This window comes from Neodiprion pinetum, chromosome 3 (assembly GCF_021155775.2).
Source record: "Neodiprion pinetum isolate iyNeoPine1 chromosome 3, iyNeoPine1.2, whole genome shotgun sequence".
Classification (NCBI taxonomy): Eukaryota; Metazoa; Arthropoda; class Insecta; order Hymenoptera; family Diprionidae; genus Neodiprion; species Neodiprion pinetum.
Window position 1 is genome coordinate 7,094,580 of NC_060234.1, and position 144,179 is coordinate 7,238,758.

The following is a 144,179-nucleotide window of genomic DNA, read 5'->3' on the forward strand; positions in this document are numbered from 1 at the left end:
AATGCCCGCCGTTTATTGCGTTTCAATGTTTCAATAGCTACGTGGTATCGTTGACATTTGCCAAACTCGACTGGCTGCAACTTGACTTGGCAATAGAACAAACCTAACGAAAATAGACGAGTTTCGATCGAATAAAAGGAGGAACGACGACAAAATCCGCGGTACGAAGCCGATCGAAATGCCTCGAAATCGTTGACCGGTTTCCAAAAATTCGGGAAAATTTTGGAAAACTCGAAGAAGCGACCGTTTTGACAAAATTTTGAAAGTACTCGATTCGGCTGCACTTAACTTCACAACTCACCGAGAAATAACGAGTATCGGACTTCCGGCGATCGGCAGGACAGTCCGTCAAAACACTGAGAACGTAACGTCGTCACCACGTTGCTCGTTGCGATGTTTTATGCTGAAAGGTCGCTCGCTCACTGCGGACGTTGAAACCGCATTGAAGAAGGCTGATTATCTCGATCGCTTCGGCGAAGGCCGGAGGTGTAATGAACTGAAATTAATCACTTCCACGCGGAAAATTTCACCCGAATACGTAATTAAGTCCGGGAGTTTTTTCTCCCTCTCTGTGTAATGCGATCGAGCAACGGATTTTCTATTTTGAAATTGTTTCATACTCGGGCGAACGGGAACTTCGATCGAAGCTCGAACTTTCCTGCACTTGTTACTTCCAACACCTTGCACGCGTGACTAGCCGCACAGATTCTGACGTCCGTGGAAAACACTCGTACATCATGTGCCGCAGGTTGCAAAATCTTTAAACTCGCCGTTGATCAACCTCTGAACGACGATCGTTGCAATAAACTGTCCGTTTCATCGACGCGACTTTGAAACGGCGTTAAATGCGTATAACGCAGACTTTGTGTATACATTCATTAGGTTTGATCTTTCTTTACTCGGATCCGACGTCTGCCATGGTTTAGATTTTGCCTCGCGTGATGTGGGACGATTACACTGAGAAAAATATCATTTGTTTTAGTAACTAGAAAAATTCAGTAAGACAGGTATCGTTAAAAATAACTGTTTGAATATTGTTGGAATTACGAAAAACGAGGTACGTCTAACCATTTTGCGCTATTGTCGATCCTTTTTTGGTAACTGTTACGCAAAATCACTTTGTTCGGTTTACCGTACTTTTTTAGTTAAATAAGGTTTTAACATCGATTTATTGCTGCACAAGCATTAAATTTTCGCAACAGTTACAAGAAAATATAGTAACAGTGATCACAATGAGAAAGAATAGTAACGGATACTAGACTTTCCGGTAACAGCTACAAAACTAATTTTCATTTTGTACCTAGAACTGTATTTTTGGATTGTGATCATACTTCGCGATACACTTAAACTGGGTTTTAGCTTGAATTATTCATGTAAATCGGCAAGTTGTCTTGCTGCAGATTTTTGTCACAAACAAAACGTGAATTCCTGTAACCAGTATCGCTGCGACTGATTTTGAACACTTTGCAAGAAAATTATCAAAATTTTTCTCAACAACGTGAAAATTTATCACTGAAAACGAAAAAATGACTATTTGTTTGTGTTGAAATAATCATGCTTTTTTATATTCTAAAATATCGTATCTTGGAGTCCAAAATATTGTTCAACATATACGTATACATTTTGTTTACGGTACTGTTTATCGAAGATTTAAATTTCGCTTTACGATAATTCGATTTTTATAAACTGAGAAATCGTAAGAAAAATTTCGTCCACAATCTTTTTTGCGACGCACGATATTAAAATAAAAAAATCGAACCCCCGAGTTCTTGCTTGTAGAATTAAGACGTAAAATAATTAGAGAAGCAATCGCAAGTCGATTTCAAGACAACGTATAACGATTAGCAGGGTCTCCCAATAAGTAATACAACTTCTGACGATCGTTGCCAAAATAATTTAGCGAAGGAAATGTTCGCGAGGCGATAAATTGAGGGAGACATCCACATGCTCGTAGTTCAATTTCGTTTGAGTCGGTTTGGCAGCGATTTGTGCGGAAAACATTTGATGCTGAAGGTTCGCGAAATTTTGGCAAGCGCCTAGAGTGACTGTAACGGCATTCGTCTCGGTCTTTGCGAACTTCATTTACTCCCTGCCCAAGTCAACTAACTCGCAAATGACAACCGATGCAAATACAGATCCTATTAATAAGCTGCCGCCAACATAATACATGCTTTGGTCCGACCAACCTCATAGCGATTCGCGTTATTTGTAATTTTTGGCGTTGATTATTGCAGTTATAAACTAGTTTCAAATCCGTCGCAATTGCTCTCGCGTAAAGATTTGAAACTACCGTACTCCAGATTTATAAGATGATGACGGAATTTCATCGTGACAAAGAGTCAAAACTTGAAGGGTGATCTTAATTTGAAACCCAGTAGTTGGGGTAAATCAACAAATTCCTTCTGCAAATTTTTTGCAAGTGATTGAATTTTGACCCTTACGATTAGTCGAGTTGCAGCGTTCAAAATTTTGACTACTCGCAGTTTTAGTTTGAAAATTCTAGTTTTGACCCAAAAGTTCCTTTTCAAAATTACCAAATCATTGAAACTCAGATTTATCGTTATGTGGAATTACGAATCTTGATTCTTCCTAAGAGATTTTTAGTTCCGGTTACCGCCCAGTCCTGAACTATTTTCATTTTTTACCACAATCGAAAAATATAGTTCCAGGTACAAAATGAAAATTAGTTTCCTAGCTGTTACCGGAAAGTCTAGTATCCGTTACTATTCTTTCTCATTACGATCACTGTTACTATATTTTCTTGTAACTGTTGCGAAAATTCAATGCTTGTGCAACAATAAATTGACGTTAAAGTCTTATTTAACTAAAAAAGTAGATTAAACCTCAGAAACCGATTTTGCGTTGCAATTACCAAAAACGGATCGACAATAGCGTAAAATGGTAACGCGTACCTCGTTTTTCGTAATTCCAACAATATTCAATCAGTTTTTTTTTTATCGATACCTGTCTTATTGAATTCTTCTAGTTACTATAACAAATGAAATTTTTCTCAGTGTGCCAATTTTTGTTGTAAACCAACAAATGGCTTTTGCTAGTTTGTTGTAACCGATTAGCATCGTTAGGAATTCACACCTTTCGTCGATTTTAACAATAATTTAAGATTTTGACTAACCGAACTTCTGACTTTTCGAAGTCTCAACTGTTGACAAAATTCTAACCATCCATGGTTAAGTATAATTGTTTATAAATCTTCATTCCGATCATCGGAAATTGCGGCCCACACCCTTCCAGAGCAAGTCATTACAGTCAAACCCAGAAACGCTTACGTCAGAATCGCTCCGGGGGTAATCACGCGATGGAAAAAGGCTTCGTTGCGGTTAATTACATTAAAAAATTCGGATCTCGAAGCGCGCGTGAAAAAGCTCCGGCGATCGGAGCGACGTCAATCGGGAATTGCGCGAAAGTTTGAATAAACAATCCGCGCAATTTTCAGTCCCGCTTATCTCATTCGCTCGTAATACCTCTTGGGATTAAATCCCTGGACGAACGACGAATGACGTGTACCTACGTTCAGAGTCCTCAAGAGATCGATGGGAATGGGCACAAGTATATGTAACAAACTCTGGTTTGGCACAAGGTCTTCGAGTCGGTCGTTATATTGCAAATTATCGGCAACTCAACACGCGATCCCTGACAGAAAAGACCTGAACACGTATGGCGTGAATTTTTAACACACGATCGTCTCATTTACCCGCATCCATGGATGGATGGATGGATGGATGGGATCGCTCTTTCACACCGCTCGCCTGCCTACATGCTCCGATATACTTGTTCAGACCGACCCTGACCGCCATGGAACTCGCGGGCAGTTTGTCATGGGAAATTGAGGTCAATGTTAGACAGGAAATATCCGTTTAACGTTGAATAAAAGGATAATGAACGTTGACCTAACCGGTGATCGTCGAAGTAGAGCTAGGATTTTGAGTTATGAATATTCTTTTCACTTTCAACGAGTGAGGATGATTTAAATTTCGTGGACGGTACGTTAGAGTTTATACCGATCCCACTGACAGACACCTTCTTTTAAATTCAGGGACAATTTTATTTACACTTGTCCACTTGTTTCGCCGACAACTCGGTAAATAATTCTTTTCAGAACTGTCACTTGAATTTCTGTAATAGACTGAAAAACATTATCATTAAAAAGTCGTACCATATATGCGTGTATATTCGACTGAGAACAGTGCATTTCGTTTCACTGAAGTATCTACCTATTCGGAACGAAATATTTCAGACATGTTTCACTTGAAACATGTTATATTTTATTGAAACATTTCAGAAATATGTCAGAATTATGTCCATGTCGGCAAAATATAACCCATCGATATTTCTCAAGCTACAAATGCAGACAAACACATATATTTGACACATTTTTGACATGTTGCAGAAACATTTCTGATACATTCATGCCATGTGGGTAGTTAGTATGGAAAATAAATAAAAAAAAGTATTTTTAGGTTATTGTAACTCGTCTTTGGTCCCGAATGTCCATTAAAATGCCTATTCAAAGTCTGCTGTGATACTTCGCATTGTCATATTCGCACATCCTAACCTAAACTACGCTCTACTGTCGCTTCCAAAACCTTTTTAGTTTTTTTTGTATTGTTTCTACCGAAGCAGTAATGAAATTTCGTAATAATAAGTTGACTGATTGTTAAAAAAAAATCAAATTTGTCGGCACACTACATTAAATGGATAATGTATTATGAGATTATAGTTTTGAATGAAGTTTCTCAAAATAATAAAAATGTTGGGTGGCATCTTAAATATGTCTAAAATATTTCAGAAATATTGGACACCGCATATTTGGATCGTCATTTGTTTAAAATGTTTTTGAAATAACGAAACTGTTTCGTTTAAAATAACATATTTCTGAAATTTTTTCGAAATATTCGAATGTTTTGTTGCAGTTGATAAATTTTCGAAACATTTCAGAAATATTCAAAAGGTTACGTTGCAGTTGATACGTTTCTGAAATGTTTCTGAAATTCTCGTGACGTTATATTCCACCTGAAATATTTCAGAAATATGTTTATCAGATCGAAAATATTATATTGCTCTTGAAATTTTTATGAAATGTTTTTATGATATCTAAAACGTTGTATTGCACTCGGAATACTTCTGAAACGTACCAAAAGTTCCGGCAATGTGATATTGCATTTAAAATATTTTTTTAACGTTTCTAAAATATTCAAAATGTTGCATTGCATTTGAAATATTTCTGAAAAGTTCATGAAATATTGAAAACTTCATATTGCAATTGACATATTTTAGATACGCCTCAGAACTGTTCCAGAAATTATGTAATGGATATGAAATTTCGTAACATTTCTAAAATACTTCTGATATATTTTGTAGCGTGTGGCTACGTATTAAAGTAAAAATCTTCTGACCCAAAGAAGTGTAATAACTGCACGATTCGAGTTGTATCAATTAACTGTTTTTAATTTCTCATTAATCGTAAGCCCTTCTTTATATTAGTGGGCATTAGTTCATTTTGTTTAATGTTCAATTAGCTGGAATATAAGCATCTCATTCAACAGGTTCGTTTCATTTCAACAATTCTTATGTATAGCAGATATTTGGTTTGCCAAAGTAAATATTCAGGAAAATAAAAACCACAAACTTGCCTATTGAGATAAATTTATTATGCTGACGTGAACCTGAAATGAATCTAAAAATAACTTTATTCTATTGTTAGATGAAGCAAATTATAGGTTCCAATTACCTACGCGAATCAATCGATTGGATTTACTCATTTTCGTGTATTTATACTTTGAGTTCACTTGAAAATATTATATATCCTAATATTTATTCCCTCGTGCTAAAACCAATTAGGTTGTATCCGTCAAATTTATTCTTGACAGCGTTTCGATTCGTACGATTTCATCATGAACCTCACAGTGAGCGATGATCGCGATTTTCAAGCACGTTTGAATAACCGGTGGGTGCAATTTTTATGCAAAAATATTCTGTTTAAATCAAATATACTCAGCATATTTGAATACCTGTTTTGCGCAAAGAATGCCTGCGTGAATTCTAGCCACTAAAATCGTCGAGAAGATGAGAGAGGGATAGAAAGAAGATAAATGAGATGGAATGAGTCGACTGAAGCAAACTGCGTGAAACTACGTGGACAGGATTACATTATCAGGTAGGTTTTTCCTTACATCATATTGCAGACATGTTTGCGAGCAACAAGAAGGACGAATCAAAAACATCGACCGTATCGTTGCGAGAGAGGAAAAGTATGAAGAAATATCATGGAGTGGGAATAGCATTTGCATAACGTTAACTCACCAGAAACGGTTTCCTTATTCACTTTTAACTGCGACATCAGTCAGCCAGGTGAAAGAAAGAGAAAGAGAATCTTGTCACACCCCTGGGGCAGACCTTCAATTACGCTTTCAGAATTTCATGATGAAACTGTACGAAGCACTTCTCGTAAATCTTGCGCAGCGTACTTGATAATTTATTTGCTTTTGATTTTCAAGGATGATTCTAATTTTTTTTACTGCATTGTTTGGATTGAGCTTGGAAAAGCGGCAGTTGCTTATAACTGTGGAAATCTGTTACATATCGATTTTTGAAAAAAATAATTATCGCGCTAATACTCAAGATAATACATGTGACAGGAAAGTAATTCAACAATTCGTTAAACTTACACAAAGCCTTGATAATGGGTATGCAACACTTTAGGGGTGGCTGCTTGTTGCGTATATTCGGCGTGACACGAATTGTCACGGGAATTGTGAACTTGAACAATAAAGCGTTCACAACGAATCACGTTCACGATGGAATTATATCGATCATATTCCATTGTACAACACGCTAAATGATGTAGAATTTTATTGAAATTCTTTCCTATTATCCTAGGTACGCTTATATTTTATCCAGCCATATTCTACGTATATACCATATGAGTTTAGGTATAAATTTACTTGCGCAATGTATACATATACACGTATATACATGAAATTTCGCTGGAGGCGGTGAGCTCGAGTGATCGAAGTGGTTGACCATGCAATTGACAATGGGAAGCCAAAGCGGTAGCGCGTGTTCCGATTAATTTGAATAATGTTCTGCTGCGTAGCGAGTCGGTGATGTGAGAAACATGCAACATTCTGTCCTTAACCGGTACAGTGCACAAGTATGATGGCATTGCTGTGGTTAAACTGAGACTGTGAAGGGAAGAATTTTACCTAGATACAAACACCGGAAGGTGAACGCTTATTTCCAAGCTCCGACAATTTGTGCGTGCGTTGCTTGTTTCCCATGTCATGCTTCACTTTTGCAGGGTTCACGGTCGATGAATTTGCTACTTCAATTTTGTTTCAACAAGCACCGATTTACTCATTCTGACTCACTTGATTCATTGCCACGCTAGATTAGGCCGGATTGGGTTGTGTAACAGTCATTTGTGCTGTTTGCAACGGTTACTCTCACCTCTCGAGACTCGTCAAATTTGGTTGTGAATCATGTGTATCACAGTGTTACATCCAGAATGTAATTTGTTGAGTGTCAAGAACAGATTTTAAACAAAAATTGGAGCATTTCACGTGGCAATTGACTGGAAATATTGAATTCGAACTTTATTAAAGTCATATCTTCGCAACGAAAAATTGAAACTATGATTATCACTAATGAACTTTTTGCAAAATGCAGTTAGCATTTAAATCAGATATTCTTTGTTGGCCTACGCTTGTTGAAAAATAGTCGTTTTCAAAAATTTTATCAATTGATCGTCACAACACCTGACCCACGTAAGTTATTTCCTACAGATCATTAAACAGACCTGACAGACATCGGAACATCGTAAGTCATCTCGTATTATTGCACGTTACAAAGTTTGTGAGATCACAATTTTTTGGGTGAAAAATGCTTCGGTGAATAAATGTCTGTTTAAAGTCAGCAGATATTCATCAGATTAAACTAAGAATAGGTTAGCCAGCGTAAGAAGGTTGGTGGCGTTACGATTAGTAATTGGAATTCACGCATCTCAGTGAAGAAGGTATAATATTCTGGTCATTGAATAATGAACTAACAAAATATTCGCTATTAAATTAGCTTGTAAAGGTTCATCAATGAAATTGATAATACAACGCGTACTGACTACAGTTAAAAAAAAAAAAAAATAGTTGCAAATGTATATGACGATCAATTCGTTACAATTCATTGGATTTGAACTTTTGAAGCATGAAATATTTTGGCTGAATTCGAAACCCTCCAGTTTGGCAGTTGCTAGTCATTGGCCAGTGGTGACTTTGACCTGCAAATGAATCTTAGATTTAATAATTTTCTACTTATTCCGACAACCAATATTCATTTCCAGAAATTCTCATGAATGAAAAATCTCAATGTAAACCAAAACTTTGTAGAATGAGAATGTGTCCAAAAACTGCGAATCATGAAATTTATTGACATATAGGTTGCAATCAGCTAAAAAGCCAAACTCCTGGTTGTAGGCTTTAGTTTCTCTTATAACGTAAAATCAATAATCTTCTTATTAGTCAGTGGTAATTCACACTTCTCAGCTGTTTGAGGAGATGTTATCTCATGCAATGCTCGTTAGTGACCATTATTCTGAACCAATGTTCGTAACGCATGGAAGAAAAAGTACGAACCAACGAATTATAACAAACCGTTTTAGCATAAGCTCCAGGATACGTTCAGATGAAGGTTTACAGATCGTGGCATGAACCCTTCATACCATTCGAGAGCGGGAATGTAACGACGTGCTCAGTGCAATTAAAATTTTTTCGACTACAATTTGGGCTGTTTCTGTGGTTTGATACGCCGATTCTTTCGTTTCATGAGTGTACGATCTTATTTCGAGGCATATCTTGAGGTGACTCCATCGATAAATGCTAGTTCGTAACAGAAACAGACTTATGCCCGAATGATTAAATAAACATTGCGTATGCTTCCTTCTTTACCGATGATTGGTAACCTTGCACTGAAGCGAATATCTTACCTACAGCTGACTAGATTATAGAAAAAGTACACGGTTTATAGCTACCGACACTTAATAACTAGCCGGTAAAGCCAACCGAGTCGTATTACCGACGGCGGAAAGAAACTTGACTGATATTGAAAGAGGTGGCATAGGATTCCGTACGTACCTGTTTATACTATAATACATTGCATTCATATCGGCTAGAAAATGTATTAGTAGATGCTCTTCGAAACTAAAAATGATATTTAACCGACATAACATTAGTAACCAGCCTTTGATAATGAGTCATTTGATTTAAATGAAATGCTTTTTTCTCGGGATGATAGAAACCAATATAATTAATTCACTTGTAACTTAGACTATCAGTAATTACGTATAAATCAAAATTAGTAGGTATCAACACTGAAATTCACGCACAGTGACGTGAAAATTGTAAATCCGAATAAACCATGGATAAGTGTATTAGCAATGAATTATTTTAATTAATTATTTATTCTCAGATTGTCGATAGATACTTGGCAATGAGATTATATTCAAATGTCGATTATCACCCATACTACTATTTCCTTGATTTGTTCAAGCTAAGAAATAGATTTTATTCGTAGAAATTATATTTCCTCCATAAAAAAAATCTATTATACTGATTATTGGTACCGGAAATGACTATGTCTGAGCAGAACAGGAAATAGAAAAACAAAATTTACAATTTTTGAGCCCAAACTCTCAATAAATGATGAGTGCTGAGTACTTAACATTTCAGTATAATAATCAGGAATTTATCATCATTACGTGTTTGCAAATGAGTTTTGTGTCTCTTTATTTGACATTCTATTTTTCCGCAACCAATACGAAACTCGGTGCTTTTTCTCCATTTTAGTCACATAATAGTAGAGCTGATAAAAAGTTCACCTTTAACTAGAATTTAAGTTAACGATATCTTTGAATCAAACTAAAGCTAGAACGTTAAATGTAAAAAGTTAGGATGTCACTTGGCCAAAGACTGCAGGTATTTGTCGTACTAATTCTGCCCTACATAATAACCGCGGCCGCTTTAAATGTCGCTTGATAAGACGTTACTTTTAAGAATAAGAGAAATTGTACTCTAATGACACTGTCCAGACTACCAGCAACTCGAGATTTGAATTCGTCTTCTAGAAGCGACGTCGTTTCATCAAATAAGTACCGCGTCCAGTTACTCCAATCAAATGCACTCAGTCACTTTCACTTTGTCACATGAACAAGACAGAATTCGATTGTTTAATCTCGCAATTGGGTAGCTACGTTCTCTTCCACATCGTCACTGGTCTCTTCGGGCGAAGAGGGAACCTCACAACCTCTGAATCTGACTGCAGCAGTTCCAGCTTCTCCTGGATTACTCTCGTGACAAATGACGTCGATTATGGCGTACGTGTCGTCGCCCCTGGGAGCAAGTTACGCAGCATGACTCCCGAAGTGGCACGGATACGCTGCACATGTGGCTGTACTTGTCGCATGTCGTTGAGTCCAGAGTGTCTCTACAACCTGCAAGAGATTTCACGTTTTTCTTCACGTACGAGACAACGGTAAATCACTGAATCTATTCCAGTAGTTGAGTTATAAATTAGTATACATATTGACCACAGATTATCATCAAAAGCTGTGGATATGCGTTGAAACAAGTTGTTTCCACGAATCAATTCACGAGAGAATGATTTGAATCCAACACAGCAAACGTCACGACTCTTTCAAAAAAATAGAAGTCAATGTAGATTTCTGAGTGGCACAATAACGCTGGAACATTTAGAAATCTTTGATGGTAGTAATTGCTTGAAATAGGTATCGATGTATGATTTAAATAACTCAGATAATGGCTCAATATATCTAGACAACTCACTGTGAACTGGTGAGTCACACTGTCTCCTCATGTTACACCTTCGAATGCCCAGTGGACGGCGCGCCGGATTGCAATCCTTGGCCAACGAGTTCGTTATTCTGTCGCGACATTCAACGTTACGTCTTTTGACGCCGGTCTTGGAGGCGCAAGTAGCATTGCAGGATTTCCATTTTCCTGAAATGCAAATGACTGGGATGAGTGATCGGAATTACGATCGGGTCACGTTACACCGCACTATCAACGCGTAAATTGAGTTCTGGCAAAAGGGTGAAGGCAGCTTAGACTGGAGCGGTACCACCCAATTTGGAGAACAGTTATCTTACCAGTGACCCATTTCCCGATCCGACAATCCTCCACTGAAACCGGCTTCGCTAAGGGGTCGCAATCTCCAGAAGCAGGACAGGACACTTCCCGTGTACGTTTTCCATACTGACAGAGGCTCCACTCCGAGACGGTCCACTTCGCCTTAGCGTCGTACATCGAGCTGTCCTTGTTTCCGTCCACGACGTTGTCGAACTCCAAGATCTCCGGTTTCTCAGTAGTTAGACTGCTGATCACAGTTATACCGTAGTTCTCGTTCGACGTTACGTTGTAGAAGGCGTTCTCTTTGCTGCCCGCGTAAACTATCAGCGGGATCTCCGAGGTCGCCTCACACGTCGGGAGCGCCGGACATGCATCGTGTTCCTCGGGACGGATCTCTCCGTTACAATCGCCATCGGGCAGCGCAAGATCTGAACTCTCTTCGCCCTCGCCAGATGACACACACATCACCGACCTTTTGCGTACTCCAATTCCGCATGTCACTGTGCACATCTGCCACGGCCCGACCCACCATCTACGAGAAAAGTGGCATATCTTTGTTCAAAAATCAATGGATCTTGGGATACATAATTTACGATAGTCGAGAACGCGTGAATTTTGTTACCTGGCAGGGCATGGTTTTTGGTTGCATTCCTTTGTGACCGGATCAGGCTTGATTCTATCTTTGCAGAAGTGCTCCTCAACGACGCCACTCTTGCTTTCGTGACAGAATGCTTTGGAAATTTGAAAACCGCCTCCACAAGTCACCGTACATAACGACCAGTCCGAAAATACCCAGGAATATTCTGGGGCACGGTCCGGCTCGGCTTTTGGAACCGTGTATTCATAACGTAGGCCAAAGTTGCGGTAATGACCTCTGCAAATTAACTAAAATAATAGGACCACGTTATTGGAAAGGAGAAGTACAGAACAGGAGCTGGAAATGGAAACGGTGATGAAGATGGGTTCTGGAAAATACAAGGTATGAGCTGTTCAAGCAACAAGGAAAACCAATTCAAGCTACGCAAGACATATTTTGACATTCAAGAAGGCCAGATATTGTGCATTTCGATCAATGAAAATTCGGCTTCGAAATATGCAAGTATATGATACAAGACATTGGGAATTAAATGGCGGGCCACAAGTTCATATTTTCCACCGATAGTTTAATTTAGATACCGTCTTGAGTATAAACCAGAAACCAGTGACATTTTCTTTTTATATTCAAACTTACGTAGACAACGATATCTTCTTTGATTGGTCCGGGAATCCGCACCTTCTCGCGCTCACGGTCCCGTTCATAGAGAGCCGGAGTCCCCGCAACTTCGTATTCGCCAGCTAGGGTGATCTGCCTATGCAAAGGAACCTAAGCATCAGACTTTTAATCTTGAAACTCCAGGTTCGCGTCTTTTGCACAACAAATTACACACCGCTTCCCGTTGAGAAAGTATTTTTCCGACTTGGGTACACCAATGCCGATGTAGTTCCTGTTGTTTCCAATCTCCTCGAGATTTATGTTCCTTGATCCGGCCGGAATGACGACCACTTCGTTATATCCTGGACCTTCGTTCTTGTCGTACTGCCCTGTGGTTGTCTTACACTGCGTTCCGTCACCATGACACACCCCGCAGCGATCCTCCGTTGCATCTGATTCGACGACCCAATCACATCCAACCTTCTGAAAATTGTATCATTACTAAGACTCCACTTTTACCTCACCAGCATCAAATTATTTCCATCAATCGGTAGTCTAACTGTCATAATTCGACCAAACTTGTTCGTTCTTCGGCTTCTGACAATCGTTACCTTGCATATACCAGCAATGCACATATCTCTTGTTCCTACATTACATGGAGTTCCATCTAGCGCAGATTCACCCCAAGGCACGATGACGCTCTCATCGGTATCAGTACAGTACAGTTCACATGGTTCACCTGCAATTCGACAATACATGAGTATATTGTTGCGTGAAGAAAAATCTGCACGCATTTAATATTTCAGTACGAAATAAACTTACTCTGATCAAAGTATGGCAGCCAAGTGTAATTTTTCCCTTTGTAAGGCTTGTCATTGTAAGCAGAACACTGGACACTTCTAAAGCTCGGTGCTCCTTCGAGACAAGGTTCTGTGTTGCAAATCTTGTATCGACGCCTCTCACCCACGCAAAATTTACCGCCGTGAGCTGGCTCCGGGTGATCGCACTTTCTTTCCATGATTGATACACCTGCTCCACATGTTCTGGAACATGGTTCCCACTTACCCCATTCTCCCCAGCCACCATCAATTGCACTGGGCATGTTCACGATCGGTACGCACTCCTGATTTTGACACCACTGAAAAATTGAACACAGACAGTGAGGTAGAATCTCTTTAGATGTGACGTCACGGCAAGAAATATTTAAATAATAAAATCCAAGCACGGGCAATATTAACCATGTGTCTTCCGCAGTTTGTCCCCGGTGCTGCGGGATGAAGCATTGATGTACAGATTCCGTCCACAACGCACCACAGCTTGGAGCAGATCTGAAATTGAAGAATCGGAATCGAAATACGCGCTCAGGTTGTACATTCACTATTCGAATTCGGGACAACGCACCTCTTGTAAAGGGGAACACACAGCTGCTTCGCGCACACCAAACTGGAGTCTGCATTGATGTTCTGCGTTATACATAGCACCTGGAGGGAGCTCAGGATATGCGTAGTCGTTATCAGCTGGCTCGTCTTCGAGACACTGTCCTTTTCCTTGACTGAGATGGTATTTGACGTTATGACTGAGAGCTCACTGAAGTAAGGATGGTTGATGTAGTATCAGAACTTACTCTAAGAAGTTGGTGATGTCTCTCCTGGAACACCTCGACCAAGCCACACCCACTGTGTCCACTTCAAATGATGGCGTCATCACGTGTAAGGTGTTCCCGTCCCTCCTGCTACAACCTATCTTCTCTGTGTCATGGTACATTCCGAAACTAAAGAGGAGAATGGGAATTCAGGGTAGAATAAATTCGTATATCATCAAGAAGAACAGAAAAATCAAACACAAAAAAGTTTTACTCACTTGTGCCCCAACTCGTGAGTGATCGTGTGTGCCAGGGTGATACCGTTATCTTCATTAACACTGCAGCTTCTGTCTGGCTGACACATACCGGCAACGTGAGCAACACCTAACGTACTGCAAGGAGTGCTAGCCCTCGAACAAATGTCTTCTCTGGTCACAAGGATGGCGACGTCATGGTGGTTAGGGTGCGAATCATCGCCGGGATTCAGCATCTGTTGCCACTTACAGAAGTTGTAGAGGGTCTTATCCGCGTTGACGGTGACGTTCAATCCTTGCTAAAGTTTTACATAAGAAAAGCAATATAAATTGTGAGCCACTTTAAGGTAAGGTGTTGAAAAATAAGATGAAAACCCGAAAATCAGGCACTGGTCGATGTAATCTCATTTCACAGTTGGTAGGCAGAACAAGAAAAATGTTGGAAACTAAGAAGATACACGGCTTCTATTATCGATTGATTTGGAGAGGAGTGTATATCGAGTTTTTTTTTTTCTCTCTTAGCCAAAAACTGATTTTGAAAGATTAATATTTTTTCTTATCTCTACAACTCCAATTCTTCTGCCAATTCCGCAAACGTCAAGAAAAATATTTGAAGTCCATCGAAAACTTTATCCAGAGGCAATCACGACAATCTTTGATTAAAAAATTGAAACAAAATACATCTGACTTCAAACGGGTCAATTAAAATTATTTCAACATCTTACGTTTATCAGCTTATCACTATTCTTTGAGATAAGGAAGACTTAGAAAAATAAAGAAGACACGAGATAATACCTAAAATGGTACTATAATCACGGATATTATGAAAAGTAATCAATAACATGACGGAAAAGGTGGCTCAGTTGACAAAGGAGGCCTCATCAACGCGATTCCGTCGTTTTTCATTCGAAGGTTGAATAAATGTTTACCTCGCCATCATCCTCTTCCATCAGGATAATCCTAACGACCACGACGTTAATGAAATTCCCGATAGTCGGGTCGAGGTAAAGGGATGAAACCATGTTCATGATCGTCAGCAAATACGTCTCGACATCTCCGTCCTGATGAAAGGCCATCATCGAGGTATCCGCGACAACCAAAGCTTCGACGTGTCGCGCTCGGCTTACGGACCTCTTGAAACGATGCCACTTCTTTGAGGGGTGGTGCTTTCGCCGTCCTCGACCCTGAACTTGAACCAGGCCAGGCTGCGTTTGCCATTCCAATCGTGTTACCGTCAGTCGTCTTGGCTCTGCAAAGATCGAGGGTGAATGTTTGAATTAATCAGAGGTTTGTCGGTCGATTCCTCTTAGAACAGTTTTTAACTTATGGGACGTAAGATCGAAGCTTCTTTGCTAAAGCATGTTTATTACGGCCTGATGAGTGGAAATCGAGGTGATAGGAGAGCCAGGGATAATCGGCACACAGACCTTCATACTTTTTGACCACGTTGTGATTCTATAGTACGATGTATAAACAAATTTTAAGTTCTTCAGATACTTAGATTTTCCAGAAAAGTAACAGTTTTTCGCATCTTCTTTTCACGACTGTTCCAATTGTTTGCAATTGGTAACTTACTGCAACAATGCGTCAAGTTGGCAAGTTTTCAGTGTTTAATGAAAACGTGCTATTGTAAAAGCTGGTACTAATCCTTTCAATCACAGATGAGGTCATTAAAGGCCTCAGAAGAATTTAGAGTCACAGCTACATGCATGATATTCAAATATCCGGTAATAAAAGTGAGGAAGAAACAGATTTTTAAAGAGTTTGCCAACTATAAGCTCCCGCAGCTCCAGCACTTTTTTTAATGGCTTCATCTGTAATCCACCAGCTTTTCTGGCAAGAAGATTCGTCTGGTGTGATTTATTTTCAATTGGATAAAAATAGACTTTGTATTTAGTTGCGATAGCACGTTAATGTCTGGCCACTTTCCAGACTATATAGTCGAACTCGTTACACTAACGTCTCTCGGACCTTTGTAATCGAGATATCACAGGCGCCAGGATAATTTTCGGTACGTCAACTTGGCAACACGAGTATACAACCACTTCCACACTATGGCGGTCCGCTATTTACACAATGGATGGGGTAGTGATTGAGATTCATTTTCAATTTTTCGAACACTCGGCACGTTCAATAGCGCTGGTACATTCCGGTTAATAATAACAGAGCTCAGTCGCTGGAAGCGTTCGGTATTGGAAATCGGAATAAATTATAGCCGGCGCTTGAGAATCGGATATATAGACGAACAATTCATTACCTGGCCACTCTCTGTCTATTACAAAGTCTAGCTAGCTGACTTAAATGGAGTAGAGTTACGAGTTTCTCATTCCAGTCACTTTATTCTTATACATTTATTGTGACTGCGCAATAACAAAGAGATGCAATAGCGTAACGTAAGATGCCAGATAAGCTATAGTGCGAGTAACATCAGACTGTTATTGATGTTTAATTTGAACGTTGCCATTTATTTATTCATAAGTCACTCGCTTGTGATAATTATTGGTCTTTGTGATTGACGGTATAATTTATTGTTCTCATACATATATTGCTTCTACAGGAAAAACTTTTTTTGTTTACAGACTGACATTAAAACTCAATCGTTCAGTTTACATTTTTCTCCAGAATTTACTTTTATAAATAAAATTCAACTCCAGGAATTTCGGTTCTCTTTTCACAAAATTAATTGTAATATTAATATGTTGCCGGCATTAGTATTCTTCTGATGAATTTTTTCAACAGACTGTACCAGCATTACAGCTGATTCAGCGTTGAGAAAAATGATGTTTGCGAGAGTAAAACAACCTGAAAGGTTACGGAAAGAAGAATCTCGTAGCCAGAATGGGTCCGATCTCTTTTATTTTTGATCTGGTACTAAATTTAATAGCCATTAGGTAAAGGGACATAATGAAGTGCACCGCTAAATTTAACCGACGAATGGCAAATTATAACGAGGTATTCAACATAGGATAGTATTAATCACGCCTCGAGCAACAACGAGGGTGAATATAGGGATTCTGTTGAAGTCAAGTTATATATTTTACGCGCCTTCCACCGACTATAAATCGTTGGCTAGAAATTGCGCTATTGGAGCCTCCTTCTGGCGTTGTCTGGTCCCCCAAATCTGCCTGCGTCTGATTTATGCAGATTGAGGGATGGCGCCGTTCACAATTAACATTTGATTTGTAGAAAGGCTCAATGTCGACCTTAAAATCATACCGACACTGGTCATTTCTGAATGAATCTTTTCCATAACAGAATCCAAGATCCAAAGTACAATTAATTATAGGTTCAATCAATCTACGTTAAAAATCTAAAAAACAAAGTCAAACAATTCAACTTTGCGAAGAATTATAATCCAACAATCTGACAGTTTACAAATATTTTCAACTATCTCAAAACTGCAATATCACAAAAATCATGTACTGTAATAATACTCCACTCTACAAGCTGATAATTTCACGTGTAATTAGCCAAGTTTGCCGAACAAGAGAATAGACACAATTATATGTACTGCATTTACAAAGATTTGACCAAGCAGATATACAATTAGCATGGCTCTTAGTGCCAAGAAACAAAGTTGAATCTCATTTGGATGACCATTTTCATCAGGTACGTTTAAAAATTAGTGACATAAAATTTGCGCGTAAAGCTAAACGAAGAATTAAGGATAAATAAAAAGCTCTCGAAAATTGAAATCATTCTGAATTTGAAAAACATCGTTAATTCAGCGATTCGTAATTCTGACCCATCGGAAATTCCACCGATAAAGAGTTTGCGTTCTCTGAACCGATAAGGTTCAACGTGCCAGTAAAAAGGAATTTCAATTACTCGAGACTTCGTCCGACGGCCTGAAATTGCCGAAGGAATTTAAACAAGCGGATCACATTGCCTGCATAATCTCGAGTTGTCTTCGGCCGAAGCAGGTTCGAGACTGTAAGATCAGCTCGTTGTTTTTTGCACAGTGTTCAACGAGATGTACGAAGAGTGTGACGGTTGTTAATCCGGCTCGGAGACGACGTCTTTGTACCATCTCGTCCGAAGAGAGCGGCCGGCTGATTGCTATTGACTAACAAGAAATCCCGGACTAGCCGATCGGAGAATGGTCGGGGAGAGAAAGAGTGAGAGAGAAAGATAGAAAGAAGAAGAGAAGGGAACCTGGGGAGCCGGTAGCGTCCAGGGGAAAGGAGGGAGCAATTACCGAGGCGTCTATTAGGTCTCACCGCGGGTGCCGCAGTTCTTTTCGTGTTTCTTCTTCCTTTTCTTCCTTCGCCTCTGACCGGCTTTGGCGCCGACCTCCGAGGAGGCGGGGGCGGGATTTGAGCGTCGAAAGACGAGGTGAGGGCGACCCGACGCCGCCGTCGACGTCGTCGCGTGGGCCGAAGCCTCCCAACCTCCGGAGCCAACGGCGACTGGTTCCATCCAGAACTCCCCGTGGTCCCCGCGGAGTACGCCGGTCTGAAACACAACACCAGGGTTAGTCTCTTGTTACGCTCGGTGTGTTGCAAACGCGTCGACCGATCGGACCCTGATCGACCTGCCAGCCAGGCACCGCTTCGCAACTCGTATAGATAGATAGAATTACCTCGGCAACTGAGAAACTTTTTTCTTCAAATTCAACGACGTTTAACTTCGGCTTATGACGAAGATTTTCGTAACTTGTACGCAACGTAACTCGTGCACTTATCGTGCATGGTTTCGTAAGGCGCTTGCCAAATGTCAAGAATCGATTTTTGTATTTATTGTCACATTTCAGCTCAAGTATAGAAAAGGTAGCTTCAAAGATTAGGCCTTGAAGGAAGATAGGCATTTATTACACTGATAAATTAGTCTTTTGCGGTATTAGAAACATATCGAAACCTGGATATATCCTGCATATACCGATTTAATCATGATTTACAAGTCTTATACGAGTTTAGAGCTGTGTTGGGATTTCATTAGCAATGAATTTCCTCGTAATGTCTCATTGTCGGCTAAGGATTTAATTGACAATATAAATTCAATTAGGGTTCGCTGCATCGTTAAGTCGTACTATGAATGAAAGGTAAACTGGTGCAACACAGCATCGTTGTTGAAAGATTTCATTTGCACGCTTCGTTCATCAAGAATTTCTTCTCGTTACGGCTTCACATATATTACACAAGCATTATCCTCCCACAGATATCCTCACTAATCGCTATTCCTTTCTCGTAAACGCAATTAGCCTCACGTACTATTGTTATCAACTGGCGAAGATAACGATTATGTAGGCACATAAGGCAGGTATTTTCATGTGAGCAAGTAACATTTAAAGAGATGATGAATAATATGCATTTTAAATCTGCCGTCTCCGTTTACAAAGAAGAATTGTAGGATCACCAGTATAGTGCATGTGACAGTCTCACCTTTAATGACCTGGTCATTTGTTTAGAATTTAAGACTTTAGGCAATAGTTAAGAGATATTTTAAAACGCTACGTCGAGGTAATGAAAATTGAACGATGTGTTACAGCGCTATTGTCTTGCAATATTTTCACCAGGAATTTTGTGATGTAGATCTCAAATTCGAAACACTGAACGAACCAGCATTACACACATTCTAGAATTCATAAATTTCAGTCGACAAAATTTCGAACAATTTAATTATAATGTTTAAGTTTCTAATATTAATCACTGCTGAATAAATGCTATCACAATTGCGGATGAAATACTTCATGCAGAAATTTATTGAGAATGTTTTTCCGGAATACGACGCCCGACGAAGTTGAACTAGGATTGTTGTAAACAACCCTAATAGGGCCTGTTTAGGGTTTCCGAAGCTTGCCTAACTTTCAGAGTGTAAGGGTCACTAATTGTAAAGCCCACCTACAAGGGCTGGATGAAAGATCTTCGGGGACACGCACCCTAACAAGGACCTGACATACGGAACGTCACGTGTCCGATCAGGCCCTTATTTATACGCATCACTCGGACCGTCAATTAGGGGACTTTTCTAGCCTTGTTAGAATTTCCGCATAGGTAAGTAGACCCGAATAGCTCCTGGCCACCTCCATAAAATTTCTTCTTAAGTAATCGAACTCTAAATCCCTTCAACTGCCCAATATACGACTGAAACCCAACTCACAGCAAGTTTTGGATCAGTGGTTCTTACGGTACTTGGTATACTTTATCGATGAAAAATTCAGTTTCACGTAGATGAAAGCCCTTCTGTACCACTTGCATCCGTAACACCAGATCGCTAGTGGTACCAAAATCACCGAAACCGGTAAACCTATCGAACGTTGATAATTTCGTTGCGAAATGGTGTTTTTTTTTTTTTCTTTTCTTTTTTTATTCATATTCCGCCGGGTCGACGTAACGAACTTGAACTTCGAGTCAGCCGTCCACTAATTCGTGGCTTCAGGGTCTTGGAAGAAAAGCGAGAGCCGACCGATTCGGTCCGGTGATTTTGTTCGTCGGTCTGCGAGAGATGAGATTCAGCGTCGCGTATCCCCCGCATAGTTCCGGGAACAATGGGATAAAAATGGGCTATTCCGCGTCAACCGGATCAGTCATCTCTCAGATATTTTTTTAATTTGGCATGTGGATTGTGTAAGGGGAGTTAGATTTTTGTGCCAAAGCGCGAATCTCATAATGCAAAATTCGATTTTTTATTAACAATAACAAATTAGACTCCCATTTTTTTCAAAAATTCATAACTTCGGCAACAAATTAGATAAAATTTTTTTTTTTTTTTCAAATTACGCGGAAAGCTCCATAGAATTTAAAAAAAAATACGAAATGGTAAAAAAAAGTTGTTATCAATTGTTTATTTAACAATTAATTTTTCAAAGATTTTTAAAACAGTGACCGACACGATCAAAAAATTTTTTTAAAATTCTGACATGTTCCTTGAACTGTACTACAACCTGTGAATTAATTCCAGAGGGGTGTTTTTCTTCGTTTTCGAGTAAAAAATCATTAAAGGTGTCGATGCGCATGAAATTGCGGCGCGTCGAGTCTCTACGTAATGGCGGGCGGCCGGTTGCCGTCCACCGCTACCCCGCGGCGGCGTCGCGGCGTTATTTTAGAGTCATTTTCACGATGTAGGACATGATTGAAAAATCTGAAAAAAATACTGTACCTTCACAAGGCCTGCTCAAAGCGATAAGTGAAGTTTCAAGAATGTGTTTTTCACCGTTTTTTTATTACAGAGATTCGAAATTTGTTATGACGCATTATGATTCAAACATGAATTACGAACACAGGTCAAGTGTTGTTCCAGGATATGGAATACCTGCACCTGTGCATGCGTCACCTAAATCCTTCACTATCCAGGTAGTCCAGGTAGGGTCACCACCTCGATTCCGCGAAGGGGTCATTTGGCTAAAGTCAGGTACATTGAATTGCACCTGCATTATGTTAGCCCCATTGGTGGAATTCAAGCAATTAGAAGAGTCGTTGGGTGGGTGAAGCACTATATTCCAGGATATGGAATACGTCCACCTGTGCATGCGTCACCTAAATCCTTCATTATCCAGGTAGTCCGGGTCACCACCTCGATTCCGCGAAGGGGTCATTTGGCTAAAGTCAGGTACATTGAAATGCACCTTCATTATGTTAGCCCCATTGGTGGAATTCAACCAATCAGAAGAGTTGTTGGGTGGGTGAAGCACTATTCTGAACGAGTATAAATTTCGAGCATTTCAAAATGCATAACATTCAATCGAATACCAGTGTAGCGATCAGTGCAATACATCGTCTCATTCTTCACACAAGTAATTCATTTCTGAAAGCAATGTCTACAACAGATGTGAAACGGTGCTGTAATCCTTTCCAAAGAGTTGGCCATAATTGGGTGCGAAATTTGGTAAAGCCAGTGACACCAGCATTACGGAAAAAGTTTCCGGACCTAGGAGAATATGTGTGCATGGATTGTCGAATAAAATTGTACAAATGCAACACAATTACTCCATCTGATAAAAACGAGGTAAGTGATATGAATCATAATTATGCGAGTGGTGACGATCTTGTTTCACCTTCACCAATTAGTGAACAGAGCAGTGTGGAAATGTTTCTTGAGAATGATATCGGGCAAGAATTGTTGTGTGATGTGAAAGAATTGTTTATCAACGCGAAGTGTGTCGCGGACAAAATTAAATATCTCACAATGACTCCTCGTAGTTGGTCCATCAGAGAATTGGAGTTACAATTTGATTGTTCATATAGAATGGCTCGTAAAGCTAAAATATTGCAAAGTGAGCGTGGATTTGGATCCTCCCCAGATCCAAGACCATCTCGCACTCTTTGTGATGATGTTGTCTCTCATGTAGTGGAATTTTACTGTTCTGATGAAATAAGTCGGATCATGCCTGGTCAGAAAGATTTTGTCACTCTTCGCGATGTGGATGGTTCAAAACATCAAGTCCAAAAACGACTTGTTTTGTGTGATCTGAAGGAAGCTTACGCCGCGTTCAAGCAACAGCATCCGAATGATAAAATTGGATTTACAAAATTCGCGGAACTCCGCCCAAAGCAGTGTATTTTAGCTGGACCAACAGGAACACATACAGTTTGTGTTTGCAAAATTCACCAGAATGTGAAACTTATGTTGGTGGCGGTTAGCTCAATTTGTCAGACATTCAAAAGAACGTACCACGATTTGATAAAACAGATATCGTGTGACTCTCCAAATCCTTTGTGCTATCTCGGTGATTGTAGTAGTTGTCCAAGTTTTGATATGGTTACACACGAAATGGAAAGTTTATTCGACGATAATTTCGTAGAAAGTATTAGCTACAAACGGTGGACTCATACGGATCGATCTGTTTTAGAAACGATCACGCAAGAAACGGAAACGTTCCTCGAGACGCTAAAGGAACAGACGATAGCCCTCAAGAAACATGATTTCATTGCTAAACAGCAAAGTGCATATTTGAAAGACAGAAAACATCGTCTACAACCAGGGGAGTTCTTAGTTTTGGGTGACTTTGCTGAAAACTATGCATTTGTTGTTCAAGATGAAATTCAAAGCTTCCACTGGAATAACAATCAAGCTACCATCCATCCTTTTGTTGTGTATTATGTTGAAAATGAGGACTTAAAGCATAAAAGCTTCGTTATCATATCAGAAAATCTACAACATAATACAGTCGCGGTCCATCTGTTTCAGAAGAAACTAATCGGTAAGCTTTTTGAGTTCTTCGGTAGTGAAGTTATCAAGAAAATGATTTATTTTACTGACGGTGCTAGTGCACAATATAAAAATAAAAGCAACTTCATTAATTTGACTCATCATTTTGACGACTTCAATGTCGAGGCTGAATGGCATTTCTTTGCAACGTCACATGGAAAAAGTCCATGTGATGGCATTGGTGGAACTGTGAAAAGATTTGCTGCACGTGCAAGCCTACAGCGGCCCAATGAAAATCTTATTTTGACTCCAAGGCAATTATTCGAATGGAGTGTGAGTGCATTAAAAAATATCGCATTTGACTTCTGCAGCAACAGCGAACACGAAGAACATGAAAAATTATTGAAGCCGCGATTGAACCAAGCAATAACGGTTGAAGGCACTCGACGATTCCATTCATTTTTACCTCTATCTATAAAAACTGTAGAATGTAGGGTTTACTCTTCCTCTGATGAGTCATTTACCCGTAAATCTATGCGCTAAGATAGCCATGTAAGTTATGACGAAAACCTTTGCTCACATTTCTAAGTTTAATGCCCAGTTTGATCAAAGATTAATAGATTGTATCCATAGAATAAGCGATTTATTTGTATGAAATATATAATTGTAAGTGCGTTCATTTCGCAGCTTCCACATATCTTCGGGGGTGATTATAAGTACTAAAATAAGTAGCAAGTTATGTAATTATTATCATTTATGTGCACTCTCATGGTGCGTAACTGTTATTTTGAATCTCTGTAATAAAAAAACGGTGAAAAACACATTCTTGAAACTTCACTTATCGCTTTGAGCAGGCCTTGTGAAGGTACAGTATTTTTTTCAGATTTTTCAATCATGTCCTACATCGTGAAAATGACTCTAAAATAACGCCGCGACGCCGCCGCGGGGTAGCGGTGGACGGCAACCGGCCGCCCGCCATTACGTAGAGACTCGACGCGCCGCAATTTCATGCGCATCGACACCTTTAATGATTTTTTACTCGAAAACGAAGAAAAACACCCCTCTGGAATTAATTCACAGGTTGTAGTACAGTTCAAGGAACATGTCAGAATTTTAAAAAAATTTTTTGATCGTGTCGGTCACTGTTTTAAAAATCTTTGAAAAATTAATTGTTAAATAAACAATTGATAACAACTTTTTTTTACCATTTCGTATTTTTTTTTAAATTCTATGGAGCTTTCCGCGTAATTTGAAAAAAAAAAAAAAATTTTATCTAATTTGTTGCCGAAGTTATGAATTTTTGAAAAAAATGGGAGTCTAATTTGTTATTGTTAATAAAAAATCGAATTTTGCATTATGAGATTCGCGCTTTGGCACAAAAATCTAACTCCCCTTACACAATCCACATGCCAAATTAAAAAAATATCTGAGAGATGACTGATCCGGTTGACGCGGAATAGCCCAAATATATCTGAAAGGCAATGTTGCTCGCTATTTCGACCGAATGCCGTCTCGGCGACTAGCTGCGGTCACTTTAGCCGCCGCCTTGACCGTCTTAGCGTCAACCGTGAAAAGTCTCTCGGCGCCAGCGTTACAAAGCGTCGAGAAACGATTGCGGGTGGCGGACGGGACGAGAAAAGGAGAAAGAGGGCCCGCGGCCACGGATAAAAAGGGGCCTGACTCAGCACGGCTTGGGCCCCAAGTTCCGCTTCTTTCTTTTGGCTCACCGCAGACGTGACGCCCTTTGATCGCCTCTATAAGGAGAGATTTTCTTGCTGCGTAAGACGGTCCGATCGCTGCGGATCGATATTTTCGCCCGCGTCGATCACTCGACGTTGATCCAATCGTCTGGATCGATTTCACGATTTCCGCTCCGCCGATCGGATGAGATATATTTTCACGAGATTGATGATCGACTTCGTCACTCGGGATTCCCGTTGCACTAAAAAAATTGCATTCGTCATCGTAGTTGAAAAATCTGTTCTTTACATTTTTCAGTTCAATATGAACTCAACATCAGATTAGCGCGGTAGTTGCAAAGAAACATGATAGCGGTGATCGTAATGGAGAAGAACAACAATGTAGACAAGAGATTTTTTGATTATAACTGCAAAATTCATTTTCACCTTGGACCAGGAATTACATATATTTAGGTTATGGTGAAAAATGAGAATAATTAAAGACCGTACAGTAATGTCAACTAGAAATAGTAGCGATGCTCACCCTTTGAACAAAAAAAAAAAAAAAAATTCGAAACCTAACGCAACGTTTAAAAAATTTACGTAAACCTTCCTATCAAATGTAATTGCTGAGATTTACATTTGGGAAGCAAAAAAACCATCATGGAGTACATCTAACTTTTTTTTATTTACAATTTGATAAATTGAAATGTCCAATCGTCTTTCCACGTGAATTATGAAGCGACCAACGGATCTTGGTATAACTGGATATTCACTGCTGGATACTTTGACAATTTCAATTCCAACGCCACCGCGGGTATTAATAAGCAAGTGTTGCAGATCGAAATGAGAAACGTTACAGAGCCTGCATCCTGCACGCGTGACGGTGTTTCGTTTGTATATTTCATCGCGTATTTTTTCAACGTAGTCGTTTGATTTTTACCTAATTTATTTATTTATTTATTTATTTATTTATTTTTCTTACACGTTCCACGCAAGAAGCATTACGCTCCATTACACCCAGTGTCCATGCATCATGTTGGCATATCCTTGGCGGACCGAGCGTATCGCGTCGATTGGCCACCTACATGACACAGGTAGGTACATACATATATTCATGCATCGTGCATAACATATTCCGAATGAACAGATCGGAAACGTTGTAACTCCGCCATAAGAGATCCGAGGATCCAGAGAAGTCTGGTTTCGTCAGGCTTGCGGTGAGAACTCCATCATTCGTTCTTACCGATAAAGTTGAGTAATTATTCTTACTGGCATCCGCTGTATGAATTATTATAGCAAATCCTTGTTGCTCGGTTTATGAGGTGTGGGATGGGCGGTTTTAGCTGCACCAGGTTCACGCCCATGTTGGCATGTGGGTTAACGCCTAACGTGATTACGCTCACATTGCACCGCGCACATGTTCAAGTGCACTGCAGTGTGCCTCGAGCTGCAGAGGTGGGTGAATTATTACGCGAAAAAGGGCGAGCTTACACTCCGAAGGGGAGAAAATTACGCGGACTTTAAATATGGCGCATCGATTCCCCGTTAACCGTGGAGAAGATGTACATGGGGGTACATAGACAAGGTGGCGACAATTTTTCTCAAATAAAATTCCCTCACTTCTCCCCCTGGAAATAATTCAAAATTTTCTGATCTATTTCCACCAAAGGAATATTGACCTTTTGGAATCGCAAACCACTTTGGATAGCAGTCACTTTAAAATCGAATGAAATCAGTTGAAATCATTTCAGTCGCTTGTCACCCGGCTTGCGAGTAAATACCTCCTAGATTTCCACTAAATTTAGGTAATATTGGGTGACTTTTACGACCAAAAGCTCCAGAAATCGTGCAATTTCTACGCACAAATTTGGATTCAAAGACACATAGTATTGCTTCGTTTCACAAGAATATTTAGAAATTCAAAAATTTTATTTCCGAAGGTTAGCTTGGCTGAATTTACGACGAATAGCTGAAGATTGAAAACAACTTATAAAAAAAGTAAGTTTTTCGCGATGGTCCATCATAAATTCCATCCCTAACTTTTTCCTGATTTATTTCGATACGCAAAATTACCCGACTATTCCCGGTTTTTCCGGTCTGTCTCCACCCCGATATAGAGTCGCAGGGATGAAATATTGAGGGGATCCTGCGAATTTTTGAAGTTTTTTTTTTTTTTATTTTTATTCCTGTTGCGATTAAAAGAAAGTAGAGAGATCCGGAGAAGAGAAAAAACTCATCGGGGAGCTGTACGGGGCCTTTGCACCTGGTAAAAGCCAATCAAGCCGTCACGGTAGGCCTGGCAGAGATTTAATTGAAAAGTTAATTGCGAACATGATCAATTTCGTTATTATACCGCGCGCGCTTATATCGGTTACGTAGAATATTCACTTTAATCACCGAGCATGCTAGGTAATTGGAATAATTGGCGGTAATGAATATCCCACGACAAGAGGCTTCCTTTCCAAATTTATTACGTATGCATTTTTTCGCAATTTTTTTTTTACTCCCAAATATGTTCGAACGTCAATTTTTGTTTTTCTAGCTTCATGGCAGAAATTTTACATCAGTCTCTGTATTTCGGGAATAAAATTTAACTCAGTTCTAAGGTTTGCAAAGGCTTTCGAAGGATTTTGTAAAAAATTAGACCGAAATCAACAAACTATAAAAATAATTCCGAATATCGTTTGTAGTTTGAATATTGGATTGTCTTCTTCCATTTTTTTGTGATTCGTTTTATATTCTTCGAACCCAATGAAACCTTTATCGTCTATTTCAGAGACGATTTTCTCAGTTTTTCTCATAACTTCGAGTAGCGAAAGAAATTTAATAATCGCATTACTTCGCTTGATTTTTAATTAGAATCAACGATTTTCGCATTGTATTTTTTAATTCTCTTTTGTTTCTCTTTCATCTCTTCAACGATACGATATTTCATCCCTCGCGTCACGTGGAAGCTACTGCTATTATTACATTCCGTTTGGTTGCAGAATTCATTCAAGAAAATTCTTTCAATTTATCCAACCAATTAATTAGTAAAAATTGTTAAATCGCAGCAATTTGTTCTTCAACGTTATAATAACCTGACATAATACATCCGTGCGTAATAAATATCCACTTTGCAGCCGTGTGACAAAATCATTAATTGCAACTGAGTGCTCTTTTTCCATAAACTCATTCAAGCGTTAACAAGTGAACACGTAAAACGCAAAATCGACTGATCTTAGAAGGTTGGGAATCACTTAGCAATGCTGCAAATACCTTGCTACGGGTTCGACGAACTGTTTCGAGGATAGAGCAGTATCGTATAAAGGCAACAACCATCGGGGATTATCATTCACGAAGGGAAGTTATCAAAGGCTGGAATCAGCGGGGGTTAATTGGTTGGGTTAATAGGGAAGGCCAAAAACTAGAGACCGAGACAGTGTATTAATAGCCTGACGGCCAGAGGGTAGATTCGTGGCAATTTTGGTCAGACGAACCCGGCCGGGATTTAGATTTCCAACGAGATATCAGCGAATCTACGCAGAGGAGATGGTAGATTTTTTTGTACGACTTGCTTCACCTGACGACGTAAAATCGAGCCTTATTAAAGGAAGAAGTAAACTCACCGCAAGTCAATAATTACCGACATCCTGTCCCGGAGTTGCAGAGGATTCGCACCGCAGTACGATTAACACGCGCATAATAAATTGTTTGTAACATCAATAATGCTAATGCGCGTTCCGCGTTACGTTTTAATGGCGTCGAGGGTTCCGGTATAAACTGCATGATCAAGGATAATGCGGCAGCTCTCCACGTACTGGACATATTAATTCGATTAAAATGTCGTTGAAGGATCTCTTGACGCACTCTCGAGTCGAGATGTAACTGATAGAACTCGATTCCCCTGGAATTGAGGACGCTATCAATTATATTGCTGTATCAATTTACATATCAATGTTCGATCCGCGCTTCATGCAACCAACAGCGGCCACTTGGCGAGCCACTATTTGCAGATAATGTCCGCACAACCGGAGACCGTTTCACTATTATAAACCTCTCTCGGCAGTTGACAGCCGTTTTGCTAAAATAGATACGATTATCGGAATATCGTTTAACACCATTTGCTTTTGGACTATCATAATTAGTTTTCTTTGGCAATTGTTCAGACTCGTTTCAAAGATGACTGGGCTGGCATTGGACCTATATAGATTTTTCTACGTGATCAAAATCTCGTCTAGGCTTTGGAAAATCTAGTATCACTCAAATCCACGATTTCAAAAAGAGAAATAATTTTTACTCGCGAAATGTACAGATAATTAACCAATTTGTAAATAGTTCAAAATATGCAAACATTGGAAGTGCTGCAGCAACAAGAGCTCAACAAATAATCGATGTTGCAGAAAGTGCAACCCTGCAGTCAAATAAAAATAGGGAATTTTAAGAATTTTGCAATATTGGGTTTGTTTATTTTGAGTTTGATATTTGGAATTATCGCATTTTTAATTTCTCGATTGAACATTCGAGCAAGTACAGTTCTCAATTTTTATTCATTTTCACTTGAATCAGTTGAAATTTTAGGTGACAAAAATAATATAGTTTTGATTTTGGCAATTCTGCGTATCAGTCTTGACATTTCTCAGCGAAAAAAATAAAATCTGAAATTTTGATCACCCGATTGTCGGAAATTTGATTTTACTATACTCATTCGATTATTTTTGATACATTATTATTCGAGTCATCATTCCCCGCGTTGCATGATCTTTTTTAATTCCACTCCCACCCTTCGTTCCAAACAATTCTGTATTGAATACTGATTCAAGAACGGTATAAATCGTGAGTGAAACGGTGCCTCATCGGGGTCCGATATGAGCTTGTAGCTCGCACAACGCAGCGGCGTTTAAAGGCGATAAATAAACCGGCGTCAAAAGTGCCGTTCAAGAAATAATTATCCATAAAATATATCAAGACGCCCGCATCCGCGCCGGTATCCCATAAATCTTGAAATAACCGCACTGTATCCGGCGCGGGCGGCGGTATGCATGATGCGTCTAAGATATAAGTGCCGAACCTCCAGGCGTTGGGGTACGTTAGAATTTTCAGGTGGTTTTATAACGTACTAGACAAATAAGCTCCGCACCTTAAGAGGATGCGATAATCCGCCCTTACCGACCGAGTGAAACGTTACTCATTCTGACTATTTCACTCGTGTGAAAATGTTACAAATTACGCCATTCTACTTCACAATGCTGAGCAAGAATATGGAAGAAGTCTTTTTTCGTGCGAGAATAACGCTAGACGTTTATTTCTACTATTAGTCGTAAGCCAATTACATGGTTGCATTCGATGGCGTTATTATTACGTGAAATTAAACGTTTTTTTTTTTCATATTTATGGTTGACATCGCATATAAATTGAACGAGATACGACTTTTTCCGTTCAACTATAACACATTTTAAGAGATTTCTATAGTCCTTCTTTACCCAGGGAGTAAAGCGGCCATCCTCTTAGGAGTATGCTTACATAGTCAGCTTTTACTGACCGAGCAAAATATCACTTATTGCGTGCATTTATCAGAGCAAATGGACTATTGTAAAGCAATACAATAATGTTGAAAAACTTTTTGAAAATGTATTCTCATATTTATTACTCGTATTAATTTTCTTACAGGGGTACATTATCTGGTCTTACTTTTGCCTGAAACAGTCACGTGTTGATTGTATTTCTGTCGGACATAGCTTTAAAATTGTGCCGAATGCGACCATTTTGGTTCAATCATGCATGGTCTATGAAAATAGCCCAATTAAATGATATTTTACTCAGTCGATAAAGACTGACTACAACATGCAACGAACGCTCTGGACCCGTGAAATATTATCGGAGTAATGTATGAAACTTAGGTTTAAAATTTATACGTGAAGTGACGCATTACGGGAGGGGTTAGGAGGCGTTTATATCCATGGAAAAATAGGTCACGACTACCCCTCCAGGGTGATCGTAAATAAAATCTGCGTGCAGCAGATCATCTTCCCAAGAATTATCTCCTTTTGTTTTTCTTTTTATCCGTGATACATTATAACAATACATTTTCATGCGCCTGTGTATAAAAAATAATAATAATAATAATAATATCAACCCCCAATGCGGAGATTTTTTCTTCTTTTCTCATATTTTGTTGTTTCATTTTACTTTGTTTTGTTTCGGCTTATTAATTTCGACTCTGGGATATACACCGGATACAAACGTTTTACGACACAGTGTCCTCGCTGTCAAATGTTTTTCGTTTTCTTCTCCATTTTAACGTTTCGCAAACAACCGATGGATTGTGATAAGTGCATATTATTTTATTCGAATTGTGTACAATGTGTTTCAGACAGAGGAAATTCTTTCTTAAACAAATTCGAAAACAAGCATGCCCGCGGGATCTCAATTTTTACATTGGTTACTGTTGAGGGTATTTTGAACTTTCACTCAACAATCGTTTCAGAATAATTACGGTATGTTGAGGTTTAGAAATTGGAGACACTCATTTATGCATTGCACGAAAACTGCAGTCAGGAAGTTTTGTCGAGCGTCGTTACAAGTTTTAATTGGATATTTTATTTCATGGTCCATATTAATGTTCCTCATCATTTTCAGGTTTTCTATTCAAAACGTGAAGTGCGGAAGAAATATGGAAAAAAATCTGCAAATCAAGACAAAACTTCTTCCCTGTATTATTAATGATTGTCATGCAGTGTATTCGGCTGAGTTCGCTTCACTTTCGTATCTCCGTAAAGTAAAATATTCTACGAGCAATCAAAAGTTCGGAATGGAACATCGTCGCAAGATTGTGAACATATTCCACAGTAGGCAGCCGGAGTTAATAACTGGATACCACTAAGTGACTGTAATGAAGAAAAGTGATAACGAGTATGCACTCGATTTTCTGGAACTGCTGCTGAACCTTTTCAGAACTGTATTTTTCGGTTGCGGTAAAAATGAAAACCGGTAAAGACTGTACGGTGACCACAACTGGGAATCCCCCTCGATGCTCGGTCGGTAAGTTTTGCAACTTTCCGAACCTGTCATACAACCTGTACTAGATTTTCTGGTACTGTTCCTGAACGAGTTCAGAACTGCATTTTTTGACTGTGGTAAAAAACTAGAAACCGGTAAATACTATACGGCGAGTACAATTTGAAATTTCTTTCGATGCTCAGTCGGTAAGTTTTTTAACTTTGCAAATCTGTCATAGAATCTGTACGAGAGATTTACCGGAAAATTTCCAGAATTACGTTATTCAGTTGTCGTGACAAACGTGAACCGGTTAAAACTGTACAGTGACCACGATTGGTAACACTTCTCGCGATGCTCGGTCGGTAAGTTTTGTAACTTCGCGAACATCTGTTATATTTGAGGAATGCGTTTCATTGAGCGAACAGGAGTCTGCACTCTGCCTAACGTCACTGTATTACGCTTGTGTCAGGGTGAACTAATAAGCTTTACTAGGCGATAACTCACCGAGGCGAGAGGTGGCGCACTATCTGGTGAACAGCTCGACTCTCTCCTGCAGTGTTGCGTATCTGTACGCGATACCCAGCCAGCTCCCGGGGGAACCCAAGATATCTATCGTAAACGCGGAAGAAGATTCCAGAAAGCGATTTACCTCCTCGTGTACCACGATTGTGTTTCGCACACTACCTCGTTCAATTAATTCAACCTGATTCAGGATAACGCTACGCTATTTACGCCGGGTTCTCATCCCCTTATTATTGTTGCTATTGCTATTATTATATCTCCGCACCGTTGTCTCACGTAAACTGTATTACGCCCTATCTACGTGACAAATTTTACCAACGCATTATGAAGACGTATTTTTCAAGGACACAGGAATTTTGATCTTTAAATACCACCTGGAGTTCAATGAATTTCACCACCCTTGATCGTTTGTTTGCTTTCGGTTTTGTTTTTTTTGAGAAATGAAAGGTCGAAATGTGCCGCTGTCATTTTTCGATTCGAATAAAAAGTTATCAAGTTTTCCAACAAAATAAAGTTTATTGTATGAAAAATGTACGTTCCAATCTATTCATAATTGGTCAGAACGTTTTCTTTTATTGTTTTTTTCAACTCACCTTTTCACCCTTCTCTTTATTGATATACTATATCTATTATCCCGCCTTTGCTGTTACAAAAAATTCGATTGGCAACGTAACAAAAAGAAATGTATTAACGAAAAATGAAACTGTAATATAATAGCTTGTTCATAATGACTTATCGATGTTTTTGTATCTTTTTTACTGTTATTTGTCAGTGCTTCTACTCCAAACCGGAAAATCAATGTACCGTTTAACCGTAAGAAGGTATTGAAACAAACGTAAACACCAAGAGGGAAAAAAGATATATTCGTCGACAACTTGAGGTTAAACGTGTATTTATAATAAATATTTAATAAATATTTTTTTCGAAAGATTTTAGTGAATCGAAAACTTGAAGCTAAGGATCGTTTTTCTTGATGTATGAAAGTATGACTTACAATTAGATAAAGCTCCTTTCAGGCATACATTTCACAGAGGATCGATAAAAAGATTTTGGCCTCTGGACCGAAATACTTACAAGTCACGATGCAGATGACGATAAGTGTTTCCTGCTGAGCAAGTGATTTATACGAGAATTAGAATTTTCGTCGCCGGTACTTCCCATGTGGGCGGTGCATTATTCCATGCTACTAACTCGCCACTCTCAAGCTACAGGACGGTGGATTTTAATCGCGACTCCCTCTTTTTGCGCTAAAATCCGGCGTTTGAATACCGCGCCGTTATCGACAGACTAGAATCGCTCGCTAATCACGTCACAATCGTTCGCGCATGTCCTGCCAGTCTATAAATTAATTTTATCGGTAACGATTAGACGGGAATCACGGACTGCGAGTGATATTTACGAGCGAATGGGTAACAATTAGACAATTTGCATTTCGAAAAATTATCACTTTGCAACAGTCGACCGATACAAATTATTTTTGTTTATTTTTTACGTTTATCTTCCAACGATCGTTAACTTGAGAACGTGCAGCTTGGCAGCATGATCATTTTGTCTCATTTTTTCCTAACAAAAATTCCAAACTAATTTTTTTATTCCAATTCACCTGCCGACACTATGATAGACATTTACGTAATTTTCTCAATTTTGTTCAAATTTGCAGAATTGTTTTATATGATGCATTTTTTCAATTACCTGTGTCTTTTTCAGACGGATGTAAAATATTCGCTCAATATTCACATCTTTTTATAATTTCCCAGAACACGATTGAGGTATGAATAATACTCTCAGTTCCACGTTTCAATTTTTTTTTTTTTTTTTCAACCATATTATTACGACAAATCGAATGTGTAGTTAAAAACTTAACAGTACCTGCAATAAATTATAATTTGTGGGTTATCAAGAAAATAACAAAATATATACACATTAAAATTATTTGTAGAAATTTTTTGACACGTTCTAAATAATCATATAATACGTAACTGTAATATGAACTAAGGAGCCATTTCAACACAAGAATTATCTGACACGCGAAAGATTTTAAATTCATATAATGCTTCATTTCTAAGAGCGTAGGTGGCGAATTTAACTCTACGAAGAAGAAACGTTTCAACGTGACTCATATATGGCTAATTTCGTTGTTCCATTCTCTATCACCATCTCATAAATTTATTCAAAAAAAAAAAAGTCTGACACGATCACGAGTAAGCCATAACAGTTCGGTTCGTTTGAATCACATGACAAATTGACGAGACGCGGCTCATTTCGCCCTCTGAAACCCAAAGTTTATAAACACGTTAACCTTCGCTATTTCGCGAGATGTATCGTAATTATCCTCTTTCCGAACGTGCACTTCACGAAATCGTCATCGACGTCACGGACCACGAGGTGGAATTCGTGAAAAATGCAACGCAAATGTAACAAAATATGCGAATATAAAGCCTCTGATTCACGGAATCCTCACGTGCCGATCCATTTTTCTTGTTAATACGCACGTTATTACAACTTTTCCCCCATAACGCGTCTAATTGATTAACTCGCGCTGCATGCGCGCCAGTATTCGCATATAATATACGCAACGCTTAAAGTTGCAGATCTTACGAGTGACGTTTCTGCCTACGTTAATTGGACCGGCGTGTGGCCTGTGCTGATTAATAATTATCCGTAATTATATGCTAACTGTATACTATATCTATTCACATATACGCGCACATATTCCTATCCGTCTCGACTCTCGACTTGCCGCGGTGAAAACCTGTTCCTCCACTTGCCATCGCAGGGACCTTAGAGCGATTTTCTCAAACCGACAGTGTATCATGGTTTCAAGATTGTGTGCGTCAAATATGCGAATTGACATGAAAAATGTACGCATGCGCGTCAAGGGAAAATTGCAGACTCTTTTTCACCACAAAGTTCAATTTTGATGCATCCGTATTAGTTTTTCGAAATCACAAAAAGTTAGAAAACTTCATGTTCGAACAGGTAATGCATATTTTAATCAAGCATAGAAGTACGAGATTAAGAAATTCTGAACACTATGAGTGGTCGAGATTCGTTTGGACACCGTTTTTATGAAATATTCAGTAAAACAGGTATCGGTAAATAAAACTGTTTGAATATTGTTGGAATTACGAAAAACGAGGTACGCGTAACCATTTTGCGCTATTGTCGATCCTTTTTTTGGTTGTTGCAACGCAAAAGCAGTCTGTTCGGTTTACTGTACTTTTTTAGTTGAATAAGGCTTTAACATCAATTTATTGCTGCACAAGCGTTAAATTTTCGCAACAGTTGCAAGAAAATCTAGTAACAACGATCGTAATGAGAAAGAATACTAACAGATACTAGACTTTCTGGTAACAGGTAGAAAACTAATTTTCATTTTGTACCTAGTACTATATTTTTCGATTGTGGTAAAAAATGAAAATATTTAAGGACTGAGCAGTAAGCGGAAGTAAAAATTTCTCTCGGTGCAAATTCGTTATAATATTTGACAACTATTCGCCAGTGTGGTCGAAAAGCTAGCATTTTTGAGCGTAGTTGGACTCTAGGATTCAATTCTCGGGAAGGAATTGACGTTGATGAGATGAAATATTGATGCAGTGAAACGGAAAATACTCCCCGCTAACCACGATCCGTAATAATGCCGGGAATTTGATACGTTGAGGATATTTTTCCGCTGATCTTTATCCCTTTTCGAATCGAGTACAGGAATAATTCCTGTTTCCAATACTCGACACCGTTTACAGGTAGCCATTTTTGCCCGTCACTTTGTCAGCCTTGACTCATTTAATTTATGTATCACCATCGAGCCCACTTGGAACGCAATAGTTGTATCTTCATTCGCCGTGCCTCGAGTGATACGCAATTTATTTCGTCTCTTTCGGTCAATCGATCTTTGATATTTTGCACTTTTGTATTTATAATTCAGCTCGCACAATATAATACTGTAAGTGTTTTGGTTAATGACGCGTTGGTTCTCTCGGTGAGTGAATTTTCGATAAAGACACTTCGAGGTGCAAGATAATCGTAATTTAATAGACCCTAAAACCATCAACTACTTTGAATGAATTGAAATTTGTCGTGGAAGTTAAACTGAGTCAAATAAAAGAATCGAAATACTTGTTGAATTTTAACATTTGGAAGCTTCATAGCTTCGAGAAAATTCCGAAACATGTCGGATACTATAGCGAAAATTTTTTTATTCATAGCGACAATTCATTCTGTCATACGTCAAGATATGACATTTCATTGTGAACCGCTCTATACACGATTTTCTGAAAACATCGGAAACACTTTGCGACTTGTTAGCGTAGAAAAGTGTGAAAATAAAAAACTACCGGTGTCTCGATTTTCTTAAATACAATTTTATCTTATGCATTTGATACTGTGATTTAAATGTTGGATTGAATGTGATGAAAACGAATTTCTTCGAATCAAATCAAAAAGTTGTCCCATCGAATGAAAAATTAGAAGTCTACTCATAAATTGTCAATTCCATTTCTGGATACATCAAACCTAAACACGAATCGACAATAACTGTCAGGCTGAAAATAAGACCCATCAAGATTTCAAACCTAGAATCATACTCTTGTAAACCGGAAAAGATAGAAGCGCGTCTCAATGGTTGTGCGTCAGTTATTCATCGCATATAACGTAATGCCTCGTTAACATTTCATTGCAAATCAGACTGGTAAATTTTCAAAGAGCGAGGTTTCTTTGTCGTAATAAATCTCGCACCCGCAAGAATGGTTAATGAATATTATCGCCTCAGCTGAAAGAATATCGTCTTCAACTTTCGTTCAATGTAAAGATAAGCCGTTAAAAATTTGATCGTGACCATAAAAATGATAAAAACTATCGCGTTTTAGGCAAGTCAACATTATTCATTCATTGCAGAATTACATTTCCTTACACATACTCTGAAAAACCCATAAATTTGAACCAACGTGTCTAATGTCGCAACAAAACAGCCGCATCAGCAATCTTCTAACACAAAAACAATCGCATGTGAGGAAAAAAATTTAATGACGAAGAGCTCGAGTTCAATACTTCCAAGAAAATGACAACGAGCCAGTCGGTTTGATTTCAATAGCCGGTATAAGAATTTACGTACCCAGATGCTTTTAGCCGAGGACGATATGATTTGTGAACTGGTTCGAGTTCTATGTAATTACGTTTATCAAATCGACGAATCAGAGATGCCTCGCGTTGAGTGAACGCGTATTCCGAGGAGCGATTTTATCCGGCGTTCATGCGACCGCTCGAAGAAGAAGCATCGGGCAGAAATCGCGTTCGTCGGGCAAAAGACGCATCATCTTGCTACTCGCCGCTTGGATTGCTGACCACCGACGTCGGTTATCGGCGTAGCAATCATTCTGAGAATTAATAGACTCGTTAAACAGACGCATCCTTGATCAAGGTACGATAAGACAAGGCGCCGCGTGAGGTCCTGACGTGATCGCACTGACCCAGTCCATGCAAAATGAATCCTCGTTCACCACCCGAATCGCGAAATTAGGGTGATACAGTTTCTTTTTTGCTGGGACAAGGTCTGAACGTTAGTTTTTGCGGTTAAACAAAAAAATTGTTCTTAATCCTTTCGGTCACAGTGGGATGCCTAGCGTCCCACCTCAAAAATTACCCAACCTCATCACAGTTTATTTACAACTTCAAATGGTCTTCGCTACTTCGTATGATTATGAAAATATGGAGTAACAAGTTTTAGTCGGAATCATCGAATTTTGATAGTTTTTTTCGACTTTATATTCACCATATCGGATCCGCCATTTTGGATATGGAAATTATCAAATTCCGACATTTATAGATTTGTGATCAACGAAGCCAAAAACCCACGGGTAATGAAATTCGGGCTGGAATATTGAGTTGAAAAATGTAAAACTGAAAGGGTTAAGTGTATGATCACTTTTTGCTCAATTCTAAGAAGTGCCTCAGACATCTGACTTTCTCGTATTCAAATAACATATGTCGAAAAACATACTTTATTCTTTAATTTCTTTGCGTAATTTTGCAAAATCATTGTCAGTAGAGTGTGACATTGATATAGTAAGTGTAGATTATTCAAGTATCTTCAAAAATGATGACAGTTTTTGTTGAGTCGGAGCAACCAAAAATCCAGTACTTGTAAAATTTGGGTTGTTTGTGTATTTTCTATTCAAAGTGAAGCATCGAAGCCTAATATACCTTATAAAGTCCACAAAGACAAATACGTTAATACAACTGTTACTATGTTTTACTAATACTTGATGTTATTACTCGTATTGAGATTAAGTCTGTCCAACTAATAAACCGTAATCACACAATTATTCCAGAAAACTGTACGAAGAAACGGAAATCAGTATATTTTTTGCTCGTTACTCTTCAAAGGGAAAAATGCGCTTGGAATGAGGTACCTATTAGACTTGATCCAAAAATCCAATACCTTGGCAGGAATTTCACTTTGGCAAAAACAATCTCTCAGACCATTTTGAAGCAGAAACTAAATACTTTTCCAATCTGAAATGGTCTATTGCACAATTATGCGCCCAGCTAACTACAGGCCTAGGAAAAAATCCAACCGTGAGATCAACGAACTCAATTTATATCATACACTGTAATTAGCGGGTAGGGCGATTCGCTTCAAGGACAAAGTCGTAGTGCCAGCCTTGGAAGCTAAGCAGTCCGATTGTTCACCGAGCCAATTAATCTAGGTGATGTGCCGTTCTTGGTTGGGTTGCGATGATTCGATGCCGAAAGCCACGCCAACACAATGAGTGGTTGTTACTTTATTCCTGACACATTCTGCATGTATAGTGAAAAGACACATCGACAACGCATCAGCGAAGTGATTTTAAGGACTTTGACTTACTGGATCTAACTATTCTACATAGGGGTGAAGATCTTTGCAAAGAGGAACCAAATTCACGGAGTCATCTTATAGTGTCGGGTCCAGGAAATCTGCTCATCGCAGAGCGCAATTTATCGTGAGCTCATACTTTGAGGCATTGCTTCGCGTTATTGTAAAAGGTGTCTCTGATCGTCGAAATTTCGATCAACAATGCAATCGTCCTCGAAAGTTATTTTATCCTACTTTTCTATGTACTTTAGTTTAGTACTCTACTCGTTACAGACATAGTGAAACCAAATGCACATATCGATATGATGATACCAGCTCAGTCCATTTCATTCAATTTTAATTCAAATTTTCGGACACTAGACATGTCATTATATTGCTTTCTACAAACGCGACGCATTGCACAATGTGAACAGTATTTAACATTCAATTATCAACGCGTTGACGCAACGAGTTTAACGTGCATTGTACGTGTATAATTGCGTAACAGACCTGATTCACAGCTTCCAATAAGACGGTAGGTTTTCACGTACGGATACAGATTTTTATATTCGAAGAATCTTTAACCGCAAATCTCGTTCTCGAAACTAAGTATATAAAAGTACGACGACTCGGGGATCTCCGGAAATTTGCAGCCCATTCCTTACGATATTTTTGTGGTTCACCACAGACTCATCCTACATGACCTTCGGTGAGTAAATTTACGTCACGTGTTACAACGCTTCGTCCAGTTTTTTGGGAGGAAGACACGAATTTCAGGAATGAGAAACCGCAAGAGGAGTGCAGCTGTGTACCGGAGTTAATATTCCGGCAAAAAGACCATGAAAAACAATAAAGAGAACAACGCCTCGCGGCGCGGAAAGTAAAAGGCCAGACTTACCAGTCCGTCGCAGGCGGAAATTGCTACGTGAGAATTCTCGTGTCCTCGAATGACGCCACGATAGTGACACTTGCTTCCATGATTTCTCGGGGGCCGTCTAACGTGAACGTCCCTCTTCCGGCGCTCGACAGTCAGCCCAGGGGAGATGAATCCGCGGGAAGGTTTCAGGTCGAGGTGATACTCCGACCCGGCAACCATCATCCGGTAGTGAACTTTAGCTCCATCCTCGTCGTGATGGTGCGTCACGTTGTGAGACAGGAGTTCACCACTTGGGGTCACTTTGTACGGTGTCGCGACTTCGAAGTCGTCAATGGCTTCGCCATGGGTATAAATGCCTGGAATTAAAACGCCCACCTTTTATACCGCATCAATTTACCACTTGATTTTCAAACCCATTCGATCACTAAGGGATGGATCGACGGCTCGACTTCGATCGCACTTTAAAGCTGACTTTGAGTCTCGTTCAGGTTCAACGGTTTTGACTTTGGATGTTCTCGAAGAAATTATGCCATGGTAATAGAATGATTGTCTCGTTTTTTGCCCAATTTGGTACCGCAAATTTAATGGCTTCTAGGAAAACGACGAGTGGCTAGGCTTTTTAGATGTAACATACATGTAACGAAAGATACAACGAATTGACTTTTTACGTTAAAATCATAAACTTTGTTGTAAGATTGTGTTGAGTTCTGACGGACATTTCATTCTTGAGATATGGATATAGTGAAAATTATCGGCTCTTGTACTTTTTCAAGTCGAATATCTAAGAATCATGACGTGATGTACCATTTTATGTGCAACAGACATTTTGATCCCGTGAAAACCTATTCAAAAAAATTTTCGGCTTACAAAAGTAAGATAAAGGTGATTTTTGCTGTGCATTGTAGTGGGATACTAAAAATATTGCTCGGAATAACTCGAACGTCAAATAAAATATATTCCTTCGGCAAGTTCCACTGTTTACTTGGAATGTGAAAACGTATGTTTAGTAAACTTACGATGCATAGCAATTATGTGCATGTGTCTACAAACCGAAAAATACAAATTCTCGGAAAAACACCTTACGAACCATAATTTCTGAATTTCAATTCCTCAGTTCCGGATGATATGGTTAATGTTATTTCTTTGGATTTCAAATAACTGCTCAGATTTTTAAATTTCTCTTAACGATTCATACTACAGATCATCAATTTATTAGTTCGTTACAGTACGTTGATCATTTAGACTTCTTCAATGAAGATTGAAGCCTTGAAAACTTCGATTTTTCGAAACATAGTGGTTCAGAAACTCGAGTCTTAACATATTACAAAATTTTGGATCACAGACTGCGGAGGAATTTTTTGGTACCGTTGATTTCACCATCAAAATGGCACCAGAAGAATGTTTCCGGTGTTTAGTTTGTTTTTTGGAAAAAAACCCGGGATCGATCGTCACTCTAATAACGATGTTCAAGCCTTGGCAGTATAATCTCGGGTGTGAAAGTATTGCAATCGCTCTTACTGAGCGTCAGTTGAGGCTGTTTTATCAATCGACCGCTTTATTAGGCCTATCACGTTGACTGTGATGAATTAGGTAAGCGGACACTTTCAGGTGATTTGTCAACATTGCTCTGTACGGTTGACTCGTTCGGTGATGAATTATTCGCGATAACCAGCCGGGCAGGCAGAGGCACGAGAGACGCCCGTGTCGTATTAAAAGGCAACACGTCGTTGCTCATTGTCTGACGTCGAATTGATACCGTCGTGCCAAATTGACACCGATTCCAAAATTGACTCAATTTTTCCTCGATCTTCCCAATTGATGAACCGTCACCCGAACATCAATTTTCTACCATCTTCCACTTTCGGAAAGTCAAAACTTTGCGGGGAACCTTGCCTAAAACTGTCCTGCTCCACTTAGTGATTTATTCGCACTTCATTTGTGATTGATGGATTTTGAAATGCGTTATACGTGAAATATAACCTTACCACCGTAATTTGATACATCAAAACAACTGGAATAACTTATTATTAAAAGTTCTCTGAAAATTCAGAGAATATCGTTTAAATGGATCAAGTTTTGTTCCAACATAGTTTCACATTTGTCCTTTATTTCTGGTTCGGAAATCAAAAAAAGAAATCGGAAGGTTATTTAATCTAAAAATGTCTTAACGACCGAAGTTTATCCGTTTGAACATGATGTTTTTGATTTTTCATTGTTTTGAGAAGAGATACTTTTGATAAAATCCGACTAAATGAATTCCAACATATCACTTTTGGAAGCTTGATTTAATCGTTCTTTGTTGTACATTGTGCTGCAGAAGAATTTGATCAATTCATTCATACAATTGTGAAGTTTACCGTTTTTGAAATGAACGAAACTTCAGCAACGAGTGTGAATCAGAATAATCCGAAACTCTCTATCTCGTTCGCATCTTTTGAAAAGCATATGTGTAACCTGTTGACATCTTTGTCACGAATAGCGAAAAGTACACATTTATTCACTCGTCTCATACGTGACTTGGATTTGCCATAGCTTTAGAAACGTTGACATTCTCGCGGAGATCGTGAGGAATTCTCGTTCAAGAATCACTTTCGTGACGTTCACGAGATGTCGGCCGGTATAAGCGAGGAGACCTCGGAAACCGGGTTACACTTATCCTTGCCAATCGTTTTCATCGCAATCATAAATACCGGATTATAGGATCATTTCTATTGTTCGGTCCGCAGACTCGAGCGGCTTTAACGGCACGCCGCTTTTTATACCCACCGAACGTATATCACTACTTATTTATTACCGCATTTACACACAATCCGCGCGAAAATGAAAGGTCCATACTCTATAGGTTCCAAGGGGATAGATTGCATGCGGTTGCGATAGAAGAATGGAAAGTAAAAAATCCCTCAGCAGACATCTATAAGTAAGTCAAACTGCTTCGGAAAAGATATCGCCACTCGAAAACGGTTTTAATTTTTTCACTTTTTTGGTACGAAAAGTCTTTCCAGAACACATTCCGATAGAAAATGATGAAACTTGACTTACCGCGCATGCGCGAACCTTCTCGAATTTCTTTTTGCACGTTAGCCACCTCAAGTTTCATTTGTCAATCGCAGCATACGGAGGTTATGTAGGTGATGTAAACTTTTTTCGGTCAAGCAGATCTCAAATAGTTAATGTAGCGATTTGGGAAAGCTTGGTGAGATTTTCTGGCGGACTGATCGATGACTGATGACAGTTTCGAGTCGTCGTAACAATTATGCCCGGTTCCAAGTGAGTTGGCTGCCCTGCCTAGCGGCCCAACAGATTTCGTTTATTTTGCGCATGCGCAGTCGGTCACTCAGCGTGCAAAGTTACCGCGTTTTCTCTCGCAAGTATATATATATATATGTATATGTTTGGAAATGGTTGCATCGCGGTGTGAGAAATGATCTCATGTTTCCCTCCTATCGCTCGTATAGTTTATGACGAAAACACTTCACCTCGACGGAAGTACAGATTGAGGTGATTATCGTCGCATCGCTTATGGCGGCTGGTCTGTAGGTACCCACTTGACGGAGTGGCTGAATGCTCATTTTGACGGCGTGGACTTCTGATTCCCACAGTTGGGTATCGTTCAAGACTAACGTTTCTATCAGCGGACCGTTGTACACAAATATATATAGCATATACATGGGTATATAGGTATACGGTGTACAGACGAGCATTAACAACCGACAGCAAGCGGGCAACAATCGATCGTATCTCCTTCTCCTGTCGTGTGGATCGACGTTCGACCATCAATTTGATACCGGCCTGGACTCTAAGAGCTCTTTGAAGATCCGATCGGCTCTCGTGTTGTCGAAATTCGGTCAGGAAAAAATTGCCATCGGCTGATCGCTCCTGGTCTGGACAGACTGTTTATTCAGGCGCACAGATTCGTTACAGAAGACTTGTAAAAAAAAAAAAGAAATAGACGCTAATAAGAAAGACCCAATTAAATAACAAACACCTCAACATGCTCAGTCATTCTGGTGTGGAAATCATCAATTACCAAGAATTAAACCATGAGATACATGATCGGACGATAAGTTTCGAAAAGTGATTTTTGTTGGATCGGAAAAAGTTACCATGGAGAATATCACGCGACATTAACGTTGAGGTCATTAGTGTTCGTACAATAAGCTTGAAGGCAAATTCTTCTCAATGATTCAGGAAACGTGATCAGGATTTTTACATATAATAATGAATATCAAGTCTGTGTCATTGAGTTGGAATAATTATTTCGGTTCTAGTCTTTACCGAAAGATTGTTCTCTGCTAGGCGTAATTATCTGTGAAAAGATATCCTTTCATTAGAATAGGTATAACGGAGAGAAGTTGCGGAATCTTCTCAATCGAATACCCCGAAATGAATTCAGACGTGTGATATGTCCACAGAGCGCGAGGGAGCTTTGGGAATTGGAATATTAACGCTGTTCGTCGTATGATTTGCACTGTCAATCCTGTTCAAACATTGACGAAGACGAGAGTTAAAGAGTAGGTAGGTACATCAAGAAGGCGCGGATTCAGCTGTTGAAGAAAAAGAAATAATAAGGTGAAAAGGTGAAAAAGGAAGGTGAAGACGACTGGCTGATTAAAAATCTTCAAATGGTGACCGAACCGTTATCGACGAGACCAGAAGTTACCACAGAAACCAGTTTCACTCAGTGACTCATTGATGGTCTGACTCTAGCCGCTTGCCTCACGAAAAATGAAACCGAATTAACATATAAAGTTATTGAATTAAATCGTTAAGACTAAAAGTACCACGGCCTGATGTCATTAAAAATTATACGAATCATGAGCGTGATGAACAAAAAACTTCACCAGCACGATTTCGCCATACGCGTCACTTTTGACTGTATAGAATAAAACGATTTCCAACTTTTTACTTACAATTAGTCACGACTGGTGCAGCCTTTATATTTCTCAAACTTTCATACCGATCAAACGTTAAAATTTTGCCAAAAGCGTGAAATAGAAATTTTCACGGCGAATCGATTTGATTGTTTTTGAAGATGCGACTCGATTTCTCAAGCATCAGTTTTCAGCTTGTGTAAAAGTTATCGCACAAGCGAAAATTTCGTTACTCTGGAAAACTCGCGTCTGTTTTGACGCCGCTCGATTTTCCTGAGCAACTTTTCAAGTCGCACAAAGAGACTGACAATGAGCTTACCTGGAAAAAGTCAAAGTTAAAGGTGACCACGTATAGCTGGAAAGGGACAAGAAGGAAAAGAATAACTTCCATTGAATGGACATCAATCCGCTCGTTGTCTCGTCAAAGCGGCTCAACGTTGCCCAAGAAAATATCGGCAGGCTTGTAAAAGCAGAATCGTCATTCTTTCAGAGTATTTCGTAAAAATTGTAGCACGATTGGATAAGCTGGTTCGAAACGGTGCTTTTTGCGACCCAACTTCTGACCCTTGCAAATGCGGAATCCCTTAGTGGAAACATTGAGTTGAAAAATATATGAGAAAGTAGCTTTCAGTCCCGCTTTTAGTTCCCTATATGTAAAAAAATTTTAACGGTTTAGAATACTCTGTGACAATTATCGAATGAATTTTAGAACGCCGGTTAAAAAGCGTAAGAAAATAAGTAATTCTGTGACTGAGGGAAGTAAATCTGTGTTAAACGATTCCAGAAGATTGATTAAAATCTCTGAGAGCTTTTCAATTCCAATTGCGGTAACTCGGGAGAATTTTTTTGTTGAAAAACTTGGGGCATAAATTTAAAATTGTTTGAAAAGTAACGACTCTGGAATCTTGGTAATATCTTTACAGGAAAAACAAAAGGCTGATACCTTGTCAAATGCATTTCTCAGATGAATTTACTAATAATCGCACACTGGATATCAATAAATTTCATCTTCCTTTCAATCTGCCTGAAAAAATCTTGATATTATTATCAATAGCTTACATATGAATTTTTCATTTCATATTGTTTTAAAATTAAGAAAAATCCATCAGATTCGATCGATTCCACTCTACCTTGGCTTATTTCGTTTAGCCAATTATTTTCTACAATTTCGCCGTAACGATTAATTTTTTTCGAATGCTTAGACGAATACTGCTATTTGTTGATCCAAATCGATGTCCATTTCATCCCGAAAAATTGAACATTGGACAACAAAACATTATAAAAAAATCGTTTCCGAGTGAAGTTGTTGAAAATAGTTGACCGAACAAAGTGAGCCAAGGTAAAATGAAATCCATCAAATCTGATGGATTGTTCTCAATTTTAAAACACTTTGAAATTAAAGTTCATATCCAAGCTGTTGCATATAATTGTAAGATTTCTTTCCGGGATATTTAACGGAAATTCTCTCAGCTCACGAGTAGATAAATGCCATTAATATCCAATACGTGATTCCCGAGTGTGAAATTAATTCGAAAAGTACCGAATCGTGGGTATAAAACACCTTGACCAAAGAATTGCAGCACATGTCGCTCGTTATTTTCAATCAATTAGACAAAGCGCGTCGTTTCACCATAACGGCTAAATTACAGGGTGAAACAAATGAAGACATCAGACACGAGGGTTATGAGATTGTTTCCGCGAAGTTGCGTGCGACACGCCTTATTTGCCGCACTTTCAAATGCCTTGCCGGTTGAGTAATTAGCAGCCTGATATATGTATAATTCCACACGTGTAGTACGTACGTATCTCGTATCTAATTCCTCTACCGGTAAACTGAGACTCAAGTAGTTCAGACAGGCAACTGGCTTCGTCACCTTTCGAATTGAACTTTGATTCGCAACGCAACAAAGATATTGCGGAACAAAGTTTCATTGCACGTGCCAATAAAGTTACAATATTTCAAATACCATCTTATTTTCCTCGTCTTTCCATCCAAGTTTCTTTTGAACGTCCGAATTGGCTGAATTTTATTTAAAATCCACAAGCTGGAACGCTCTCGTAAACCAGGATGAATTAATTAGTCTCGTGACGTTAACTGCCGGTGCGTATCTGAAGCCAATCTGTATTTCTTGGAAAATACAACCAATTAGTCGATTAAACTATACTGCTAAATAATTATCGCCATTTTATTTTTTTTTCACCTTTTCTTTTTTTTCTCGCATAGGCAGGAGAGGCGCGGGAAAATTACCGCGTAGTATTATTCCTCTAATTTCTGCAATCCGTGAAGCATAAATCTGAATAATTGCAAATCAGTGCAATCTAGTGTTCGAAGATGAACTTCGTTCGATCCTCAAAGTTCCTTCGAACTTTATACGTTACATGTAAAGTATTTTGGCTCGATGCGATGCAAATCGAGGATCGGCTGAATCATCGTTAAGATTCGAATCCTCGGCAGTGAGTTGTAGCGCAAAAAGTGAAAACCGACGATACAAATCGTGTTCGAGATCCTGTGGCGACTAAGCGCGATCGTGAGCATGTGTGAAAATATAAATCTCAACGTGAGCCGAGAGAGGGCAACTTGAGAATTGTCAATTGAAGTATAGATATAATGATTTACGCGGTCTTAGGCAGGCATTTATCATTGATTGGTTTGATTGCGAGGCAAATGCCCGTTAAGCGTACCCTGAGCAACTCACCACGCAGGTAGGTAGGTATAAAGTTGGTCAGCCTGTTCGTTGGTTGGTAGGCTTGAGTGTCCGTAGCATGCGGTTACGGTCACGCTTCATCTGTTCAAGAAACGTCGCCATGATCGGAGACGAGAAAAGGACAAGGGAAGGAGAATCCACGTTACAATTAGGAAACGCTCCAACAGTCGTTTCAATTCGTCTTCGGAATGACTGTCAGCGATAAATTTCATCAACTTTTAGTCGGAAGACGAATTTTCCATCTGTCTGCTTTAAGAAGGTTATGAGACTGAAGTTAGCAACGTAAACGTAACGGTACGTCAGGGTAAAAAATCTTTATTCAGCAATTTGAGAATCATTTTTAAGGAGTTGGATTTTTAGAATCATACTGTATTTTGTTTACAACGATTTACTAAATTTCGGAAAGTCATAAAGGTGCGAATTACAGGTTTTTCCTAAACATGCATCGTTACAGTAACGCTACTAATTCCATGTTTCAGGTTGGTCATAAGTCGAGATTGTTTATTAATTTTGTTGTTGAGATAATCACACATTCAGTATTCATCGGATTGTAATATTCGTTAGCTGCGGAGGTCGCTTGAAACAGGTAATACTGGATTCATAAACAAAAGCTCGGATATGGATGCTCTTCTAATGAAATCGTTGAAATCCAGCAAGTTCGATCCATTTCACTTAACAATGGCTTATTTTATACAAAAGACTATTTTTCACGTTCACCGTAACCGGTTTTCAGTAGTGGAATCGACGTCACAATTTTTTGATCAGAATCAATCTCGGTGAGATTTTGTAAAATAGAATATTTAACGTCTCGAGCATGACAATAAAAAGAGTTTCGGTAAATTTGTGGAAAACAGTCTTCTGAATAAAATACAGCCATCGTATCCGTCGAATCCAATGAATCATCAACTATATTTTTACAAATTATGAAACAATTTGAATCGAATCATCGATATCTAAACTTTATTATCAATAACTCCAATATCTTCGAATTCTGCACTTTCAAAATCAATCTTCATAGCTTACGAATCCAATACTGTAATTAATACTCGGTGTACGACGATCAGAAATCGAATAAAAAGCATCAATTTTTGGCAAACCAAACATCTCACTTATTCCCCAATCAACAGACTCCCAGAGAAGCTCCGTGAGGATAATTAGGATTAAATTGCGATTCGCGGGTAGAAGAAAAGATGCATCCTCAACTCCAGATGGTTAGTCCTTCAAATTCGTCCTCGAGACTATCTCCTATTATTTCTCACTCAGCCGGCTTTCTGGCTTTCTTTTTTCGCGCCTCCTCCTCTCCTCTCTGACTCCAACTTCGTCTCTTTTATCATTATCTCTTTTTTCGCCTCTCTCTTTCTCCCTCTCTCGTCGTTCACCGATATTATGTGTGCGGGCGGACGAGCCGAAGACACCGGTCTTGTGTGAGGACTTGTGGCCAGCCACGTGGGACGCGAGGGTCGATAGGTAATGAGTGGTCAAACCCACGCGCGAAAATTTCTTTTTCAAGAGATCCACCCATTCATGCTCTGCCTCGGCCGCCCTGACATCAACATTATTGTCAACGTCAACGCAGCCCTCGGTCCGCGATTCCACAACCTGCAGTCTTCTTTCATTCCTTCGTTCTCTTTCTTCCCGCGTCCCACGATTTTTCACCAACGTGAAAACACCGCGATAATCGTCCGGGTCAAGGGTCACGTCTCTCGGATTTCGACTGACCGTTTATACGCCGAATCTCGTCAGTGGTCGTTGACATGTTTCGCTGTTGAGGTCAAAGTTTTCACGAATAATCACCGACTGACAGTGTGAAGACTGCGAAACAAGCTTTCGAAAGCACAAAGATGGAAACGGGTCGGGTGAAACTTTTTTTATTTCAATACGATTAATTCTGACGTTTTAGAAAAATTCACGCTTTATGTTCATAGAGTAAATATGAATTTCGGAACTTCAAGATCTCCGGAATTCATAACGATCGACGGACGACTGATCCCCTTCGAAAATATTCTAGAGTGAATGTTTGGAGCTTACGAGCTGACACACGTCGGATTAAAAACTTTGATCCTTCGTCGGAAATTGGACCAAGTTAAAGGGCAATTCGAAAAAATGTAGATAAAAAGTTCGTAAAGTCCCATAAAATTTGAGATGAACTTTGACGACGACGGTTTTCCCTCACGGAAAAAAAACCCCACTCGGGTGTAAATTCGTACCCCCGACTCATAGATAATGCTAATTTCCCATAAGAAAAAAGTCAGGGGTACGAATTTACACCAAATTTGGGTTTTTTTTTCCGCGAGGGTTCATTCGTCACAAAAGCCGAGCTGGGTGTTTAAATAATTAGCGCAGAACCAATTTTCAAGCTGGATATAATCAAGGTTTCGAGAGGTTCGATTAGAAGTACCGACAGGATGGAAACATGTTTGTAAATAAATACCCGCAGGCATTACTTACACATACATACATCCCCGTTAGAAATAAAATAAGAGAGAAAAGTTAGCGCGGTGACAACTAGCTCACCTTGACAGTTGGATCCACGTCGATCGGCGTGACTTGAGCCGAAATTTAACCGAGAGTTCAGACCGCGAGTATCGTAATGTTTTTTCAAGGTACCCAGCTCAGACACAGCGATCGAAAGCTGACAGCCGATACCGACTTGTGAATCGATTCTATCGATCAACATACACCGTGAGGTCATCAATTCCTGCATCATCCGTGCCTGAGTTACGCGGATATATTATATTTCCCCACAATTATCGGCAGTCGTTTCGAATTACTCATAGAATAATTGGGTCTGCATTGAAACGACGATTGGTCTTAATCGCTTCTGGCAGCTCAGCTCTTATGTTTCTTGGCTTCTGGCTATGAAGCTGCGCGGTTTCTTGCTGCTTCTCGATTATATAAAAGCGATGCTCTTTTTCATCTTTCACTGTATTACGTTAGTGTGTATCGAACCGTGATTAATTTGATTTTTGGAATTTTCAATGTCGTCTATTTTGCACGTATTAGCAAATCTATTTTTTTTTTTTTAAGTCAATCGAGCTTGGCGGAAATTCACATCCACAGCTGTTTTACGTGGAAAACATTAAGATTTCAAGAAAGTTCAGACGAATTCGAATTATTGCATAATCGAACTTTTTTTTCAATTAGGTCCTGCTGAACCTTTGCGTTAGATTGAAAACTTACACGATGGTTTGAAAAATGGGCAGATTCAATGACGATGAGAAGAAATGGAATCGGTGATTATGACAGAAGATATAACTTAAATTTCATCAATTATACGTCAATCGTTATCATAGATGTTTTGTTTTATACCTGAAGTTTCTTTTGGCCTTTAGATTTTTCAAATTCCTCAAATATTGCTAGGAAAAAGCTGAGCACTCTGAATTAGTTGAGATTAACTTTTGTCCCGCCCATAATTCAAAATCGTTGAAATATCTTCAAAGATTGATATCAATTACAGAGCAGAATTACACTTACTTTATACTCTGGAACTGGTGCTAATTGATAATCGGTGATAGACAATCGATAAAGCTAACAATTTTTTGAATGAGAATAGTTTCTTTTCTACATTTTAACCCTCGGCTCTGCTCTGGAAAAGAATCTTTTTTGAAATATTTAAAAAAAAATTTTAAATTCATAATAGTGTTTGTAGTCAATCGGCTGGGCTGGAGAAATCGAAAGACCAACAGAGGCAATATTTTGATGGATATCAGCTTGTTCTGCAAAGATTAGAAAGAAATCGAAGGATGACTCGAGGCCAAAAGTTGTGTCGCGTTTGAGAGAAGCCAGGCATCGCGACACATAGACAGGCGTGTGATTCAGCGATAGGAACGAAGCGATTACGCGTCGTGTGACCGATGTAGTTTCAACTATAATGATCCCCCTCCTCCTCTTCCTCTTCCTCTTCCTTCTTTCTTTTTTCTTCTATGTAGACACACGTTTTTTCCTCCTCCTTCTGCCTCTAAATTAATGTCGAGAGCGCGACGAGCAACACACGAGTTGATAGTTCCTGGAAATTCTATCGAATCCAGAAGCCTCCACCAAATAATTCTCCGTCCTCTCTTTCTCTCTTTCTCTCCTTCTCTCCTTCTCTCCTCGTTCACGAGTGCCGTGGAACGCAGTTGACGAAAGATCGTGTCTCTGATCAAAGCTTCCGATATTCAAAGGAAACGGCTGTTAAACCAGGCGGTGATTTTTACTCGTTAACTCGTTTATTTATTTTGTTTTACGTCCGTTTCTTTTATTTATTCATTTCTTTTTTCTCCAATTTTTTTTTTTTTTTTCGTTTTGTTTTTTATTGTTATTATCTTCTTCCCAAGGCGAATTATACGAGGCGTCGCCTTTATCGCTAATGTATTCAGCCGCGTTATTCGGACCCCGCGAGTGGGCCCCGGGGCCCCCCGAAGAAGATGCGACGGGTCCATTGACAGGGGCCCACGCACTCCGAGGAGTATGCATTATTTATTACATGGCACCTACGCGCCTCGCGCAGCCATTCACAACTGGGACCGATGCTCGTCAAACGGCCGGCATGAATGGGCCCGTCGTTTCCTCCGCTGGGCCCGCGGGCCCTGGGCCAGCGTGTAAGTCCCGAACCCTGAACCCTGCCCCAGAATTTCTTACTTCACGAGGCCTGGCGCCAAGTAATGAACCGCGTCGCGTGGGCTGATGGGTAATTATGGAAACGGCACTCGAATGCAACCGCGGCGGTACAAACAAGGACATTTTTTTTTACACCGGAAACGAGGTACCACTTGGAGGCTGTGAGGCAAAACACCGAATGTACGAACACTGCTCGATGTGTGATTCAAGTAAATAGAAGGTCTCGCTTGTGGGTTTTTATCGGCGGGGATCAAAAAGTCTAATGCCACGGCCCATGAATCGAATTTCCGAAAAACTAGGAAATCAGTCTAACAGAAATTCGAAATTTTAGCAAATAATTGGACAGGGTTGAGAAAAGGTAAAATGTGAAATCTTCATAATATGCATCAGTGAAAAGTTAACCAAAATGTGAACTTTCGAGTTTTTGGCTTTATGTTACATTTTACCTTACTGAATTTTTTACTATTCTATTATATGTGGACTTTATACGCTTCGAAGTTCGATGAAATCGATTTTCGTGTCTTTGAAAATTCGATATTGTGACTATTCTGTTTTGCAGCCATTCCACCTTTTAATCCCTGACAAATCGAAGTTAGGTATTTGTTTTACTGTAAACCAAATAATGACGTTGAGGAATCGAAATTAGTCTGATATTTTGCGTAACTCGAGTTATGCCGTTAAATATTGCACAAAAACGCAAAGTTTTCAAAGTAATATGTAGTAGTACGTATCTTTGTATTTCTGATTCCATTTTAAACGCAATAACGTTCATCTTATTCGATTTCCAAAACGATTGAGAGATTAAAGTTAGCAGCATGAAAGTAACGGAACATCAAAACTGAGAACCGCTGTCTTCCAACTTCGGAAGTACTTTAAAAGAGTCGAGTTTGGAAAATATGAGCATGTACAGCGTATATTTTTTGCTTTTTTGAAGCTTACTGAATTTTTCACACAATCCTTACCCCATAGAATTTCAAAATTAGTCGAATCACTAAAACTACGACGTGGAATCCCGTAAATGTTTTCGGATTACGTTCGTTGGCTGCGCAGCCACGGAAATATTGAAGAATTTTTTAATGGAACCATGCAACAGTGCTTCAACCGGATGCATACCAGAAAAAGATTATTGGATAAAATCACATCAATTTTATTAAGTAGTCAGTTAATGAAAGTAAACTGCGATAAATCGCTGTTTCACTTCATTCGTTACCCGAACACTTTTGATCATTTACTTCTATTTTCCGTCTGCCTTTATCGATTATCCACCGATGCTTTTACCGCGTGTCAATATAAACTTCGGTTGAAATTGAATCAGAAAACTGACTCCAATATAAACAAGCTTGGTTAAGCGATTACTCATAGTTTATATAATAGATTTGAAGTATGGTTTCGACGAGTTTTTTAGTAGTTTTTGAACTTCGAATCGTTGTTAATTTGCTCTGATTTCATTTTTCATGACTAGTTTAGCGGAGAACGTGTAATTATCAAAGAATTACGACTCGTTTCCGGTGGTAATCTTTGCGTTCTTCTCTGTTGAACAAAGAGTACTATTAACAGTTTATTTCATTGTCTCACGAAACCGAGGTGATAGAACAAAGTCTGGCTATTTTTCTTCATTTTTTTTTTTTAACATACAAGCTAGTTGTAGGTTTTTCTGTAACGATTATTACTCCAGTGTCTCTGTAAGTATAATGAAGTTAACCTCGAAATACAAAAAATCAAGCTAACGAGTAAATTTTTTTACGCCGCAAGCCCCGCACAAAGTAACGTGGATATTCAGAGTAAATTGCTAACGACTAAAAGGTTTCATGCGCATGCGCTAAAATTCGAGATCACGAGCGGTTGTTTTGTCAGGGCGACCAACATTCATGGATTCAGATGACAGGTCACCGCGATCTGTGTAACCTCAAGAACGTTGGTCGCCCTGACAAAACAACTGCTCGTGATCTCGAATTTTAACGCATGCGCATGAAATAATTTACTCGTTAGCAATTCACTCTGTACATGAAAACGTGAATTCCTAACGACTACACGTTTTTAATTTACTGCGCATGCGCTACAACCGAGAGCAGTTGTTTGCCAGGGTGTCCAACCCTCATAAATTCAGACGACATCCACGTAAAAACACGCGTGCTAATTTTGCAACAAAAAGACAGCAATGGTTGCAAAGCGTTGTTGGAAATATTGAAACAAGATGTCTCCTCAATTGCTATCAAACTCAAGCAAATCATTCTAAACAAGCTTTATCGGCAAAATATCTGCTATATGCAGGCAACTCTTGCCGTATGTGAAAATAACAAACAATCATTGCTTTAAATTTTTGGTAAGAATGCGACAGCAATCACAGCAAGCGAAAAAAACGACTCACACGCAATGTATATAACTTGAAAATTCTTGACAGTTGTCGCTGGCAGTTTCGCTCAACATCGACAAATGTCAAAATTTTTTAGGTTAATGACAATTGGTCGCCCTGGCAAACAGATGCTCTCGGACTTTGGCGCGTGCGCATTAAATTCTAGCAAAGGCCGGACCATGCAGTCGTTAGGAATTCACTCTGTAGGTATATGTATATCTATACGTGTGTAATATCTTTATGTAGGCACGAGGATGGTGATTACCCGTAGCCGGTGGACAAATTATCCATACCTGCACTTACCGGGGCGAGTAGTTAAGGCAATATAATGTGATGTTGGGTAAACTGCCTCGACGGAGCAATTTTCTCTGATTACGATAATTGGCTCCAACTAGACGCTAATTTCGTAACATCTGGCGTCTCCGTGTGGACGGACACAAACAGAATTCGCACATCCACAGCGCGGGGAAAAGGCTCACATCTTCACGGTTCGACAATAGAACGTTCCTTCCTGATGTTTGAGGGTTTGCTGAACAACCAAGAGCCGTTTTCTGTTCAATTCTAGAACAGCTGTACCGTGTATACGATCACCGGTACAAATATGAATAACGAACGCAGTGATTACACAAATCTACACAAAAATTTTTCCTCCGTTTCCTAAAATTTATTTTATGATTTTTCTTTTCATTATGCTCCAAAATAAAGGACAAGTACCCATATTCCATATAAAGTTTGCTTTTGGAGTAGTTTCGATAATGATACATTTTTTTCAGTTATCGTAGAAATATTAAATAGTTCCGGTACATTTAAAAGTACCGCCAGAAAAAAAAAAGGTTGGAATAGTTTGAAAGCAGTAGTCTCTGGATTTTTAGGGAATAACAAAGATGAAAATTACCAAGATCTAGTTGAAAATATGTCAAAAAACTTTATAACCATGGGTTGCAGAATGTCTCTAAAAGTACATATGCTGAATGCTCGTTTAGATAAATTTGAAAACAACATGGAGGCGTGCTCAGAAGAACAAGAAGAACGTTTTCATCAAGATATTATGAACTTCGAACAACGTTATCAAGGCCAATGCAACGAAAATATGATGGGTGACTAGATTTGGGGTTTAGTGAAAAAAAGTACTTATGAACATGAAAGAAAAAGTAACAGGGTTCACTTTCAAATTTTTTCCCACTATTCTGTTATTTGATATGACAGTAAAAGTTGATAAAAATTACATATAAATATATTTGTTTCGAGTTACGAATAAATAAAAATTTTAACTATGGATTCTCTAAAATATCCTTCAACCGTTCTCCTGGATAGAAAAGCAAACTTTTTCAGGGCATATATATTTTTTTCATCCAACTATCGATAAATCTATCGAAATTTCATACCCTCTTATCAAAGTCAAAATTCGTGTTGACCTGTGTTATACAAACAGCGAAAACAAGCCTTCTTCGACATTTGAATGAATCTTAAAATGCGATTGAAATGCGTATCGTCAGACGTCAGATACAAATCTTCATTAGTCGTGATATATGCAGATTTCAACCAAGTGTTGTATAAGATGACGAATATCATTATCTGGTTAAAGATTTGATTTTTCGTGCAAAAAATCATCTGAATAATCAAAACGATAACGATCAGAACACGAAATTAGTTAATATACATTTACATGAAAAATTTTTGACGTGCAAAAAAATATCTCCCTCATATAGTAAATAAAATGTATGCTTTTCTTGTGAATAATTTTTTACTCAAACTACAGAGAATTTGGTGAGATTGAATAAAATTCGTTGGACGTGAGAAAATCTTTGTTTTTAGTGATGTCGGTATAAATTCCGAAGAATTTCATTGATAATGACATTTTTGATAAACTATGATCGGTAAATTAATTATGTTTGAAAAATCATGTTAGCTGAGTCTTGATTGTAGATTCATCTTGAAATAGGTCAAAGATGAATTCATCTGAGACGATTGTCTGAGATAAAAATTATCCAGACAGCGTGTAACATTTAGAATAATTTTTTCCCCGCCGAAAGTATCAGCTGCTTGCGCACTTCTTTAAACACCGATTATCCGATGATCGCGGGGACGTTTTATGAATAATTCATCAATTCGATGACGATGTTTTTCGCGATGATAATTACCCGATACATTGCACAAAATCGAACCGCGCATTTGTATTCAGACGAACAACTTGCCCGTCTCTTTCTATTTACCGCTATCGGAAATGAATCGATGACCAATCGCTAATTTATAATATTTTTGCGACGCGGACGAACCGTGCTTCAGGTTTTCAAATATCATAGACGCGTCATCACTGACTGGTTCACGTGATTGGAAGTCGAATCGCACGTAAATAATACGCGAAAATTTATTGTGGAAAAAAAAGAAAGAACAAAAAAAAACAAAAAAAAAAATTAACCGGCTTGCTTATTATTGTTTACAAACACTGTCGCAAATTCGAAGGTGAGATTGTGAGTTCGTCTTATACTCACGTTTCGTTTTTTTTCGAATGGAGAAACCTTTCAGCTCGACTGTTTTTCGCGGTGTATATATATATATATATATAATAATTGCTCCGTAACTGGGTGCGATTAGTTTGATTAATTGGCTCAATTTCATTGTAATTAATCGCGATCGGCGATTAAAGTGGATCTCGCAAACTCGGCCAAATCTCATAATGAAGGATAATCCTTTGTGAAATTCTGTCAGATGATTATGGCCCGGTATAATTGCCGGTTTCTTATCACCACTGGGACGTTGCAATAAGGCATATGCATTTCACATACCGAGTTGGATTCGTGTCGCAGGTATTTTCACACTTCGAAATTTTCGACACGATGAAAATGTGCGAGAAAAAAAATAATTCACTCACCTCTTACAGCTGGTTCGTTGATGCGAACTGCAGCTTGCGCGAGAACAGCTTGCAGGACGAGTAGAATCCACATTTTTTATGAGATTGATTTTCGCTTCGGTTTGTATTACCCGATTTTCTCAATCCCAAATATAACGGACGCGTTGTTTCACTGGTTCCGAGGATGGTTTATTTCGCTCACGATCATTACAACCGTTTGGTTTCTCCTGAAAGAAAATTGAAAATGTTAATTTCTCAGCTAACCTCATCACAATTAACGCACTTTGAAATAACGTGATGGCGATCAATCAACGCGATGCGTTCAAAGAAAAATATACGCAATTGATTCTTTGAAAATGGCAACAAAGAACGTTGTTCAAAATTTTCAAAAACCAGTCGATCGTCGTTACTGAATTTTTTTCGGACCTTTTGCAAACAATCGTTACAACACTTTATTATGCGAAATGCAATTTTAATACGGACTCCCCGTACAAAGACGGTTGAAACAAATTTCTTTGATTGAATTACTTCAATTTGAATGAATTAGTTTTTGAAAGATGCATTTCGCGTCAATCGAATTTCCTCCGTTTTCTACAGGCGACTTTCATTATTACGAACAGAACAAAGTGACAAAAGTTTTATAATTGTCACTGCACAAGTCTTCCTTTAGAAGTTTGCCTCTCTGAGTGATTGTTATTTCACAGAGATGGTTTATCAATTTATCATATTTAAAAATCTTTTGATACACTTTTTTGATGATGAATTCCAATTTGAAAATCACGCTTTGTGAGCTCCAGAAATTTTTCAACCCTTTTCAATAATAAGCCATATTTTCAGTATTTTTAGCTTTCTCCCAAAGCAGCTTTGAAAGTACAAGTTTGTTTCAGTCGTTTCAAATACTACGTTTGCTGAAACTAGACGTTTCATACGAAACGTACGTCCAGACATTTGTTTGAAATTGTTAGTGCATTCCCCCCATTTTAATCAACATTGAAAATGAAAACGAGCTTTTTAATTTCCACATTTCACAGTTAGCTTTACGATCATAAAGATATGCCCAATTCTTTTCAACGATGTTCAATAATCCGAAAGAGGTTTCTTTAGCGTTTATTAAAACTTGTCTTCATCTTCGTTCACTAAAAAAACCTGAATACGCGAATAAAGTTAGCTCTATTTTTCATCGGATTAGTTTTCATTCGCTTCTCCGTCAGCCGCAACATTGACTGCAGCCTCTCGCTTCCCGCATCGGCCAATCAACGTGCGAATAAAGGTGTATAAAAATCGAATCGTGGAATCGGTAGATTTTTTTCAGATTCGATTGGTCATCAACTTTTCAGTATATACCGTATGCCGACTGCGAGAGGCAATTGATTTGCATAAATGGCGGTAAACACTGCGTTCTAATTCGCTTCGTTAGGCACAGGTGATCTCAATCTCGTAGAGGGGAGGAGAAATCAGCACGCAGATGAACTCCCGTCCAATCAGATCTCCGAGCTGTTAGAGGGGACGAATACTTGAATTGATCGCTTATACTCGCGTAGCGGCGATACATGGGCATGAATGTAACATCTTCTCAGAAATCTGAATGGAGCACATCGACACCGATATTATTTTTTGCAAATTCGTATAGATAGACCGAAGTATTCGCCTACCCGTCAAAATCCGCCAATTACATTTTTGCTTAATTAAGGTTACGTGGTATTCCGACTCTTACCGACCGAGCAAATTCAACTTTTTTTTCCTATAATCACTAAACAAACGAACGGAAACGGCCCAAATGTTTGGTTTTTTGACGATTATTGGGATATGAGTAACTTTTCTGAATTTCGCTACAAAGAAGCGATGCACCGTCGAAATTCAAACCCTTTGCGTTCGTTTGTTTATTTAATATGAGAAGAAAAAGGGTGAGTTTGCTCGGTCGGTAAAGGTAGGAGTAACACATAACCTTAAATCTGCCTCTAGTTACGCCTGTTTTGAGTGTTCATGAAGAAGTAAAACTGCTACTTTAATTTCCGTTAATAACGTGATCACTCATGGAGATTAGTTGTCCAAAGTTCAGTACTTTTCAATAATTTTGGTATGAGATAGTCGCACATCGAAAATACAAAAACAGGAAATACTGGAATTGTAAACATAGCTCAGATATACGTTCTTTATTCAAAATCGTTCAAAATTTAGCAGATTCGTGCGATTTCACTCCATGATGGCTGATTTTATTCCGAAGACTATACACTAGAAGTTAGTGAAACAAATTTGCCTTTTTTCTCAATAGTCCGTTCAATTATAACATTTGCTGATCATGATCAATATCAATGTAATATTGTGCAAATCAACATTTAAATCTACCAATACGATGAAAAAAGTGTTTCAGTGAACTAGTAAAAAATAGTCTTTTGAATAAAATTAGCCACTGTGGATTGATATCGAACGGATCGGAAAGATATTTCATAATTTTTGTGCGATTTGAAGTAAAGTTTGGATATTCAAGCCTTTATTCATAAATTTCGTATCTTATATTTTCAAATTATTAAAGAGATCTTCGTTGCCCGTAAATATGATGATTTGATAAATACTGAATGTAACAACCAGTAACAAATAAATAAAAAATGTCGAATCTTGTCGATCGAATCAAAAATATTCACAATTGCTTCTGACCTTGTTTCACTCAAACTTATCGTTCACACGAAAACCGTTTATATTTATACTTGAAATAAATAATAACATCAATCGAGTCAAAATTTATCGCAAACACGTGCGAATATTTTTCGAGCAAGAACAGACGTTAGCGCAGCGATTAGATTAGTGGAAATATATCGCAGTTTCATATTGACCAATGGCGTCAGCGAATGACGAATGACGATGATCGACAAATGATACGGAAATAATTGTTCAACTTATTGCATTCGGTAGGAGAATTTCACAAGCTACTTAATTGTTCGGCATCATGTTAACACTTGCCGAAGCTCTTAACGTACAAAAACTTTTGCTCCTTTATCTTTGATAATTTGTGAATGTGAGACGAATCGTTTTTCCTCAATGAAGCCTAAAATTTCCAAGCCCTTGAATTTTTCACGTTTTCAAGTGAAAAAAAAAAAAAAACTGTATATTTGCGTTGCTGTGTTCAAACAAAAACTGAATAATTATTAATTGTGAGATATGCAATAGAGTCGGTTTTTTTAAATTTCTACAAACTTTGATATGCCCAACTATTTACTATTTATCGCTTGTCACTTTATTCGCAAATTTTCAAGAAATGAAAACATTGAACTTGGCCAAAAGATCAGGCTTTACAAATGATTCAGATATTGACATTGTTTATTGCCCCTTTGCAAAAATACTTGAAATGAACTTTCTGCACGTAGCAGGAAATAAAAAATTTCAACTTTTACGATCAACCAACCAAATCGTGCACTAAAACGATATTCGATTACGCGACGCTGAACACGTGGGTCTATCATTCACGTAGATCCTTCGACCGCAAGATCCAGATAATCGAAGGCGTGCACAACGAGTGGGCGGCGAAATGTTGCTACCTGTTGTTCACCTTCCGATCTACCAGCCTGAATATTCTTTCTCATAATAATAATTGCCAAAGGTGATAAATACGCGTACAATTTTCGTATTCGTTTGGAAATTGATCGGACGATTTCCATTCATCAACGTTGTTTCAGAGTTATTACTATTGAGTTCTTTACTTTACCATGTGATTTTCGTTGATTTTTTATGATTTGCCAGCGTTCCAAGGGATTTTAGGTGATTCCGGTTTGGACAGAGCGGCACGGAATGATCACAGCAAACGAACCAATGAAAATAAGCTACAAAGCTGCAGGGAAATAAGTGGAAATGAACGAATATCAATCGAATGTTCACGGATCGAAATCAGTTTTGCGTTCACTGCACGAATTACGATTTTCAAGTGATTTCAATTATCGCAATTCATTTCCTGTTATTTCCAAGAACTTAAGTCCAGTCATCGAAGCTGCCCTCGTTCAGAATTGAATCGATTTTTACTTCAACGAGTGAATTAGCTCCCAGTTTTCCTACGTTGTTTCCTAAACTTCGGTACGCAAATTGCGCACTGAGGAATTCAAATCTGCAGAGAAATAGTCCAGTCAAAATAGGTCTGAATTAAAAATATTCGGGATGTGGCTGTATTTTTGTGTGTAGAGGTTTTCAACCTTCAGGAACTCAAATCTGAACTCATTTTTGACAACAGTAAAGCTTAACGTTTTTTACGTTTTCCTCAAAAACCGCTATCGATAGATGAAAAATGATTTGACCACCGTGTAGAGCGGAAAATTCTACATCGAATGATGTCTTCGCGTGTCGGAAACAGAGTCGGATTAAAAAATTGCGAAAAATTAAACGATTTCACCAAAATTCCCCAAAAACCGTCGATAAGTGAAATTCCTTTTTTGTCAATTTGTTAATTCGACTTCATTTCCGACATATAAGGACATAATTCGATGTAGAATTTTCCGCTCTACACGATTGTCAAGTCATTTTTCATCCATCGATAGCAGTTTTTGACGAAACCGCAAAAATGTCAAATTTTACTGTTTTCTGAAAACGCTGGCTGTGCGGCTAAAAATTGGCTGCAGATTTGAGTTCCTGGGCGTTAAAAAACGGTTGTGCACAAAAATGCAGTCCTGTTCCGAATGTATTCAATTCAGTTCTATTTCGACCGGACTAGAGAGCAGAAGAGACGCGTGGATAGCAAAACCCGGGAATCAATCATCTGTGTACATTTGAAACGTACATCCGGTACGCACCGTAAACATTGCTCAAAGGAATAAAAGAGAGAAAAGCTAAAAAAAAAAAAAAAAAAAAAAAGAAGAGAACGCAGCCCGAGGGTCCGGGATTGCGGCTGTTGGCAAACGATAATTAGCCGATGAACGAGAAGCCCGTACAGTGAAGGTATTACTACCGAACTAACCTGCGACAACATTCGGTTAATTGACACTTCGCCCGCAGCACTTTGCGGGCACTTCCGTTCAATGTTTGTGACACGCTCCCTGCTTCGCGGCGAGTGATTTATTCGCTAGGAACCGAGAGGACATCGCCGATTTCTGATCGGGATAGCCAATTTCCGGTGAACTGATAGAAGCGAATTGATTCGTTCGAAATTCGAAAGATTTTAATCGCCGCTGTGAGTGACCAATCCGCTTTGCGACTTTTACGATTTGTCGGTGGAATCAAGTAACCGGTAAATTCGAGTGAACTGATAACGATTCTGAACATAATCGGAAGATTCGATTTTTTTAGAATACTTATTATAACGACTGTTTAATTCTTTCGGATTTCTCAGTTGATATTTTTTTGAAATTCAAATCCGCATTTTGATTTGTCTCAAATTTGTAAAATATCGTTGGAGATGAATCTGTCAGCGATTTCTGAAAACACGATCAAACTGTCGACCAGTTTACGAAAAGCATCAGGTTTCTGTGATTTTGACAAAACCATGTGAAATATGAAGAATTATTTTATCGCTTAGCGTTGAAAAAAAAAAAAAAAAAACAGGATGTACAGTCATTGGAAAAACTACTCTTATAACTGCAAAAAAACTCATAAATGCAAAATAACTGTCAACTATTGAGTGTGAAGTGACTTTTGCGTTCTTGCATCACGTGACAAGGAAATCAGCAAATGATTCTCAACTGAAAGTCAGAGTAGCTGAATTCAAAGACGATTCATTGAGAAACTTAACGTGGATATCTATTTTGCTGAATATTGAAAACATTGCAGAGGAAAAAAAAAAAACTAAAAAGTGGTACAAAAACGATTTCACACAGTCGATAACTGCTGTCGGTAAGAAAAATAGTTGCGAGAGTTTAATTGAAGCGTGAACACAAAATTTTTAGCGTCAAAATGTCAGTCAGATATAGCGATCAAAACGAGCCGACATTCTTACGTAACGTTCCTTCGTAATCTTGTATAAAATGATTGAAACTGAAAACAGGTAAAGCATTCTGATTGCACACGAGACTCGGTCCGTTCGTGATATTAATTAGAGTTTCAATCACGGTGAAGCCTGTCTGCAATAATGACAGTATATTATCAGGTATAACTTTCTATGCAGGCTCCATATTTGTATCCGCGTTTTAACCTATTGAGAAAAGTAGCGTTCACCCGTCTGGAATAAAAAAAAAAAATGGCAAGTGCAGAATAAGAAAATGAAACTGATCAAGGCAAGAGGCAGAAATTTACCATCTCGGTTGTTGTGGAAAACTAAGGCTTCGAGAAGGAGAAATTTCTAGTTGTGGTTTTTTTCACCTTTTCAATTTCATTTTTCACTATTACCGAAAAATATAGTTCTTGGTAAAAAACAAAAATTTCTATTTAGTTCTTTTTTATAATTATTATTGCAATGATGTGCCGTTGTTGTAACAATAAATCGTGATCTTGTTCAACTGTAAAAATGTAATAAATTGATTTAATATTGTAATAAAAATAACAAATGTAGTGCGGACAGTTACAGTGACACTGAACGGTTGTTTGTGCCACATTTTCTTGCGATTTCAACAATATTTGAACCATTATCATAGCAAAACATATTTTACTATGATTCTTTATTTATTCATATCCTCCGAAAATCGGGCGAAATTTTTTATCGAGTATGAAAAGACAAATCTTCAGTTAGAATGAATAATCACTGAGAATACTCGAATCGATTAATCCTTGCAATAAGTTTCAGTCCGTCATAATAAGTTTGCTGGCAAAATATTTCAGCATTTTACAATCAGGGATAATGCGCGAGAAAAGTTTCGTCAAAATATTGGTGAAATATTTGCAATTAGCTTCAAATCGCTCAACTTATAAATCTCAAAGGATCAAATTCTGACATGAAGATTCTCAACAGATAGTCAAGGTTTTATAAATATTCATCATTCAAAGATACGAAACATTTGAATTTCCCTCAACTACCGACGACAATATACCTAATGAAATTTATTTCTCAAGGAATGAGTGCTAGTTGGGAATTGGCGAACCATTTCTCCACTAGTGGGTAAACAGCTATTTTTTTTTACCGAGGGTGTAAAGTATCACGCTTGTGGTGCGACTAATATTTTTCGTCTTGCACAGGCATAAAGGGGATTTAAAGATTTGATTCGCGGGCGGAAAATTTGGTTTCACGCTTAACATGACGAAAATAGTTTTTTGCCCACTAGTGTAAAAATATTTCGCCATTTCCCAACTAGCACTCATGCATTGAGAAATAGCGTTTTTTTTTGTTCATTTTCAGCATTCGGACAAAATCACCTAATTTTACATTTTTACAGAAGGACTTCGATTGTCCGAATCATGACTCGATTTAACCGAACTCTAAACTGTCCGAGCTTTGTCTCAAAAAATACATTCTTCTGCGCGACATGTACACACAAGCGCGATTCTCGTCTTCGAATGTTAGTCCATTTAAAAGAGCTTTCACATGTATTTCGATGTTTAATACAGACTGTTTGTGGATACGAATTTGTGTTTAATACATTATCATCACCCACGACAAATAATCTAGGTTTGACTCTAATATTGTGAAAAATATGGTCTGCAACAAGTGGTGCGAGGTGACGATTCTGATTCGTACGATAACCTAACTTCGCATTCGCTCGGAATCGTTACTTTTCCCACTAGTTGCACAATGTATTATTTTCCCCCAGTGCAGGTACGAGGTTTATTACAAGGATCGGATACTCGGACGTGTTTCTTCTTCACGTCGCGTCGGGTTTTCAACCGTAATTGCATAAAGCATACCTGCGTTGTATAACGAAGAGAGAAGGAAGGCGACACAACAGCTTTGAGTTTGGCATGCGAGGGAGGCGCGAGACTGGCTCTTCCCGCATTGTTTGCCTGCACGCCGTGTGATTGATCGATTTCTTGTGCATATTTATGTGGGCATTTCGAAATTAATCACTTCTGGCGTGGCCGGCAGGCCGACGCTTGCGTTGACGCAAGTCCGACTCGGGGCGCCGCTTACGACGCTGGAATGCGCTTGAGTATCTACGGTTCGTTTTTCCTTCGCCCTCTTCTCGCCAAAGTGACGTGAACAGGGCGCCACCGTGGAAACATATTTCACACCGTCACCCTTGCGCGCCAACCGTGCCTTCGCGAATGAAAAACTTCAACTTGAATCCATTTTTTACATTCTATTCGTATCGCAGTTTTCCTTGCTTTGTACCTGAGTCAGTTATCGAAAAATTCTTCTCAGAACTCGCATTGCCATGCCATCGAAAAATGATGATGGTTTTTCTTTAAGATTTGTAAATTATTTTTCTCGCCTACGTAATCGATTTTACCTTGTTCAAGATTTTAGTTGTAATTATTTTACCGATCCGCGTGTTTTTTTTTTTTTTTGGTTCACGTTAAACTGTGGAAAATGAGTTTGCCTGTGTGAGTTTTAATGAGGATATGTCTTGATTGAAAGAGTGAAGATTTGTTAATCAATAAAATCCACTCCACTGACTGATGGATGATAAACATTCGTTTATTATGCGAAGAAAGGGCAATAAAATTGATGAAAAAAAAGGAAATAAAAAAATGACGTCAAATGCGATCAGTGTCAGTAGGTCACTGTTGAAATTTTAATAAATTTCGGAAACTTGTTCTAAATTTATGCAACTTAAAATACCACTGTATTGACTCTGAGTAAAGAAGAACCGCCTACATCGTAAGAAGGCGTTCATTTAATTTGAACTTTCAGTTGTAAGTTTAATTAATAAAAGTAAACGGAGTAAAAGTTGCTGACAATTTGTTCAGATGTTGGAATCATTCAATTGAAGTTGGAATGAAACTTTTTCGGATTCTCGATCAGTCCTCAAAAAGATGTTGAGTTTGAAAACAGTTCTAAATTCGCAACAACATATAATTGTGCTTCGCAACGCAATTTTGGTGATAATCTTAAACACGAAAATGGCAAAAATGGGTCAATTGAAAAACTAGCAGAAAATAACGAATCGAAGCATGTCATTCGAATTTAAACATCGAAACACGTTAAGTTGTGATTCCGGGGATCTTTCAATCCAATATTCTTCGTCCTAAGCATCATCAAGTTAGGATTGGTACCGTCTTGACAAAACTTTGACATCTTCACTGTAGAATAATTATAATTGTAAAAAACGAGTCCAACGATGCACATTTCGAACGATTGATAAGAAAGTCAGTGGTAAAATCACTCCATTAAAAGAGGAACACATCAGGTTCTTTGGTGAGAAAAAGCCATATCAACTATATTTTTTAATACAAATATAACTGATTTTGCTCTGCAAAAAATGATTTTCACTGTTTCGACAGTAAATTCTGCATTTTACGAAGTATGTTTTACGAAAAAACCTGCCGTGTCCCTTTTGTTCAGCAGTTTTGAGTGAAATCTGCTGTTTTATTCCCTCCGTGTAGGAAAATGCAAGTGTGGAATGTACAGGGCCAACAACAGGTCCGACTTGTTCAATATCATTTCTCGCGCATCACTTATCATCTGTATCTGAATCGCTGCGGTGTGAATGTGTGAAATATGAATCAACACCCGCGCTGCAAACTCGTTATCACGCTCGCGCGATCAAAAGTCTTCGAAAGAGGTGCACAGGTTGCATTATACATATATACCGTGGATGTAGCATAAATTATATCCACCCGTATCAGCCAGCAAAACTCCCGGCGAGACTCTTTAATCCGCGGCGCCAGTTCACAGCGATTATTATATCAAATAAGTCAAGATCTAGAATCACCGAGCCGGATATAAATCGTTTTTCCAACGAGGTAAACGGTTAAACACATAGCGATAGATGAAAATAGAGAGAAAGAAAGAAGAATTCAAACGTACCCTAGACTCGTGTCAAAGTCGAGCCGATCGCCTGGCGAATCCATCGACGGACCAATCATCTCGATATCACTACACACCGTATATTTTTCGATCACTGATTCGATCGGTAGATGAAAAATCGGCAAATCGTTTGCCGATCGCCGATCGATACAGCCCTTAGATCGAATCGTTTGTCAGCCTCGAACACAGGGGGGGTTGATCGGTGGTTGCCGATTTTTTTCACCCCGGAAAAACCGCCGATTTTTTCGCCGCACCGGAAGCGAATTGCGGCGCGTGGCCGTCCGATCGCTGAGGCCGCGGGCCGTTTGGTTTGGTTTAGTTTGGTTGCAGGCGGGCGAAGTCGCGGTCGTGATCGCCGCCACAACACTAGTAGAAGAACCTCTCGCCGCGGTTCGACTCGCTCGCTCGCTCGCTCGCTTGTCGACTCGCTCGCCCGACGCAAAGCGACGCAAAACCGACGCGTCGTGACGCGCCGCGATTCCTCTCCACGCCCCGAGCCTGCCGTCCTTCTCCGTCACCCGTGATCCCGGCTCGTCGCGTCCTCCGTCCATTCGGATCATCGCCGCGCAGGATACGAAACGCTGCAGGACTCGCGGAAACGCGATTTCGAAATCGGTACGCGACCGGCCACGTGCTGGGAAAACAGCAGGTGCTTTTTAACATGGGGGCTTCTATAAACTATGCAACTCGCTTAACGGGGAAGGAGGTCAAGGAATTCGTTACGCTTTGTTACATGGAAGGGATGTTTGATACTGTCGCTACGTAACGATATATTTTTTCAAAACCACCCTCTTAACTCACTCACTGTCTTGATAAAGAGTTCAAAAAGAATATAAAAAGAATACCCTTGTCAATAGGTGGCTTTAAATTTCTTCGAAAAAAAAGGGTCGTTAATGGTAAGTGTTATGTTATGGGGGGGGGGGGGGGGGGGGAGGGGGCAAAAATCCAAATTTTCGCGTCACGTAATTTATGGAAGAGCTTCGATCGAACCCTTATCTGACCTGCGATCGAAACATAAAATCGGTAAATTTTTCCAGCCGATTTTGGAGATCGACGACGATCGCTTGACGATCTCACATTTCTTTGCGATTCGAAATTTGCACGTTTGACTTTGCAGGATTTGGTCCTGTGGCGAAGGAAACGGATTTTTGATCCGCGCGAATATCGTCTTGTTCAACTGTAAAGTGGCCGAAACGATCTTGACCATTGTAATAAGTTATTTTATAGTAGAACTGCGGATTTGCATAAATTAACGGAACGTTTTTTTTTCGCCATGTTCGATAAGGTCGACCGTATTTGTTTTTTTTTTCTTTCTTCCGTTCACTCGCGAATTGTTGTTGAGAATCGTTGTACAGAGTATTAGAATTATCAGTTGATTCGTCGATACTGAATCGGCGATTGGACCTGGCGGCTGAATTTCAAAATTTATTCAAGTTTCTTGGTTCAATAGATTTTTCATACCTTTGTGACTATGGTGTAAGAATCTATAATGTTACGTCACAAAAATTCACCAACAATTATACAAAACGAAAGAAAGTGGTCATTTATGCATAATCTAGTTATTAAGCGCAATGAACAATGAAAATTTAAACGTACGTACATTGCACTTGAAAAAAAAAAAAAAACTGATACGTGATAAAAGGTTCGAAACAGAAAATTTTTACTCGTCGGTCGAAAAATAATTTTACCTCAAAGAAATATTGTATTTCCTACTGCAAGTAAAAACATCTGTCGAAAATTACATATAATTGGCATAATTTTATTGGTGATTAATTTTTTTGTCCAAGTCTTAAAAATTTTGCCTCGTATGTTTATTTTACACTTCATTTACTTTATTTTTACACGTTATTTATCAAAGTTCAGAATTAATACCGGGTAATGTGATAATTTCGTCGGAAGTTGAATTTGGCGTAGCAGGTACTATAGTTACGTTCACGCGAAGGGAATAGAACTTACGATTAGAAATGTTGCAGCCGGATGTGATCTGACGAAATCTACGCTAATAATCTCAAGTCATTCAAGGTTATTTTATAACGCCATTCACAAATGTAGGCTTAGCGGACTTCCGATGAGGAATAAAGTGTAATTGATGCTATCCATTCTCTTACTCATCACAATTATTATTCGTTAATTTTTTTCGGCATTAAAATTAAATTTTAAAATCCCACACGTTTAGCCAATGATTGAATCAATTCGTTCAATCGATTCGTTTTCCCTTTTATAATCATTTTTTTTTTAAATATATTTTCTTATTCGTAATATCCCGTTGTTGTTGTTTTTTTTCACACCGATTCAACCCTGAAGAATGATAAATTATCGACAAATCCTTACGTCTTCGTACATTTTCGGTGAGACTAACGATATCTTGAAATTCAATGTTTCCAAGGTTTCGTGAGAATTTCCGGGAATTATTCGAAGTGCTTTTGAAAATAAAAATGTAAATAATATAGTTATTTAGTGCCATCAGATGTTCTAAATTCAAATTGCGCAGCCAAACAATAAAACAAACAAACATAAATCGTTCCGGGAGAAAAAGCGTTATTGCTACTCGAATGAAATGAGTGAAATTAAAAGGAAGTATTCAAAGCACTAAAGTTTGTTGGTTTTTATTGAAATTATAGATATTTTTCTTTTTTTTCGGACACAAAATCATAAACCGCGCAATGCCCTAATTCTTGTTATTCAAATTTATCTTGCGCTATTTTCAACTGTCGAAATTTATCACGTACGCAGCGCGAGAGGCGGCGTAGATATCGGTTCGCGAAACGTATATAAATAATGCGAAATTAACAGTTCAGTGAGGTTGCGAATGCTTGATCAGTGATCACGAGCAAACACACAAGCGGCCACTCCGCAATTATACGAACTCACCAATGTCAATTACAGTCTTCGACAAGCCAGCAAACAAGGATCTATAATTTATAATACGGATCTCGTCATGCGATAACCGAAGATACATTCGACTTTTATATTTATCGTAACAACACGTGTCGGGCGGTCACTTTAATTTAACTACGATTTTATGTTCAGTTTTTTTTTAAATCAATATTCATTGTCCAAATTTTGAAAATTTTCTTCGGATTTTTGCTACAAAATCTAGAGCAGAGCTTCAAGGTTCCGCAGCTGCGTGATTTTTTGAAACGTATGTAAGTATTAGGATTTCATTTTCATTTGGATTAATATTGCATATTGTTCGCAATAACGATAAGTAGGGAAAAGTCAAATGCTCAGATTCTTTTCCCTGCCACTGCAACAACAATAACTGTCACCGAGTCGTATTGTCAGTTTCTATTTTTGTCACATCGTCTTTAAATGATTGTCTGGGCTTGTGAAACAGACCGGAAAAGTGGCATCGCGGTCCAATTAAGAAATACACAAAGGAAAAATCGCTGCATCGAAATGCTAAAAATACTTGTCCGTTATATAGGTGGTGGACTACAAACTGAAGTCTATGATAAATGAATATTCGTTTCTCGAACAAGAATTCTTACTAGAAATCACAGAGAAAAACAACAGGAAATTAGGAATTCCGAAGTAAGTGTAAAAATTGTGAATGAAAGTGGCAAAAAACTTTTGCAAATCTTCATTTTTTTCCCCACATCTTTGTTTTTAGTTTATATGCAGATATTCGGACATTTGTAAACAAAAATTTGTCAGAATTTGGCAAGAAGGTCGAAAAATTGAATAATTATACATGTTTTGAATTTAGAAAAATGTCTGTCTCATGTAAAACTAGTTATAACTCATGTAATTGTGATGTTTGTATAAATAAATGTGCTGAGAAGCTTTGTCGGCCTAGAATGTATACTTTTTTGATTGATTCAACGCTGAGGCAATTACCGAATTATTATATTCGTAAGGTACAAGAATCTCCTTACAAATAAGAAAAAAAACAAAATTGCTGAAATTATAAACAAAAGCTTAGATATCGATGCTCGATTTCGAATAGCTTCAAAATTGTTGAGAATCCAGTAGATTACTAGGATTCTACTCTATAATGGCTCATTTTATTCATAAAACAATTTTCTACAGAATGACCGAAATAGGTTGCCTTATTTGAATTCCTGATTTAAAATTGCCATCAATTATTGATCGTAATCAAATATTTGGGAATACCAGTGAAAAAAAAAAAAAGAAAAAAAAAGGAAGTAAATATAATCTTCTTTGTATTTTCTTTCTTAATTAACTGGATTTTCAACACTTCTAAAACAAGTCCAAACACATCATCAGCACCTAAGCCTTCGTTCGAAATTCCTGTATTTTCGCATTCATAATCTCCGTAGCTTACAACCCCAATAACTTGTGAAATGTATAAAAAGTATAAATTCGCCAAGAGCCAACTTTTTCAAGGTTAAAAAAAAAATTCGTCAACTTTGCGTAAGTTCGCAAACAAGGTTTGAAAAATTCTCCCCTCGTCACAAACCGGACTAGAAAACTTATCCCAACGTAAAGCGTGACGTGTTAAGGCTGAAAATAGATGTCCTCGACTACGAGGATGGTTGTACGGTGGGTGCAGGACAAAGCCTCAAGAAGGGCAGGGACGGGACGGTGAGGGGCGGGAGGGGGGGTGGTGGCGAGGAAGAGAGGAAGAGATGAGGAGGTGAGGGGGGGGGATGGTGGTGGTCAAGGGTTAGAACAGGTATTTATGATGGAAGGACGGGGCCCGACGCGACGCAGCGGTCCCTCGGGCCCAAGATCTGGATTCTCGAACGGCGCAGGAAGATCTATAGATCCGATCGGCGGGAGTGGGCGCCTGGCGTCTCGACGCCCGTCTCGCCGGCCGGCCGGCGCGGATAAGATGATCTCGTCACCTCGTGGCGTCTGTCTACACCGGCGTTTGTCCGCCCGAAGAGCAGAAGAACAAACGAGGCGACTCCGCTCCGAGAGGAACGGCTTAAAAAAATAACCGCACCCATAGCGGTCCAGCTATAAATAGCCCGGGTAGATCTCAGGATATCAAATCAACGAATCTGTGCTCGTTCCCAGCCCCGCATGCGGACGGGACTCGGGATTCAGTAGGTTGGTTCTTCTTTTTTTCATTCCACGTCTATTCATTCGCCCACTTAGGTGGCGCTTGTCAGGACGCGGGATTCCCGCAGCGTTTATCTCGCTTTTCATAGATGTCACGCCGTCGTAGCGGCTGGACTTTGGCCAGAATCTAATACTTACTCGAGTTGAAATCAACTCGATTCGAGCTTTTAGATCGAGTCGGTTCTTTCCGGAACACATTGAGAGAAATTTTTAGTTCCGGTTACCGCTCGGTTCTTGACTATTTTCATTTTTTAACACAATCGAAAAATTTCTGGGTAGAAAATGAAAATTAGTTTTATAGCTGTTACCGGAAAGTCTAGTATCCGTTACTATTCTTTCTCATTACGATCACTCGCACTTTATTTTCTGGTAACTGTTGCGAAAATTCAAGGCTTGTGCGATGATAAATTGATGCTAAAGCCTTGTTTGACTAAAAAGACTAGAGTAAACCGAACAAATTGATTTTGCGTCGCAATTACCAAAAAAGGATAGACAATAGCGCAAAATGATTACGCGTACCTCGTTTTTCGTAATCCGAACAACATTTAAACAGTTTTTTTAACGACACCTGTTTTACTGAATTTTTCTAGTTACTGTAACAAATCAAACTTTTCTCAGTGCAAGGTGGCCACAGAAATCGGATGGGTGGGGTTCAAGTTCTGAATGTGAAAAGTTCCGAAAGTGCCTTATTCCGAATTGTTTGATAAAGATACTTGAAGTACAGAAATCAAATTCTTACGAATCAACAAAGTTACGAATGGTCCGAAAATGCAAGTGACGATAGAGCAAAATTCCGAAAAAGAAAGTTTCGATAGAGCGTAATTTCGAAAAGTGAAGTTTCAATGGAGTGAAATATTGAAAGTTAAAATTCTCACATAGCGTAGTTTACTCAACGAGTTGGTGAAAAAAGTCAGGAAAACCGAAAATCAGAATGACCAGGATTCCGAGCGTAAAAATATCGAAAATTCAGAACAAAGGAAGATAAAAGTGGTGGAATTTCACCAAGCCAGAAATTCACGGAACTGAAAATTATGGATTTTTCGAAACTTCGACGTTTCAGATTTTAAAATTTTTCATATTCGAAACTTTGCACTTTCGGAACTTTGAGCGTCGGGTCATGGACCATTCGAAACTTCATGTTTCATAAAAGAAAGGCTTCTTTACTTCAAGTTACGCTACCAAAAAATGCGGAACTCGGCGCTTTCGGAACTCTTCAAATTCGGAATTTCAACCCCGCCACAAATCGCAGTACGTAATTCTCTGATCTTTGGGACCCATTTTCCGAAATTTGCTGCCATTTTATCACCGTTAATATCAAATTACTATCTTGCTTCAGAAATGATCGTGTAAATGCTGTTTGATTAGGCAATTAATAGAAAATATGGTGTGATAAAATCAGGTAGAACTTACATCAAAGTCAAAATAAAAACATTCTTCATTTCGTCTCTAATGAATTTATATTCAATTAATTAATTCGTCGTTAATTATTATTGATAAAACCGAAATAATTTTGATCAACAGAACAGAATTATCTTTGCAATATTTTTCCGAGTTTGTGAGGATTTGACGAATTTTCCAAAGAATTCCCCGATTTCTCGGTTCTGCAAGTCGCTATCCTGCCGAGTGAAGTTTCAATGAAAGAAAACACCATTTTGCAACAATCTCATTAATGTTGAAATTTAAGATCGATCTTGCAATTATATTTTTTCCTGTGTATCGTCACACATTTATCAGTTAAAAATCTATTCAAGTATTGTCAAGTGCAAATAGTATAATTTCAATTAGTGATTGAAAGATTTTCTCGCAGTCAAATTACTTGGCTTTGTTCAAAATCACCTAATTATCAATTACAATTTCTGCTTCGAACCCTCATTCGATATTTGACGAAACTTTCTTAATTTCCAAATCACCAACACACGTCTTCATAACATGAACTAACAATAAGATCTTCAGTTCAGCATTTTTTACTGATCTACAACGAGGACTGTAAACGATGTTCGTTTCTTGCCTGTTGTCTTTATTGTGTTTTCTATTCGCCATGCCAGTAGACATCGTTCAGCTCGTAGAAGACACAACGTCAAGAAGTTAACCCCCATTTTTAGTCACAGACGAATTGATTGGTCAATAGACGTCTGGTATCGTTCAAGGTTTGCCAATCCCGCTTCGAAATTTTCCACGACGATCATGAACCGCCAGCTTTAGCCAGCCACCTTCTCACAAACTTCTCTTACAATTAGCCACGGAATATTTTATTCCCTCACCTAGAACGATAAGTCAATAGATTTGGAATATTTGACTCCAGATAAAACCCACAATTACAAACTGAGTTTGATAAACAAGTCCCGATGTACCGCGGGGTGATTTAAGGCCACTGCCTCTGCGTTCGAACTGTATACTTAAGTAAAAATTGAATAATGGGCCAAGACGCAACAGGCGGCGTCGATTTCGATGCCTGGAGCCGGTGCTCTGGCGTCGGTTTCGTCACTGGTGCAACCACAGCTCAATAATTCATAATGTTGACCATTCCTTGTGGGTTGTCGGCGCCAGCTCTCGTCCGATCGGCCACCACTACCTTCGACCATGTCCAACTTATCTCGTCGAAAGGATAAGGCTATACTATATATATATATACATTTATATATATACTATATATATGAGAGCTACATATTACAATATTACACATTGCTGGACACACGTGGAATTCCTGCATGCAATGTGATAAGTGACTCTGATCAACGAGAGAAATTTCCGGTTACTGCTTACTGCGAATTCGTCAATTGTCTGAATTTTTTCACCACGAGCAAAGAGGACAGGGAAAGCAGATAATTTTCCACTTACTATGTCAAATAATATTTTTCTCAGTGCTAAATGGAATAATCACTATTCAGTTCTACGATTTAATTAAATGGCAATTGATTCGCACTAGTGGACATTTTTAGTCCATAATAATGAATAGTTTTTTTTTATACATTAGATTTTTTGGATTTCTAGGCTGAGTTGTGGATGATTGTTATTGTAACATGGTATAGATTATCTCAAAATATGCATTTTACCGTACATGTAATTTCATTTCAATCGCGATCAGCTATATTCAAAAAACAAGTCGAGAATACACGAGATTGTTATTAAAGAAGGTTTTATAGATTCAGACTTGCGTCTCTTGCGAAATAACAAGTATCACAACAAATTGATCAGGAATGAGTTCGTTGATTGAATTTGTTCTAACTTATGGCTTTGAGCAATTATTGTATTGTGAGTAACGATTCTGAAATGAACTTGATTCTGTTTGGTCAAAAATTAAAAATCACTTGTTCATCTTTTTACGTATTTGCTGATTTCTTTCGTATTTTTAACGGGTTTTTGAATAAATATTCATAATCGTATTGCTAAACCGCGATAGATCAATTCTTATGTAGATCATTCATAATTCCACCGTTCAAGCAATTCCGAGCTTTTTTTTTTTTGATACGGATATAACGAATACGTGAACATGGATACTTGTTTTATTTCGATTTCAATTCGTTTTGAGAAAACCTCAGTTCGTGAATCAATGTTCGACCATTCTGTCATAATTTTCAAAAGCTGGGATTGAAAATCATAGATTGATCAGAACAATAATCTCGACCAATTCACATTAAAATTCAATAATTCAAAAATAAACATCAATCATGAACAAATTTTTGTATTTGAATATAATCACTGTATGATTGGAAACTTTCAAATCTTCACTCACGATTGGCAGTTTTTTTTTGATATCTTGATAATTGTTTGATCCACGTAAGATGTCCAATATAATTAAGCCAATTAAAAAAAAAAAAAAGAAAAACGCAGTAATATATGATACGCGTCGATAAGAGTGACGATGAAAGGAACGCTGATCGTGATGAGCGGCCCTTTTATTTTCCTTGCCGAGTGAAACAGCGTCGACCCGCCAACGCAAATTCGCCCACAAATCATTCGAGAATGTGATGAACCGTGATAAAATTACGAGTCAAATAAACCCGACTGCTTACGATTTGCTTCATTGGCGGAAAACAGCACGTCGTTCCAACGCGGCGCCGGACGCACGCTGCGATGCAAGGAAAAGGGTATGATTTACATCTGTGTATAATCTTTCCCCAACACTTACGATCGGAGGCGTTTTTACGATCTTCGTGTAACTCTCCGGAAACAGACGTATCCTAATAGCTTGCACGTCACGGAGTGAAATCGAGTCGATGATGGGCCGAGTTGTAATTAATCGATCATAAATTAATCGAAATAAATTACAAATAGAATTTGTAAATCAGATGGCAGTAGGCACAAGTTGCAATTGTAATGTTCCTAATTCAAGGTACATAAAGTACGAATTACATCATATTTTATAATTAAAACAAAATAAAATACAAATTATATTCGCATTTCATGATTATAACTGAATAAATTCAAATTGCATCACAAATATCTAATAATAATGTCTTCGCACGTAATGTATTTCATTTTCCTCTAATTACAAAACGCAAGTGCAGTTTATATTTCATTTCGTTCTCGTTACGTATTTGTGTTTTATTTTATCTCACTTACAAAACACAAATGTAATTCATTTTATAAATAACATTTATAAATAGTAATGCAACTTGAGTTTTCCTGCACCCTGATTATAAAAAAGAAATTTAATTTGTAATTTATTTCATTCCAATTACAAATATAATTTATTTTACACCGTTTATAAATAGTAATGCAATTTGAATTTTCGTGCACCCCAATTATATAATAAAAAGGTAATTTGTAATATATCTTATCCAAATTACAAGATACAATTACAATTTGGATTTTCTTCCACCCCAATCACAAAATAAAAATGTAATTTGTAACATGTTTCACCCTAACCACAAAATACAATTTGAATTTTATCTCGACCTGATTACAAAATGTAATTTGTAATATATGTTATCCCAATTGCGAAATATAAATACAATTTGGATTTTCTCTCACCGTAATTACAAAATAAAAATGTAATTTGCAATATATTTCACCCCCATTACAAAACACAAATACAATCAGAATTTTCTTTCGCCCCAATTACAAAATACAAATGTAATTTTTTATGTACCGAATCACAAATTTTAGTTAGGCAGCATGCCGAATGCTGTATCGAATATTGGGTGAGCCGTGAAGTGGGGTTTTCGGGTGACTGTAAGGTGAGTGGTGTAGGAGATCGGCTGATACCTCGTGTAATCCGCCAGATTAGGAGGAGATAAGAGAAACCTTAATCTGACGATTAGCAATTTTCCCACTCGACAAATTTATTCTGCAGGCCTCGCAAGACTCTTCTCTTAGTTACATATACATATATACCGACTTGATTTTACACCGAACCTCACTCGTGGGCGTAAATCCTAATCTGACGTGACGCGAGGATCTATAGGGAATTTTACCTCCTTCGTGCGTTCTTTTTTTCGTCTCTGGTTTTTTTCTACGTCTGGAAAACTTTTTGGTACTTAGCAAAATATCGTACGTGTATATTAAACTTTAACGATACGTTTCTTAAAGATTGATGTCATAGTGAAGACTCTTCTGATCTACGTAGTCTTACAATTTTGTTAATGAAGAAACTCCATTGGGTTCACAAATTATGACATTGAATTCAAGACATAAGTTTGACTTAGGAACTTATATTTTTTCTCCAGGATATTCTTCTTTCCGAATTGAAATAGTTCTCACTTACGATTTAGCTATTTTATTGAATTTGAAGATTTTTCTTGGTCGCAGACCTTGGATTCTCACTTGTTGAGCATGCAATGCATAATGCATTCCTATGCGAAATTCTATCAACGAAATTAAATTGAAACAAAGCGTTGTATAGAAGAATACGTCCTATCTGTGTATCGGTTAGTAGAGCTGCTGAGTTCAGTAACGAAAACTTGTAAAAGTTCCTAACGAAACACAGCTGGAATATTGAACTGTTGTCGAATAATGGTCTTTCCATGACTCTTTACCATGCTGGTTTTTGACCGACTTACCATCACGGATTATGCTACCCACGAACAAGACACGTGCGTGTATCAAAAAGTGGCATCCATCATTGATTCTAGGCTTACGGTTAAAATCTTGTCATCACATCATCTTTCGTTCGACGACCACTACTGTACACGACGTAAGTATAATTGTCAGATCACGTCACGCGGACTGAAAGAGTCAAGACTTTCAATTAAATATTCGATCGTTGTACAAATTAACACGAATAATAACTGTGGTTAGTCCGAGGACGGTTGGCGGGTACCTGCCGACTGATTATTTATCTGCCCTATACGGAAGGAGCGGAGTCGGCGCCACAAAGTAATTCCTGATCCTTTTTGGGGAGCCTTGAATGTCGAGCCGCCCGTCGTTGTTGCTGGCCCGCGTGTCACGAAGCGTTGCGACGTTGTATCTCCACGTCGTGATTCGTCGCTTGGACGTGGGTACATTATACCTATGTAGGTAACAAACTGAACAGTATGTATATTGTATATATATATATACATGCATGTATATACCTATATGTCTTCTGTACCTACGTCTGTATTCGAAGGGGTCCAAATATGGACTCAATCAGCTCACGGTTGTGGGTCCGACGGGTCAGCCTTTGATTACTGCAGCCGATCCAACAATCCCCGCTATTTCTTTTTGGACGAGCCTTCACTTCGATTCAATCCGCTATCAAGGATTAAAAAGATGTGGTTCTCGCTCTGGAGATTCGCTGGAATTTCTCTGTATGCAGATATTCCGCAAAAGGGGCAGTTAAACGCTTACAAGTTTCAGAACCTCCACGGAAATGTCACGAACATGGTCCCTGATTCCGTTACCATTTGGAATAATTGTAACGTACTGTGAACGTTTCATCAATGTTCCAGGAATGATTTGAAGTAACCATTATTGGTTCGACTACTCGTCACTAGGTGCTGACCACTATTTTCTGTATTCTCGTAAGTGCACGACATGTATCCGCTCCTCGAGAACGTGTTAAGGTGTTCGAGAATATTGCACTACCCCATTATTCATATAAGCAACAAAATCAGTCACCTATCAATCTTCGGTCAGCTGTTTATGTAACATGTCCGATACTATATACGTCAATGAGACCATGATGCACCGTATTGACAGTTGACAGATGAAAATTATTCTCACCGAACCTCTTCACCCATGAGATCGAACGTGTTCATGAATTTTGGAGAAGGGACTGGATGGACTTGGTGTCAGGATGCAGTTCGGGATGATAGGATGGCCAGCTTTGCAGGGGGAAAGGACGGGCTGAGCAGGGGACATATATTGTAATTCGGTAACGAATTCGGGCTAGAAATTCTTCGGAGGTTTAAATAACGACCAATTATCCGTTTCGTAAGGCGGAGGCGTATTAGTGATGTTAAATAGCTGACGACAACCGACGCCAGGGTTTAGAGCGTGCGTGGCGTTGCTCGCCAACTGAACATGTTAATCCGAGACGCTATTTACGACTGTTACTTGCTCTTCGTTTTACATATATACGTGCCTTGAGCGGAGATTAGGGTGCCACGTTCTCCGATACCGCGCAGAGAGAAAATACGTGCATACCTCATGTGCACCCACATACGTGTCTGTAACCACGGTGTCGTCTGCTCCTCCTGCGCTCCAGCCTCTTCTCCATCCTTTGAGGGGGGCTGATCTCTTGATGCAATTCAGCTGCGCTTCCTTTACGCGTTCAAAAGTGTAACGATTTGCGCACGCTCAGTGGACTCATGTTAATTCCTACACGAACCAGTCGAAGAAAGTTTTTCCTCTTCTACCATGCTGAGCTGGATGCTCGTATACTCTGAAACCAAAGACGAGACCATGGAACATTGTTTCTCATGAGAGAAAAATCTAAAGAAATTTCGGATAGAAATCATGGATGCTTCGATGTGCGTTTGAAGATCAGCATTGAGCAGACGAAATGTCCTATTTCAATATGGCCGTTATTGACGCACCTGAAATTTTATTTTGCGGATAAGATTATTAACGGTATTTGCCGGTTGTCGACCGCTATTTGACGTGAAATAAAATGATAGCAAAGATAGCTTGGACTCTGTTTCACCTTCATACGAGTCATACGGATTGAAAATTCAGTCTCTGTAGTTCATGAGGTTAACTTTCACGTATCAATTTTCTATTGTTTCGACCGCAGCATGATTGCCTGAAATTCGACTTTGACAAAAACGTTTCAACTGAAATCTGATTTGAGATTGGCGGCAATTGTGTCGAATTAAAATTGACCACCTACTCATATAAATTTAATGAATTCTGTTTTAACCAGCGCTTGTGCTACGACGAATCTATATTTACCCGATACCTGGAATTACTTAGATCGTTTGCGGAAATGGAAATGGCAAACGCATTTGCCATCAACGGTACGCAATGTACGCGGGAATTACTCGCAACAACTGGCTCGTTAAGACATGCTCGAGAGAGGGTGAATGACGCGGACTCAGTTTTACGTTATAGAACGACTTCCTCAACATACGCTTCTAAAGTCTCCCACTGAATCACCAGGGATTAAGATAGAGTTCAGAAGATTAAAATATACGATATTGAGATATCATATTGCAGTTATAATACGGTTTAATATTGAAGTCGATTTAACCCGGCTTACCCATCGCCTCTGCACCCAGGTCTTCTATTACACTCAATCACGACCATATTGGAGGCCCGTTTCATTCCATTCGGTGTCATTCTCATTATATACAGGAGAGTAAAATTTCACAACTAGGAATTGAGACAGTATGACTGAAATCGTACAGGTATTCGACTGCTCGACGAATCGGATGAGAGCACATATCAGCTTATTCCATTAGTGTATCGAGTAGAGCAGAAACTGATTCAAATCCGATGAGAATCAATAGATTACACATTTCTTCAGGTTCAATGAATTGGATTCATGGATAACCGTGACACCATTTAACAGGAATTTGGAACAATACTTGCAAATGTTTTGGTATGAAATTTCCCGAAACTAGGCCAACGTCGTCGATAATGACGATTTCTCTCAAAATCAAAATACCCTTACTAATTCGTATATAATTATACTGATAACAATTAGACTTAATGTTACAAATAATTATTGTTGTGTCATTATTTTTTTAACTAATACTGGTCATCCATAACAGCTTACTAAACTTTACTCACTAATCTGACTGGTTGAATAGTTCCATCTATTAGGTATGATTTTCTAGCCCTTTTTCACACTTCATCAATTTTCACTGCGTCGATCGGAAACATGGCCGTTCAATTTCGAAGCAATAATGTTTACCTGGAGAAGTGAAAATAGCTAGTTGCGCTCGATGCTAATGAACCAAAGAGTTCCAAGCCCATATGCTAGAAGACAGAATTTACTCAGGATCAGTACTGATAGTTGCGTGTAGTTTTATCAACGAAATGAAGGTACATAAACATGAAAGACTGAGAACCATTTATTACTCGCTTCCATGCTGCACGTACGGTCGATTCCCGAGCGTCACAGCCGTACGATTTCCTGGCTACGGTAACGTAATTAGCATGTTGGCAGTTCCATCGAATCGAGCTACGGCGTAGGCGAGGTGACTTGTCCGAGAAAAAAACTCCGGCGTGTCGAGAGCAGCGATATAAGAAACCGCGGCGACCATTGGCTCGTTGTCGATGAAGGAGCGACCCGGACTTCCAGAACAACTCCGTGCAGAGGGAAAGGGAGAGGGAGAGTGCGGGAGACGTGGAGAACCATAAGCAATTTCACGGGGCGTCTAGGCTGTCGGGGACACAGCCATGTCTTATTATTTCACACCGGCAAGACGCTTTTCACCCTCGCGTTCGACTGACTGACTGCCTGTACATAGCTCCCGATACCGATATCGAAGCTCCACATGCATGTTGCGTCAGGTTGTTTCGTCTGTGAGAAGCATTTTCCTTTCTACTCTTCGCCTGAAAAAATTGTTTTACGTAGTTAAAAAGGAATAATCCGACCGAAGGCCATTTCTTAAATGCTATTTTGAAAGGTCCCCTGCACCAAATATTCATGTGATAAGTCATGAAATGTTATGATCGAAATCAACGTGTAATTCATCACATGATTTGTATTGTATATTCGAGAGAAATACGTAAAAAAATCACTTAATAATATACAAAAGCACAAATCACAAAATGTACTGGATCAAAAATCATATTGGCTTCTTGCTTTTGTAATTTATTACATAATTTTTCACATATTTTTCTCCAATTCATAAGATAAGTAATGTGATATAGTACGTGTTGATTTCAGCCATAACATTATATAATTTAAGACATGGTCATTTTCAGGAGGGTCACTTTCGAAATTCGAAGTTTCCTCATTTTAATCACGTGGGAAAGATGTCGTTTACAACTTCTCAGTAACACCTACGAAAAAAAAGGATAAAGGTAGTTATTGCAATCACCCCAAAAATGAAAATTCGAGTTTTCACTAGATCTCAGTATTTCAAGGTCTAGAGTATCATCTCTGGCCGGATGAGCTTTTGGGTCCGTGAATTCATAAATTTGCTCATTTTAGGTTTCAATCGACGAGGTTATTTTTTAACCTAGAACTGACTAGGTTTTGGACGTAAGGAATGAAGTGGCTTTCGAGTTATTCGATTAACAAGGACAAAAAATAAACAAAAATGATGATATGTCAAGAGTGAATCAATGGATTTTGATGATTCTGGTCTCATTCAACGCTGCTTTTCTTAGCTTAGAACTGGCTCGATTTAGGATTAAATTGAGTGTGCAGTTTTTAAGTTATTTGAATACTATAATGAAGGGCATGAAATATTTAATTTGTAATTGCTTACGAGCTCGAAACGTATCTCACAATTAGCAGGAAGGAATCTTAGAGGCTGGCCGTGATAAGGTCAAACAAATTAAGCACTTTTTTGGTAATTTTTACTACTTAGTCACACTTAATAATAAGAACTTCATGCTGGAAGAATTTTGTGGAAAATTTAATTCTTCATGGAAGTGTCGTATGGAATTTTACACAAAATGGTAAGACATCCGCTCAATGGACGCTCTTGTAAGGTGTAAGCATTTTTATATAATTTTTTTAAATCGAAAAGTTACAAGAACTAGTGTTATTTGAAACAAATATTTGTTAAAATAAATAATAGGTATAATCCGAATGAATTGAAAAATGTTTTATGCCATATTATAATATGAAAATTGTAAATATTTCCTTTTATTTTTATTTCCTTAATATTGTAGCAATAATCATAAGCCACGTTGTATGTTCATTCATCATTCATTCGATCATTCCCTCATTCAATACATAAATTATTTCTCAAAATGTGTATGACGTTAAATTGTTTCTCTGATATTTCTTGATTTATTTTTGAATAGTCACTTTTCAATTTTTATATATTTCGTTGAAGATGCAATTTGTAAGTGTTTCAAATTATTTTCCTGATAACAACCCGACTTTTCGAGAAAATTTGTAAAGATTTTCTGTCGATGATTTCAATAATGGCGACACGTTCGTTAAAAATGTAGATCCACATTGCTACATTTTCAAAGATAACTCAAGCGAGTTTCATGTCTTACTTCAGACCAACCTGGTTGTTATACAATTAAAGCTTCGTCAAAATATTTGACATACGAAAATTGTTATAATTATTCTCAAATTTGAACTTGGAAAAAAAAAGAAAAAAAAAAAATGAAAAATAAACAAAACACTTACGAGGAAAAAAATTTGGCACGTTGTGCCCCGAAGAGAGTTTGGCAGAGAATACGGTTGGGGATTGCGCATAGATGGATACTACGTAATTCACACTGACATCCAGTTTGCACTTGATCATTGTTTTGGTTCCAGGCGGGAATATTTGAATCGTTACAACGGAGATTAATTATTCTAAAATACGTTTGAATGATAACAATTTCAAAAAATATTAACATCATCGTTGTATTGTGTAATTTGAATGAGAAAACTTTGAATTTCAAGAGCGACGTTATACTTGTAAAGCTGGGTTCAAGCAATATCCTATTGCGATATTTTTTGTCTACATATAACAATTTTTTAAAGAAAGAGCGAAATAAAAACGTTGCTTCCGAAAGAAATTCCCTGATGCGTTCTGGAGGAAAATTACAGTATTGAGTGAGTAAATGTGCGTTCAAGTTGACGATATATCACGGGGATGAAGAAGATGCATCCATGAACAAATGCACAAAAACAACAGACAGGTGATCTCGTGACTGTCGCATCACTATCTGTTTGACGTTTAGTCGTCAGTATTTTGGCATACGGAATAAATAATTTATATCAAGTGTTATGAGAGAAGAAGTTGCGGTTTTGATATTTTATACTTTTATCCTCGCTGTTCACTGTGTCAGCTACAAGATGGTGGACAGGAACAGTCCGGAGGCTACCGAAGGACCGTATCATGGTAGGTAAGTGAGTCCTTCATCATAGACGGCTCTCTATATTTACCGTGTTTGAAACCGTCGTGCTGTAATTGCCGTAGTAACTGTCAGACTCACCCTCCTCTGCATTCGATTACGTATTCAGAGGCCACGATCACGTGTAGTAGTCAAATTGAGATCAAATCCTCGCGCGTGTATTCGCTACCAATGAATAATATAATCAAACATTCCTCAATCGGGAGTTGTGTCCACTCGGGGTTTGTAGGAGGTCGATTACACGTTTGAACGAAAAATTTATTCTGGGTGCTGATGCACTTTTACGAAATGTTTCATTGATTCGATAATAACACTGCGGATTTTTAGAATTTTGAATTGAAATCAAGTTGAATTTCAATGCCAGAAAAATTGGTGGGTCATTTTGGTCAAAACTCTTGCAAATTTCGTCTTCATACTTCAAAATTATATTGTAACTTGAAATGTGTACAAGGTGTGAGGATATGATTCGTTCTTCATATCTGAGATCGGAAAACGCATTTTTGTCTCAATGACAGAACTTGGTGTGCCAAAAATTGAATTGTTATAGTATTATGTATTGATTTTAACAAAAGATTTGGACTGTACATCAGTGCTAGAATTACTTTGACTCTTTACGAGTTGAACTATAAAAAGTGGAGTTCGTTGAATTTTGAATATTCGTCAATTTTAATAACTATTAAGGGAATGTCAGACCTCCGTCGAATACATCGAACCACATTTTTCACAATATCCAATTTTTCTCATTGTCAGTAACGAAATCTCTTCAAACTTTGGCAAATGATAGGGCGCAGAATGATTGAAAATATCTGATTTAGCTGCAGCATCGTATCGTAACGTCAAGTCTGGTGAAAACTAGCTGCAAATACTTGAACGTTTCCATGAATCTTCCGAAACTTTTTCGGTTGACACGTAAGCACAATCATGAGCCCAATCATCTCCGAAAATGTGGAAAGATTTTATTACTTTGGAGAAGGAAATACTGTAAAAAACGGTATATCGTATTTGACGGAGGTTCAAAATCCGTTTGAAGACTACTCTCCTTGCGTCCATATTTCAAAACCGTTAACAAGTTCGCCACACAAAAAGGTGTACGAAATGAAAATCAAGCCTGAAAGATGAGTCTGAAAAGTAACAATCGCAAATGTCTTGAAATAAAAACGGCAACATCCTCGCTTCGCGTAGAGGAAGAAGGACTTTGGTCGCTATGGGTGGTTGGTAGCAACGGTAATGGAAGGAGAGCACGTTCCGAGAAGAGTCCCTGCGTGATATCATCGAGAGATTGACTTTGGCGTCGTCTGTGGGCGCCAGCCGGGTGTGGTGCACCTTTTGCTGACGTATTGTGTCTGAGGGCTAAATTAGGTTATTTATTGCCAGCTGAATAAGATCGAAGGGAGCAATCAATGCAGCGTGTGGTGAGCAGGCGTCGTACGGACATCGGGAGGAAAAACGCGGGCTCGGTCAGACTCTCGGTCCATGATCCGCTGGCTCCGTCTTTGTCTCTCTCATTGCATCACCGAAAGCATCGCGCACCGCCGGCCGAACTTAGCCCGAGCCCTTTGTACGACCGGACAAAGGAACAGCGAAACCAGGAACGTGACATGCGTGTCAATAATCGCATGATGCATCCACGTTAGCGCAGGACACGTGAGCCAGGAAGTTTTCTCTAGGCTAGGCACAGCTGAATTCATCATTGTTCCCATCCTTGGGGGAATTATTTCACTCACGAATGTATTTCTTTCACTCGCGAAACGGTTTCACGTGCGTATATCGGTTGAATTATTACCGGTGTAGATCTTATCTGCTCGCTGCAAGCTCAACGTATCAAGAGAAGGAGGACAGTGAAAAAAGGAAGCAACGTAAAATATCCTTTCACTGTGAATCCAGCACGAGTATAATTCGAACGTAATGAAAGAAAGCTTTAAAAGCTCGGAACTTACCTCTTCTTGTTCCATTTTGTCCACAAATATTTTTCTTTCGTCGGAAGTTAGTTTCACTTTCAACTGACTCTTCGTATCTTGACATTTATTCACTCGGTTAAGTTAATTCTTTGAACTTTCAAGTTTTGAATAGGTTCTTAATTCAGGTTAGTTTGTTGAACTTTACAATTACTTGTTATGATTCGAGTTCAAGTCAGCTTCTTGAACTTTCAAATTCCTCATTATTTTGTAGGTCGATGTTGATTTGTTGAACCTCACAATAACTGAATATTATTTAAGTTCAAGTAAGCTTGTTGAACTTCTATTTTCTTCGTCATTCTGTAAGCTAAAGTTGATTTATTGAAGTTTAGAATAACTTACCTTGATCCAAGCTAAACTGAGCTTGTTCAACATGCAAATGCTTTATTATTTTATTAGTTTGTTAAACTTCAGAATCAATTAATCTGATCGCCATTGAGCCCAATTAATTGAGTATTCGATTTCCTCACGGTGCTCTAAGTTCAAGTAAGTTTGTTCTGAACTTAAGATCGACCTATTACGATCTAAGTGTAAGCAAGCCTTCCGTACTGTAGAATTTCTTCACCGTGCTCCGACTTCAGTTAATTGATTTGTTGAACTTCGGAATAAGCTACTATAAATTCCTTCAAAGTTCAAGTTGACTTTTCCGACTTAAAAATCTCTTGTTATGTTCCACATTCAATTTGATTGTTTATTGTTATGAATGAGGAATGTGTAACTCCACGAATCTGTCAGAAATTTATTGCAATCCGTGTAATTTTCCAATTACCAAGGCAGATACACGCGGGATGTCCACAATGCGGAGATGCTGATACCGCGTCGAGTGACAGAGGACGGCAGTTTCCTGACGTTCAACTTACCCAATTTCTACGATCGTCAGGAGCTTGAAGCTCGGAAAAAGCGGGCAGCCGATCCAGATGCCGCGGCTGATGACCTGTCCGACCACAAGCTGCACTTGGTGCTTCCATTCAACGGCGCCGATCACCACGTCGAGTTGACTCCGCACCACGAGTTCATGTCACCGGAATTGGTGATGGAGACTCGAGGTGAAGGTGCTCGCACTAACCTCAACAATGGCGTACGATTCAGAAGAGCGGACGATATGCAGTGTCACTACAGGGGCCATGTCAGAGGTCACAGGGATTCCAGGGCAGCACTCTCTCTGTGCGATGGTGTGGTTAGTACCGTTTATCTGATTTCCGTCCACCTTAGAGCTGAGGTGCATCAACTCGATGGCGTCTAATAAAATTCACTCAACTTCAGAGAGGCTGATTATAAAAGGCTGAACTCTACCGTGAATATTATAATTCAAGTAACTCTACGGACCCCGATGGTAAAACAGTTGACTCCTCTGTAAGCATAGAAGATAATTGTTTTATCATCGGGGTTCGTAAAGTTACTTGGATTATAATCGTCACGCTAAAGTTACATCTTTTATAACGAACCTCTCGAAAGTTTCGTCAATTTTATCAGTGGCCATCGAACTGTTCTGTGGAAATCCGAATTGAACCCACCGCTTTTGGTTATGTATACAGCGAATTGGTCGAGATAGAAGCATTGCCCCCAAACTGTGCAATACACCTATTTAGAGCTTTGGATAAATCGGAAGGTTTTCATGTCGTATAACTTGGGGGGATATTTTTTCGCGAAGTTAGTAGTCACACATTTAATCAATCTATCGATGGTGTACCATTGCGTACGCTTCAGGAATCCTGTGTAAATTCAACGCTTACATCAAATAGTCAACTTCATACCGTTTACTTTTGAATCTAAGACGTATTTACATCAAGCGAAAAATTTTTTGATTCGATTTGTGGAAATTTGCATGCTTAAAATCGTTGTTTTAATGTGAATTTATTTTAATGATTCGTTGGTGGTAATTCGTTTCCTTGAATTGGTGTATGCAAGTCAGTATGCATTACGTCTCAGCTCTTTCTACCATTAAAGTGTTACACAACCTTCTACTTCAAATTCATACCCAGTGATCTGCGTAGATAATTAGATCATAATTCACATAATAAGTAACTTACACTATCTTCTCGTTGTGCGGATTTCACTACTCTGCAGATAACATTTGATGAAATTTCATAAATCCTCTCTTCATTTTGAATCTATTGAAGATACGACTAGTGTTATAAATTGTATGAAATTTCTATCCTTGTATCCAAATTTGTAACTCATAGAAAACAGAATTGATGTTGGCCAAATTTTGAGCAATCTCTCCCAATTCATTGTTTTTTTCTATTTATTTGTTTCTCTCTCGCTCTGTTCCAAAGTTTCCTCAGACACCCGGTAGATCTCCTTGAATAAATTTGAATGTATTTATTTGCTTTGGCGAACTTATGCTGCAGCCAGCTTCTAGATGAAGTCAGTCAGTGTATTCCGATTAGCATCACGTTTCAATTCTGAATTTACGATCATCCGCCGCAGTGAATTGGCGACATTGTGGAGCAATGCGTCGATCTATATGCAAATCATCTTATTAATTTGCATGCGTTTAAGATGTAATAAGGATCTTGCGTGAAGAGAAGCGCACTAAAATATCCACGGAGAATCGCTTTTGCGCAGTTGATATACCTGTACGCTCAGCCGTATTAGACGACGCGTATAGTCAGTGATCAAATGATGAAATGAATTCACTTGCGGGTGTGGTTTCAATATAAGTATATAGGCCTGATACAGTTGAAGCCACGCTGTATTTCAAAAAAATTATGAGCATCACTGTAAAAAATACATCCTAATCTCTTATCAAGGGTACAGATGTCTGACCTTCTGAAAGCTGGAAAATATTTTGTATCTGTGAAGATCTTTTCAAGCTGATGATTGGGACGAATAATATCGCAGAATCTTTTTCCGAAACTGCAGTTGTCATAATTAGACTTTCATCAATATCTAATTTCTTCTTCCTTGCCTATTGGTGAAAATATACCGAATAAAACTATTGTTGGCAATATTTTTCGCCGAGAGTTGCAAAATCTCCCTAGTGGTATTATACTGGAAACTCACAATCAGTTTGAAGTGATTCACCATCGTCAGGGGACAACGAAATCTTTTGGAAGGCGTGATGCTGTTGCTTGGATACAAAGAACCATTTTCAGAGTGGCGTACCCTTGTTGAGATGTGAGAAATCCTTTCTTGAGTATAGGCATCTTTGTCGGGATACGAGGAACCGCTATTCAAGCTTTTCAAGCTTTCCACCTTTGTCGCGATGCAAGAGATATTTCTCTTATTTCGCAACACCGTGATTATGATCTGGATGTGAAAACCTTGACGATAATGTGTGTCCTGATCGATAAAATCACCTTGACAAAATCATTAATGAACTTGCGTTATTCAGATGTTAAAGTCTGAAGTCAAAGAGACGCATTACTCGGGCTTCCATTACACTTACAATAACAAAATACGAACGAATTAATTAACCCCGAAAACTAACTACTCTAACTTTTATCCAACTCGTGAGTACCACGTGTATGCTGCAGCTCGGCTCTTAACCTCTGGAGACGTGAAGTTGCATGCACTTATACAACATCCAAAAGCTCGACAAGTACACCATGAAACTTTCGAGAAATGTCATCGTCAGACCGTGTGTCACCTGCAACTGACATTTGGGTAATTTCAAGGGAATCCGGTTGCTCGTACGAAACCCGAACATTACCGCGTCTGCCGAAACTTTTTTTCATATTTGCCCGCTGATTAAGACGTAACTCCAAAATACCAATGCTTGCAAGAATTCAATCGTTGATTCATAACTTTTTGATACAAGGTTTAATTTAGCAAAAGCGATTTGACTCAAGCGTAAAATATACTTTTTTGAGAGATAAAAATGAATAGTAAACTTTCGTCAATTTTCATTTCTTTGATGAGATATTGTTAGAATTACTTCAGACAAAATAAGTACATGAACAAGTATAGAAACTTATTTTGCATACGTAATCTCGAAAACTATGCATGGCCGACTGTTGAGTCGCGAATAATAACCGCGAATACTTGAGTGAACGTATGTTTGACTGTTCAATGTAGGCCGGATACTTGCATACGGATCAAGGGCGTTACTTTATTGAACCAGTGAGCCAGGCGGTCCCTGACCGAGAAGGCCAGCACGTCCACATGGTTTACCAACGGAAAGCGCCGCACGAAACCCTGCATCAAACCGAGCGGAGCAAACGTAATTGCGGAACTAGTGGTGAGAGTTTGATGTTATACCTATATTTGAGAGATTTGTGTTCCAATCTTTATTTTGCGACGAGCTGCCACGTTTGGAATCAGACTGGAAGTGCTAAATCTGAAACTCCTCTATTTGGAAAGAAACATTAATCGTGGCGTCAGGCGATTAGTTTTGCCAAATCAACGTCAAATATTCTTCCATCAAACTGCTCGACTTAAGAGAATACAAATTCAATAATTGGGAAATTCGCGTAGGTGTATTCCGAAGACATTTGACAAACTTATTGAACAGTATTCACTTTGTCCCAAGAGAATCGATACATTCTCTTGGCAAGTACCTCAAAAAATAAGAACGTGAGGCCATTGAGACTCTTTGATTTGAAGTGTTTGTTCTCGGGACTAAAATGTCCGGATCTCTTCTTGAGATCCTGTTTTTTTGTACTTTGTCAGTAGGAGAATTTTTTCAACAGAATAGCCCAACCTTCATTGTTCCAGACGATTGGGAAACAGCCTGGGCTGAGCAGTTGGAGAAAAAGAATCGACGCGATAGGCTTGCCGGTAATGGAACGTTCGAAAAGAGAACCCCGTCAGCAGCTACCCACAGTATCCACCGCTACGTTGAACTCACCATAGTATGCGACGAACGGTTTCTGAAGTACCACAAAAGCATAGACTACGAGCAATACGTTCTGACAATTCTAAACATGGTGTCCGACTACTACCACGATTCCAGCTCTGGGAACCAGTTGGACGTAGTTGTGGTCCGAATTATTTATCTGGAGAAAGAAAAGGAAGAGGTAGGGTCACAACCCTCGTTATGTAACTGCGATCAGCCTTTACATTCGTTTCGACACACAATTATTAACGTTTTAAAATCATATAATTGCGAACCGAGAAAATCGATGCAGATTTGTTGTCCACCTTTGTGAGAAAGAAAGATAGACATTGGATAATGACTCAAAAGCTCAAAGGTCAAGGTTGTGACATTCCAAGTGTTTTTGAAATGCTTACGCATTATGAATCAGTCAGCATAACGGTTGACATAATTCAATAGATTTTTTCGCCTTTCTCCGTCGCAAACTTTCCCTGTGAAGAGTGTGGCGAATTTATTTTCATACTTTATGTCCGTTGTAAGACACGTGTTATCACTTTCTATATATCCAATTTGATGCGTGCTTTTAGATAGATCTATCCATTAGCCCAGAAGCTGAGAAGACCTTGGACAGTTTCGCCACTTGGGTTAATAAGATGAATCCAAAGGACACAAAGCACCCCAATCACCACGATATCGGCGTATTAATCACGAGGCAAGCATACGATCATAATTATTTGTATGATCTTAGTTTGATCAACGTATTTCATTATTGTGTTCAGTGTTTCACTAACGAGTGTAAGTCCATACCGTATGGATTACTAAAACCAGTAAAAAGTTAGAAGATTATTGATATGAGTATGTTCCATATTTCTTTCTAAAACAAGAGTTTTATTCCATGCCTGGCTGAAGTTTTGCTCCTTTTCGAAAAGATCCCAGCACAATTATTTTATTCACCGTATTAACTCATCTGTTTTACTGAACAAGTACAAGACATTCCAGTTTATCTTTTGTCGAACACTTTGTTTATTCACCCAATCCATCTATTAATGACTCGCAGATACGATATTTGCGCAAGTGATGAGGCAGCGTGCAATCTCTTAGGTCTAGCTTACGTGTCAGCGGCTTGCGACCCTCCAAAGGCTGCGTGTATCAATGAAGATGCTGGGCTCATACTTGGCATAACCGTTACACACGAAGTCGGACACAAGTTCGTATATATACAATATCTCAGCGGTACAGCACTCTACTTCAAAATAGTAACCATGACTTTCAACTGCATTAATTCTTCAACAGTTTGGGATGTTCCCACGATACGGTTGAGATTAGTGGATGTCCACCGCAAGACACATCTGATAAAAGTTACTTCATTATGTCACCGATAGTCGATGTCTTCACCTTAAGATGGTCGCCATGTAGTAGAAAATTTCTCACAACCTTCGTAGAGTAAGGCGTGAATGTACCGGTGGCCTTAGATGGGGCATTATTCACCCATAATCAGCAATCTTAAGCTTATGTTTACAGGACCTTAGGTGACTGCCTTCTGGACAATCACAAGAAGCCCAACGCAAAATACAAACTCCCTGGAATGCTTCCCGGTGCTATGTACGACGGGGATTTTCAGTGCAGGTTGATGCTGGAGGATCCTGAAGCGAGTGTGTGTGAAAGAACTGAGGTGAATTGGCAGCTGGACAGTTGATTGTGTCTAACATGACTTGTCTAAGAATTAATCAAATGTGCGCATGTTGGTTTTTAGTCAATATGCGAAAGTTTGTGGTGCAAAAAGAATAGTAACGCCAAATCATGCAGCTCAAAGGGTGCCCCAGCAGAGGGTACTAAGTGTGGAGAGAACAAGGTACCGTAAAATCAGTTCAATGGCACTTAATTAGTCTTCACTGTAGCGTAATCATTTGTACTTACGGTTTAGTGGTGTATCCATAAGAAATGCGTTGAGATCGGCAAGCGACCCTCCGCTGTGCACGGAGGATGGGGTAAGTGGAGCAAGACGAGCGATTGCTCGAGGACATGTGGTGGCGGCGTGAAATATAGTGAAAGAGACTGTGATAATCCGACCCCGAAGGATGGTGGACGGTACTGCTTGGGAGAGAGGAAAAGGTTCAGTACGTGTAATACGCAGGTTAGTAATGGAGTGTGTCATTCAGAGTCCATTGATGCGAATGAGACGCCAAGTTATATCCTCTTAATGCTTTCCAATAGCCTTGCGATCCGAAGAAACCGTCCTTCAGAGCAGCGCAGTGCACAGAGTTCAATACACAGAAGGTTATGCCCGATGGGCTTCATACTTGGCTACCACATCCGGGTCCTCCTGAAGCTCCGTGTGCCTTATACTGTCTTAATGAGAAAAAAACTTATGTTAAACTTGCGCCAATGGTTAAAGATGGAACTCCCTGTGAGCCTGGAACGAAGAATCTGTGTATCGGTGGAAGCTGCGCAGTGAGTGTCGACTTCAATGCTTTCCGCAAATTGGTCAGATGCATGTCAAGTTGACTGCAGTGCACACTTAGGTTGCGATAACAGGTTGACGGTGGACTGATTTTCATCGGTCACACAAGTAGTATTATGAGCGGAATTAAAATAAAATTCTGAAATAATTTAGAAAGTTGGCTGTGACTGGGAGATATATGGGGATGCTCTCGAAGATCAATGTGGAATCTGTAAGGGTGACGGTACTCAGTGCACTCCAGTTGAAGGTGATTACACGGCGACTGGAAAGGGCGGTAAGTGAACAGGCTCCGTCGAAATGCAGAAGAAAATGTCATTTCTAATTGATTCTGTGATTATTAGATTACCAGAAGGTTGTGACAGTCCCAAAAGGAAGTCGGAATATAAGATTTTTTGAAAAAGCTCCGGCAGACAACAGTTTGGCCATCAAGCTAGAGAAAGGAAATACATACATACTCAATGGCGATCAGTGAGTGAATTTTGTTTGAGCCGTCGAGATCAAATCGGCTTTTTAATAACATAGTAATGCGAAATGTCAAAATGAATAGCCGTGAGAATAGAAATGGAGAATATCCTTGTGCTGGCGACATAGCGGTATACAAACACCCTGAACCTAAAAAAGAAGAAGTCCTGATCAAAGGCCCAATCAATGATGACATTCAACTGCAAGTACGTCATAGGTCAAAATACTTTTCTTATATATCGATACCGTTGCAACAGTGACGTACCTGAGGAAAATAACTTCTGTAGCAAGTACTGAAATTGCGCCCCGGTCTGAAAATCGATTGTCCTTTAAGGAGAAGGTTCCGTGCACTTTCTAGTTATAAGAAATACCGGTCCTAGCGGTTTCACGATGATTTTTTTTTTTTGGGCTTTATTCGTGGTTGCATCAAAACAATACCCCACATTTTAAAAAAAAAATGAAGAAATTTTTGGTGAATTATTTATTATTCGTTTATTTTGTATATTTTTTCTCACGAAGAATTCATTATGCATTTAATGGAAAATATGTATGAAATAAATAAATTATAAATAATACATCAAAATATCCGCAATTTTTTTTTCAACCACGGGGTAGTTTTGAGATGGGAAATTTCGTCTAAATTTTTCACCTAAAAATCAAAACACTGTAATTGCCGGTAATTGTTTCCCGGGGCTCCTGATGTTTTTACGTACATGAAAACTTACTGTCTAAAAAATGATGCATGGGATTAATGATATCTTCATTCATTCGAAAGATTACGAGTCATATTATTCGAAAAGTAATTCTGTACACTTTCGCTACGACAATCTCTTTTTCCTTGTATTTCTAGAAGGTCATTACCATAACAATTTGTTAAAAACTCAAAGTCTGACCGTATTGTCATAAAGCTACCGAAAAAAAAGTTATCTCCAACTAAGCAACTTCTTTCAAACATGCTTGCCATACCGTAGATACGTCACTGCGTTGCAGTTAGAAAAATTATTCATCAACTATTGCCTCATTTTTCTATCCATGGCAGTATGTCTTTTACAATCCGAAAGTCAACCCCGGTGTTCATTACGTGTACTACGTGCTAAACGGAAAATCTGGAGGGAAACCGCAATATCAGTGGGATTTCTTGGACTGGGAGCCATGTAGCGCGAAATGCGGCGGCGGTACTCAGGTAGACGAATTCCGAACTGGTCCATAAATTTAAGCGACAGCTTCTCGTTGCAATTATTGTTTGTGTACTGAACAGTTGGCGCAAGCATCTTGCATCGAGCAGCAGAGTGGACGAGTGTCCAATTCATTTTGCAAGGACATCAAACGTCCAGAGCCCAAATCCAGGACGTGCAACACTCAGTCCTGTAAAGCTAAGTACGACAAACTGTTCATGCTACCGAAATTCATAACAAATTGATACCACCAGCTTGTTATAAATCACTCGCTTGGTTCTTCCGTTTAATCACATAGATGGCGCGTAAGCCAATGGAGTCGATGCAGCGCGTGCGGAGGGAAAAAAGGGCAACAGCGTCGAAAGGTGCAGTGTGTGAAGCCAGCAGCCCATCCCGGGGGTGAAGATGTTCAGGCTGAACTGACCGCTTGTAAAGGCCAAGTACCAAAGCAGTCACAGAGTTGCACAGGAAATAGACCGTGCAAGAAAACGTGCAAGAAGACGCGAAGCAACGTGTTCGAGGAAGGTGACGCGACCACTGGAAAACCGCAGTCGCTAGAAGAACAGCGAAACGCCATCGACAAGCTGGTGGACATGGGCATGTCGCGGTATCTGGAGAAGACCAATGGCGAACGTTATCGCGGCAAGTCAGAGAAAAGAAACGTCGCGGCTGACTTCAAGCATCTGATCGACGATTGGGTCGCTCCGTCCAGGGACGCGGGTATCGACGCTGGAAACAACTGTCCCGGAAAAGGATCCGCACAAGCGATTCTGGCAACGCCAAAACCCGGCAGCATCGTCAAAGACAATATACCATCCAGCAATATTGTCGTGCTGGAAGCGCCCATCATAAATAATCAACAATCCTCGAATATGTCCGACCAAGCATTCCAAGAGGAAGGAGACGAGGTTGGCTCAGAAATAGACACCAGTCATGAAACGGTATTCAAGGGTTCTGAGGCAGCCAAGCGATTGCAGAGCCCTGAGCATCATGATGGTGCTGAATCTATGGGGTCTGCGACCAACTTACCGAGTGGAGGTTAAATATTTGGCATTGCTGAAAATTCGACGAACGCTTCGCTGTTGGCTGTTGCCAACTGTGTTACTGTAGAATTTGTGAAAGAGGTAAACGATTCCTGCTTTGTTTTCGACATGCCAACGCTCGTTCACAATTTTACCCCCCATCCGTTTTGTTCCGACATTACACTGAACCATGCTGGAGCTGCTTTTAACAACAATTTTAGTTATTGTCATTATTATGAGGAGTTTTTTCTCTCTTATGTCATTTGTATTCGTTGTTGATCGAAATGTCATTATAATAATGATTCAGACTTATTGCATTTTTGGTTGAATTAAACAGATCTTTGGTAATAATGTATGAGTTAATTTAATGTAGGTTACTGGAGGATTAATTCTGTTATGTAGATAAATTCATGCTGAACTGTAGTTATAAAAAATCCATTACAACGGCATCAACTACACTCAATAATTTTGTTTAAAATCTCGTCTCTAAATCATGGCATGTAGAAATGCTTCCTACCTCTATAAAAAAGAGAATTAAATGTACTTGAGAGCTGTGTACAATATCTAGTTCGCAAAATCTCACTTCGGAACAAGGTGGGAATAATTCGAACGACGTGCGAACGGTCGTTCATATGACCACATATTTACAAGGTAATCAGGATTGGAATCCCTATTGAGTTAAGTCAGCGTTAAGGAGGTTCTGACGACGCGTGGCCCTCCTCTTGGATCCGTTGGATATATTTTACCGCATCCATTCCAACAAGAGTGAAGTCTGTCTCATTGGCCTTCGGTTGAGGGATGAAATCTTTGGGAAAATTGACGATATTGTTGTTCTCGTCTCGTTCAAGGATTATAGTAAGTGTTAAGTTCTTGATGTCCTCCTTGTCAAACACCACTTGGCCCTCCTTTATGTTGCTGACGCTTCTCGATGTAGTCTGACTGTCACTTTGATCGGTCCTCTTTTCTATAATTGATGCGCGATCATTCGTGTCTGATTGTTTCTGATTCGTTCGAAATTCTCCGAAATCTCCTGCCAAGTCAGTGTCCATCTTTGAACCGTCATCATTGCCGTCAAGTTCGTGTACACTGTTTTTCACACCTAAAGAAGTTTCATCAAGTTCGTCCGATTTATCATGCACTGAAAATTCATCGGCATTACTTTCTTCGCGTTTATCTTCATATTCGTTATCGGCACTTTTATTGCCACTATCGCGACGTGTCCGTACGAGACACTGTTGTGTATCCTTTGGCTTTGGGCCCTGGCAGTAATTCTCAGCGATGACGTCCGCTTCTTGTTCACCGTGACCGACTGGCCGAATGCATTTGACGGCTCGCTGTTTTTTGCAACCAGGAGTACAGGGGTTGCATCCTTGCCAATCACCAATCATCCATCTATGGAATGCAGTTCGACGAAGGTAATTAAGGGTAGATTAGTTTTGGTGTGATCATTGATTACGGGATTGCCTATTATATAATGTTAACAATATCAAATCACAAGAGAACTTTCGAAATCTGCTTGGAACGTTAATGAAATAAATACCCTGTAGTGTACAACTCAATTCATAAAGGACACGTAATTAATATCAACCCCTTAGAACTTCTGGTTGACCTTTCCGAATCCCGCTGAGTTTTTTGTCTCTTTTAGTTACACGAAACTCAAACAACTTGAACTCAATTGGAACACTTTTCTCACCTGGGGACACATGGTGCCTGATTGCAAGGTTTTACTTTCTCTTCAGGCTTGGTTGATTTCTTACAGTAAGTATCCTCCACTTCTCCTCCAATCTTTTCCACGCATTTAGGTACCGAAACTGCTTCTCCTGGACCGCAGAGTGCATTACAACGTGTCCAATCGATGTAATTCCAGGAAAATTCAGGCTTTCGAGGGGTTTCTTGTTTCAAACCCAGTGAATACTTGAGGGTGACGTTTTCCTTGGGATATATCTAAACACCCATTTTTCGCACTTTCGATCTACCGTAAAGAACAAAGAGTTTTGCTGCGCGTCAACTCACCAGTATCACCAACTCCTCGGATACGGGTCCAGGAATGTTAAGTGCCTCCTGCCTCGCTCTGATCATACCAAGCCAGGCCTTTGAACCCGGGAAATCAAACATGCCCAATCGATTGCTGAAAGTATTGCACTATGGAGACCTCAAAACCACTGGCCGTAGTATATGTGATATGAATTCAGACAAGTTACCCGTCGATCAGCACGTTTTTCGATCCCTTTGTCCTAACCACTATCCTCGCCTTTGTGGGCTCGGTTATCTCCACACGGATGTTCTTAGCCTCTTTAGGTACGTCAAGCAATTTCTTCAGACCTTCAAGCGAGGAAAACTTTTGTATTTTTACGCAATCCTGAACGATTCGGGCGATACTTAACGGAAGCTCTGGAGACTCGTGATTGAACGGCGAACCTACGTGGCTGTTGAGTGATGAATTTAGTCCCTTCTTTAAGAAGGCACGAGGTGCTGTCCCCCTTACAAACTCCGCACATATCTTCAACCGCATTGGATTCCATATCCAAGTCGCAAGGTATTTCTCTGCAGTTTCCTCCGATGCAGACGTCCCGTATTCCCCTGTAGCAAGTTGTGCCATCGACGACCTTCGGCTTGAGAGATGTCAGCAACTTTGTCTCACTCAGACAAAACAGCACGCAGGGATTTTCGGACGCCTTTAAATCTTGGAAAGAATAAACACGTTTTTACTCTCCAGCCTGATGTATAATCAATTTCACTGTCGAACGAATAAACGAAGCTCGTAAGCACGAAGGTAAACATATTGCTCTGAGATTCCTATAAATTATTCAAAAGATTTATTTCGCCCGACTTTTTAGTAGAATCCAAGAACTGACTCGTCCATAATCTGCTTACCTTTCACACGGCCAACCCGAATTACTCGTTTCTGTACACAATTCGCGATTAGAAAAAAGATTTTACCCGTGAAATATTATAATTCATAACATAAAGTTGTTTCGTGCTTGGAATCTGAACCAGTAGCTTATGAAATATTTTGCATGATATTTTTTTTCTTTCGCTACTTGATCCCAAATTAAGAAATTCAAATTGTGCTTATTTTGAGGGCTATTGACTATTCAAAAAAACTTTTATGGTGTCTCTGACGATTATCTAATCTTTAGGGATTAAAGTTAAGCTCACTTTCAGGCAAATTATATCCCACCCATTGATGAATTTTTCCGTCCTCCGGAAAGACCCAGTCGTCAAATTCTGCGCACTGTACGTCGCGGAAGGATGGTGTTCCGATCTCACACGGCTTTGAAAGACAGTTTAAGTCAAGAATCAATTGTTTCATAACAAACGTAAAACGGTTTCCAGACTATGCGAAATCAACTATGGACGCTCACTTCAGTCGCGCAAATTTTGTGCCGCTTTTTGATGCCTTGGCATATTTCACCGCCGTTTGAAGGCCTCGGATGATTGCACTTTCTTTCAGAAAACGCCACGCCTGAACCACAAGTCCGCGAACACCGGCTCCAGGGTGACCAGGCGCCCCAATTAGCGTCAATGGCTCCAGGACGTTCACCAATCGGCAGACACTTCATTTGGTAGCACCACTGCAATAGAAGAAAACTTGACTCAAGGTGTGTCAATGTAGACGTCATCATTGTGCAGCAATGAGAGAAGCACGAAATGCGTGATATTTGAGAAGGAAAGTGAAGTTATACTCAGATAGTATGAAAGCTTCTTTAGAGCTTTTGAAGAGTCCGTAAGCTTTTCACTAGAATGCCCGAAACGAAGTTGTTGTTTCTCATTTTTAAACCCAAGTCTCGTGCCTCTAACTTTACCTAAAATACTTTATGACTTTACGAAAGCTTTAACGAGATTACTAGAAGCTTACTTCGATGGTATGTTTCAGTCACTTACATTGTTGAAAAAATGCGCAAAACTTGATAAAAGTAATTACATTGTGTGATTGATTGCAGAAAAAAAAAATCACGAATGATTTCTTATTGGCAGCATATTCCTACTCCGTTACGATAACCCATGAAATTATGAAATGTCTGGATCTGCTGACGCCACCTGGCTATGATTCAGAACCAAGGAGATTCGCAGACGTCGTCAGAGCAATTGCCTATCAGCCGGGTTTACAGTTAAGCTAACCATTCTCCACTCTGGGAGCGCCCGGTGTTCCACCGGCTGAAAAGTCGCTGTGTAATATTTTATTACACACACGGGATACTCACGTGAGAATAATCAGTCGCGTCTCACTTTTCACTTTTTTTTCTTATAATTTTTAATGCTGATTTGCCTCAGGGGGTTTGATTTCTCTGCCGAACACTTCATCGAATCTTTAAGATTTCGTCGGGTTATTTGCAATTCTAATATTCCGCAACATTTCGTTCAATGAATCACCACTCTTGTAATTATATCAATAATACAAAGACATGTACAAAATTCCCGCTGCGTAATTGTCTCGATAAAAATGTTCACGAACTGAAGAACTCATTAGCGGAAAAATCTAATCTGCGTACGTCGAATTCTACGGATGGTCTAAAACGAATTGCGCTGTCATTTGAATTAACTATACTGCGTACGTCAAGTTGTGAATAACCTTTACGTTGAATACGTGTACAGCTACTGGCTTGTGTGATTCTGTGAAAAGTATGAAAACCAATTCATCATCATAAATACCATGCTTTTGCGGAGAAAAATTGTACACGGTAATTTCAATGACAAATCTGATTTTTTTTTTAGATTGTTTTTGGGGGACTGAACGAATTACGCATATTATATTTTCATTAAAATGTTCTGGATTTTTCAAATGCCATTTATCCATACCTACAATATGATCAGAAGTTTTTCTTTCTTTCTATACACAGAGGAGAATGAATGATTTTAGTAAATCAAAATTCTCAAATTATCTGAATGTAGCTTCAATTATATAAAGCAGCTAAATCAAGCAAGATTATTGTGATACGAAATATTTTATATGTTATCTGAACTCTGAATTATTATACCTTTACTCGATAATCCTATTTACGAATAATGTCTAAACGTACCACATCCTAAACAGAGGTTGAAATAAATCTGACATCATTTACAGGTACTTTACTTTTGTGCTTGAAACGATATAAAAAATTGTCAGCCAGTTGAAGATAACGAGGGTCAGGAACCGATCGAGTTTAGGTGGATTACCCCATACATCACCGACTGATTTCAATTTTCCGACTACCGTCTCATCGGAATTCACTCTGAATCGATTCTGAGACCTAAGAAATACCCTTGTAAAAATGGATGAGTCGGCAATGAAAATGCTAGCATCAATTGACATTAAAAACCAAACATTCGGCACAGTTTTTGTTTGCCGAAAGTGTCCAAGTGAGATTTTCGTCGAAAAGAGGAGAGTTTTTACTATAAAAACGGACTTTGTCGTATTTTCTCTACAGTTAATAATCACGGTAAAAGGCCGAACAAAGTGAAAGGTTTGGTGAAAGAGCAAATTGTCACAAAGGAATATTTCACACGTCAGATGCCTGTGGATCAGCTAATTTTTTTTTTACACAAAGTATGCCGACTGTACGGTGAAGTTTTCAAGCATATCCGGTTTCCGTTTTATACCATGAAATAAACTTGTCACATGTTGAGGTAAAGCTACGAAGTGTGATGAAATATAATTGAACAGGATTTGGTTCTTTAAAATATATTGTCTAAAGCATGAATTCATCACTAGCGGTTTTTGTTCAACTGTTGTTGTTAAACCAGAACCTAATTTGTCAGTACAAATGTTTCTAAACCCACACGAATATGTTGAATTATACGAGATCATCTATCTTCAGAATATAAACGAAGAATTTTCATAAACATTAACAATTGAAGAGGATGAAATCGGTATGAACAAGAGCAGAGAGTGTTGTCGTAGACTGTACGATGTCAAGATCTGTAATTTGAAAGTCAATCAGCGTTTAAAGCATGCAAGAAGGGCGTCGGTAGTGGAAATAATAAAGTTGTCAGAAGCACGAGGTCGCCAAAAATTGCGACAGGTCTTTGTTTTTTCGAATTAAGCACTTTTTAGTAATTCACCTTTTTTTCTCCGCAAGGCGTCCCCTCCACAGGAGGTGTCCGTTGTGACAGGCAACCTTTCCCAGGAACAGCGCACTTCAATTCCTGGCAGGTCTGAAATTCAAAGTTTATTCTTCATTCCCAGAAACGCAAACACATCTTTACAGGATGGCACACTCTCCAGCGCTCCGAGACCGATAAGTCAGTCAGCGAAAAAACTGGCTGCAAGCTTCCGTTTTCAACTGCTAGATAGCGTTTGTCTGCAGCATCAGAATTCATCAGAATCGTCGACTCTTTCTGAGACTGATATTCCGAACAGTTCAATTTACAATAAGTACTTGAGTTGTAAATCGTATTCAAATTTAGTCCATTTCGTCAAGCTTTATCAGATTGGAACAAATTCAGACATTCTCCGATTATTTCAGAAATGTTGAAGCACGGAAAGCTTCGAAGAAAAATGTCTCCACGAGTTTCTCTGTGGGGACGTTTTTGAAAAATTTCCAAAGATATTCAAACAATTTCAGAAAAGTATAACCCTTTATCCAAGTACTTGAAGAATCACATATTTCTTTACGGTTTTCTGAATCTGATTCCGCGTATCCACACATTTATGAAAAATATGTGAACACACACAAGAATCAAATTTATCTTTTATTTCATAATTTTTTTTGTGATATCTGATTTCCATTTTGTATGTTAAATATTTCAGTTAATATTCTGATGTAAATACATTTTACCCAGTTCTTTTCGACAAACGAGAGCTTCTTACAGAAATATCGCGTTCTCTAAAAAAACAAATATAGGCTTTGTTGCATTATGCTTGGCGATAATTAATTCTCACAACTGATTCTCAATGCTAACATCAAAGAACATTGTGAATTCCAATTTTACGAAACCTCCGCTTTTCATCTCGGTAGTTAAGCTCACTGCCTATGGTTGAACGAATCAAAGCGGCGCAAAATATGTGGAGTGTAAAAGCTTTCAGTTGGCTGCATCCTCCGAGAAAATATAATTTGAATTTGGAACGAATGCGCGTTAGGACAGATGCTCAAACACAGAGCGGAGGCAAGCGTACGTCGCTCCACCGCACAAAGTACGTTTTATAATCTATGTTTGTTCAAGGATTCCGCCGAACAAATGAGGCTGTTTTTCTTCCGTACAAACAAGGTTGGAATTTCATCAAATAAATTCAATCCACATCAGAATCGCACACATACACACACTAACGCACACACACACACACACACACACACACACACACACAGACTCACACACACATGTAGATCATCAGCGAAAGAATCTATACTCTGGTTAACTGATCAGTACACTGAAATGAAAAGTTTTATAATAATTCGGTAATCTATGGAACGATATTAGAAGATCAATTCAAATCTTTTTTTTCAAGCAGAGAAACCATGATCATTCAAGCTTATTGGTTTATTGAACAGTTCTCGGTGATAATTTTGTTTTTATCTGCGGAAATATTTTTAGCACTGGTCAAGAAAGATCATTTGCGGATACTTTTTGAGAGGACATTTTAGTGGTGTGAAAAAGTTATTCGTAGGGTTGGAAGTTAAGTAAATTAAGGCCTAGTTGCTCAAGAACCAGGGAGTTTCTTCGCGACGTCTGTTCTTCACGAAGGTTTTATAGCCGGTAGTCGTGAAAGAAAATTTCCATGATTGTCACAGACTCAACCATCATTGAATATAATGTCTCATGATAACAGACAGAAGATTTCGTCCTGTTGCAAACGTATTAAAATGAACCGAGAAAGGTGAGGTAGGATTTAAAACCTCTCGTTTCAAAGCTAACGAGAAGACTTGAAATTCAACAATCAGCACTCATTTGGGTAACCAAATTTTCATCAAAATATTTGTGTTGGCTATAATTTTTTGCCTGTTCAATGTATAACAAAAGTCTTTCATATCAACTGACACATGGTCTCTCAAAGTTCTGGTCAAATTGCTCTATTGCAATGTTTTTCGTTTTTTTAAAACATGACATAAAAACGTCCACCATGTACATAGTTGAACAGAATCGATAGTATCTACTCACGAGTCCCAAATCACACTGGCGGACGTCCTGGCGATAGTAAAGTCGGCATTGGTCATCACCGTTGTACATGACACCGGGTAACATCTTGTTACCAATGAACTGATGGTCCTGCGCCTCGTCCTCGAGGCAGGTGCCCATTCCAGATCTGAACATAGAATAACCAGGAGTGAAGTTGACTGGCTGAAATGAACTAGAATATCCGAGCCGAAATCAATTAAACGCAAAGGTAATTCCAGATACGATGAGGTAACTTGTCCTAAGCAACCTAAATTAGTGTTAATGCAGCGCTGATTGGGAGGAAATTGATGAAATACGAGGAGTCGCGTAGATTTGGGAGTGCGAGTTGGGGTTTCTGGAAAGCTCGATGTATAGCGGTTGAGGAAATTTTCACGAGGATGGAAAGGCAGTCACCTGCTTGCGCAGGGGAGCATAAAATTTGCAATTTCCTTACTGTAAGTACGCCTTGATGCTGCTCTGTGAACATTTGGACCACCCTTTTGTGACGTAAGGATTTCCGGAATACATTACGGAAGTTTCAATGTAACCGTCTCGGTGCACAGTGATTCCTGAACAGCCGTTCTCCTCTTTGGAGTCGTGGGACATGCCAAGCCTTAAACAATACTTGAGGTCAGAGGTCGCGAAATCGCAGTCACAGCCGGAGTGCTTCACTGTACAATGTGACTGTGTGATCTCTCACGTGTGTCCGATTTGATGAGCGATGTTGTACCCGGTCCTCAACCCGTCGTCCTTTACAACAGCCGCACCTTTAACGGGGTCGCAGGTACTTCCGATGGTTGTTATGCCAGTGAAACCGCAGAGGGATTGCGTCAAACAGATATCTATCCTGCCAAACTCCTGATTAGGTAATCACATTCGTCGATAGCTAGTGAAACTCAAAGCTCCCGCACAGTAAGGAACACCAACTGATCATCTCACAGGCTGAGGATGAGTGGCCTCAGGATTGAATCGGGAGGTTTTCTCATGAGTGACAAACATTTTGATGAGCCATATGAGCTATGCTTGTATGATTATATTTTTGATACAAAAAGTTGTGATTCGACAGTTGGTCAATGCTCGTGAGCAGCAAGATTAGACTTGCACCTACTTAGTTATGAGTACTGCAGAGTCGTGGTGATTCGGATGAGTGTCGTCCCCCGGATTCATCCTCTGTTGCCATTGTTGAAAAAACTTCAGTGTGGACTCCGCGTCTTTGTTCACTGATAAATTCATCTATGATATTGTTGGGTTGAGTTACGGTGAATCCAGAAAACGAATGTGGTGCAGGTGGTTTTCTTATCATAATTCTCAAGTACTTTAGGCTAGGTGTTTCAACTAATTCAAAATTATTGGTAGTACAAACCTCGTCTTCTTCTACTCCGAGTCTCATAATCCTAACGATAGCTAACTCCATTTGGACACCGAGGCTGCTGTCTTGAAACAACCCAGCAGCCTGTTGAAGAATCCGAGAAACCAAAACGTGTAAATTCAAATAAATAAGTAGAAACGTCCACATTACTTGCAACGTTTGACGTGACAGACTCACCATATTGAACAGAGTGAGTACGTAATTTTCTACATCAAAATCCTTGTGATATTCCAAAAGCGTTCGATCTAGAACAACCAATAATTCTATGGTGTAGAACGTGGCATTATTTGGCGTGTCTCTTTCCCGTCTACTCGCAACTCGTTCTGCTGTTTTTTTCACAATATGCTGGTTGACTTCGCACATCGCTTTCCCATTTTCTTCGAAATCCTTGCTCGCTCTTTTATAGACGATGTGAGGATGCTCGATGTCTTTTGTGAAATCGTAACCCTCTAGTGGTTCAATTACGTACAACGAACGTTTCGTTCTGATGTAGCCAGCCTGCAAAACATGGATCAGAAAATAATTTTCAAACGATCTGTAGAGGTTGCAAAAAACGATCATCTGAACTATTCTGTCCATTGTTCAGAATTCCGTTTTGACTTAGCAATAACGGTTTTATATTATATATAAATAAGGTATGAATGATAGTTTCTGAAAAAGTTTCACTCGATTCTAAGAAATTTGGGTCAAATTTCCCTTTTGAGTTGATGCAATATGATAAATATCTCATTAAAGACCGCGAGTTCCGTAGGAACTCGATGGTATAGTAGATAAATCCCAAACGTTCAATCTCAATTCATTCAATGGCTGCTAATTGGCGATTCAAGTAGCCCGTTTATGTTAATGATCCATAAAGACCTACGTAGAAATATGGAATATAGATGTCCTAAATAACCCTTGGAAATAAAACTGTGAAAAAGCGATGCAAGTTTCTGATTTCAAACAATGAATCACGGTTAAGCGCCAAGGATACATCTGTATTAAACGTAAGAATTTGGGAATCTCGAAGATTATGATCATAAATAAATGAGTCAACCGGATACACCAAAAACGTAAGCTGCACTTGATCAATAATTCCTTATAGATGTTGGAAATTTCGATTACAATTGAAGGGACACAGGCATTGAGTACTTTAAAATCTTTTAGGTTTTTTTTTTTTTTAATCCTTTACTACAATGTCTTCCAAAGATTTTGGCGCAAGACCGACAAAAAAATTCGAATAATTGAGCTCTTTATGCGAGGTCTATAACACGGAGAAAAATTTTATACTTAAACATTTTCACTCTCATAACAAAAACAAATTCAAGAAAATTTCAAATATGCATCAAAAAATCGCAATTTGTAATAATTATAGCTTTCTGATCGCAACCAAAATTGCAACATAGCGTTACAAAAAATATAGAAGCTTTCAGCTTTTTTACTACTACTTGACCTATTCCTGAGGTCAAATTTTTTAACCATAGACTTGACTGTAAAACTCGAAAACAATCGGTCTTCTTACAAGGTGAACAACTGTAAAGAATGGATCCTTGAATACAAATTTATGGTTCGATTTCGAACACTCAACACAGACGCGCCCCTTTAAATACGGTTAAAGGAGATGCTTCTTCCAATGCCGGATCCAGACAGAGGGTACGAGGTTATTGGTTCAGTGGATATCCGGCTTATAGCTGTTGCAGAAGCACTTTAATCAGAACTAAAACCGATTTAAATCCGCAAACGGATGCAATTAAACTCGCGAAAGCGCTGTTGTGCCGAATCGGTGACATATCGCACCGAGATACAGTTAAAAAAAAATAAATAAAAATAAACGTTTTAATCACAGGTCGTATATAAGTTTCTGGTGTCGGTAATTACGATTCTGAGGCCAGAATTACAGTGTTCAATTTACACCATACAAGTATACGGCATTTAATGAATTTTCTGGTTACGAATCTGGTGTAAGAAATATGGAATTCAAAATGGCAAATATGATACTGCGACGATTCTAATCAGAACTCGAAGTTTTACATGACTGACGTTAGTCAAATTTGCATCAAGTATCATTTGGAGAATGTATGCATTTTTTATTTCTTTCGGAATGATTAGCAAAATCGATGATCTAGGCTTGAGAAGCAGCTCGTTTCATTTTATGTCATGTTTTCAAAATTTCGAATTCTTCAACGTTTTTTTCTGTAACTCAAAGTAACTTTTATTCATATTTATAACGATTGTTCACCAACCCTAGATTTGTAGTAGTTTTTTAATAAATCAGTTTACGAAAATTGAAAAATTTCTGGCTAAAAAAAATGTGCGTGCAGAGAATTCTCAAAAAGGGTATCATATATTTTATTTCTGGCTAACTAGATTGAAACCTGGAATGAGCTTAAAGCTTATAAAATGCCACACATTTTCAAAAACAAATTGTTGCAATTGGACAATTGGAAACGAAATGGTGGCAATTTGAAAAAAGTGTGGATTTTTTAATCTCGGAAGAATACAATTTTCAGGAAATTTAAAAATGGAGAAGCAATGATAAAAATTCGTTTGTGATCAAAACACAAAAATACGTATCTTGTGAAATTGCATAAAGATTGATATGCCAAAGTTAAAAATCGGTCGAAAATAATCGCCATAGAATGATCGGCAGATCCATAAGGACTGGGCCATATTCGAGTGAATTCCTAACGACTGCATGTTCCGTCATCTGCTCAAATTGAACGTGCACGCTCTAGAATCTCAGATCAACTATCCGCCAGGGCGTCCAAACGTCTGCGATGTGTGTAACTTCCAACCGTCGTCTCTTAAAATTTAATGCGCATGCGCTGCAACTGAGATCATTTAGTTTCCAGCGCAACCAACCGTCCCCGATGTATTTAACCTCTAAAACGTTGATAGTTGTCGGTGGCAGAATTGTGCTCAACTCACTACTGCCAAAATTTTTGAGGTTAAATATATCGCGGCTGGTTAGTTGCGCTGGAAAACAGCTGAACTTGGATCGTGGCGCATGCGCATTAAATTTCAGCAGACGATGGACCGTGCAATCATTAGGAATTCGGTCTGTATGAACCACCGCCCTTCAACGGGTCATTAGTGTTGCTCAGACACACACGAGGCCAGAGTGTGGCATAATTATGAGGCTATGTGATGGACTAACAAGACCGTAACACGCTGACAGTGCGCTGTTCTCGTTGTGATCGCGAACACCGCCGTGATAGTGACATTCGGTGTCTCTGAGCCTTCTCATCCTCCCGTTCCTGAGGAATTCTTCTTCGGTCGCTGGTTGTCCAGCCTCCGGCATCCGATCCTCGAGCACAGCTCCAGGGGAGAGTAGTTTGTGGTTGGGATACAACTCCAGGTGATGCTCCTCGCCGTCAATGGCGACTCTATAATGCACCATGTCGTCCGGCGTCATTTCGTCCCTGTGGCGATCCTTGTAGTAGGAACGTTTGTAGTGGTGGGGCAGTTGGTAGGAAAGGAACTGTCCGTCGGTCAGCACCTTCCTTGGTACCACTATTTCGAATTCTCCCGACGATCGAACCTCCCGGGTGTATCGCCCTGGAAATTGGAACGCGCGTTGAGCGCCGATCAACCCTGATTCTCGACTGCGATAAGCTTAACTGCGAATCAACGGCACGGCTTAAGTAGGTACTTGAGCACAAAGGTCAACTGGACCAGCGAAGAGCAGGTCGATCGAGACGCGATGAGAAGGTTTGCCGTACAGTGGCTACAATTTTTCGAGTACAACGGACTGGGCGCATTTATATTAATATTTCTAGATCCTTCAATTTGGACAAAAAAAAAAAAAAAAATGTAGGGTGAAAGGTTAAGTATTGGCGGAGATGATGAAAGAAGTTTTCCAAGCTTCCACTAGTTCCGGTTACCGAATAGCACATTTTTGAATTTTTCCACAATCATTTCGTATGTCCTAAATTATGGAGATATAGCTAGACGGATTTGCACTAACTCTTAGCGAGTGGTGCAACGGAACTTTTGAAACTACTTCTAGTTGTTGTTAAGTATATCCTGAATTCCAAACAAACGGCCAACTCAATTCGAATAGTATTTGGGAGAAACATCAACTATCCAATGGTGACACGACGCAATTGAGCTTAGCTTTTCTGACCATCGAGCTGGTTACCATCTCTTTTTCACACAGTGGACGAGGTACACTACGAGTCTGGGGCTGAATCAGGGGAATAAAATGTGTCAAAAACAAGCACAGCAATACGAAGGGCAAAAATAAAACTCAATATCCTGGGCCGAGGAAGCCATTCGATTAAGAGGTAAAAGGTTCTGAAACGGACAAACCGAGCAAGCGATGTTCGACAGACGAGAAGCTGAGAAAAAGAAACGGAAAATATGTCTTGCGGGAACGCGATCGATGCTATCAGCTCCTGCGGGAAGTAGAAAGGAAAAAACAAGAAGGAAAAAAAAATTGTGGAATGAGGGGTTACTGCAAGCTCAACTTGACAAGCGCAGCTGCTGTATGACAGACCTGCAGTACTGCCGTGTAAAAGAGAGCTGGAAGAAATGTCGTAAATGGAGAAGAACGGATTCACCGATCGCGTCGGCTCCCTCTCCTCTTTCTCCTTCTAATTCTCTCTCGCCCTCTTACCTCTGCATGCAGTCCTCGAGGCCGTGTGTGCACCCTGATATTTTTCCCAGCATCGTACATCAGCGCTGAATAAAACGAGGAGTATATTCAGTGGTAAAAAATTCACCATTATCACACCTCGTTCGATCGAGCACCCGGGAGCTTGCATGATGGTTTATTTTACTGCTCGATGGAATCCAAGAAAAATAATCACAAAATCTCTGGAGACAAGAAGAGGAGCGGATCGCTTTCGAGGAAATTAATTTACAGGTGTCAAATGAAACAAACGAATCCTCGGCGCGATCTGAATTACAGCGATATTCATTCTGGCAATTTCGATACGTTGTCGTCTCTCTCTCTCTCCGCGCTTCTAACTTCGCTCCTTGATGGATCAAAGCGTTATTCGAGCTTGGAGGCAATAAAGTCCCGGAGAAATATTCACACCGGAGAGCGTGAGACAGTGAAATCTTAGTAGCCACCCCACAAAAGCCTTCGACTTCTATTCTTTCTCACTCTGTGACGCACGAGCTCCAAATAGAACAAAATCCTAGAAAGGAACCATTTGTTACACGACAGACGTCAGTGGAAATGTTTTTCCAGATAGTACCTGACACTCGGAGGTCAAGAATTTTTACCCGTTGCAGTTGAAGTATGAGAAGTCGAGAGGAAATCCAAGTCCAGGCTTTCCATTGTCATTTTCATTCTCTGGAGTGGCGGAAGTAAGTCAAATTTTCACTTCACAGGGTACGGTCTTTCCTCCGGAATTCTTAATAAATCTCTGCTTATTGCCGTCGCAAAATAACAGGTGCTAATAATAACAAATGCCGTTCCGCTAATTGAAAAAGATTTTAAGCTAAAGCCCTCACGATTCAACCCAGCTAATGAATTACTCAGAGAACAAAGAGACATGCATGAGAAGAAAGGAATTCTTTCATCTTTTAACAGAGTGCAAGTGAAGAGTTTTTATCGATTTTCGATTAGTATCGAATTGATAAAATTCCAAAGTAATTCGGCACAATCGCATTTTATCAGTTGGTACTTAAAATCTTTATAGCCCTCACGACTTTGCTTAATTGCAGATTGATCGTGAGCTTCGTTCGACTTTCACAAGCCATATTCTAATGGATTAGGTTCGCACTAGAAAACTGGTCGGGATTTTAACCAGAAGCCAAGACAGCGAAAATTCGGGAAGCACGATATACGATTCAAGAAAACGCCCGATGGGCCGAACCGATTCCATCTTTTTACGGGTTTGAAAATTGGATTGAACTTGGGTCTCCATCCTAGGGTTCGTAAGTGGGGATCACCCTTACAGTGACGTGATAAATGATTATACTCTTCATTAAAATATACAGCTTGGGGAGTGGTGAGCTATCGGTGACTGGATCACATTCGAATAAATTCGAATAACGACGTGGAAATATAGAATCAACTACCAGAATATCCGTGTGCAGTGCAGAAGCAATCCGCTGGCAGAGCTGCCGCCCACTTATTATACGCCGAATAATATTAAGCGCAATGTATTCAAGGGAATATTTTAGCAATTCAAAATATTGTTTGGAATTCTTTGCTTCTTTTCTACTCCATTTTATTCTTCTTTTTCCCTTCTTCTTTTTACCCTCTGCCGTTTCAGAGGAATATCCTGCAACATCGTGTGCCGTTATATTCAAAACGTGTGCCGTAAGCGAGCAAACGACTTTCCAAAGAAAACACGTTAAAAGTATCTTCAGTTACTTACTTCGACTTCAGCCTTTCTTCCCAGAGAAAAGAGGTAGACATTTTTGCAATTTCTATCGCCCGTCACACTCGCGTCTTTTGATTTAGCACAATCAAGCTGAAACAACGAAAGTTACTATTAATTAACTCGTTGTCCTTCCAGAGTCACTCAGGAAAAACGCGACGGACCGAAGGTATTTTTTTCGATCAAAGGGGCGGCTGAAGATGATGGAATGAATGTTTTGCAGCTGCTTTTTGCTATGATATCAAAGCTCGCGGTCCTCGGAGCGCTTTAGACAGAAATGAACATCAATTCAAGTTTCCAGATTTTCCAAGACCTAATACGTAGTTTTCCCTGACATTTTCCGAGTTCTAGAAAGTTTGTAAAATTTAAATCGTTCAGCTGATTAACTTGATATTCGGTTCAAATTACATTAGAATTAGATAAAAATATAACGTACAAAGAAAAAAAAAAAAAAAATCATTTGAAGCCAATTTGTTCTCTCCAGAAAAAAAGTGAACTTGTTGCCTCGAGAAATCATTTCTAATTCCCATGACAGAAAACTGATATTTTCAGTTATTTCCATGACCAAATTAAAAACCCCTGACAATTCCAGGTTTTCCATGATCGCTTTTAAATACCCTGAAATTTCCAGGTTTGCCACCCCGCATCACAAACTCGCATAATCGACGACGGTAATCTTTTTCTTTTTGTTTTTTTTTGTAATTGACGATATTGGATCCGAACATCAAGATCCGATCAGAATGCGAGCTTTTTCACACTCACTTAATTCCATCGACAGTTAACGTCACGGATGGACAGCTTACAGCGAGTACTGCAGGGAGTCATGAAGTGACATTATCATAAAGCGCAGATTCAACCTGGAAATTTGTGAAAATTGAATTAAACCTCGGCATACTTGAAAGAGCTGGGGAAGAGGCGCGATGCCACCTCGGGGTTTCATGAAAAGCACTTTCACTGTCGTGGGAACTAGCAAGCGAGCACTCGAAATCCATGCCAGTATGAGAATTCGAGCAGAATTCAACCGCGCCTTGGATTAAATCAGGGCGTCTTCTCGGGCGTCTGCGAAAGACGTTCTCCTTCCTATTGCCCTTTCCCTTCTTTTTTTTTTTTTTTTTTCTTCCTTTTTTCCACCATGAGCCATCCTCGCCGAAACGGCTTAAGCGATTTTGCGGTCTAAAGAGATTCCTGAGGAGTCTTTCCCCCGGCAAGAGCCTTCAGCGTTAATAGGTTATTTCGGGAATGCCCCGAGTTTATCTAGTGAATGAACCGAGTTCTGTTCGCCCGATAAACGGTCCAAATATTTTTGCAAAAATAGTAAAAAGGTTGAATCGTATCCAAAGCCGATAAATTAGGAGGACGTCGTTAAACGACGCTTTCAGCCGACGGAAAATAACGGCTAAGATGGAATCTGATTCGCGTTTCGTTCAAATAATTCGACAAAACACTGTCCGTGATATTAACGTCAATTATTTCACTCGGTGACATATTTACCGGTGCCCATTATAAGTATGAAAAAATATTTTTACCGATTTACTTCAAATTTGGCGAAAGTTTTCTCGTATGATCTCTGATTTCTTCTTTCTTATAAGACGTATAGTGACCGTTTGTAATTCTGTCGAACAAGAAAGGAAATAATAATTATTGAAAAAAAAAAAACTTTAAGATCTTGGTAAAAAGAGTAAACTATCAAGAAATACAGTTTCTATATTTAAAGTAGATCGACTGAATCATTTTTAAGATGGTGCGGACACTACAGAAAATGTCACCGAGCAAAACCGTCAACACTGTTTCTAATAAGAATGCTTCCTGTTGATCAATTCTAGTAAAAACAAAAAAAAAAAAAATATATCAATGAAACTCAGTTTAGATACAATTTTGAATAAAACAAACTTCAACCGAATAGAATAAGATTGGTTGCCGAAAATGGAGGTCAGGATTATTTCTGCAACACCGTAAAGCAGGTGAAAAAAAATCGCAAATCACAGCTTGCCCTTCCATCACTGAAATCTTACGTGTATGGAGGAAAAATAAAAAAAACCTTACAAAGATCGCGTCGTGTTTAATTCGAACACCCCAACCGAGTCGGAAAGGAAGACGCGTTGCGCGGTTCGAACAATGCTTTCATCTGCGGGAAGATGAACGAGCGGAAATGAAATAACTTGAAGGAAATAAGTCTCGTTGTAAGAGAAGATCGGCTGAGCTACTCAACGGCGAATCTGACGTTGAATACACGCCGCGTTAATGGGCTTGCTATTCAAAATGTTGCCTGCACCACTTCCGGTTTTGAATATATACATATACATATATATATATATATATATATAGTCTAATGCACGCTCAACCGTATCGCAAATCGCCATTCATACCTCGACATCTTTTCTCGTGACAGCTGTTGGTAACATTTACAAAACGCTTATTTTAACTCTTTCTTTGCCTCAAAGGCCAATGCAAAAGTTATTAAAAGTCTGGAAATATGACGCGTAGAATGAAGGTTGAAAAATATATTTGACTCTAAAAATGCAAGAATAGTAAATTCTGGAATCTGGAAACTAGTTTTAATCTCTTTCATATCTCAATAATCGAGTCTCACTTTATTCTATTCGTTAATTTATCTATAATAATTTTGATCATTCAATCATCGTTTATGTCACTGTTTATTCCCGTTGATGTAATTGTGTGAAAAAAAGTTCCGATCCAGTAGGAAACCAAAAAGAAACTGCATTAGGTTCCTAGTTAAATCCGAGCAGGGAATGGAACGTTGATAACAACAAACGAGAGCCTTCCGGTGATCGTAGAGTTTTTGGTATACGAGGGGCGGGGGTTTGGAAATAAAATTTAAAGAAAAAGAATCGTTTTGGTGAAGAATGGAAGGTCTGAGGGGTCAAGATACGGGGTTGAAAGCAGTTCTTGTTGCCAGACTGAGAGTGAGCGAATCGGGGTGGATGAAGAAGGGATGCGGTCCCGATATTGAGTTGGAATTTTTCTCGCTCAATTTGCGAAGTCTCAGATTCCTGTTACGTGACCGTGTTCTGCGTATGAATGGCGGATCACATTTTGAAGAAGAATTTTTTCCCTCAAATTTCTTTCATTCATAAAACTCTTCCCTTATATATATATGTACCAGAATTTCCTGTTCAGAAGCTTAGCAGCGACTTATTTTCACACGTATGATCGTACATCTTTCACTAGAATTTTTCCATTCCAGAATCGTGAATTCAGAATTCCATTTCACGGCATCGTGTCGAATTCGTTATAATCCTGGTTCTAATCATCGCTTGACCAATAAATCCTCTCGAACTTTGAAGTGAAAGTAACGCGCAGATCTGCGAAAAAGCGAGAAAAAAAAAAGAAAAATACAAAAATAAAAAAGGGATCGAAAATGAAAAAAAGTGCGTTTAAACTCAAGAAAGAAGTTTGCTCGGCTGAAGCTGACTGCAGAGAAATGGAGAGACGTGGTTAAGCTTTTCAGCATTTCTACCAGGTGTTTTGGGCGTCAAGAGGAACGACGTGATTTTTTTATTTATTTTATTTTTTTTCTACTTCTTCCCTGATGGCTCAGCAAAGGAGAAACCGAGAGGGAAGCTGATGGCCGAGGAGACGTGGGGTGGAGTACCGGAGACAAAACGTAGCCGTCTCGAGATGAGACCGTCTGCGATATCGTGTAAAGGTATAAGTGGTTAAGTAGGCGCCGCGCAGCCATCACTCGGAATGGCTTTTCAAATTGCAACTTCGTTAGCCGCGTATTAAAATTGCGATGAATAGTTCCACTGTATTGTTACATGAAAAATAAGAGGCACCGATACGCGTCGTTCAAACTCGCACAAACACTGACGTTGATCGTTGCGATTTTGTATTTACGTAATGTGAAAAAAACAAAAAGACGAATCCTGGACCACAGGCACGAAATTTTGCGGATACGAAGAAAGTTATCGGTGTAATATACTCGAAACCACCGAGTTTTTCCAAGTAACTACGAATTCGAAAACTTTAGCAGTGACTTTGAGAAATTTCATTTCTTGGCAAGGGAATTTATGAAATTTTATGAAACTTCTTTACGATTTGATCAAATTCTTTGGATCACAATATTTCAATAACTTCGGTACTGTTTAGCAAATTAACGAAGTTCAATCAAATTTTATTTGTACCTAAGTTAACATAATTTTCATTAAATTTTAAGGGAACTTCTAGAATTGCACGAAGCTGGGAGATTTTGCGAAATGTCATCGATTCGATTGGACTTTATGAGAATTCACGATATTTCAAATATTTTACAAGGCTTCACGGATTTTATTCGATTTCGAGCAACTGCAGCGTATAAAACAAATTAAAATTACTTCGTCGAATATATTTCATACAACCAGTGTTTACAGTATATCAGACAGTATAATCAGACACGATTTTCTTATTAATTGTATGATTGAAATCCAGTATTGATTACACAGGTCAACAATTTCTTTTTTTTTCGAGTTTATAGTGAAATAAATAAATCTCAATTCTATACATGGAATAATAACCAAAATCTTCATTTATCACTTATAAAGTTTGCTTTCGTATTTTTTAAATTGGTGAATAATTTTGCAAGTTTCGTTGGTAGCTATAAACAAAAAGTTCAAGACTTATTTATCAACGTAAAAAAGACAAAAGCAAACTTCATAAGTGATAAATGAAGATTTTGATTATAATTCTATGTATAAAATCAAAATTTGTTTTTTCAAATACAAACTCGAAAAAAAAAAATTTCATTTTGTTAACCCGTGATTGATTATTATTTTTAAATAGAAGTGATTCAAATACGAAACTAAAGCTGGTTTCATTGTTATTTACAATAAATGTTTGAAGAAATAGGTAATTTTTCTTAAAATCCGAAATATCGTTCTGGTTTATACAAAGTCAAACTTCATCTGATAAAACTATATTTTCTTTCATTAGTTACGTGGAAGAAATGAGAATTTAACATTTAGAACCGAGACTCAAAATTCGTGTTGTCCGGTGTTATCAGTGCAGTTTTTAACAACTCTCCTTCCATTTCCATCGAAATTGCCGACAAGCCAACCGTGAGATACAGTTGATTAAATTATCCGAATCCATGATCGGAGGTAGGAAAGTAGCGAGCTTCTTGCAAGAATGAATAATTTTGACGGAATGGCTTGTTGTTAATAAATCAACAAATTCCTCGGCTGAGGTGTTTACCGCTGGATGTTGTTGCCCGCTTAAAATGTCCTTTCAAGATTTTTAGTTCGAAGTTGTGAGCCTGCTCAGAAGACCGCGTGACCTGAATGCACCATCATCGCCGAGAGCTTTACCTTAATCACACCGACTGGGTTTCATACGGAGCTTAGTTTTCCACCCGGGCCACCAACTTCCTCGCCATCGTGAGGATTTGATTTTTACGGGGGCGTTGAAAACTCGGGGATTTAGAAAGTTTACGCGTCATCAGCATATCCAACTAAGATAAGGGCGCCCCGACTTCCCTCTGTCTCGTTTTTGTATGTACAACCGGTTCTCCTCCTTCCCATGGGATATCACCTCTCAGCTCAACCCTACATGCGAGCTTCACACCAAAACTGAAAAAAATTCCGAAAAGTTTGAATGGATCCTCGCTCACGCAGTTTCACAGTCGCTTTTAGAGTTTGTACAAAAATTAAATTGACTATCAAGATAGCAATAATTACACTGAAATTAATTTTCACTCTGCATAGTACAAGATATCTAAAATCAATGGTATAACTCACATTACGAACACATGCATATGAGGCATTCTGTACTAAACCAACCTACGTAAAACTCTCACCATTGACGATTGTTGTTTTTTATATTTTTAAGCATGCCCTGGCAAAAATTTTTTTATTTTCATTGCTCACGAAAATTCGAGAACCCAATTTTCGGATGAATAGCTCAAATCGATTGACTTCGTATTCTTCTCTTGAATTCTTTATTGAAAAAACAAAATTCTGATTTCAAAGTGAAAATGGGCAGGCTATCGGTTTAGCAGCTACGAGTGAAAAAAATTATTTAAAAAACGAAAATGAAGTTGGTGACGTTAATGGAACGATCTATGTTTAGCGAAAATATTAAATGAAACTCTTAATATTGTTTGAAATTTAGTAATCCACGGTAAGAAAAAAGTATTCATATTTTGAAAAACCAACTCCTTTAAAGTCGTTTTAAAACTGTGCAACGATGATTTTTGACAAATTCAGCCTCATTTGAAAAGCGAGAAAAATCCAATCGAATATGAATTAAAGAAATGAAAATCGATATAAATATATCCTGTGGCAATTTTTTATCCTGCCAACTTTTTACCGTTCCGTCTGGTTCGAAATGGAAATCGCAATTTCTAGTAGAGCAAAAGAGCGTCACGTCATCCACCCATCTCTCAAAAGCTTCCTTGGTTTCGGTGCCCTATCTTACACTGTCTTTTCTGTCCCTCATCTCCGCTTTGTTCACCCATCAGGCTCTTTACCGTGATACTTTTTTTTTCCCCATCTTCTTCTTCTTCTCTCTTTCCTCATTTCTTTACATCGTCGCGCAGCCATCCGTGTCGTATATTCGCAGAGCCGTGGCTGTTAAATCCGTACTATATACGAATGAAATATAAGATCCGACTGAAAAAAATAATTACACGCCCATGAATATTTTACCCTCGTGCTCCAATGTCAGGGAGAAAATGTCGCTTCAATGGGAACAAACAAACGTATAATGTGCTCGAAGCAAAACGAAAAAAAAAAAAGAAGAAAAACGCAGACGTATCGTCGCAAGATGACGACGGCTTTCGGCGTTAGAATGATTATATTATTCACGCAAAATTGAAGACATCATGAACGGATTATGGAAAAAAACTTTCGATGTGTTATCATGCGGTAAATTCTTGCACAGCAAAAAGCCTGATGCTTCTTGAGTTGACGATTCGCCGTCCGGTGTTCACCGAATGATTAACTGTTCCGTGTCTTGACCCGTATTTATAGGATTTTTCAGCGCCGTCTTGTGGTCTAAAGTGGTACTATAATTCTTATGTACTTAAACTTCTGAGAATCATCCCTGACTTGCCGCCTTGGTTATTCGTACGATGAGGTTGGGATTCATTATTAGGATCTTAGTATGATTTAATTGCAAGCTGTTTCCATTTTCCCGCGGTATAAATTTCGATCGATTGAACATGTTTAAGTTTTCCTCTTATCTTCAGATTCCCCTTGTCTTTTATAAGAGACAGTGAACAGTATAATAAAACTTTCTCGCTCATGGAAAATAAATTTTCTCAAACTTAAACACAAACTCAAACAAAATACGATGTTTGCTCAACAAACTCCAGCAACCGTTCTCTTTTTTTTTTCCTTTCGAGTACTCGGTAGTTTACGATTACATTATCGTTTTCACAAAATCATAACAATTACAGTTAGAGCAGGCTAACTTATAATTTGATCATTAATTGTACAGCCGCATTGTCCAAAGATACGAATAGACGTGAACATGGCTGAAAAATTGGAGTACCCGATGGTTATTTTTTTCTCATATCTATCTGTAGCGGCTATTGTTCGATTTCAGGGTTTCAGTGTTCAGCGTTGCGTGGTTGCCGGCCTTTTGACCAGGCATCGCTATCGCCCGTATCGCGTGGCGAGTGATTGATGTGAGTCACGTTACACGCGCTCCCCTCGAAATAGCTGCAAGCATCGTGGTAATTGCCTTTACCAAAGTACCACGAAGGTGGCCCTCATGCCCGCATCAGTTTCTCCCCGCTATGTCTGATACTTGCGTTTGTCACCTGACCAAAGCCATTCGTAATGCATTCCGGGTCATTGGCATCATTGGTCACTTCGCCATGCGTCATCTCGTGGAAGAAAGTCAAATCGATGCAATCAGGCTGACGGCTGACCGTTGGCCGTGTTTTTTCGCGTGTGGATGGTGCATTGAGAAAAAATTTCGTTTGTTACATTAACTATAAAAATTCAATAAAACAGGTATCGTTAAAAAAAAAAAAAAAAACTGTTTGAATATTGTTGGGACCACGAAAAACGAGGTACGCGTAATCATTTTGATCCTTTTTTGGGTAATTGCAACGCAAAATCAGTTTCTTCGGTTTACTGTACTTTTTTAGTTAAATAAGGCTTTAACGTCAATTTATTGTTGCACAAGCATTAAATTTTCCCAACAGTTACGAGAAAATATGGTAACAGTCATCTGAATGAGAAAGAATAGTAACGGATACTAAACTTTTTGCTAACAGCTAGAAAACTAATTTTCATTTTGTACCTAGTACTATATTTTTCGATTGTGGTAAAAAATGCAAATATTTAAGGACTGAGCGGTAACCGGAAATAAGAATTTCTCTCAGTGTAGAACAGGTTAATTATTGATTACGTTTCATTGATTCATGTGACATGAGTGATTTGAAACCCCGAAAATTACGATATGCCTCCATTAAAATTAAAAACTTAGGTTATGTGGTGATAAAATGGCGCCGACAATGAGGCTCTGACGTCACGAGGACATTTTCCAATTCTAATCGAAAAATTTCGATCCGGCCTCAATTCGGATGTGTTATGTAGCGCACGCTAATAAAAGATGAATTAGGTATTGGAGTCAGTCATTCATTTTTCAAAGTAGTAATATGTGCAGCCTTCGATCTTCCTCGAGGTACTTGATAATGAAGAAATCACAATTTTCATTCTCTTAAACGGCAAGGCTTCGTGGCCTATGAATTTAGACATACTTGTAATAAAATGTACACTGTGACATTTCCAAATTATAGCGAAATCGAAGTTTTGAGTCCAAAAAGTTTGGCCAATGAGTTGACAGATCGATTCATATCCATGGTTTTAACCCCTGTTTGACACCCTGGAGTACAAACGACCCCACGCCTTTTCTTCGGTAATGTAGAGTACCTGAATCTGAAAAAATCGGGTCTATGGCGCCATTTGACATTTTGATACTATGTCATATAACCTAAATAGTTTAAAAAAGTAACCCTTTAAAAATATCGAAAAAAAATTTCGAATGATAATATTTAATGGTTCATTTTTCGTAACGTTTTTATCATTGGACCATCACGACCCCGGTGTGTCAGATATGTGATTCTACAGAAGTGTGTCGAACAAGGGTTGAAAATATCCAAACGTTAATGAAATATCGCATGACATAATGATTCACACAGAAGTGAATTCCTGTCAGCCTGACAATTTTTTAAACATTTTCTAAATAGTTGCGTGCACAGTGCACAACGTGATAGGAATTTTCCTTTACGACAAGAAGAAAAATGTTTTGTGGTGAGTTTCGTACCGGGAGATTGGCTCGCTGTTGTCATAGTGTCGACGGGGGTGAAACCTCTTGGTTAATTTATTTAGCCCATAAACTTTCATCTCGGCGTAGAGCCGGGGGTTACGATAATATACGTACACACCACAACCACTTACTCACACATATACACACACAGACACTTACTCTGGCATCGCTTTGCGAGGGGAGTTTTGAAACAATCGACTTTCTGCCTCAACTCTTCCGAGTTGACGCCACGTTAATAAGGAAACCTGCAGCTTCTCACCCTGCAGTTGTTGAAGCGAAAGCTTTATCGTTCACCCGAATATATATTGCAATTATTGGCGTGCGATTTGTGCCTGCGTGAAACCGATTGGTGAAAACATGTTACGGCTCTGCTTGTCCTCGGGACGATGAAACTCTTGTTTATTTCGTATTCCGTAGCTAAATTTCACCTTTTATTGCGAGTCCCGGATATATTCTGAAAGGCGTGCCTTACCGCTTTATTACCGGACTACTGTATTCAGATGGCGTCTTCATTGGCTTGGTTTTCCCCCGATGAAATTCTCGAGCAATTTTTTTTACCCTCCAGCCTTCCGTGGCTCCCCTTCGGTTACTTTTTCCCCATCCCCTTCTTCTTCTTCTTTGCCACCATTATTCTTATTTAAAAAAAAACATGCTCCAGCCCCACTTTGGATGTCTACCTTTATCATGCCTCCAACGTGTAAATGAAACATCTTCATGGGTAGATTTTTCCATACTTGTAGCTGTTGCGGTCGCCATTGCTCGTACACTGGGAAAAATTTTTAGTTCCGATTACCACTCGGTCCTTAACTATTTTCATTTTTTACCACAATCGAAAAATATAGTTCCATGTACAAAATGAAAATTAGTTTTCTAGTTGTTACCAGAAAGTCTAGTATCCGTTACTATTCTTTCTCATTACGATCAGTTACTAGATTTTTTTGTAACTGTTGCGAAAATTTAATGCTTGTGCAACAATAAATTGATGTTAAAGCCTTATTTGACTAAAAAATTACATTAAACCGAAAAAACTGATTTTGCGTTGCAATTACCCAACAAAGGATCAAAGTGGTTACGCGTACCCCGTTTTTCGTAATTCTAACAATATTCAAATTGCTTTTTTAACGATACGATCAGTTTCACTGAATTTTTCTAGTTACTATAACAAATGAAATTTTTCTCAGTGTAAGATATTTGAACGGTGCTACCGAGAAATTTCCATCCTAACAAGCGAAAGAGGATATCTAATTGCTAACAGATTGGAATTTCACCAATCAATCGATCTACTTTGATGCTTAATTAATGCTGTATAACTGCGATTAACAGAACCACAATGGGCCAAAATTTGGCGATGATTGATATAAGATGGTGCGAAATTTAGTTGAAGGAAGTGAAATTGGAGTAAATTCACTTTCGACTTTTTCACAATTGTTGAAGACACTGATTGGAAAAGTTGGAATAACTATTTGGGGTAACGTGCGGGATAAGTAAACGAAGCGATTGAGTATTGTAATCAAATTCGTGTCAGGTAAAATTGGATTGAAGTTCGCCGAATGCATCGATCTATTCCGTGCTGCAGGTACTGCGTTTAGCTCTGTTATTACCACGGTTCATTGGCTGTAATTGATTGAATTGAATAATTTGATTCCAACACCCGTTGAACCGTGTGTAAAACGTGACTAATTTCACCTGTTCATCTCTACAAATGAAACTAGCAGAGCATACCGTCAGAACCCGTGCTAATTCCGAAGAATAATTCATCGCAAAATCTATTTTATTAATCAGCCATGCAATGTGCGCACAGTCTTAATAAGGAAAAATATGAACCATCCACGAATACTTGTAGAATTATTTATTTCAAGCGATCAATAATTTCGGATGGTTTTTATGAAGGACATTTTTTAATTTCGACAGGTGGAGCTCTCACAAATCGGCTTGAAATAATCAAAAAATTATTCCCTCATTTTTTCAAATTTTCATTTCGACTGTAATCCGTGCCCGCAAAAGGGTCGATCTCCCCATTCAACCCTTTCAGGGGCACATCGAATCTACCGAACCGATTTCTATAAAATTTAATATAGATAGACTTCTTGGGTCACTGATTACGACTCTGAACTCGAAATTACAAAATTCAAAATGGTGGATCCAATATGATGGACCAAAATCCCAAGTGTTGATATTGCCACATTGGATCCATTATTTTGAAATTTGTTATTTCAGGTTCAGATTTGAGTACCGAGTTTTATCAATATCGAATTATTCTTTGGATTTTGGTCCGCTATTTTCAATTCTCCATTTTGAATTTTCAAATTTTTAATACAGATTCGTTATCAGCGACTCAAGAAACCCTTTTTCACCAAATTTGATCGAAATCTGTTCGGTAGATTTAACGTGTACCTGAAAGTGTTAAATGGGGAAATCCAACCCTTTGCGAGCACGGGTTAAAGTTGAGATAAAGAATTGAAAAAATGGGAGAATTATTCTTGAACCATTTGGTCGGGCAGCCGGTCAAAACTCAAAAATAACATTTGCAAGGCCACCCTAATCAACAAAAATGTTAAAATGGACAAAGAACTCAACGCTGCTTCGCGTAGACTTTCTCACACTGGGAATATCGATCCTTGTTTTGATCAGATCACGAGTTGATTATCTCGAGAAAGGAAGTCACAATTCTACAATAACGGGTCGTGAATTGAAGCTAACTTATAACTGCGGGTTCGAGCCGATATGGGAACAAAGTGAAGCGGTATAACGCGAAGACATCGCGTGACGCGAAACCTGCCGACAGGGTCCATTGTAGTGACATAAAAGCTCGACAGCGAACGGCAAACTGTACCTACCCATAAATTCATTACCCGAGCAATGTTGTTATACATTTCCCCGCTGTCTGAGAATAAACTCCGCTATGGCTTCGAGGTATCGCGCAAAAATTAGCCGCAAACTGTAACGATAGCATGCTGCTGCAGCCCTGTAATTACAATGCAGCACGATAACTTCAAGGTCCGAGTAAGGGGATGTGAGAGACGAGGCTCCGCAGTGCTTGCCTGCTTTATGCAAATTTCATTCAAGCCAGTTGATCACTCACATGCAAAAACTGTTCTATGACCGAGTAGACTCACGTGTTCATGCTCGGAGATTTATGAGAGAGATGTAATGAAATCGGTAAACCGCAAGATCACGATGTGCTGAGGTATTGGTTTCAACGGTAAAACCGACAATGCGCTCTTATAGTAGAGAAGACTCGTATTCCACCCACGCAAACATTGTTTTAAACAATGCCAGAATGATCAAATTATTTGACTTTTGGTATACTTTGAACTGAAATCAAAATTGCTCATCATCCACTGTTCCATCTGCTACTTCTTTCTCGTCAGGTTGTTTGAAATTTTTTGATACTGTCAAGCCTAGAAAACAGTTTATCTTTTTTACTAACTTCTAACTCGTGAGTCAACACTCGGAAGTACGTGAATCTTTTCCTTTTTTAATAACGAAACGAATGGTAAACAGTAAATATAATTTTATTGAAGTTTAGGTGGTGAAAAATTCAGTTACTACCAAAAAGTGCTTAGAACGGTAGAAAAGTCATTTTTGCAACAAAATCTTCTAGCTTCTTTTGCAATGAACCGATTTCCTAATTTCAAACGTGATTTTGAAGAAGTTACACTAGAACATCAGGAAAGACTTACTTTTATCTTGTCTCGTTCAAAAAGTATGTTTATTCCGGGATATGAAAATGGAAAAAATACGGAACACGGAAATACGAAGAAAGTCAACAAAAACGTAGAAAAAAAAGTGTTTATAAAGGGTGTTCGTACGTTTTCGAGTCTTTTGTCTAAATAATAGCACATAATCAGTGATGATAAATTGAGGAAAAAATACTACGACTGATTCAACTGCGGTAGCCCAAAGGCAACAAAGCAGCGTTCGATGTTCCTCGCAAACGGCCAAGTTGTATCTTTGAGCCATTTTCTGCGAAAAAAAAAATACAAAAAAAAATACATACAATTTATACAAAATCGCTAAATTCATGTATGTATAAATAAAAATAAAGTTGCGTACTTTTTTTACAAAGCATCCAAGTTCACGGAGAAAATTGCTTCAATGTGTGAAATACATGGCTTTAGATAATATATTTGATTATTGGCGTTTAAATTACGAAATAACAAGTCATATATTTTGATTTCAGTAAAAAAAAAAAACTAAATTCACATACCGCCACGAAACTCCAACGGCAAGTTGAGAGTGGGATCGTTATCGACCTCAACTGGTTTGTTTTTTCAATTGTTCAATTACGGAAAACGAGGTACCTACACGTAACCATTTTTCGTTATTGTCGATCCTTTTTTGGTAATTGCAACGCAAAATCCGTTCGTTCGGTTTACTCTACTTTTTTAGTTAAACAAGGCTTTAGCGTCAATTTATTGTTGCACAAGCATTAAATGTTCGCAACAATTACAAGAAAATATAGTAACAGTGCTCGTAATGAGAAAGAATAGTAACGGATACTAGACTTTCTGGTAACAGCTAGAAAACTAATTTTCATTTTCTACCTAGAACTATATTTTTCGATTGTGGTAAAAAATGAAAATAGTTAAGGACCGAACTGTAACCGAAACTATAAATTTCTCTCAGAGTAGGCAGAATCAGTGATGTAGGGGAACAATGACTATATCAATATGTGAAAATGACCCGTTCAATCCGAATTGAGAATTTCTCATACGTGTGACTAAATGAGCAGCAACGTCCTTATCTTCATCTTGTATTCCACCTGCAGACGACACTGCAAAAGAATTTTGAATAGCTCGTGAATCAAACCCCTGAAGTACACTAGTTTTTCACTAGTTCTTGCAGTACATTTTTCAGGCTAAAGAAGGATGAATACTAGCGCTTAAATTGAAAAATCTGTCTAATGCCGCAATTAGAGTGTCGTGGCCAAAAAATGACACGAGAGCTTCAGAGCCGGCACCGACTTGAAGCGTTCGAGCGATATTACCATAATCTTTAAGGACCACACCTCGTTCTCGGTATATAACACGTTCCATTCAACTGATTGATACGAATCACGATTCTGTTGACGATAAGCGATTTACCTTTCCAGCTCTAGGGAAAATTATACAAGTAAGCCTGGCCGTGAGGTTAATTGATTGGGCAAAATTTCGCACCCGTAAACCAACGAGCCACTATCTTACGGCTAGATCGTCTTCCGCAAGCAGAGGTCCGGCATTACTATGTGCATATGTATGTATGTGTATATCTACATATAAATAAAGTTTATCGCATTTCACACGCGTTCTCTGTTATAATATTTACGGATTAAGGTGTGAACTGCCGTTCTACACGCGTAGTCGCGTGATATTTGTCTGAGACGCGTTAAGCCCTTGGCATTGTTTACTTGAATGGAAGTACCTAAATTTAGACCACTTTGTTACTATTTTAGGTGATAATTCTGCCCCGAGATTGAAAAATAGTACCTCAATTGGCATCACGAAATTTCGCCGGTCACCTGCGGGGTCTTACTTCGTCCAATTCTACGTTACGCCTTATACAAGAGGGTACCAAAACCACGTGGAGGGAACTTGAAGGGATGAAGTAATTATTAATGCTGGGTGGTTTTGTTTGCGTCATGTGAAACACAACGAGCACTGTGTACGAGAATTTCGGAATACTGCCTGAGCTCAGGATGTTCATGGGTTTGCAGAGGAGGGTGAGACGGTGGTTACGCCAATCGTAGTTTTGCGTTATCGTGACAGTACCAAATTTTCCACGCTGACTAAACAGATCCAAGACATCCAGCCGGCTTGCGGAGCGGTTTATGAGGGAAGAAGCGACCGGTTTAGAGAAAAGCTGCAACTGCGAAAGGGAGTAATTAGTTCTGAAGTTATTCACAGTGAGCGTCGTTAATTACGTCTTTGCCCAAGCGTTGCCTGTCTGCATGGTGAGAGCCAACCGGAGAAAGGCAAGGGAGCCGAGGAATGCCTTCCGGGTACAGTGGTGCACTCATCTCGTAAACACAGTAGCTTCACATGTATTGCCGTAGCGTACATAAAGATACACTCAGAAACGGTCGCGAGAAGAGTCGTAAAAGTTGCCACATCACGAACAAGTCTAAGTGAATTCAAAGCTTTCAGTCAAAGAGATTTCCTCTCCGTGCTGTACAGTTTTGCACCTTTGAATCAGAAAATGCTCGGCGCGATCTGGGTGACACTCCCGGTTCTTGTACGAAACACCTGAATCTGCCCACAAGTCACATTCACTGATGTCGAATAGTCAGAATTGCCATTCCGAACGCATCGCTAGGTCCTATCTATCCCAGAACCTGGATTTCATTTCTTTTACTCTGCTGGTTAAGTTGCAGACTTAAATTAGATTGGACTAAAGTATGCAGATGTCAATGTTACGGATTGTCATGTTTATACAACTCACTGACCACTATTGACGATACAAATCGTTGGTACGATTTTTCATGATTCGACGTATTTTTAGGATAAATCGAACTCCGCGAATGCATTTGGTGTGGCTCGAATTTGGACTTACATCTCTCTAAGCATGTCTTGTTAGGTACGTGGATACGAGCTGCTCTCAAGACCGTATCAAAGAAATATCGGCTGACGTCCGTATACGCGTAGTCTGCTTACCTATCCCACGGTGCTGCTGCAATGGGTGAGGGAATCTGCGGATCTAGTCCCGGTAGAAATCCCATCCCCGTCTCCGAGCCTTGCGATCCTCTCTGCACCAGCAGATAGAGGCCTTTTATCCGACCAAAGTGCTTATCGCATAGAAATCCGAAACCCGTGTCGTTTCACCCTTCAATTTCTCATGCCACTCTTTAAATCCTCTCTCACACTACTCGGAGAGAGAGAGAGGGGGGGGGGGGAGGGGGGGGAGCACTGATCTGCAGGAGGGACGCAGCATCCTCCACTGTCACCCTGTTATGGAATCCCGATCGCATTTGGAAGGCTAATGGTCGATTTTCGCGAAAAGATTTCACTCCCCGATGCGGTCCTCAAGAATCACGAATCCGGCAAACATACCATTCCACCCTCAAATCACACCCCTCGTTGACACTAGTCCATAAGAGGTTACATACTCACGCGTTGCATTTATGATATGATTTGACAACGGGCTAAGAATCGAACCGATCTTGGACCCAGGCCAACAAGTATCACGACTACGGGGTTGGAAATTGAAACAAAAAATCATCTCTCAAGTTCACGAATTGTTTCCGAAAATGTAGATCAGATGCACCGAGGGGTTAGATTGCTTTGGAGAGTTCTGTGAATCAAACTTCACGAACCCTAATGAAACGTCAAGCGTTCGATAGAAAATCGGCAACTATTGGTATCAATATATATGATGAATAGAATGTCTAAGCGTGTGACATCTCACCAACATAATTTTCGCACACGTAACCCCGTCGTTCTTTTGTATTTTCATCACGTGGTATTATCGTGACGGAAATCTGTATGGTTATTTGGTGTTTTTGTTCCAGGGCTTGGAATTGGAAAAGTGGGGTGATCGTGAGTTGGAAGAAAAACGGAGATGAAGTTTCCCTTTAAGATACGACAACGGTAACGGAAGTAAACTCGGATACGAGAATTCTCTCTAAAATCTGAGATGCAAATAACGTAGCGTGATTGCCGAAATTACCATCCATCTCCATTCTCCGTACAACTTTGCGGTACGAAGCAAGGCAGCTCCGTCCTGTCAACACATCTCGTCCCCCATCAGTGCCACATTGTATATCGCAAACGCCAGTTCCCCTCACAATGGATTTCATCTATCTGTCGAAATCGAATTGCACGTTTCGCCGTTTCTTGGAACTTATCTTATCGCTTCTACTGCTTGTGTGGATCTCCTCCTATGACATCATTCTGAAATCCCACTCTTGTCACCGACATCCTTTCGATCTTAACAATCCCACGAATGTATGGCCTTAGTCAATGAACGGATAAACTCATCGAGTGGAAATCCAAAAATGATTCCTTGCTCTTTATATGAGGATAGTGCTTCGCTTCCATCTTGGGATGAGCAACATTTTTATCACCCGATCAGAATCGGTTTCGCCAGAGAGTTTTCAAAGCTTTCAGTGACCAATGACCGTACATGAGTCTTCGCTACAGCCAGTGTCCATCTGTCAGCCATTGCGTTCGCTAATCCGACATCCATCGCATCCTCGATTTATTCTCTCAGACGTTTTCTTATCGGTTTTATCGAAGAAATCTTTCCTGCAACGGAAATTATTTCATTCCAGAATGCTGTGTACAGACGTGGCGATATTGCTTTCAACAGAGGAAAACTAAATCAAGTAAAGCTTCCTCGTAGGAAGAAAGGCATGACACCTACTTCCAAACGATCGATGTTTACACATATATTGCACATAGAACTTTGATACTCGTTAAGTCAGCTGTGTTATTTCAGACCAATTTGCAGAGCTTGCAAGCGGTAATTAGATGGTAACTCTCCACGTTCGAAGTCGTTCAAACAAAATTAATTATTATTCATTCCTTTCATTCCAATTGGGTTCTTGTTGAGGAAAAAATGTTGGATACCAAAAACTTGACGTATTCATCAACCTTGTAAACAATTTATTCAGCTTAAGATAAGAAATAAGCTTGCTCAGTGATGTAGCACCAACAACAACTCCACCTCGGATGGGAAAGTTCGAAACAAATTTCACGATTTTTACATTGAATATTTAAACGAATGAATGAAGATGCCAATAATCATTACATCGCCCCACGTAATAATCCATATCATAGAGTGCCGTATATCGAGTTCCGTAGATCAAACGATGGAAATTTAGTATTCCACAGCAATATCAGAATGCAAGTGAAGGAGGCGATACATTGTAGTCGAGTGAGATATACCTGCTTTAATTAAGCCAAGTTTCGACTCGGAAGGTTGATACCGTGGTGGTTCAAGCATCTGGAGGAACGAAGGCGAAAAGCCATGTAGTAGTCCATTGTCACGCGAGCAGTGCGATATGACAGATGTTACCGCGAGTATTCAAAGGATTCTCAGAGCATCTCGGCGTCTAACCGAATTTGAATTTCAAATCAGACTTGAGGAACTGTAAAATTCCGTGCATTTTGATAAAGTAGGTACCTATCCACCCGGCCTCGTGCCGTTCTGCTCGTACCACGCCGTAGTGAGGCGCAGCAGTCTGCAGTGTACACAGCGAAGCGAAGGATCGCGGAGCCGCAGCAACGTTTGGCATTCTCTCGGGAGAGTGAGCAGCAACTTTGTTGTTTTCCAATACCCGCGTTCTATTTCTCCGGTGGATATTTAAATATTTATACCTCTCGGAGTCTCGTAAAATCATTGCTTGATTTTCATACACCAGTAGCTATATTATACCGACCTTCCTACTTTCATAGATCCTGCTTTTACCGCTGTTGCTGCAGGACCATAAATTCCATCATAGTTGAAATTTCACTCCCATTGTCCGCGAACTACCATTGTTAACGGATTTAGTGGTGGACGTGAAGAGAAAATTCTTCCAACTTCTCTTCTGCGTCGAGATCGATCCGCATACAAACTCTCAAACTATATTTTTTCTAACATACCGGGTTATTACGTGAAAATGTTATGTGAGCGATTTGACACGGGGTAAATCTGTGTACATTTACCGTAACTCGCCTGCAGTTATGCTGTTCAGGGTACATTTCAACGAAATCTGCCTGCAGTTATGCAATTCAAGGCACATTTCAACGGAATCCGCCTGCAGTTATGCAATTCAGGGTATATTACAACGAAATCCGCCTGCAGTTGTGCAATTCAGAGTAAATTTGATCTAAATCCGCCTACATTTATGCGATTCGGGGTACGCTTCGCCAAAACCCGCCGGCATCATACAATTCAGGGTACAATTCACGGTAACTCGCTTGCGGTTACGCAATTCAGGGTATATATTATCGAAATCAGCCTGCATTTATGCAATTCAGGGAATACTTTTATAGAGACCCGCTTGCATTTACACAATTTAGGGTACATTTTGAGTGAAGCCACCAGCAATTCAGGATATAATTTATCGAAATTGGCCTGCGATAATGCAATTCAGGATAGATTTTCACCAAATCCTGCAAGTATATTTCCGCAGTTGCAAGTATTCATTTTAGTGGCCGGTATTTATTTCACTGGTCACGATTGACCGACTCCTTCACTCGTTCTCTCCAGAATTGTGAACCATGGGACAAATGTTCACTGGTAAAATATACCCTGAATTTTTAAAGTATGGGAAGATTTATCCTGCGTTATACTTCCTATGGAAAGTTTCGACGGAATAACTCGGTATACACGAATAAAGGCGTATACTGTACCTTGTATATTAGCGTGTACGAGGTGTGTTCAAAAAGTAAGGTGACTTTTCTAATTTCGCGGGCTATGTCCGTTCGATCTTCGATTTTTTTTTATGTTATGTTGGTACACTTGTCCCGAACATCTGTACACAGTTTCAAGTGTATAGCATGTTTAGTTTGTTTTTGACAGATACAAAGGTGAGACGTATTTTGGTGTGCTCGGCGATTTTTTGCTATCAAGAAAAATGGATCAAAGAATTTGCATCAAATTTTGTGTAAAAAATGGAATTAAGTGCTCCAAAACACTTGAAATGTTGACAGTGGCATACGGTGAGTCTACTCTTAGTAAAAAAAACGTTTATAAGTGGTACAAGCTCTTCCAAGATGGCCGAGAAGATGCCAATGACGAACCTCGCTCTGGACGCCCCAGCACGTCAACAACAGATGAAAACGTTGAAGCAGTGAAGAAAATTGTTTTCGAAAATCGTCGAATCACTATCAGAGAAGTTGCTGAGGATGTTGGCATATCGGTTGGCTCGTGCCATGAAATTTTTTCGGATGTTTTGGGTATGAGACGTGTGTCAGCGAAGTTTGTTCCGAAACTGCTTAATTTTGACCAGAAGAATCGTCGCATGAGCATCGCTCAGGAGCTGTTGAATGACGTCAATGATGATCCTGATTTACTCAAAAGGCTCATATTCACCGGATTTGGCCCCATGCGACTTTTTCCTGTTCCCAAAACTGAAGAGACCTATGAAAGGACGGAGATTTGCAACGATTGAGGAGATAAAGACTGCATCGCTGGAAGAGCTCAAAGCTATACCAGAAAGTGCTTATCAGAAGTGCTTTGAGGATTGGAAAAAGCGTTGGCACAAGTGTATTATATCTGAGGGGGATTACTTTGAAGGGGACAACATAAATATTGATGAATAAATAAATAGTTTTTCATAAAAATATAAAGTCACCTTACTTTTTGAACACACCTCGTATATAAGAATCCGTCGCACAGCCAGTTCGGGAGTATATATTGATATTGAGCGAGAGCTCGTTCAGCGTTATGAAAAATGTCAGCTGAAAATACATCCGGTGTACTCAGGCTCCTTCTTATTATAATATATACCGATATCACGCGGGCAATAAGAAAGTTCCTAGACACCAATGTATTCAAATTGGTTCTTCTTTCCATTTCAACTTTCAATTAGCATCCAGATCGGATTCGACTCAATCAGCTATATATTAAAATTTCAAATCCGCCGGACAAAGTCGATCCCTTGCAGACTAACTTCGCCGACTGTCTCAAAGTTGTACGCTCAACTCCATTTCACATTTCCCAGAACATTTTATACGCCATGTAATTTATTACCGAGTAAACCTGGATTCGAGTAGCAACCGGTAATGCAATTCTCATTATGTATTCACCAAAAAAAAAAATTAGGCGACTCAATCACAGGTTGCGACAATCAATTGTGCTTGCAATTATGATATGTATGATTGACGATTGTGACATTGGAAAAACTGTATTATTAAAAATATATTTGATTAGGTATTAACCACAAGTTCTGGATTTAATTATTGAATACAGTCGCTGAAAATTCTTCACTTTTACACCACAAGTGTGTTGTTTGCGAGGCGATCGTAGCGGGAGCAATTAAGTCTTGAATCGATCACAGCGAGAGGCCGAAAAACGCAGGCATTCAATTCTCTATCCAAGTCGATTCTGTGGCGAGCTTACGAAGCCAATGCCTGCGGGGAGTTGAAAAGTATCGAGTCTCACATTCCGCTCTTGTCTGCTGTGTCGTTTTGAACGAGTCCATCGGTTTCTCCACAGCTTTAAAGTGCCGCTGCACGTTTATTCAAGTCCTGATACTTCCAGCTGCAAGCTCAGCCTGTATAGTTTCTACTAAAATTTTGACGAGCACGGAAAGTTGTTGGAAAACAGAAACGTATCTGAGCTTTTGACAAGCCAAAACTTTGACAAAATTATTTCCGCGAAAACCAGGTATTGTGCTGAGTTTTTCATTTCTTCTGAAACCCTTGCGGAAAAAAGTTGCTGATAAATTGAACGCATGCTAACGCGGGAATTATCGTGCAAATGTACTAGTTATTCAAACCTCGTCTCAAATATTTCTTCCTTTCTTCTCTCACAAATTTTCCCCTGCTGTCAAATTAATTGAGTTGCAGTGAAAAGTTGTAACTCGATTGCCGCCTAAGTTTTGACTCGGAAATGGTAAACCTGCAGCTCAGCCGCACTTTCTGTTAACTTGTAGGAATCGTCCATATTTATAGCTTAAGTGAAATGATTCGGAGGTGTTTTTTTAATCCAAACAAATTCGAAATTTTGTCACCTCTCGTCGCATGTATCGACGCAGTTTTTCTGCAGAGAACAACTTTCTTATACTTTCACTACTTTGTGCGGTGGTGGAATGTCAACATCTTACTCCGATGTAACGTCTAAGCCGTAACAAATATTTACACCTGTTTGAGAGGTTTCTGAAAGCCATTCGCCGAATTGCTTCGGTATAACGTGAGTGTTCATGTTTTTGAAAGGTTTAGGCGTGTTTTGGAATTCTGAGTTCCCAAACATGAGTGAAACCTTGAGCATGTTTTATGGAAAATGAAAATAAAGGCTTGGATGTCATTTCACTTTAGCATAAATATACCGTTCTATTGTCCATCACGAGTCATTTAATATTTTTTAATTACCGATTTGGTGTTTTATGATTTTCTCTCATTCAGTGATCACCGGGAAACATTTTCAAATGCACATTCAAAAGAAAAATACTGCCAGCTTCAATTATGTTACATCGATAATTCTTACTCTTCATCTTCTTTGGTACCTAAATTTTATCTATCCTAATTATGTGCAGTGAGGCAAATTTATATTCAAAGAAACGAAACAGTTTTGTGGAACTACAAGAATCGCACGAGACAAAGGAATAATTTTTCTCGTAAAACAAACCGTTTCTCAATGCCAATAGAGACGCGGCGAGTTAAAGCGGCTGAAAATTTACACTTGACAACGGTACAAGTTTTACGGTAACAGCTTCCTTCAACGCCCGGTTAATTAACGATTGTTAGTCCACAGTTACGGAAACGAGTTTCTTTTTAGGGTGATTAGCGAGCGCAAAATCGTGCAAAAGGTAGGAAAATATCCTTGACGTTGGCCCATTAGCCAAAGCCAGTATATACATACATGTTATAAGCTAGCGTAAGTACAAAACCGTCGTCCCGACTTTCCCACTCGGAGCAAAACTTGTAACTCGCCTCTGTCTACGCAGCGCATGTTTAACGATGCAAACTTGACGCTTTCTCAGTTATTAGCTGGCTGCCGTTGACGGGTTCGCTTTTTATTCTCATTCTTCTCATTCTTTATCCCGATTATCTTTGAACCTCTGTTTCTGGCCACCGTAGCACAAACCCTCCGCCGTTGTTTTTGATTCTAGTCACGAGTAGAGTTTACGCGACGTCTCCATTGTGCCTTCCCGGGTCAGTAATGAAGACACGGAACCGAGGGTCGAGGGAAGAAGGAAGAGGACCAACCCATGAATGATTGCCGCTCGATCCTCGAGAGCTTTTCGTTCCGGGCCTGGGTAGGGGTGGTGGGGGGGTGAAATTCCAGCGTGGGTAGGGGTCGGTTTTTCGAGAGACGAGAAGCGGCGAGCCTGGCAAACTGCATCTGACTGCGCTGTCGGCTTTTCTTACATCGCCACGGCTTACGCAAGCTACGCTCCTCAATGTCTTAGCTCCGAATGGCCGTATTCTTCCCCGTCCTCGGACGATGGATCATTTTTTTATTACACGAGTTACTCGAAACGGTGCCAGCGTCTCGCCCTCCACCCCGCCACGTACCTTCGGAGGATTAATGACACGGACGATGGGGGGAAATTTGTTATCTTCACTCTTGAAAGCTCGCTTTTGTAATATTATTTATACCATATATGTACGTATACTTCGGCCGCTGGAGTGCTTGATATTATAATAAGAAGTGACTCGAGTCGGATAGAACCAGTCACTCGAGAATACGTGAACTTTTTACTACCAGCTTCGTTTTCTCGCAATTCTCTGTACAGCTGTATTCTTAGTTCATCGAATACCTTCTCGAATTTTCTATCGGGCATTAGAATTCCAGTTCTGTACCATATATATGATACTGAGGCAGAATCTTCTACCGTAAGCATTAAAACTTTCTCAGTTGTAAACTTCTACCAAACGATAGATAAGTATTTCACATTTCACAATATAGGGGCAAGGAATTTCGCGCGCGCTTCTCATAATCCTGAAACATTAATGTCATATTGTTTGCAGTATCTCAGAATATCATCTGAGCGAACATGTATGTACAAGTTGTTTCCGAGTAAATGCCACAGTATGTTGGGTTGCCTACCACTAAAGGGCACGAATATCGGTAATGCAGATCTACAGAGTTATCGGCAGTGAGCTTTCTACCGATAACTCGGTAGGTCTGCTTTAACGACATTTGTGCCTCTCAGCGGTAGGCACTTTAACACAACCGAAAACGGTCTGTACACCTTATACTACGTATGTATTGTACAAGACTTATGTCAAAGTGAAGCGTCGCTGAAACATTCCGTATCAATATTACGAATACCTCTATAGACACACTTTGAAGTTGTTATTCGATGTATGAAGTACCTCAAATAAATTTCTCATATTCGAGTTGATGAAAGTTTGAAGGTTCAGCTTCAATGATACCAAATTTCCGCCAGTCACACAAGAAATGAAAATGCAATATAACGTCAAATTTCGAAGTTTTTATTACATAATACGTAATTTCATGTCAATTTAATGGAAAATTGGAGGATCTGCATAATTTTGGGCAATCGAAGAATCTTGATACGGTCGTTTCTTATTAATTTACAATCAAGTTAACAAATATTTTGTATTTTTTCATTATGTTAAAAAATCTGGCAAAAACCGTACAACATATTTATTATAATGGGGATCTAGTGATAAAGCGCGATGGAATCCTGAAATTGAATATCTTGTACTTGAATCGCGGTGAATTCAATCATGCACTATGTTTAAATTGGTGCTGGAATAATTTCTTCGTTGTGTGATTCGAAGGCGGAAGTGGATTCTTTTTCATCTGAAATAACTTGCCCTCAACCATATGTATGTATATATATATGTATACAAAACCGTTGTTCAAGGAGAAAAGCTCCTTTGCTCTGCATTCATCGAGTTGATCCGCGCCTCTCATTTCGTGAAAATATATTTCCTACTACTTTGCTATGCATTAAGCTCCCTCAAAGCAGACCAGAAGGCTCCTATCCCAAAGCATTTGGAAGTTATTAAGATTGCACAAGAAATAAATGATGGTAAGAAAATTGGTGTATCGATTCTCAGTGACTCCCAGAGAAAATTTTTTCAGGCAACTCTATCCAGGAACAAAATAAACCGGGAAAATTTATCTTTTCTCACGCGTGGTGTTTTCTCGGTATTGCAACAGCTTTTCGGGCGAATTTCCTAGTACATCATAAAGTCAGCCGTTTCTTAGAGACATATAACTGTACTTGAATTTTTATCGTTTCATATTTTACGGTTTCAGTTATTTTATTTGGGATTTATTGCCTGCTGATCAGTTTTTCGTAACGTAAGAAACTGGTAATAATTCCGTGCTATCAGAGATAGAAGAATACAAAATGTCAGAACTTGATGAAAAATATTTTGGGATTGCGTTGAAATGCAAAAGTTTTTTGGATTGATAATTTTTGCCCCATTTTTTGACTTTGCATGTGTCATTTTTCAGTCTTTATATGCGATTCATTCCGTAAAGATTCCTTTGAATCGGGAAAGTTTTAAAATTTTCAGAGGTTTTAGGTATGCATTTCTCACATCGTTTAGAGTAAATTCACCTAATTAGATCCTTCTTTAAATGTATCAGGATGATTCACTGACAATGAGTACAATCTTAATAAAGTATAAAAAGCTGAAAATTCATCGCGCGCAAGATTTCTCACGTAATATTTGTAGGATAGCTTACGGATTTTTCTGGTATAATCTACTTGCAAATGCCCACAAATTATTATAAGATGTTTTCAACAATTTCATTTTGAAAGCAAATACATCATTTTCAAGAATCGTGGTGAAAAATGAGCCGTCTCTCAACATAAAATTTTAAGTATCTTTCTAGTATTTCCCCAGGTGATAATTTGGGCAATTCAGTTCGTTATAACATATCTTTGAATAGACATTTTTCATCCCGTATTATAATGAGCTTTTATGACTATTCTTATGTCACAAATGCAATGTAATAATAATTACGAGATGTCATGGAATGCCCCATATGTAATGTATATTACTGAAAATATTGTGTGCAAGAGTAAATTGAAAAGCGGTGGTAGACGCGCCGTGTATCCCAAAAGGCTATCATTATCCCCAATAAATAAATTTATTATCAAATTAACCAACATCCGACTCGGTCCAATCTCGCAACAAAAAATTTGATAAAAAATGATCGATTCTCGGCCAAGCAGCTTCCTCAACACGAACGAATTGACGACGGCTGGAGGAGCAGGCGACTTCAGATGTGAACTTAAACGGTAACCACAAGAGCTTTCAGAGCGAGAATCGCGGTTTCTACGTACGGTTAAACTGCGAGATAAGACGATGTCTGCGGCTTTTGCTTAGGTCTGAAATAGAGTGGCGATATGCGCGTTCCCGGCCAGCAGCAGGAGGTCAGACCGCCCTGAAGATGACGGATCGCCCCTGATTATACCGCGCAATTTATCTCCCCCTTCCGTTTGCCACATCGGGGGGGCTTCTATCCCGCAGGAACGATGGGGAGTTTCTAGCGTTATCTACCCTTCGCACTTAGGTAATTATCCAGAATAAATAATCATGTCAAACGAAATGCTGCTGCTGCCGCTGCTCGGCGGTCGCCGTCTTCTTTGGAAAGGGTTTGTAGGTCGGTGCTAATGCTGACCTCTGTAATGCCCACTTTGATATATACCTTCGCCACTTGACCTCCGGGCCGGGCGTCACGATCTCGATATGTTAACTCCGGGGCGATAAGTAAACGTTGGAAAATTATGAATAATAGTAATTGCCCCGTTCGTGCGGGTGATTGCTCGGCTGGCGTGCGAGACCGTTTCTTATACCCGTCGCACGTTCAACTTTGCTCTGACAATATGATTATACAAAATGTACATATTTGTTCGTTCAGTTTCATCCACCTCCGGTTAGATTTTCACTCAACCCAGCGGAAACGTCTCGATAATTTTTGTCGATGTTGAAAAACGAAACGCCGCCCATCGTCTCGTAGTGGTTCTGGATAAATCGCACACAGCTTTCCCGAAAATCACCTTCAACATTTCAAAACCAAGCTTTAACCTATCGGATCGTCTTGTATGATATCTTATCCGAACCGTTTCCAAATGGCTGCTGTTTCAGTGCATATTTTATCCCAAGGATCGGACCGCGTTTAACGCTACCGGAGTACTTTGATGCCCAGACTAATCCATCCATCGAGGTAATGGAGACTCTAAGTGCACTTTGGGCTTGTTACTTGCTCCGCTGGACGAAAGACGCCTGCCGTCATGGAAATATAATTCACTACCTCTTGACGATCGTCAGAACTTTCTCTTCGGGGTATTCGAAGCTCGCGTCTTTGAGATTCCTGGATTAACGCATCGTTTATCACTCGAGCAGAGAATCAACTTCCGGGGTTACATTTTCCAACGTGCCAATCTTGCGCATAGATGCGGTAATTACTTGGATCCGTGTTTTATAATGTCTCAAATCTTGACAGCTTTCTTGTAGTTCGTACTCTCCTGACCCAAGGAGTGTAGAAGTGATCAGTGTAACATTTAATTATTCTCAACAATCGAATATCCGTTCGACGAAACCTGCGACGCTTAAATGTGCTTTTTGACCTAGTCGATAACCATTTTTTTTTTATTGAACATATCTGATAAATGCACGCATTTGATTTGAGATAAGTGCCTTTAAGTTCGACTTGAGTTGTAATAATATTCCTGCCCTTATTTTTCTACTCCTCAAAATTTCTCCTCATTATGAAAACTTAATGTATACCAAAGACGTAAGCTCACTTGCTTATAACGTATATCATACGGAATCGTGTTAACATGCTTCTGAACTTTTGGTTGTAAAGGAGTTTTCAAATAACAGCACAACTCTCCGCCTGTGAATCACTCAGCAATTCCTTTCTCCCAAATCTTGTCAGCAAATTTTGCAATTATCATTATTTTTGCGACTGACACTCTGTAACTTGATCCAAAAGAAATTGTAGACGGTATATTTTGAAAAATATTATTCTAAAATTGAGCGGGAAACATTCGTGGCGTATGTTTAATAGTTAAATAGATTGAAAGCTCCTTTAGACGACAAGTTGACCCATGACTTAATAACGCTCTTTACGTTATGCACCTTGTATGACTAGCGAGACGGAGATGTTTGCGTGGGAGAAACTTGAGGGTTGATTTTAGCGCAGCCGAAAATATATGTTGCTGAGTTCAGCTGAGCATCGAATCGTAAGTCAAATTCGAAACTGCATATTTGGTGAGCAAACGGGAGTCTCTTGTACAAGTATCGCGCAGACTGTATCATCCGAAATTCTACATCCTTCACGGCAAGGTTGAAGTTTCATCCCTGTGAACGATAAGTAGAGCCGAGCGGAGTGTATCAGATAAATGAAACCAATTTACCCGCGTTTCAGCCAAAAAAAAAAAAAATAAGAGGAGTGAAGCAATCATGCCAGCCAAGTGAAAATTGGCAATACCTTATCATCTGAATTTCTCAATGAAGCTAAGATTCTGTTTTACACACAATTGAGTGTAATTCCAAGTAATTAACCGATGTGTAAGTAGATGATTTTTGAGTGAAAAAAATTATTCGACTCTGGTTGTGTGAAAAACGAAAACAATGAAAAAGAAAAACAAATCTTCGCAAATAGTCAAGAATTAAATCATTTTCCAACAGTAAAATATTTCATTGTTCAGTTTATAGTGGCATCGTAATTCGTTTTTATACGTGTGATTATTATGACGTCAACGGTTGAAAAAAAAAAAAAATAAAAAACAAACTCATCGTTAATCAAAGTAAAAATAAAAGCACATACACTCACACATACAAATTGTTCAAGAAATAAAATTATCTACGATTAGACTGTGGTAGTTTTTACACGATGTAGATAACAATTCGAAAATTTTCTTTAAGCAGTACGTTTTTCAAAAATACATCAATGACAAAATGAATAATAAAAAAACCAAAAAAAAAAAAAAATTCTTTTTTTTACACACCTACAAAGAGTCTGCGTAAAGTTACGGATGAAAGGAGCATTTTGACCATTTGATACGACAGCATTGTTCAATTCCAAAGCTTGTAGGTAAATTATGTTTTATTTCATCTCTCTTCCTTTCAAATCTACTTTTTTATCCTAGCATTTTTTCGGCTCGAGCGAAATACGAGTGTAGTAAGAAAACCGTATTGTCTGAACAATAAAATCGCAATAGTTAAAGACCACGGAAATTGAACACGATAATTTATTATTTCTGGAATCGATTTAATGACGAATAGAATGTTTTAGTTTCAAACTAAAAGTTTGCAAACAATTTTTGCAACAAGTTTGTTCCTCTCTTGGCCCCGAGACCAGTTCTTGGCGTATAATTTATTTGCGAATGGTTTAAAAACAGAATATGTGATAAAAACATATTTAAAACGTAAATTGCTTATGCTAATAAGCGATTTGAAAATATTCGGTTACCTGAGAGTAAAACGTTGCTTTATTGAATGAAATTCCTCAGGAAATTATTTAATTAACGTTGGTAATTCAAGAAGACAATTGACTTCTTAATCTATTTCATGATTTACAGTTCCAAGAACATCTTGAATACACAAATTGATTTCCAAAAGGAGTAAGCATTTTAGAACTGATTTTTCGTTGAAGTTGAACGTACATTTTCGCAAACAAAGTTACATGAATATTGAAAGAGTAAAAGGTACACAGTACTGCAAATGCTTCGCATGCATCACGTGCTTTTCCAGGCCACGGTGAAAACTGAATGTGAAACCCGTTTCGATCATGTCTATAAATCTTCGGAAACTATGTCTGACTGTCAAAGCCCCTCGCGACATTCTCATGACGCGTCAATTTCCGGGTCTAACTGAATTTTGTTCTTTCGATCCTGGGTTTCGACTCCGGCCTCGTGGAGTTTTCACAGTTTATAGGCCCATTGATACGGCCGCGGATCAGAAGAGTCATAAATTTTGTCACGCCGACTTCGAAAGGGTGATAAATTTTCACCCGTCGTGGATAAATCATTATTAGTCAAAGTCAGTCCCTGTACCATGAATGTGGTAAAATATATAAGATTCCGTCTCACGAGGACTGAGTTTTTTTCTCAGTTCTACCGAAAAATCTGTTCGGAACTCTGTTTCGGTTCGTTCGACGATTCACCGATTATTTAGTCGAACCGTAAAACGAAATGAAAATAACTCGAAGACTGTTGAAAAATTTTACACTTTCGCGCTTTTTTTCTCATCCTGACGCTCTCGTACGAAATGTTATTCGGATTGAGCGACGATTCTGCCGGATCTCTGATACTGTTCGAGAGAGTTTTTGTCTTACGTGACTGTTGAATTTTCTCCCTTCATGTTTTAATCATTTATTTATGAACATAAATTTTAACCAACCTGAATTTCATGAATTGTTGATTGCTACAGTCCTAAATTCACAAATGTTTTAGCTACGAAATTTAATTACGACGAAGTTTGTAAAAGATTTCAATTAATTAAGAAAAAATTTTATTCCAACGATTTTCCAAGAAATCATTCACCGCGGTTAAAATATTGTTCCCAAAATATAATTGGAATCAAGATAAGTCTGTACATTAAAAAACCGACGATTCACAATTATGATAATTTTGAATTTCTTGTTTAGATTCGCGGATTTTAAATTTTTCGCAATTAAGCGAAATTAAATTTTAATACGAGTCTAATTTTTTTTTAACACGTGGCTTATCATTCGCGTAACATTTTTGGTCTGATATATGGTTGCTGTTACTGCAAACGGGCGCAAAATTAAAGAAGTTGGTTGGTCAAAAATCGATACATTTTACCAATTTTAATACCATGCCCGATAGTCGAACTAACACAATTTTTTTTTTTTTTTACGAGCGGTCAATTTAATATCGGTAAAAAGAAAAAGTTCCAGTGAATTCATAAAAAAAATCGTCTTACGATTCAAACGAGCGATTATGGAGTGAAATCGAATGAATTTTCTAAAATTTCAACCGTTTTGAACCAATGTATTTAAAACCAAGCAACTCGCAGTCCCAGCTTAAGTTCACAATTCTAGTACAATTTTCTATTCTCGAATTTTGAAAAAAAACTTCGTAGCTTACGAATTTATAAAATAATTTCACAATAGCTAATTAATGTACGAATATTTCGTAATAAAATAAATAAAACGTATCCAGTTTACTGATCAACAAAAATTCACTTTCTGTGCGTAACATGAAAACTTTGAACTGATTATGATAGGAACAAGGTTCCGTACAATAGAATTGATATTAGAATATTTTAGATACGAATATTTTTGTTGTAATATGATTTTTTATGATGATTTTATACGACGCTGGCATCCGACAAACATTCAAGCACTATGAATTCAGTCGTATTTTTCAAACTTGATTTTCTCGGACACGGCTGTCTATCTAGAGTTTCTGTTTTGAACAATTGAAGTTCGAGTCATGGCCGACTTGTGACGCAAGTGTCATTGAATTTGGCAGCAGACAGATCTAAGTCTCCCATTGTAAACAACAAAATACCATGAATCAAAAAAGGTAAGTCGAAACGATAAGCATTCAATTTTACTCGTAGTAGCTAAACTAACACAAAAACTAGACTTGGTCGAATCAATATAAATATGGTTTTACGAAGAGGGTAGCTACGTATTCAAAAATTAACAATCTCCTTTCTTCTTATAAAATTTTATTGACCAGTGTTTTGGTCAAGTAACTTCGTTGATGTGTTACTAGAAGATTATTGTCGAAAAGATGAATTTGGCGCGCAAATTTTTAGTTTCGTTTACCGCTCGGTGCTTAACTATTTTCATTTTTTACCACAATCGAAAAATATTGTTCTAGGTACAAAATGAAAATTAGTTTTCTAGTTGTTACCAGAAAGTTTAGTATCCGTTACTATTCTTTCTCATTACGATCACTGTTACCATATTTTCTCGTAACTGTTGC

General features: G+C 38.9%; 6 protein-coding genes across 7 annotated transcripts in view; 3 read left to right on the forward strand and 3 right to left on the reverse strand.

Moving 5' to 3' along the window:
• The window catches only part of LOC124215127 (calcium/calmodulin-dependent protein kinase type IV-like), a 12,348-nt gene extending 11,638 nt beyond the window's left edge, over positions 1–710 (reverse strand). Inside the window, exon 1 of one of the 2 annotated variants that reach the window (XM_046618131.2) lies at positions 302–710. The gene's annotated coding sequence lies outside the window, so the exon portion shown is untranslated. Of the gene's footprint in view, positions 134–301 lie in introns of those variants that run through there. The other variant, XM_046618133.2, reaches the window with a different exon arrangement.
• Positions 711–9,111: 8,401 nt separating this feature from the next.
• On the reverse strand, positions 9,112–67,758 carry LOC124215123 (ADAM metallopeptidase with thrombospondin type 1 motif B). The gene is made up of 17 exons (XM_046618111.2): positions 67,347–67,758; positions 57,557–57,762; positions 40,178–40,512; positions 18,402–18,636; positions 15,111–15,430; positions 14,206–14,480; positions 13,970–14,116; positions 13,747–13,897; positions 13,584–13,673; positions 13,168–13,483; positions 12,957–13,084; positions 12,581–12,828; positions 12,385–12,502; positions 11,776–12,038; positions 11,174–11,685; positions 10,851–11,024; positions 9,112–10,498 (listed from the first exon to the last, which is right to left on the reverse strand). The coding sequence occupies exons 2-17, from the start codon at positions 57,627–57,629 to the stop codon at positions 10,350–10,352; spliced, it is 3,534 nt and encodes a 1,177-aa protein (XP_046474067.1). The 5' UTR covers positions 57,630–57,762; positions 67,347–67,758; the 3' UTR covers positions 9,112–10,349.
• Positions 21,247–24,188, forward strand: LOC138190532 (uncharacterized). Its single transcript, XM_069134084.1, has one exon. The coding sequence runs from the start codon at positions 21,847–21,849 to the stop codon at positions 23,809–23,811; it is 1,965 nt and encodes a 654-aa protein (XP_068990185.1). The 5' UTR covers positions 21,247–21,846; the 3' UTR covers positions 23,812–24,188.
• Positions 67,759–84,723: 16,965 nt separating the features above from the next.
• Positions 84,724–96,798, forward strand: LOC124215704 (A disintegrin and metalloproteinase with thrombospondin motifs 7). Its single transcript, XM_046619404.1, has 17 exons — positions 84,724–84,769; positions 87,511–87,914; positions 90,758–90,920; positions 91,397–91,698; positions 92,084–92,208; positions 92,554–92,703; positions 92,790–92,939; positions 93,018–93,168; positions 93,250–93,348; positions 93,421–93,630; positions 93,711–93,947; positions 94,111–94,231; positions 94,299–94,425; positions 94,505–94,625; positions 95,459–95,602; positions 95,678–95,796; positions 95,893–96,798. Exons 1-17 carry the CDS (start codon positions 84,724–84,726, stop codon positions 96,635–96,637), a joined length of 3,414 nt encoding a protein of 1,137 aa, XP_046475360.1. The 3' UTR covers positions 96,638–96,798.
• Positions 96,799–97,305: 507 nt separating this feature from the next.
• LOC124215705 (A disintegrin and metalloproteinase with thrombospondin motifs 6) lies at positions 97,306–105,688 on the reverse strand. The gene is made up of 11 exons (XM_046619405.2): positions 105,629–105,688; positions 105,390–105,547; positions 105,144–105,302; positions 104,693–104,837; positions 99,982–100,191; positions 99,776–99,890; positions 99,039–99,299; positions 98,818–98,938; positions 98,630–98,744; positions 98,310–98,548; positions 97,306–98,008 (listed from the first exon to the last, which is right to left on the reverse strand). The coding sequence occupies exons 1-11, from the start codon at positions 105,686–105,688 to the stop codon at positions 97,306–97,308; spliced, it is 2,286 nt and encodes a 761-aa protein (XP_046475361.1).
• Positions 105,689–132,257: 26,569 nt separating this feature from the next.
• On the forward strand, positions 132,258–132,728 carry LOC124215706 (protein GVQW3-like). The gene has a single exon (XM_046619406.1). It carries the CDS (start codon positions 132,258–132,260, stop codon positions 132,726–132,728), a length of 471 nt encoding a protein of 156 aa, XP_046475362.1.
• Positions 132,729–144,179: the final 11,451 nt, after the last annotated feature.

Bases quoted from the DNA above. Each gene is read 5' to 3' on its own strand.
- LOC124215123 (XM_046618111.2), bottom strand. From the start codon at position 57,629: ATGTGGATTCTACTCGTCCTGCAAGCTGTTCTCGCGCAAGCTGCAGTT. The intron at 15,431-18,401 runs GTGAGACCTAAT...CGATCTTTGCAG, and splicing joins AAAGAACTGCGGCACCCGCG to AGCCAAGACGACTGACGGTA. The intron at 13,674-13,746 runs GTGCGTTGTCCC...CTTCAATTTCAG, and splicing joins TGTGTTCCCCTTTACAAGAG to ATCTGCTCCAAGCTGTGGTG.
- LOC138190532 (XM_069134084.1), top strand. From the start codon at position 21,847: ATGCATAACATTCAATCGAATACCAGTGTAGCGATCAGTGCAATACAT.
- LOC124215705 (XM_046619405.2), bottom strand. From the start codon at position 105,688: ATGTTTGTCACTCATGAGAAAACCTCCCGATTCAATCCTGAGGCCACT. The intron at 99,300-99,775 runs GTGAGCTTAACT...ATTCTTTCCAAG, and splicing joins GGGATATAATTTGCCTGAAA to ATTTAAAGGCGTCCGAAAAT. The intron at 98,745-98,817 runs GTAACTTGTCTG...CAATACTTTCAG, and splicing joins AAAAACGTGCTGATCGACGG to CAATCGATTGGGCATGTTTG.
- LOC124215706 (XM_046619406.1), top strand. From the start codon at position 132,258: ATGTTGACAGTGGCATACGGTGAGTCTACTCTTAGTAAAAAAAACGTT.
- LOC124215704 (XM_046619404.1), top strand. From the start codon at position 84,724: ATGGTGGACAGGAACAGTCCGGAGGCTACCGAAGGACCGTATCATG. The intron at 92,940-93,017 runs GTAAGGCGTGAA...TTATGTTTACAG, and splicing joins TTTCTCACAACCTTCGTAGA to GACCTTAGGTGACTGCCTTC. The intron at 93,349-93,420 runs GTACCGTAAAAT...CTTACGGTTTAG, and splicing joins CTAAGTGTGGAGAGAACAAG to TGGTGTATCCATAAGAAATG.